A 144,179-nucleotide genomic window follows, 5' to 3' on the forward strand; every position below is an offset into this window, starting at 1 on the left:
GAGGATGGGCCAGGGAGTCTACGAAGTGCCACAGGGGAGCAGACATTTAGAACATAGCAAAGGAAGCCCAAGAGAAGTGAACAAGACTATATCTCCTCAGAGAGAGATGGGGTAGGTAACTCATTTTATGGTTCCCAATGAGGATAGGTTATTTCTTGCAATTAAGTCTCTGTCAAGGCACTTTTCCTTTTGGGCACCCTATCTCCCAGGGACCAAAATACTCGCAGCCACCCATGACAACCCTGTCCTCTTGGGGCAGTGTGATGGCTAATGTTATGTGTCAACTTAGCTAGGCCACAGTGTTTGGTGGTTGGTCAAACATTATTGTGCGATGGTGTTTTTTGCATGAGATTTACATTTAAATCTGTGGGCTTTGAGAAAAGCAGGTTGTCCTCCATGATGTGGGTGGGCCTCATCCAGTTACTGGAAGGTTTAAATAGAACAAAGACTGACCTCCTCTGAGCAAAAAGGAATTCTGCCAGCAGACAGCCTTCAGACTTGAACTACAGAATTGGCCCTTTCTTGGGTCTCCAGCCTGCCAGCCCACCCTACAGCTATATCTTTATCTATCTATCTATCTATCTATCTATCTATCTATCTATCTATCTATCTATCTATCCATCCATCCATCCATCCACCCATCTATCTCTCCTATTGGTTCTGTATCTCTGGACAACCCTAAGTAACACAGGCAGTGATGGATAACTACTGCTAGATTCCCTTTTTAGTCTGTATGAGTTAGGGGCATTACTTCTAACATCTTGGGCACATAGAAAAGAGCGCTCGAAACCACAAAATAGGATATGTTACAAAAACTCCCTTCCCTTGTATATTAAACGTCATTAGGTTCCATATTAGAGAGTAACTTACCTGACCTTGCCTTCAGATTCCAGCTTAGCTCAGTGCTTCTAACAGTGGGAATATATAAATTCACCAGGATATTGCTTGTCATACTTTAACACCAGCAATAAGAAGTGCTGATTCTGGACCTATATTCTTCAGCACCATCACAAATCTCCATAACCTCTAACCACACACAAATGTCATTGATACCTGCAAGTGCCAGAGAGGAGATGCTAATTTGAAAACTTTTATTGGCTATAATTTGTTTGAGGATGATGAACTGAATCACAAATCAAGCTAAAGGTGTGTTTCCGCTCTTCGTGAGTATACAGAATTGTTGGAAAGGTGTGGGGAGCGTGAGCCGATCTGAACTTTTAGGTCAGTCAGTTATATATACTCTATTTTGAAACATTATTGGTTTTGTTATTTTGAAACATTATTTCCTAATTTCAATCAACCAATAAATGTTTTGGAGGGAAGACGGAACAGCAGATGGACAGTATTTATTAAAATTATATTGTGAGCCTTGTGTCAAATGACAGTGATATTATTTAGACTACAAGAATGCCTATGTTTTAATAAGATAAAATTAGTATTAGTAATAATTATTATTTCATATATTTCAAACTAAAAGGCAACTTATAAATAATCCATAGGTTAAAGGAAAAATTATAACATAAATTATGACCATTAAAATTGTACAACAATGAAAACGCTCCTTATGAAAACTTGAGTGAGGCAGTCAAATAGAACTAGAAGGAATACTATACTGTCTGATGGTTTACGTTGGGAAAAAAGAGGGGTGGTAAGTTAATGAGCAAAGTGTTCAATTCAAGAAGTTAGAAAAAGGGTAATAGAATGAACACCAAAAAAATGGAAGGAAGAAAAAAATTAAGATAAAACCAGAAATTACTGAAAATAGTAAACATACAATAGAATGATCAGCAAAACCAAAACAGATTCTTTGAAAGGTGAATAAAGAACTCTTGCCGTCCTGTTCAAAGAGGAAAACAGGATAAGAAAAATCACAAATGAATATTGTTATAAATGAATTAATGGAAAGGGTGACATAAATATAAACCCAATATAGATTTCAAAACACATTGGGGAATAATACAAATTAATAGCCTGTCAATAATCCTGAAAACACCCTTGAAATGGAAAATTTTTCAGAAAAAAATACCAAGATTGTCTAGAGAAGGAATATAAATCCTAGATAGACCAATAACTAATTTCAAAAATTGTATCAATAATCAAGGCCATGCCCCAAGGCATGGGGCCTAGATTTTTTAAACTTTTTATTTTGAAATAATCATGGATTACAGAAAAGTTGTAAAAATAGTACAGAGAGTTCCTGCATAATCTTCACTCAGCTTCCCCTACTGCTAACAAATTACATCACTACAGTATAATTATCAAAACACAGAATTTAACGTTGGTGCAATAACTAAAAAACTATAGACTTACGGAGAATTTTACAAGTTTTCCCACAAATGTCTTTCTGTCTTGGGATTCAATCTAGCATCCCACATTACATTTAGTAACCATTATCCCTTAGGCTCCTCCATCTGTGACATTTCCTTAATCTTTTCTTGTTTTTCATGACCTTGATACTTTTGAAAAATAACAGCAAGTTATTTTGTAAAATGTCCCTCTGTTTTCTTGATCAGATTGAGCTTATGCATTCTGGGCAAGAATATCCCAGAAGTCATGTTGTGTCTTTCTCAGTCTACCATACACTGAGGGGTACGTGATGTCAATATGTCTTATTAGTGGTGACTTATTACAGCTGCTGGGACAATTCTGGCCCTTGAGGCCTTCTTGTTGGCTGCAGGACATGGCATTCATCACTTTCCTTTGCTCTGGGAAGAAGGAAGCCTTGTGGTTGTGGGAACGCCTATCTCCAGGCTCTGCCAGGACCAGAGCTCTTCCTTGTCCTAACCCTCCCTCCATGTGTGACGTGCACACCCAAGCCTTGGTTTCTTCTCAGGATCAGGCCCATGACAGTCGTGCACGCCTGAACTTCAGCATCCCCGCCGCCCATAAAGACAGCTCTAGTTTCTACTGCGCCTGGCTTGGTGCAGAAGCTGACACTGACTTGGCTTTTTGAAAGGCATCTTCTTGCCTCCTGCCTTTTTCCCTGGAATAAAGCCACTGTAAAAAGTGGCTTTATAAATAAAACCTTTCCCCCAATTTTCTTTCTGCAGGAATCTGTTCATTCTGTGCCAGGAGTTGTGGGGTCTTGCTTACAAGAATCTCTGTTCTGACCTGGGCATGTTGGCTCTTCCCTCTGGCTGGGGAGGTCCTCAATTCTGCCTGCCCTCCTCCTTGCTCCCCTGTATTAGATCTCTTAGAGTCCTCTCACTCTTCCATTGGGGATAAACAATTGTTCTGGCTTTTCACTGGGGCCAGAAGCTCAGAAACAGTGTTCCCACTATCCCAGGCGGCTCCCTCTGGCCTCCATAGAACACCCAGTTCCTGAGAAGCTGCTGTGTCCCCACTGGGCACACTCTGGCCAGTGAGATCTGAGAAGCCAAACTGACCAAGAGGCAGACCTGGGACTGGTTCTGTGACTTCATCTCAAATTTGAGCTTCAAATCACCAGCAAGCTGCTCTGTAAGGCATGACAACAGCATTCCTTATGGTGGAGGGCATTCCTGGGTATAAATACCCTGATACCCATTTTCCTTTGGGGAGTTTCCCAGTTCACTGGATCCAGGGACATCTCCTGATTGTAGCTGAGGAGCTCATCCTTGATCATTTTCTTGGATTCTTTGACCCTTGAAGGAATTCCTAAGTTAATTTCTCACATTGTTTTCCTAATGTGGAAATCAGCATAGAGGAGCCCGCCTTCTTAGGCAATTGACCTTGAGGGGTCAGTGTCTGAGATTCTGGGGACAGAACAGGCCAACCAACAAACAGGGATTCCATGGAGATGAGCTCTGTGGGACAATATTCAGTGGGACTGGATTAGAGTTAAAGTGATGTGTCAATATATTGAGTCAGGTTGAATCAGAGTTAAAGTGATGTGTATTGGGGGCCAGATGACAGGGAAGGGCCCAGTGACAGAAAGTGAGGTCTAGTTGGTGACGAAGATTTCAGGTCTGAGCATGCCCCAAGGAGAAAGAAGAGAAGGCAAATGATGGGGGTGGAAGACTACCTGTTAAGAATGTGGGATCCACCCACTCCGGGGCATATATCTGGAGAAAAACATGGTTCAAAAGGTTGCATGCACCCCAGTGTTCACTGCAGCGCTGTTTACAATAGTCAAGACATGGACGCAACCTAAATGTCCATTGACAGAGGAATGGATAAAGATGTGGTTCATATATACAATGGAATATTACTCAGCCATTAAAAAGAATGAAATAATGCCATTTGCAGCAACATGGATGGACCTGGAGATTATCGTACTAAGTGAAGTAAGTCAGACAGAGAAAGACAAATATCATATGATATCACTTATATGCGGAATCTAAAAAAATGATACAAATGAACTTATTTACAAAACAGAAACAGACTCACAGACTTAGAGAACGAACTTACGGTTACCAGAGGGGAAGGGTTGGGGGGAGGGATAGATTGGGAGTTTGGGATTGACATGTACACAGTGCTATATTTAAAATAGATAACCAACAAGGACCTACTTTATAGCACAGGGAACTCTGCTTAATATTCTGTAATAACTTAAATGAGAAAAGAATTTGAAAAAAGAATAGATACATGTATATGTATAACTGAATCACTTTGCTGTACACCTGCAACTAACACAACATTGTTAATCAACTATACTCCAATATAAAAAAGAAAAAAGAATGTGGGATCCAAAGGAATTAAGTAATTTGGTGGCAGAGAGGTGCCAGTGGTGAAGGGTGAAAGAAAGGAGAGAAAAAAACGTGATTGGAACTGGTGGCAAAAAGGTTCCTGGTGACAGGGAGAAGGCCTATATTGAGTGGGAGAGAAAGAAAAAGTTGGGAGGAGTAGAAAGGACTCTGGTGGTAAAGATGAGAAAGCTGGTGACGGGATAAGAAGATGATAAACCCAGTGGCAAGGAGGGTTTTGAGACAGAGGAAATAAGAGCATTGGTAGGAGTGGAAAAAAGGTAAGTGAGGACAGGGGAGCAATGGCAGAGTGGTGGCAGAGAGAAGACAGTGACAGGGGAAAGGAGTGAATGGAGGTGGTGTTAGGGTGCGCCCAGAGGGAGTGAGACAATGAGTATGAAAACGTCAGAGCCACTTTTTCTCTTGGCCGCCATCCTATGTGCAGTTGGATTTGCTCCTCGTCATGTCTTCTGACAAGACTTTCAGGATCAAGCGATTCCTGGCCAAGAAACAAAAGCAGAATCGTCCCATTCCCCAGTGGATTGGAATGAAAACTGGTAATAAAATCAGGTACAACTCTAAGAGAAGACATTGGAGAAGAACCAAGCTGGGTCTATAAGGAGCCTCACATATGAAGTGGCACACATAATCAGAACATCACTAGTGTCTGGAACAGCTGCCTGTGTTTGATGCTCTCTCCTCTTTTCTTGATCTTTCCTCACCACTGTTCACTGTGTAGCTCAGTAATAAACATGTGAACCTTTTGTTGGAAAAAAAAAAAAAAAAGGTCAGAGCCAAGATGGGGTGCCAGGCCGAGAGGCTGCTGATAAGCAGTGATCTAGGGGCCTCACACAGAAGGGCTACCAACTGGTCTTCTAGAGGCTACAGTGAGAGTCTGGGTGCCAGGGTTAGAGATGGCTCAGTCAGAGGAACTGTGGCAGCCAAGGGGAACCAGAGGCAGTGTCACCTTCCAAATTCTCAGCCACCAACCAACACAATGCTGCCTTCATCAGGGTACTTGCCCAGGTGGCTGCAAGAGACAGAAGAGGGAGCTGCACTGGAAACAGGATGAGCAAGGACGTCCAGGCAGGCCTGCCAGGGAGGGGGCACCGGAAGCTATAATCCCCGCACTCCCAAGCATCAATTCTCAGGAAATTCCCTCACATGTACACAAGAGGACGTGCTCAAGAATATCCGTATCAGCGTTGTCCGTCATAGCAAAAATAAACTTCAGTCGTGTGTGTAATAAAACAGATGGCAGTGGTGTTTGAATGAATTAGAACTGTACACATTAACAAGAAAAAAATCTCCCCAAAATTAAAAAGCTACAAAAGGATACTAAGAGTATGATATCAATTATATAAAGTTTAAAATCTGTAAAATAATACTTCTGTTTTAGATGCATATATGATTAGTAAAAGCATAAAGACTTACCTGGGAATGATAAACATGAAATTCAGGATGCTGGGGTTTTGGCAGTGGAAGAATGTAGGGGAATATGGGGTCAGGAAGTTGCCTTCAACTGTGTTTGTGAGATCTAACCAAGGAATGGACACAGTGATGCTCTTCGTGTTCTTTTAATGCCTTTATAGATATATATGAAATAAATTATTTTTCAAAGAAGAAATTTAGAGGCTTGAAGTTTATTATATTATTCTCTCTACTTTTCTGGAATTTGAAGTTTCTTCAAATTAATAAAATACCATTTTTTTTTCAAAAAAAGTCAAAGTTGTCAATATTCTTTTTAATGATAAAATATATACTCTTTAGAATAAAGTAAGCTTAGAGACAAAGAAATGAATTTCAGTGACTATCAGTATATTCCTAAGAAACAAAAGCTGGCGTTTTATTCCAATTCCTATGGTATACTGAGTTATTATGATAATATATAATATCAAGAAAAGAAAAGCTTTTGATACCTCAGAACTGCAACATAAAATGAATTTAATTTGGGAAATTAAATTCAGGATTAAAGGATAATAAACTCCTTCTTGGAACTTTTCATCTTAGTCATCTGATCTTTAATATAGAACCTCACACAAGAGATGATTCGGTCTTATACTGTGGGTTGCTTTATTTATTTATTTATTTTGGCCAAAATACCACACTTTTTTTAATCCAAGGAAATGTACCATTATTTTAAGACATACTAGAAAATACCATATTTTAATATAAACTCTACATTCATAACTTCCCCTTTCTTGTCACCTGTATTTTTCTACTCATATGAATTGAAGGGAAGATGAAATTATTTCGAAAGTAGTGAACCAAGGCCTCCTCTGCTAAGAACCAGAACTTGAAATAAATTAGGTTTGGTTTAGTCTGAAATATTAATTGGATTTAATTATTTATAAGCTAAGTGTCATATGGGTCCCTGATCCTTAAAAGAACTAATCACATTTCAAAGGGCACTGAAAACCATATAAATGTAATAAAGTTGCACAGTCTAATTATCAGCACATCATCTGAGAGTCTGTGGAGAAAGTGGCTTATTTGACATTCTAGAAACTAGCCTAGACTTTTGCATCAGACTTTGTACAATGTCATTTAATACCCATGGAGAAGAAACAAAGATTTTACACACACACATACACACACACACACACACACACAACACAACACAACACATACTTCATAAGGATACATGCATATTTAAAAACATATATCAGGTGCATTGGTGCATGACTATCTGGGAGAGAGTAGACATGAATGGGTAAAAATAAAATTATATAAAACTAGAAAGGGACCTTATATGGACTGATAATAATTTGCTATGAATTGAAGAATAAGATTAATCCATCTCTCAGCACTTGAGATTACAAAAAAATTCAAAATACAAAAAAACAAAAACAAAACAACCTGGACCTTCCCTTGACCTTAAGGTGCTTATAAATTAGAGGAAAAAAGATTTTGTAATATAAATGTGATAGTTTGTAAGGTGCTAAGAAGTTCTGGATTCTTAGCCAAAGAAATAGTACAGTAATCTTTCACTTAATGAGTTACCCTAATGCATTAGTAATTTGGTTACCAAAACAATTTCTTTCCAAAAAGGGGGAAAGACTATCATAATGCATTCAGTGGAAGATATCTCATAGTTTATACCATTCTTCATGCATTCATCTCTTTTGAACTGTCACATTTGGCTACAAGTGAAGAACTAAGGCACACAGGTTAGAGGGAAGCCATAGGGAGAACAGTGAGCCTGGTGAAAGATGTTACAGCCCTGGCATGGGTAAACAGGAGCCCCTCTTTTGTTTTGGAGTGAAAAGAATGTAAAGGCAAATATCCAGGTGATGCTACACATAACATGTAAGGATGCAGACTGCGTGAACATCTGATCCTAGCTACATTACTAAAGCAGAATATATAAACCAAAATTATTCACAGTTACTGTGATAGGACACCAACCGTCTAATGGGAGAATTCGGGAGTTTCTGTGTTACAATGCAGGTTTGTTTTAGATAAGACAAGGTAGGCTCAATACAATAAAGTTTTACGCATTGCTCATGTCATGGTCCAGTGTCTCGGGCTGCTCCCTTAGCAGCTCTTCTCCAAAGGGGGACCCAGGGATCTTGGTTCCTTCATCTAGAACACATGGCATCCAAGGGAAGAGAGAGCTGGAGGATCATTACAGGATGCTTTAAGAGTCAGACTGAAGGTTGTTTCCACTGCTCCCCCTGCATTTCACTGCAGAGAAGCCAGTCATAGACCCCACAGCATAACTATAAGGAAAGCTGGGAAATGCAGAACCCCCCGCCCCCCAGCATCCAAGAAGAACAAACAGAATGAGGAACGCCCTGAGTTGCCTCTGCCAGACAATTGGTATCAGGAAAATTATTGAAGAAATCAGAAATTGCTACCTTCTGATGCTTGTGACAATACACAATATGTGACCACTTATTTATAGACACAAAATGCTAGTCATTAAAACAATTAATCCCAATTTTTCAGGTTGATCTGGACAGCAAGTTTCAGAATAAAAAGAGCAAAAATCCAGCCCAATTTTCCCCTCGTTGTGCAGAAGCTCAGTAAAATGGTAGAATTTATGGTGCTCCTGTTGAGACAGATCTGATAGTAGTAAATAAACCTGTATTTCATTAAGGTTCATTACTCTGTATCTCTTGAAGTGTAGTCTTGAACCCAACAAGGTAATTTTATTTAGTTGAAAAAATTCAAAATTCAACCATTTATTTGGATGTGAATTTTAAAAAGAAGAAAGAAAAGGAGCAAATTAATTGTACATAGCAGCAAAACTGAAAAAAATACCATTGCCTGGCTTCCCTTTGGATTCCACAAAGCTCACAGAAAAAAATAACCAGTATTAGGAATTCAAAATGTCCAGGACACCAAAAGAATGCTTTTCTCAACATAATCTGCAAAAGCCCTGTGAGTCAGGGAGGTACCCTCCTTGCCCTCCTCACTTACAACGAATGACCAACTGGCAGACAGAGGGCCTTGCCACTGAGGGTGGTGGTTCTTAACCCTTTTTGGCATTGTGGATCCCTTAGTACTACCACCACTAGTACTAATACCACTACTATTACGACTCCTATCCCTAACTTACATTTATTGAGATTGCCATATGCCATGCACTCTGTTCTGCACTTACACGAACTCTTCTATGTTAATGCTCAAAACAACCCAGTATGGAGAAATCATCATGATGTCCTTTGTGCAGAAGAAGAAACTAAGGCACAGAGAGGTCCAGGTGACTTGCCCAAGATTGCATAACTAGCTATCAGCAGCCTGGAGCAAGGACTGTGACCCAGGTCTGTCTGCTCCAGAGATTGCTTAAGCTCTTAACAGCACTGCCTCGCTGGACCTCTGATATTACATAACAGTTATTACTGATATACTTTATACAACAATGCTCATTATGAATACTGGTTAACACCAAAAAATAGGAAGCAAATGAAAATCAACCTGTCATCCTACAATCAAGAGGTAATGGCTACTAATTTATTGCTCTATTTCCTTCAACCATTTTTAAAACAGCTTTGGGTCAAAATAAAGGTGTCATTCTTTTTCCTGTTTAACTGCTTTGTTGAAATGTAATTCACATACCACATAACTCACCCATCTGAAGCCTATGGATTCAGTGGTTTTAGTACCTGCACAGAGTTGTACAATCATTACCACCATCTAATTTTAGATTATTTTTGTCTCCAAAAAATGCTCCGCATCTATTCCCCCACACTCCTACCTCCCAGCTCTGGCAACCACTAATCTACTTTCTGTCCCTATTGATTTGACTATTCTGGACATTTCATATAAATGGAATCACACAATGTGTGGTCCTTTGTGACTGGCTTCTTTCACTTAGCATGATGTTTCTAAACATGTATCAGAACCTCATTTCACTGGATAGCATGTATCAGAACCACATTTCATTGGATAATATTCCATGTTATGCATATACCACATTTTGTTTCTCTAGTCATCTGTTGTGGACATTTGGGTTGTTTGTACTTTTTGGCTATTATATACAATGCTGCTTTGAACATCCATGTATAGGTGTTTTGTGTGGGCATATATTTTCATTTCTCCTAGGAATGGAATTTTTGGCTTATAAGGTAACTCTATGCTTAATCTTTTGAGGAACTTCCAAACTATCTTTCAAAGCAGGTGCAGCATTTTACACTCCCACCACAATGAATGAGAGTTCTAATTGCTCCACAACCTCTCCAATGCTAGTTGTTGTCTGTCTTTTGATTATAGCCAAGCTACTGAGTGAAGTTGTAGCTCACTGTGGTTTTGATTTGCATTTCCCTAATAATTAGTAAGGTTGAGCATCTTTTCATATCTTCTTTGGAGAAGGAGAAGTCTATTTAAATCCCTTGTCTATTTTTAAAATTGGGTTATTTCTTTTATTGTTGAGTTATAAGAGTTCCTCGAATATTCTGGATACAAATCTCTTATCAGATATCTGATTTGTAAATATTTTCTCCCATTCTGTGGTTGTTTTTTCACTTTCTTAATGGTATCCTTTGAAGGACAGAAGTTTTTAATTTCCATGAAGTCCAATTTATTTTTTTTCTTTGGTTGCTTGTGCTTTTGATGTCATATATAAGAAGGTCATGCCTTATTTTTAATAAAAATATTTTTAAACAAAGCAGAATCATATTAGATGAAACATTTTGTATCTAGATTTTTTTCACATCATATTTCATCATGTGCATTTTCACCTGTAATTTACCTTAAAAATTTCCCCAAAATTTTACTTTAAGGTTATGCTATTTAGTTTTATCAAGGCTTCAGAGATATAGTGGGATTGGAGAAGATGCTGGAAAACATTGCAAAAAAAAAAAAATCCCAAACTAGCTAATCAAATCTCCAATCCAAACATTTAATAACATTCATTTTTAAAGTAATATAATTACATTACAAAAATGTAGAAAGAAGAGAAAACAAAAATACCCATAATCTCATCACCGTAACAGCCCCATCATTATCATTTTAATGTATTTTCTTCTGGTACTTTTTTTTTAAGCATATCTTTGAAGAATTGCAGTCATACAGTATAAACAAATTTGCATTCTGCTGTTAAAATTTAACACACCATAAGATTTCTTCCATGTTTCTCCCTAGTTTTCATAACTATCATTTTTACCAGCTGTAGAATATATCAAATGAATGTACTATAATTTACATAACTATTCTTTTATTAGATATTTGGCTTTTTTTCTGGAACTTCTCCCTCTTCCTTTTTTTTTTTTCCTATTATGAGTAATGCATAGATTAATGTTTTCTTGCTTATAACTGTTTCCATGCTTGGGATTATTTCCTTAAGATACATTCCTAGAACTGGAATTGCTAAATTGAAAGTTATGTTTTTTTTCTTGTCTCTCAATATTATATTGCTTGATTACTTTCCAAAAGAGTTGAATTACTCTGAAATGCTATTGATGATGATTGATGATGATACTTTGGGTACTATCATTTTAAAAATACTTTGTTAATTTAAGTTTTTAAAAAAGCTTCTTGTTTTAAGTTGCATTTCATTTTATTACTCCTTAAACAGCCCACATAGATGGAATGTTCTGGTTTCATTTCCTTTTAAGTTAATTATTAATGTGAGGAACACAGTTAAGCCTGTCATATATTAAATATGTAGCTAGCTATATTTATAGATATATGAATACGAATATATATTTCAGGAGATCCACTACTTTCAAGTTTTATTTCAATGGTAAATTTATGTTTATAACTTTGCCATAGAGATATAATTCTAGTAAATTTCTTCTGTACTTGCTGAATCAGGGTCTGTATATTAGTGAGAGTTTTTTTTCCCCTAAGCAGAAGGGCAAGTGCGGTGAAAAGATAAATTAGTAAAAAAAAATATTCATTTAGATAAGGTATTATTATATCTTGATATTGCTCATGTTAAAATTTTATAGCCAAGTTCCCATCATTTTGTAGACATCTTTTAGTATGTATTATTTTAAATATAGTTTATTATTTTAATTATCTCCAATTAAAAGCACTTTTACATATCAATGTGTATTCTAGTAAAAAGGAGCTTTGAATTCTTTCCATTTTGTAATACGGCCTCTATTTCTCTCTTTAAAGTGATTTTAAATATAGCCAATAAGTCCCAAGGAGTTCCTTTAGATAAGCTATGAATTTTAAGACTAACCCACATTTTATTTTATTGTGCTACAGAATAAATGTTAAAGGATTTTCATTAAGTGTTTTTGTACCTTCACTAAGTACTTTTCTTTTATCTGATTATTCACACACTGCTTTCAATGAATACTAACTACTTCTATTTGGCATTCTATTTCTTAGTGAGAAGGTGGATTCACCACATCCTAATTATCATTATGATTCCATTACTCAGGTAGCCCTTGGAGACCACAAGAATTTGTCCAGTAACTTGCAGTTACGGTCAATCATTGCCACCTGAAATTAATACACAATTAAGTCAAGTCATGAATATCCCGATTCAGATGTCTATCTTGAAAAACCGAAGTTAAGAAGGCATTTTGGGCAATTTCAGAATACATTTTTTCTTCACTGCTTTTTAAAAGAGCCCATCAAAAGTTTACAAAATGGGGCTTCCCTGGTGGCACAGTGGTTAAGAATCTGCCTGCCAATTCAGGGGACACGGGTTCAAGCCCTGGTCCAGGAAGATCCCACGTGCGGTGGAGCAACTAAGCCCGTGTGCCACAACTACTGAGCCTGCGCTCTAGAGCCTGCGAGCCACAACTACTGAGCCCACGTGCCACAACTACTGAAGCCTGCGCGCCTAAAGCCTGTGCTCCGTAACAAGAGAAGCCACTGCAATGAGAAGCCCCCGCTCATAGCAGCTAGAGAAAGCCTGTGGGCAGCAACAAATACCCAACGCAGCCAAAAATAAATCAAAAAAAAAATTTTACAAAACGATATCTATTTACTTACCACTTAACTTTGGATTTTTTAGAAATTTAGGAAGCTCTGAGGGTGGGCACTTATTTGAATCAAAACGAGGACATTTTTCTGTTCCACTTCCCCTCCTCCATTATTATTTTCACCCCTCCCTGTGGTTGGTTCCTTCTTTCTTTCCCTATTACTCTTTTATCTTTATCTAATCCAGGTCCGTATTCCCACATTATTCCCTCCTTCTGGGTGCCCCTCCTCTTGTCTTGCCCTGCCCTTTCTTTGAACACCACCAAATATCTAGCTGGGTCTCTAGTTATCTCATTTTTCATAACTCCTATTCTTTTTTTATATTAATATTTGTTGTCCTAATTTTCATAGAGTATCACAGTAATTCATGCCCATTATAAAGACTGCAAAAACACAAAATGTAGGAATAAAAACCACCAGTTATTCCAAGAGGTAACTACTATTAACTCATCCTTGTATGTCTTTTGTCTTCTTTTCATTAAAAAAAAAACAACCAAAAACTTAAATCAGGATCTTATTAGATACATTTTGTATCTAACTTTTCTCACTTCATATTTCATCACAAGCATTTCACCTCTAATTTATCTAAAATGTGTACTACCTCATTGAAAAGAAACTGGAATATCTATAAAAGCAAGATGAAGAAAATGAAAATCACCCCGAGGTAATCACTTTTAACATTTTGATCTATTTATTTCTGGTCTTTATTCCTATGAATATTGTTACAAAAGCTGGATCATACTCTACATATATTTTGTAAAATACTGAATTTTGTGTAAAAATTTTCAACATTTCCTCAACAAACATTCATTGAGCACTTAGTATGTTCTGGGTGTTGGGAAATATAGAGGAGACGGAAAATGCCTTCACTTTCATACAGCTTACTTTCTAGTGAGGAAGAAAGACAATAAGCAAACAAATAAGAAGAGATATGACATCCTGAGGGACAGGTGCTATGGGAAAAGAAAGCAGAGCAAGGGGATGGAGAACAATGTAAAGGGTGCTGGCTCCTTTGTATGGGGTGGTGAGAGAAGGAGGGGTGCCCAAGGAGATGATATCTGAGCAGACATCTAAAGAAACAAATTTAAAAAAATAATAAAAATACAGTATTTTTTTTCTGGATTTTGTGTTATTTGTAGTGGATTTCTGCTTTTTAAGTGTTTAACTTGAGATTTCTCCTTTTTATCCTTTCTTTTTTTTTTTTTTTTAATATTTCAGCTTACTTTTTTTTTTTTAAACTTTGGGTTTATTTTATTTATTTATTTATTTATTTTTGGCTGTGCTGGGTCTTCGTTTCTGTGCGAGGGCCCTCTCCAGTTGTGGCAAGTGGGGGCCACTCTTCATCGCGGTGCGCGGGCCTCTCATTATCACGGCCTCTCTTGTTGCGGAGCACAGGCTCCAGATGCGCAGGCTCAGTAATTGTGGCTCACGGGCCTACTTGCTCCGCGGCATGTGGAATCCTCCCAGACGAGGGCTCGAACCCGTGTCCCCTGCATTGGCAGGCAGACTCTCAACCACTGCGCCACCAGGGAAGCCCTATCCTTTCTTTTTTAAGATTTTTTGATGTGGACCATTTTTAAAGCCTTTACTGAATGTGTTATAATATTGCTTCTGTTTTGTGTTTTGGTTTTTTGCCCACGAGGCATGTGGGATCTTAGCTCCCCGACCAAGGATCGAACATGCACCGCCTGCATTGGAAGGCGAAGTCTCAACCACTGGACCGCCGGGGATGTCCCTCTCCTTTTCATTCTAAATAAATATCTGCCTTTATCCCAAATTTTGTATTCTTTTTCTTAAAGAGGGCCCCTAAATGGAATAGGCATCAGTGCTCACAAATCGCGGATCTGTGGCTGGCAGTGCTCTCTGCGATGGGGGCTGGCAGACATAACTCTTAAAGGGAGAATGATGTTGGGCGTCAGTCCTTAGACTCCACCATACTGATGGGTGGTCACTGACTCAGCAGATCAGAAGCCCCATCTGGCAGTGGAAAAGCCCAGAAGCAGATTCACATTACATAATTCTGGGCAGGTTTAAGATTTGGGTCGGGAATTCCCTGGAGGTCCAGTGGTTAGGACACGGCACTTTCACTGCCATGGTCCGGGTTCGATCCCTGGTCAGGGAACAAAGATCCCACTAGCTGTGGGGGCGCGGACAAAAAAGATTTGGGGCCCCAAGTACATCTGAAAGTGATGCTGGAAACAAGAGGATGGGTTGAATACACATATAGCAGAAAGTTATGTGCCCAGATTCCACCGCCACCTCATGCATCACCCTGGCTGATGGAGCTTGGTTTACTGCAATTCATTCTCTGAGCTACCGCTATCAGCAATTTACCTTCTTCAGACACCTCTGTTTTTTTCAACATGTCAAAGTCTTCTGAAAACCCAGGGTCTGCTTGCACTCAGATAAGCCCCTCTATACCTTCACGGGTTCATTTATTTCTTGACAGAAGAATTTTGAAACCCAGACCAATTTGTTTCCACGCTGCAGAAAGTGGAAGGTTTGAAAGCAGTCAGATGATGAAGGAATTAAAGTCTGTGACTGCTGAGGTTCTAACATCCTGTCAGAGGAGACATTTGCTCAGCACACTCCCACCCTCAATGCCACGCAGAACACTCAGTGATGTGGCAGCGTTTGAAACGCCATGTTCCACACGTGCTGCTTATTCTATGGTCTGGAAAAATAGAGGGGTGGTATTATTACTGTCACTTACTTTGCTGCCTTTTGAGTATTAGAGTCAAGATTATTTCAGCTGCATAGATCCTGTATTGCAATGATAATGTGGATGGATTTACATATATAGCTCCCTAGTGAACGTTTTTTAGAAACAATTTTCAGGAGAGTTAAAGGTAGCAATAGATGAAAAGCAACTTAATTACTTAATCATAATGAAAAATTACCAACCTTTCGGAGGATAACGTTGTTGGAAAAACGTCTTCCCCTTCATTTTTCCATTTTCCCAGCCTTGGTTCCATATATACAAGTAAGCACTGCACTCTGGTGAAGCCTGCCGTACTCACCCCACCGTTTCTGAACTCCGGCTGCACTTCAGAACAACCTGGAGATATTTTGAAACATATCAGTGCCAGGACCCCATCCCCAGAGACTTAGGTTCAGTTGTTTTGGGGGTGGGGCCCTGGCTCTGATAGCTTTTCAAGCTCCCCAGCTGGTTAATCATGCAGCCAGGATTGAGAACCGATGCACCTGGGAAAAGATGGGCAGGAATGTGATCTATCCTTTTCCCAAAGAGCGAAGTAGCAGACAATACTGGTGACTGCAGGGAACTCAGCCCCTGGGGTTACCAGTTTTCAGTGACAACATGCTGATGTCACCTCTTATTTCCTTTTCCTCATCATGAGGTACTTAGGGCTTGAAATAGGAGGGCATCTGGGGTCTGTGGGGCACAACTCTCAGCTCAGGCTGTGAAGGTAACTGTCATAGAAAGGATGCCCTCCCTCTCAGCTAAATACTCAGAGTCGGAGATGTGGGCCAAGAGGATGAGGACATTCTCAAAGTGATTGAGACTTTATTGCTGGAAGTGGTTCAGTGAAAAGAAAAGGAGGATCTACATAAAAGAATCCAGTGGCGGTTGAACTGGGAGGAGCACAGATCACAAAGCACAGGGAGCAAGGAGGGCACACGTAAGAGGCCTTGAGGAGAGTTCCTGGAAAGCCTAGCTACTGAGGCTCGCAACAAAAAGCTACGACAGCAGAAAGGGCTGTTTTAATTAAGTCTAGAGTAAGAGGTTCAGGGAGGGACATCCGGGCTCACTGTCTGGAGCCAACTGCATAATTGTGATGGATGAGAAAAGAAAGTGAAACTCCACACCTTTTTATTTCTGTTTACTCTGTCAAAGAACATGATCACTGTACTGAGAAAGAGAGGATGGTCTTTGGTTAGAAAGAACTGAGATCCAAGATAGAAATTTTAACTGAAAAAAAAGCCAAAACAGCTAAGAAAATTCTATTTAAAAAGAAAGTAATTAAAATGGGATTTAAAAATAAAATAAAATAGGAATAGATAGATTAGTGGAACAGGGCAGAAAAGTAAGGCATCTGAACACATTTTGAAATTTACCATATGATAAAAGTGGCATTTCAGTGGGGAAAAGGTAAATTAATCAAAATGATGATGGGGCAAGTGGCTAGCCATCTTGAAAAACAAAAAGCTGGATTCCTACCTCATTCCTTATATCAAAATTAATTTGAGGTATATTTTCAGATATCAGAAAAGCACCAGTAAATATATATATATATATGATCTTGAAGTAGAAAAGAATTTTCTGAATCTATATATCTATATACACATACACATATACATGTACACACATACATACTCACACATAAAAAGCACACTACAGGGACTTTCCCGGTGGTCCAGTGGTTAAGACTCCGCGCTCCCAAGGCAGGGGGCCCGGGTTCGATCCCTGGTCAGGGAACTAGATCCCGCATGCTGCAATTAAAGGTCCTGCATGCCACAACTAAAAATCCCGTATTTGGCAACGAAAATCCCATGTGCCGCAACTAAGACCCGGCACAACCAAAGAAATAAATAAATTAAAAAAATATTTTTTAAAAAAAGCACACTACATGTTTGTTTATGAACCAGAAAAAAAAAAAAAAAAAGCCCCAGACAAAATGCTTGGCAGGATACACACCACACTTAACAGAAGTTATTTCTGGGGCATGAAACTGGAGGGCAATAAAGTAAGACAGTTTCTCTCTCCTCTCTCTCTCCATTTATATTCTCTCTCTCTATATAGAGAGAAAGATACACATGTAGATGTAGAGATATATACACTAAGTTAATAACTAAATACATATTTTATATATAATAGAAATATATAATATATATTTAATATGTATTTAGGTATTAGTTTATTTAGTTTTATAGAGAAGATATATAGAATTTTAAAAACTGTAAAAAATCAACACTGGTTAAGAGTTTGAAGACAAGCACTTGCTTGCTCTAAATAATTTCAGATTTTTTTGACCCAGACAAATCTCCCCTCAGGGTCCTGAAAGAATGTGAGACATGGCTAAGTCATAGTGCAGGAAAGGGAAGACTTACTGAGCTGGCGTTATGCTGGGAAGCTCAATACTGACTAGTGGGGCTTGGAAAGGAAGCAATAATTACTAGAAGCAAGCATCACCAATGGAAAGTTTTGTTGGTCATGGCAGTAAGGAAGGAAACCTGCATTGCATCTGAGCTCTGCTACTTACCACCTCTGTCAACTTTTATGAGTTACCTAAACTGCCGGAGCCTTTGCCTCCTCATCGGAACATCATGGAGTTGTGTGAGTGTTGCATGAAAGGCTCCTATAAATGATTCCCAACTGTAAGGGGCTGTGCACAGGTAAAGGATTATTATTTTTTTTCACAGGGTTATTAGATTGGTTCATCAGAGGAATGTGGTAGACACAGTATATCCAGACCTCAACAAAACATCTGACAATATCTTCCACTGTATCTTTTAGGAAAGGTTGCAAAATATGAGTTAGATGCTGGGACAAGTGAGGAACTTGCGGAATGACTGTGCCTAGGGAAGCTGAACTAGTAGACTGACAGGAAATTTCTATTGGCCTGATACAGGAGTCTAGGCTACACTCTATCTTTTGCAATGTTTTAATTCTCATCAATTTGCAAGGGACATGAAGTTAAAGACAGAAAACTTGTCGGAGACAGAAACCGAATCTAAAACATCCTGGCAGGCTAAAACAAAGAATTTTCAAGATAAAAGGTAACTAGAATAACTGTGTTTTATAATTACAGTTGACCTTTAAACAACTTGGGGGTTAGGGGCACCGATCTTTTGCGTGGTCGAAAATAGCGTGTAACTTAGAATCGGCCCTCCACATCCTCCAATCCTCTGTATCCGTGGTTCTGTAGCCATGGAGTCAAGGAACTGTGGATCAATTGTGTAGTATTATAGTATTCACTACTGAAAAAAATCCAGATATAAGTGGACCTGCAAAGTTCAAATCCGTGTTGTCAAAGGGTCAACTGTATATCAAAAATAAAATGTGCAAAGATCTTTATAAAAATATAAATCCCAGAGCTAGCAAGGGTTAGGAAAACAGGTTACTTCATAAACTCTTGGTGAGAGTATAAATAGGCACACTGCTGAAGGAAAATTGACAATATATATCACTGGCCTTAAAAAAACAGGCCTTAAAAACAAGTATATTCTTTGACCCAGAAAGCCACTTTTGAAAATATGTAAGATGCATAAAATAACAAAACCAGAGATGGCCATCCAGCATTATTTATGATAGAGAATAACTATATATAACATATATATCTAATGGTATGAATTTATAAGTAAAGGATAGTATTTATATAGGATAAAGTACTATAAAGCAGTGATTCTCAGCTGGGGATAATTTTGCCCCCATGGGACATTTGGCAAAGTCTGGAGATATTTTTGGTTGTCACAACCTGTGGGGAAGGGGAGATGCTGCTGGCATTTAGGGGGTAGAGACCAGAGATACTGCTAAAAATCCTACAGTGTGTAGAAAAGTTCCCCACAACAAAGAATTATCTGTTCCAAAATGTCAGTAGTGCCTAGAAATAGTGTTGAGAAACTCTGCTGTATGGTCTTAAAAATTATGTGGAGAAAGAATAATGACAGGAAATGATACGGGAGAGTGTTTAAACATTTTGTAAATTTTTTAAGTTATAAAATACTAAGAGATTTTATTTGTGTGCGATTTTTAAAAATTGGAAGATGATACGCTAATCAATAGTAATTGATGAGTAGCAGGGCTATGAATGATTTAAATTTTCTTTTGCATGCTTTTCTGCATTTTTCAAAGTTTCTTGTAACACATGTATTACCTTGAAAATAAGTAAAGAAAAATATTCAATGAAAATTAATTATCAAGGATTAGTCTTTTCTGTGAGCAGTGTGAAAAAGTTTTGATGGTTTTTGCTGACAGTGAGCCTGTAATCTTAGACTAGATTAATGGAGATATATCCTATAAGATCTGGAATGAGGGATTCATGGTCCTCTCCCCCTTGTGCTGGCCAGGTCTCACCTGTACTCTTATGTTCAGGACTGGCCATCACATTTTATCAGGAATGTAGAAGATGTATATTTACAGTCTGCCTATTTATATAGAGAAAAGTGTGTGTGTGTGTGTGTGTGTGTGTATTTTCCTATTGATTTAGTAGAAGTGGTTATCTCAGTCTCATCCAATAACTGAAAGTTCTCTTTAGGCAACTCTAGGATGGCTCCCTAGGTAAAGGTCCAGTCTTTCAAAGCCCCTCTTCTCCACGAGGTGTGGACAAAGTGAAACTGACAGTCAGAGAGAGGGACCTAGATTCACACCAGGCCCTGCAGATCCTAGCGCCCCCTGCTGGTCAAGGCTGCACCTGGCGTGGTGGCTGCTGAGGGTCACAGGGTCCTGCTCTGGGGTATTCTGTCGCTGTCTGCTCCTAAAGCCTGTGCTCATGCACTTCCTTCCTTCTCTAGACCTGGCTGGGGTACCACCTCATTCCCGCTGGTGCTGTGGACCCCCGAGGTCAGCCTGTGATCTCACTGAGGTGACAGCTTCTGGTAAGCACATTACCTAGATTATCAGCCCATTTCTGCACCCCTCTGTGCGGGCACAGAGGAACTCTGGGTCCTGGCCAGACAAGAAGCAGGGCTGCCTAGAGAGAGTTAAAACTCAGGCCCTCTTTGCTAAATTGGGTCACTTAGTTTATATATTTAGGGCATGCTCTTTTTAGGGCATGTGTAATTTTTTGGGGGGTGTGGGGGTGTGGGGAGAAGCACTTTTTATTTTGATGTAATTTCACATGTAAAAAGTCACATATGCCCTTTACCTAGATTCACCAGTTATTTACATTTTGTCTCTTTAGCCTTATCTATGTGTGTGTTTGCACATATATATATTTTTTTTCTGAATCATTTGAAAGGATATTAAAATCCCAGAAAAAATTCGTATATAGATAAGATTATTCTAAAATTTATACGGAAAGGCAAAGGAACTCCAATAGCTAAAACAATTCTGAAAAAGAAAGGTAGTGGGAGAAATCAGTCTACTTGATTTCAAGGCTTACTATACAGATACAAGTAATTAAGATTGCATGGTGTTGGTGGAGGGATAGATAGAGATCAATGGAATAGAACAGAGAACCCCAAAATAGACCTCTGTAAGTACAGCCAACTGATTTTTGACAAAAATGTAAAAGCAATGCAGTGGAGGAAAGACAGCCTTCAACAAATGGTTCCGGAGCTATTGGACATTGACAGGTCAAAATATGAACCCTGACTTGAGTCTCACATCTTATATAAAAATTAATTCAAAATGGATCATATATTTAAATGTAAAACTTTAGGAAAAAAAACAGAAGAAAATCTTTGGGAACTAGAGCTTGATGATTTTTGACCAGCGTGCCAAGACTGTTCAATGAAGAAAAGATAGTCTTTTCTACAAATGGTGTTGGGGAAACTGGATATCCACATGCAAAACAATGAAGCTGGACCCTTACCTTATACTTAACTCAAACTGGATCACAGTCCTAAATGTAAGACCTAAAACTATAAAACTCTTAGAAGAAAACAGAGGAGAAAAACTTCCAACATTGGATTTAGCAATGATTTGTTAGAAATCACACCAAAAGCACAGGAGACAAAAGAAAAAATAGAAATATCAGAGTTCATCAAAATTAAAAACTTTTATGCATCAAAAGACACTATCAAGGAAGTGAAGACAACCCACAGAATGGAAGGAAATATTTGCATATCATATATCTGATAAGGGATTGATATCCAGAATGCATAAAGAACTCCTACATGGGACCAATAACAACAAAAAAACTACACAAACAATCCATTTCAAAAATGGACAAAGGACTTGAATACACATTTCACCAAAGGAGATATACATATGGCTAAAAAGCACATGAAAATATGCTCAACATCATTAATCATTAAGAAAATGCAAATCAAAACCACAATGAGATACCACTTCACATCCATTAGGATGGCTATTATTAAAACACACACACACACACACACACACACACACACACACACACACACACAAACCCAGAAAACAACTTTTGGCAAGGATGTAGAAAAATCAGAACCCATGTGTATTACATGCATAGGTAGGAATGTAAGATGGTGCAGCCACTATTGAAAATAGTATTATGATTCCTCAAAAAACTAGACATAGAATTATCATATGATCCAGCAATTCCACTTTCAAAAGAATTGAAAGCAGGGACTCAAAAAGATGATTTGCACAGTTTTGTTCACAGCTGCATTATTCACAATAGCCAAAAGGCACAAACAGCCCAAATGTCCATTGACGGATGAAAGGATAAACAAAATGTGGTGTATCCATACAATGGAATATTATTCAGTCTTAAAAGGAAGGAAATTCTGACACATGCTATAACATGATGAACCTTGTTCATCATGCTAAGTGAAATAAACCAGACACAAAAGGGTAAATACATGCTTTCACTTATATGAGGTACCTAGAATAGGCAAATTTATAGAGACAGAAAGTAGAATGGTGGTTACCAGAGGCAGGGAGGAGCGGGGTATGGGGAGTTGTTGTTTAATGGATACAGAGTTTCAATTTGGGATGATGAAAAAGTCCTGGAGGTGGATATTAATGATGGTTGTATAACAATATGAATGTACTTAGTGCCACTGAACTGTATACGCTTGAAAATGGTAAATTTTGTTATGTGTATTTTACGACACAAAAAGGCACACACACACACACACACACACACACACACACACACACTCCTCAGTTGCAGTAGCCACATTTCAAATACTTAATAGCCACATGTGGCTAATGGCCACTGTGTTGGATATTCTAGGCCTAAAATAAAGGATTTGGGGGGAGACATATATTTGGTGGGCTCATAACAGTAATTTGATTTTCACATGTAGCTCAAGGATATCAGTTTCATCTTTCCAGCCTTAACATAATAAAATAATGGTAAACAGTAAGAGCATGCCGGCAGGGAGCTCAGTTCTGACCAGCAATGCCCAGTCACTCTAACTGGGAGCCTCTTGGGAACAGGACTGGCCCCTCCTCCATTCTGTGTGATCTGGGCAAGTCATATGAGCCACAGGCTTCACCTCTGATACATAAGAGGGCCCGGTGCTTTCCAGATGAGATTCCACATCTTCTTACATTGGTGGAGCAAATCAGTTCCTGAACCCAGAGCATCACCTTCCTGTGCCTGGCACAGAACAGTTTCTGGAAGCCAAACATCTCTAGAAAGGGAGGGCACCATGTGGGGAAGAGGAGAAGGGTTGGGTGGCCAGCTCTGGGAGCTCTGGTTAGTGGTGATGGGGAATCACTGGTGGGCGAGAGGCATGCGGGACGCAGAGTAAGGCAGACCCACGGGGAATGGAAACAGAAGCAATGACCCAAAGCCGGGGAATTGAGGTTATGCCAAAGCCACCAGAACGAAGACTGGGAATCAGTTCTCTCCTAACTCTACACTTGCTTCTTGCAGAGAAATCAGCCTGCAGAGGTAAGATCTAGGGGAACCGAGGGGATAATGGCAGGTCCTTGAGTGAGGGTTAGGGAGGGGTCTGCACTGAAGATCAGTGAACCCCAAATGAACCAAGCGAGGCCACTGGGAATGGAACTAACCAAGGGCCATGATCTAACCAATCTGCAGAGCTCCAGAATTGGGGCACGGGGTTGAGGGGTGGGGGACGGGGGGAGTGGAGGAGGGGAGCTCTGTCTGCAGAGGCAGCTGCCCAGAGCTGGGATGAACTTGCTCAGGTCATGCCCAAAGTCACGGTAAACACTAGACCTTCCGACAAAGGCCCCATAATTAACAAATCCTGCAAATAAAGAGTGAAAAGGGTGCCATTTCCTGATGCTTTCAAGTCCTCACACAGAAGCCAACCCAGGCTATGGAACAGATGGAAAGAAAGCCCTGTGCCTTGAATGTGAACCCCCATGGTCCTCTGCCAGGAAGTGGATTTTGTCAGGTATTAAAGATGCAGTTAAAAAACAGCAACGTTTTTGGAGGCACAAATAAATATGTTCCTCCACAAATACTCCATTAAGTGTGCCCATGTGCACACACACTCCCTCATGAGCCCCTTGCAGGACAGGGTACATGATATTCAGCGTCAGGATTAAATGGCTCTTTGTCTGACAGCATACAGCACCAGCTGAGCTCAGTAAATGTGACATTTAAACGTGTGCTTCTTTCATACCCATTCACCTGTGGGGAGACCAGGGGCCACTTAAAAATGTAGGTGCTTAGGTAAAAGAAAAGGCTGACCTTAGGGAAGCTGGGACACGGCACCAGAACAAGGGCTTTCAAAACCTTTGATCTCACTTAACAGAGCTGTGTGCAGTGGCACTTCATCAAGGGCACCCTGGGGAACTCTGCGGCTCTCACCCCCACTCTGGGGGATACATCAGAAAGAAGGCAGGGGCTAGTCCAGGAAATAGGGCTGTGCCCACAGGCCAACTCCCCTGTAAGGCCACCAAAGTGTGCTGCCCAGTGCTGCAGCTCTGGCAATGCCACCTCTGAACTACACTGAGGAGCCCAAGGCTAGGACTGCTGCTTACCACGAAGTCAAGACAGGGGAGTGAAGCTGCTCTACTCCCTTCTTCGCCCCATGGAGAAGGACCACGGCTCTGGCAGCAGCACCAGGCACAGGCCTGGTGTTAGTCATGCAGGGATGCAGAAAGCAGACCTAGTGGGAAAGACAGGAGAGAGACGTGACAGAGGCAGAGTGAGGCCTGGGTGGCGCCCATCCATGAGAATGCGGTGCGAAGGTTTGGAGGTTCCTGTGGTGGGGCGAGGGGAGCTGGTTTACAGACCCGGCACCTGCACATGGAGAACAGGCCACCACGTCCCCCACACCGTCCCTTCCAGCCAGTGTGCCGAGCAAGCAGCTGCACAAAGGCCCCTCCCCAGCCCACCTGAGATGCCCCTTCCAGCCTGCACTTGGCAGCTGCACTCACCCCTAAGTGGAGACTTACTTTTCTTTAAAGGGAGAACTGGGAGGGAATGGAGAGAGCAAGAGAAGACAGAAATAGCCGGAGAAAGAGAAATATGTAAATGCATTCCAGGAAAACACACCAAAGCAATGACCCAGAAAAAGCTAATGCTTGGTTCCTGTCAGCTCCACAATCCCATTTTCCCTGATCATCTTAACGTATTTCCCCTCAGAATCAGTCATTTTCCAACAGGATATTTTGTGGTCCGACTCCCCTGTTCCGCTCTCCAGTGGCTGATAGGGGCCCGTATCCCATGCCTCCCTCCTCACCCACCTGCCCCCCAGTCCCTTCCAGGCAGACGTGACCATGGCGTGGGGCTCTCCACCTCCCAGGAGAGGACGTGGAAGGAGGGAGAACACGGGTATCTCTCTGTTAGAACAGGCTCCCTGGAAATAACCCACACCACCAAACAATTGGTTTAATTTTATTTCAAAATTGTACAAAACGGCCGTAAGCGGCTATAAAAAACTTCATCTTCAGAACACGTGGAAATTCAGAAACAACAACAAAACAGGTATCGTTCACAGTGTAATGGAAAAGCTTTCTCTGAGGCAGAAATTACAACTCCTCCTTCTTCTTTCCTAGTCTCTCATGGTCTCCCTCCCGGAGTGTTCGAATAAAACTAGTAAATCCCAACTCCTGTAGGGGAGGGAAAGAGGAAAAAAAAAGAACTTTAACCCGATGCGGATGTGTGCCCGGGCCTCCTTACTCCCCTTCCCTGACCCGCCGCCGCGTGCTCACTCCTCTGGACACAGAGAGGCGGCCGGGGGGCTGGGGAGCCGGGGTGCTGGGGAGCGGGGCGGCGCGGGGACAGGTGGAGTGGGTAGCGGGGGCGGCGGGGTTGCGGGGGAGCCGGTGGGGGGGTGGCGGTGGTGGCGCAGCGGCTGGCCATGTGGGGAGGGTCTGCTTGGCTACAGAGACGCCCTGAAAAGTGGGTGAGGAAACTGTCCCACGCCCTGGAATCCGCACCGCACCCCCGCAACCCCCGTTTCTGGGGCCAGGACTTGTGTGAAAACCCCTTGGGATTTTCTTTCAGCCCGGCCAGAGCCTTGCCTTCTCAGCTCTGAGCATTGCAGCTGACCTCTGTGTTGTCCGGGAAGCCTCCTCAGTGGCTGTTTCCCTGCCCGTCAGCAGACAGAGCTCGGGGCAGGTGCTTCCCTGCAACTCACCGTTGGATTGGTGTCGTACTTTTCTGCAAACTTCCCGTAGTGGTAGTAGTGGAAAGTGGGGTAGGCCTTGATGGCCTCCTGCTGACACAGGTCCTGGTTCTTCTCTTTGATGCAGTCAACAGCGGCACAGGCAATCTGCGGGGCCGAAGAAAGGGAGGGTCAGCACGGGGGTCTCCAGTCTGAGAGCTGAGGCCTGGACCAGGCTGCACTTGAGGTCCACATCATTTGCTTTTCGATCTCCTCCCCAAAAGCAGGGATACGCTGAACCAAAGCATCCCCAGCCCAGAGCTCCATTGAGACTGAGAGTGCCTGTTTTCAATTCCCCAGGCAGACAGGTGAGGTTAGGGGACTTAGCTTGGAATGCCCTCAGACTACCCTTTAAAATCAAGAGTATAATGACTGTAAAGGAAATTATGACTTGAAAGCATCTGTAAACACAAGTTTTGTAATGTTTTCTGTGAGGCCCTGTGGGACTCATTCGTTCATCAACTAGTATTTCCTGAACATCTTTTGGGGGAGGCAGGGTAGTACCAAGGTTAAGAATAAGAGCTTTGAAGTCAAGTTTCCCATGTGCAACTCCTGGCTTGGTTGCATACTAAGACTTAAGGAAAATTACCTAGCCTCTTGGTGCCTCAATGTCTCGTCTGTAAAATGGAGATAACAGTACCTAGACTACCAGGACATTATGAAGACTGAGTGAGAGAAGTCAGGTGAGGTGAAAGCGCACAGGACCTGGCACATGGTTAATGGTCAGTACATGTTAGCTGCTGTTATAATGACTCCTACCGACCCCGGACACAAGCTCTGTCCCCAGTAGGAGCTCAGCATCTGGTCAGGGAGTTGGATAAAGAGGTGAATCCAAGGCATGACAGGAGGTGTGTGGAGGTAGTCCAGGGTGCCAAGACGGCCCAGGGAGTGGCACAGAGGCGCTCTGCAAAGTTTGCCACCTGGGCCAAGGCCTGATGGCGGAGAAGCAGGTTCCAGCCAGGGGAGCACATTCCAGAAACTGGGACAGAGTTCAGCATGACTAAAGCAAACAGTTTTGGGCCAGAAGGAGGTTAACTGGCCGTTGGCCTATTCTTGCCCATTGAACAAATTCCACATGCAGGGTAGTTTTTCCTTATTTATTGTTCTTTCCCAATAAGAGGGTAAAAAGCAGACATGGGAAACTTTTCTCCTGTTGAGGGTCACAGAGCAGGGAAGGAGGGGAGAGGGTCAATTAATGGCAACAGCAATCCACAAGCATTACAGAAGAGGGGCCGGCAGCTTCTGATGAGAGGCGGCACTGATGGAAGTCCTGCTATGGGCCAAGCCTGTTCTAGATGCTACGAGGACAGTGGTGACCTTGACAAAGTCCGTCATCAAGCGACTGACATTCTTACTGCAGGAAGGCAGTTAACAGACACATAACAAGCGAGATCACTGCAAAGTCCAAGGGACGCTCTGAAGAAATCAAAAGAGGGTGCTTGGATAAGACCATGGTCAGAGGGGTTGCTTTCGCCACGATGGCCAAGGAGGCCTTTCCAAGGAGATAACATTTGATCTGAGACCTGAGTGATGAGGAGGCAGCCAGCTGCGTGAAGGCCCGAGGAAAGAGCACCCAGCTAGGACCAGCCCATGCTGGGACCTGCCTGGGAGAGGAATGGGCGCGGTGCCTCCGAGGGCTGGAACCCACGCAGGAGCCCTGGCAGAACTACTACCACGCTGGAGGTTTCAAACTACTGAACAGCCGTGACTCACAGAGTTCTCTGGCTGCTGGTTATTTCCATTTGGATGGCGGCCCCCTTTCCAGGTAGGAGAGCCCTGCAGGCCACCAACAGTCAACGCTTACCGGTCTCTTACCTGTGCCCAGGTGAGTGGGGCTACCGTTCCGCAGGCAGCAGCGCTGACAGGCAGTGAAGAGTGAGTTGCGGCCTGCACTCTGGTTACCAGTCACTCATCCTCCCTCACCCGCCCTCACACCCCGCTTCTACCGCTTCGGCTACGTTACGTTCTACATGATGAGACTTCGTAGAGCAGAGTCTGCAAACTCTGCACAGTCCCTATCTGTCTCTCAGGCCTGTTCTATTTGGCCCACGCAGAATATTTTAAAAACATAAATCTGAATTAGCTGCCAACCTAGAAAAAGAGCCAGGAGATTTCATGTAAAGTTTGGCTCTCCAGCTTCTCTTTAAAAAAGTCAAATCTGAGGGCACTTACCCTGCCTTCCCACAGGCAACGTGTGGCTGGAAAAGAAGGGCAGCTGTCCCCTTCAGGCAGGGTCAGCTTGCTGTTTGCCTGCGTCCATGCACACCAGCAGGCTAGCCCCTGCAGGCTTCTGAGAACCCCAGCTTGCCCTCCAAAGCCCCTCCTGAATTATTCAGAAACGTGAGGCAGAGCCTCCTCTGGCCGTCCTCAGGGTTCCGTTTCTCGGGGCAGGTGCTGAGCGGCCGACCCAGGGGGGACCATGCACGTGGGGCAGCCTCTGTGTCCGGCCCTCGGCTAGGGGCCGTCGCTCCCCTGCTAGGCTGTGAAAGTGTTTGATGAGCATTGCTCCGGGCCGCTGCTCTCCCTGCATCCAGTTTAAATTATGAATTTAATTTGTACGCGTGCCCTGGAGCTGTGGGAAGTGTCGTGTATAGTTTTACAAATCGACTAAAATAAAAATGGGTCCTTATTCTGAATCCCGTCAAATAGCTGCCAGCCACACACACAAAGTGCTACGTCTGGCTGCAAAGGCTCCTTTGCTTTGCTCTCGGTCTCTGTAGGAAAAGGGGAGACAAGCACAGGCCCCTCTACGGGAAGTGACTGAGACTCTTTGGAAAGAAGGCAGCAAATAAACCTCTTCGCATCTATCCCAATTCCACCTAAGCGCCTGCCCCCCTTATACTCACTCAAGATCTGCACCGACTCACCTACAGCACCAAACGTACACTGACTTCTAGATTTGTTCCATGGTAGGCGGCTGTCGTGCCCTGCAATGTCCCCTCCGCCCAGCACTTGACTTGCCACTGGCACCTGCAACTCCTGGCTGAAGGGAGCTAGAAGTAAGGCCCACAGTGGACGGGGCTTGCGGACACGTCCCCTGGCTTTCTCGCCTCTGAGGGGGATGGCTCTGTCCCTGCTGAGGTCTCCAGGGACTGAGCCTAGTCACCCATGCGGTAATTTGCTCATTAACGCACCTGCTCTGGCTTCCCTTCCTCCATCCCCTCAACCGCTTCCTAAGACCACCTCCCCCAAAATCCCCTGCACGAGAGTCCCAGGCCCTGAGTCCACGTCTGGGAGACCTCTGACGATGCCTATTCTTTCAGTTCTGATGCTGCCCCTTTCCAGCTGGGTAACTTTGGGCTAATCATTTAACCTCTCTGAGAGTCAATCTCCTCATCTGTAAAATGAGTCATAATACCTAGCTGACTAAACGACTGTGAGGACAACACAACAGAAGGCTTTAAAAGTACTAGCAGAAGAGGCGCTCGCAGGAAACACCAAACACGTCATCCGGTCAACGTTTACAGAGGTTTCAGGCGCCAAGACTGTGGGGGATTTAAGGACAAACGAGGTCCCTGCCCTCAGGGAGCTTTCCCTTCTGATGGAACTCGGGGGACCATACACAGCACACGCAACACGGCCAGAGCCTCGTCAGCCAATCACAGAGGGGCTCCTGCTGCCCCAGAGCCCACTCCTGGGACGACCTTGCAGCTGGCCGGGAGCTGTGCTGCACTGCTGTTCCCTCAGCCCCTACCCCCAGGCTGGGACACCTTGAGGCACAGGGAGAGACAGGCCCCACTTTGCCAGCCCGGTGATCCCCTGACCCCCGCCTGCACCCACCAGCCTTCCACCTGAGACCCTTGTCCTCCATGGCCACGTCCAGAATGCTTCTGTTCCAACACTAACAGCGTGCAGCCCTTTCTCCCCGCCAGCATGTCAACTGCTAAAGTCCCCAGTAACCTCCTGGGAGGGGGAGGCTCCCCAGTTAAAATATGAGCTGCCTCATGCGGCTTTATTGATTCAGTAAAATAAATCTCTGCAGGAGCTAATATTGACTTTGGCTATGAAAATGGAAGTGAACAACCAACTGCATATTGATTGGGGAAGGAACTGGGACCAGCTTCTGGGTGGAAAAAAAAAATGCAGTTCTGGCTCAGAGGTGGCAGCATGGGGTGTCAGGAAGAATCAGCAGTCAGGAGACCCAGTTCTGGCTGTCAGTGACCCACTGTGCGTCCCTGGGCAAGAGACGCAGCTCCTCTCTGGGCCTTGATCTGCTTGAGGAGAAGGAGAGGGCTGGACAGGCCAGTGGACCCCAAACACCAGCCTGTGGCCAGCAGAAGAGCCAGCTCTTAAAAATCACACATTCCTGGAACCATCCCCCAGAGGCTCTGAGCTGATAGTTCTAGGATAGCACCCAGCCATCATGGCACCAGTACCCCAGACCAGAGACAGAATGCTTCCCTGCTATTACTGAGAGCCGCCTCTAGGAACCCCAGGCCTGCCTGCTGCCTGGGACAGAGAAGTTAAGTGTGTTCCTGAAAATGAGTGAGAGTGATGCCTGGCTTGGAATAAAGGAAGTTGGAAGGAGGGACAGAGGGAATAACAGGGGGAATGACTACAGGAAAAGGTCGGCAACATTACTGGCCCAAGTTAAGACAATTAAGCAAAGGCATATCAGCATCTCAGAGAAGGAGGGGGTCACCATGGAAACGGGACCCCTGTGCATCAGCAGAGGGGACAGGGAAGAGGAGGAATGGCCCTCAGCTGCCTACCGCGGGCACGGCCAGCCTGGCCTCGTTGGGACTGATGTGATCCCTTCACAGACCCTGGAGCGCGGAGACCTGAGCATCTGGGGGGGCAGGGAGCCCCCACACCTGTCACTCTCCTGTGTGTCCAGAGCACCAAGTGTTCTGAGTAAAGAATGACGGGAGTTGATATGCAGAGACTGCCAGTCTAGTCCTGGCCCCGGGGAGTAAAGGCCTCCCCACACCAACCAACGCCCAGCCCCGCAGGGACGAGCAGCCTGGGCTGTGCCGGAGCTCCCGGACTGGGAGCAGCCACTCTGCTCAGGCCCCGGGTGGCAGAATCGGGTGGAGTGGTGAGGGAGACAGAAGACAGGAAGTCCCTTCTTGCCGTGCCCCTCTCAATGCAGGCCAAGTGGCAGGGAGAGGAGAAAAATTTTTCTGGTCCTTGTATTCCCTCCTGGTGGTGAAGGGTGCCTCAAGGGCACAGGCAGGACTTGTGGGTGACAACGGGACTCCCCGAGTTCAGGGAAGGGGCTTGGAGTCTAAGTCTTCACATACGTGCCTGTGGCCCATCCTGGCTTCCTCTGACTCGCTGTCCGTGTACAGCTCTCACCATCCCATCACCACCACCGCAGGGCTGACGCAAGGTGATCTCAGCATCTGTATCCCACCTGCCCTGGCTGCACCTGACAATTCCACCCGGGAAAATAAGGCAGCAGGCAGAGATGCATCGGACTTTGGCCTTGGCTGTGCGTGAGCGCATTTTGGGGGCCTTTCAGGGGACAGGTTCCTATGATGGAGCCCCAGGCTGGGAAGAACCTTTGAGACCATCTAGACCAGCACCCTGACTTTAGAAGAAGGGAACTCGAGGCCTGGAGAGTCTTCCAGCTCACGTAGTTTAGCAGCAGCCCAGATGCACCAGTCTGAGTTCCGGGGTCTTCTCCCTGCCATACACCCCCTCAGCCTTGGAGTCTGCCCTGGCTGCTGGAGCTGCCTGGGGGAATGTGCCTGGGGCCCCCTCCCCACTCTCTAATCCAATCTGCAGCTCTGGCTTGTTAATTTTACGCTTCATCAGTCAGCAGCTGCAGGAGCCTTTCACTTAGGCGGGATGAGGCCCTGCACACATGGCCGTGCTCTCCTCCACCCTGGCCGCCTCCAGTTGACTTTTGTTGGATTTTTTTAATTTGTACTTTTAATTATACAAGTAATGCATGACTACAAATCCTACCGTAAAAAGATTTGAACTCTAAAGAAGAATAAACAAAATGACCCCTTTACCACCACCTCCCCCAAGGAAGGGCTGTAACAGTTCAGTGTATCCCTTTTAGTTGATTTGCAGCATAAATGCAGCCTGCTCTATCCTCCCTTGTGAAAAGGATGTCCTGGTTGCCAGGAATCCCCGGGTCTCAGCAGAACCTGTCTGGGGAGGGAGGGCACCTGAACAGAAGGGAGGAAGGTGTGGGCACTGGTGGCAGGGGGAAGCTGGAGGCGGGACGAGGGGTGAAGAGGAAGGGGGTCCTTACCTTTCGGTCATCTTTGAAGGCATCAGCAGCGGCAGTAAAGTGTGGAATGACCTTCTTACAGTGCGGGCACCCTGCGTGAGAGGGGAGGAGAGAGTTACACACGTGAGGGAGGCTGCAGAGCCAGGGGTCCTGCCTGGAACCTCCAGAGAAGCCTATCCAGGAGTTTCTCTCCACCCAACAGACTTTGGGGTTCATCTGATTCCCACCCCCTGCACACCCCACTGTCAGGGTTCACGTATCAACCCCACCACTCAGACCCTCCACTGTGCGTCTGCCTTCGGCGACAGGGCTCTGTAGGAGGCCTGTGCCAGCGTCAGGTCCACTCCTGCCCAGGACCTCCCACCCCACACTCTCCCATCACACACCCACCCACGAGGCTGTGGGTCGGGGAGACGGACACTGTGGTCTTTCTCTGCAAGCTCCTTCCACACAGGGCTGCCCTCAGGGTCCAGAAGAGCCTGATCCAGGGTGCAGCGGGAGCTTTGGGCTTAGAAAGGAGGACGCATGCTCGGGATTCTCTGAGCCTGTCACGAGGTCCCTTCTCTCGCCCCAGTGCCAGTAGCAAATCTCTCCACTTCACGACTGAGAAAGTGGGGCTGGGGAAGTAGGGGGCTGGGAGCAGCCCCTCTGCCTGACCCCGGCAGCTCATGCTTTGCCGCTGACTTCCACATTCCCAGCAGCCCTCACCCCAGACTGAGCAGCCAAACCAGGCTCCTGGTCCTCATGCTGTCCTTCCTCCCTGCTCCACAATCCACCCGAACCCCACATCCAGGAAAGGGAGACTCAAGGTCAGGCTAAGAGGAGGATAAGCTGCCGGGAGTCCCTGCCGCTTCTCAGGGCCTGGGTTCCCAACCCAGGGACGAGGACCCGTAGTTTTGGAGGCCCTGGATGGGACAGAGGTGTATGTGGTGCCCTGAGCCCCTCCAGCTCCAATGACAGGTCTCAGGCCCGGGGCTGGGACCTGTGTGGGGCCACTTTCTCCTCCTGTTTCAGCAAGCCCGGGGCAGAATCCACTGAGCAGAAAGCCCAGGAAGCTGCAGGCCACTCTGGCCCAGACCCGCTTTCCTGGCCCTTCCCTCAGTGTTCGCCAATTAAAACCCAAGCCCACCCCTCCCAACCACTCTCCACACACTGAACGCAACTGCCAAGAGAACAGAACCGCTTTGAGGGAAGGCATTCCCTGACTGTGGTAATTAATTCTGATCAAAACACAGGTGGGAGAGGCCAGATGCCCCATGGGCAGACTTGGCTCCAGCCAGCTTCCTGACAAACAGCTGGGCCAGGCCTCCTGGCCCTCCCACGGCCTTGGGGAAACCCAGGAGGGGAACTGAGACAGCTTGGCTCATCTGCTCTTTCCCTTTTTAAAATAAGATAATAATGACTGGCATTTCAAAGGGCTTTGTGAATCCAAATTAAGGCTGAGCTACATCTGAATTTAGCACTTGAGCCGGTTCCTGAGATGGGTGGGACCACCCATATGGCCTGGCTGGCAGAGTGGCCAGCTGGCCCCAGAGCAGCGTGGATGGTGATGGGGAGGCGGCTTAAGGGGATTTTCCCAGCATCCATCACAGGAGCAGAGAAGAGAGCTAGGCTGGTTACGTGTTACACCAGAACTGAGATAAAGTACCCAGCAGAGCCAAACTCATGGCAGGTGCTAATGGCAATTACAAAAACACTGTACTAATTTGACCCAACAGAGGCAAGAATGGCTCAAATTCATGAAAACATCATACTACAAAGGAATGATGGTATATAGCTTTCAAAACGTGTAAAGAGCACAGCGTGCTGGTTGAGAGCGTGTCAAAGCGTGCCCTGTGGCACCCAGAGGTCCCCTGTGAGCGGCACATGGACACCCATTAAGACATCAGGCTGGCCGGAAATAAGCTACTCCCTTCCCCCAAGTCTGGTGTCACTCCTCATTTCTCCTTTCTAACCTCTCTGCTTACTGAAAGTATAAAGGTCACTGTCAGCCTAGTGCAAATTCCTGCTGCCATCAATTTAAAGCGTCTAGGTCTCAGATTAATGGCCTTCTGGTACATCTCATTTTCTCATTATCCAAAAGAAAGAGCATGGCAGATGAATAACTGGAGGGGAGGCTGTTTTAGAAAGGGCATGAAGATGTTTCCCAGACGTGTCAGCTGGGCCAGAAGAGGCATGATTTTTTAATTTGGGCTCTTTAAAAAGGTACCACCTCTGTGTAACTGGAAACGAAAGCAGCCTCCCAGAGTGGGGAAAGAGGAACAAAGACCAAGGACAGGACAGAAAATTCCAATTCTAGAGACTCAGCCAAGCTGGCCTAAGCAGGGCAGTCACCATGACCAGACCATTCAGAGCAATGTGGGGGGTTGGAACAGAAGAGAACAATGAAACAGCAGGGGGAAGAGCTGTGTAGAAACTGGGCAGGTAGGAAGTGGGGGGAGAGGAGAAATGGGGGTTGGTGTTTGCTTTTTTACTTTATACCTACCTTTATCTGGTGTGCGACCTTTCTGTACTATTTAGGTTCTTTATATATAAGTATATGTTCTATACTACATAAATTATAAATAAGGATATGTTATTTTTATCATTGAAAACATTTTAAAGATGTTTTTTGTCTTTAGCTAGTTCCCGCTTTCCCCGCCTCTGTCCACTGATGAACACACACGTCTCAGGAGCCTGGAGCAGAGCTCAGGACAGGAAAGTGCAGCAGGGGCGATGGGAGACTCCAGGCCCCAAGCCCTCTGCCAACAGCTGAGTCGCTCAGTGACGGGGCCCCGTGCGGACTGTGTTTAGTTATTTTTGTCAGGACAGTCTGTGAGGCCCTTGAAGCCGGCAGGGACCAGGCCTCCTTCCCTTGTATCCTGGGTCCCTGACAACATCCAGCACACGGCGGTTACTTGAGGCAGGTCGTTAGCACCCCAGCAGGGCAGGCGTCCCCTGAGGTCTGGGGGGAACGGGGGAGCATTTCTAGGGAAAGTATTTAGTCTGGACGTTCTCAAATCCACCCAGCGGCTGGTCAAGGACTCCTACTTCTCTGGCCAGGTTCCCGCCGGCTGCCGGGAAAGCAATCACCCTCTGAATCGGGCCTGTGACTAAAAGAGAGCACCAGCCCAGGCTGCAGGAAGGGCTCTTGTCACTGACTTGCTGCCATGCCTTGGGCAAGTCAGGCATCCCCTGAGTCTCAGTCCTGCACCCTCAGCTCTGCCCAGAAGGAAGACAGCTTCTTAAAATCCACTCAGTCTTCCAGGCTTTCTCTAAGGACAGAGGAGGACAGCCAAGAAGCTCTCTAAGGAACCGACATAGCACAAGGCCCACTTGCAGAAGAAAAGGCAAAAACAGAGGGAAGTGTCAGCTGCCTGAGGGCGGGCTCTGAGGCTGGGCCAGGAGGCGACCTGCCCGGACAGTGAGAACTGAGGAGGGACTTTACAGATTATTGACACTGGAGAGGTAGGGGCAGGAGGTTAGGTAGGAGAGGTTAGGACTCGACTGAGCTGCCTGCTTCTCTGAGGAGCCCAGCTTTATGATCCCCATTCCATTACGCTAAGCTGTAACCTGGGGAAGAGAGAGGGCAACAGAAGAGTGAGAAATTCAAGAGCCTTTCCTTTATGCATCAATGAACGACTTTAAAATGGGAATACACAAAACTTGAGATCACAAACACCAACATGAGCAGACGTGTCATTCCCTCAACTTAGGCTTTGATTAAAGCGGGGATCACGGTCAGGAGCTCTGAGTGACTATGGCTGTACTTTTACCACAGTTTCAAATCCATGGCTTCACAGCCACTTGGGAAGGTCAGGGAAAGGAGGCTGGGCTGGGAGTGCTCAGCAAGATGAGGGAAGCAGAGGCCTAACTGGGCTGGCTGAATTCCCAGCTGCTAAGTTCCAGGGTTCAAAGGTGAAGTCAGCGCCTGCAGGGATGGAGGGAGCAGAGAGGAGGGAGGAAGCGGCTGGGTGGGAATTTCCAGGGAGTTGAGGAGACTTAATAATTACAAGGCAGGCCCCTGGCACAGACAGAAGCAGAGGGCTTTAGGACTGATGTGAGGACAGAACCTGACAGAGCTGGACCTGGATTTTGAAGGACCTCAGCCTGGAATGAAACCTGCTCACAGCAGACAGCCCAGAGTCGGCCTGTGGCTGCCCTGGTCCCTGGGGGGAATCTTCTCAGTCCAGTCAGGCCCACCCCTCTCCCTCGCCCCTCAGCGAGTGCCCCAGCTACTTACAAGGGGCGTAGAACATGACCAAGGCGTGCTTCTTCCTCTTCAGGGTCTCCCGGAAGTTGTCCCCAGCCAGATGCACCACGCTGGTCTGCTGCTCTTCCCAGGCGGGCTCCGGGGGTGGAGGGGACTCGGGGCTGCAAGAACCGGGGGTGGAGGGGAGACAGTCATTAGGAGAAGCTCATGTACAGGCAAGCGCTTCCACCGCCCCCAACCACTCAGGGGAGCACGTGAGAAAAAAAATCACTTTGCATCCTTTCTAAAACTGAATTTAAAACCTCAGTTTAAACATGAAGAAGTGTGAACCATCCGCAAAGATTTCCTCTAAGGAGCCTATTAAGAAGCCATTTTGTGAAGGTGTGGAAGACCTGAGTCGCTTTTAGGACCTCTCCAGTCGTCTCCTTGCCATGGGGAGAAGCCCCTGCACCTGGGTTCCCTTCCCCTCCCTCCTGCCTCTTCTGGGACCCTGAAGCACCCTCCATTATCTTCTGCTCCTGAGCCTTTGTTCTGGTGGAGAGAGCATGCGCCACGGAGCGAGGTGGGTCTGGGTTCAAATCCAGATTACTGATCACCTGTGTGACCTTAGGTAAGTTACCAAACCCCTCTGAGCTTCCATTTTCTTTTCTGCTAAATGAGTACAAATGAGACCTACTTCCTGGGCTCCTTATGAAGAGCAGAGACAGTGTATGTAAAGCACCTAGTCGGTCAAGCAACTAACAGTTGCTAAGAGCCTATTATGCTCTCATAAATGACAGGCATTCGATAAGGGTTTATAATTTTTCAGTCTCTTTCTGTTCACTGGTTCCCTCCACTCTGCCTCACAAAAGTATAGATCTCCAGGGTCTTTTAAAGCCTTTGCTGCCCTTGTCCCCTTCCCTACAACCACACTTCTCTCTCCCTTCTCTGAGAAGTGTCTCTGGGGAGCGGTCTGGACCCCGTGCTGCCACACGCACCCCCTGCACTCCCTCCTTCGCGCCGGCACCACCTGGCTTCTGACCACCAGGCCTCAGGCCTTGTACCCAGCGAGGGCAGCACGAGCGCAGCACCAGGCACCCCACGGCCACTCTCACCTTTCAGAAGCCCTCCTACCAGAGACCCCTTCCCTACCTTCCCGACAGCCTTCTCTCTTCTTCTGGTTCTATCTCCGTGCCCCTGCAATTCTCATAAGATCTCATCCATCTGCGTGGCTTCCATAATCCCCTAGGCTGAGGATGACTCGAGTCCTGGCCTCTCACCCAAGCCCCCTATTTCCAGGTGTTTTTCAGGTATTTCCACCTGGAGGTCCCACTGTCACCCCAATCCCAACAAGACTTAGAACCCTTCCCTCTCCTCCACACTTCCCAAAACAGCTTTCTTCCCCAACTTCTTCGTTTTGGTTAATGGCACCCCTGCTCTCGTGACCGAGACCGGCCCCTCCCACCCTTCCTGTCTTCCCCACTTCTTTGCCCTCCAGGTGCCCCGTCAAACACCCTGGACTCTTCGGCTGACGCCAACCTTCTGCTCTGCCCTGTCCCTGCATCCTGCCTCCCCGGGCTGGCCTGCTGGCGGGCACATCTCAGTCACCCAAGCGCGGCCACCTGTGCACAAGCCTGGAAGTGCCATCAGCCTCCCCCGACACTGTCCGCTTGCCCTCCTGCTGGCGACCTCAACCCTTCATCTCAGAGCATCTGCTGTTTACGCTCTGCCTGGAGGATTCCTTCCGAGCTCCCCAAAGAACCACTATTTGTCCTCAGGCAAGGCCCTTCACCTCTCTGAACCTAAGTTTCTTCACCAAGGAAATAGGAAGAAAAACTCTGGCCTCAGTAGGATCTGAGTATGAAATGGGGCAACAGCTCTCAAAGCACACTGCAAAGGCTGGGAAGGTTCTAGCACTTAGGGGGCGGTGCTGTCAGTTACAGCGCTGCATGAGAGCTGGAATCAGTAATAAACACAGCCTCCTCTCTTTGAGTATTTCCACACACCATGCACTGTGCTAAAGCACAATAATCCAATTTAATTCTCTGGATAAGTCTATGGGAAAAGTATTGTCTCCACTTCACAGATGGGAAACCGGGGCTTAGCAGGGTCAAGTAAATGGCTTGGGGTCACGATCTGAGTGCAGGGCTCTTAGACTCCGAAGTCCATGCTCTTACCCTAGTGCTTTTCAGGTGCTCAGCAGTGGTGACTATGGACAGGACGGACAGAGACCCTCCATGCTCGCTATTTGTGCCCAGGCTTCTGGAGCGGGGATTAGCAACGATTAATGCTCTGGTTCCCCCAGCTCTCTAACCACAGTGCACGCACCAGGGACCTCACCTGAGGCCCCACCCCACTCAGTCCTTCCCAGTAAACCAGCACTGGCACCAGAGCGAGGCCAGAGAGGCGGGTGTGAAGAGCAACCTGCCTCCTGCACCAAAGGCCCGGAGGAGAGAGCACCTCGTCCCTCTTGGAGATGAACCACTACTCCGTTCTGGTCCCTAAGACAAGGCCTGGCTACTCTTAGAATCTACCCCCAGTGACCAGCAGGAAGCTGAGACCTGGACCTGGCCAGCCCACTCACCTCTTGCCCGGGCCTCTCCTGAACCTGGTGGTTCATCCCATTCCATAAGCTGGCGTTTCTCAAAACCCCATGGCTGAGGGTTTCATTCACACCTCCTGAATCAAAGCTTCAGGGACAGCAGCCCTAGCATCTGCACTTTGAGAAGCACCTCAACACCTGTAACGCTTACGTCCACCCAGGTTTGAGGACCGATGTCCTAACAAAGTGACTCCTTCTGGATGCTGCTATTTTGCACAGTTCTCACATCACTTTGTGACCCTGAAGTCTTGGTTCTCACATGGACATCATTATGCCATGTACCAGGGGCCTCTGTGAAGGCTGGAGTATGCCTCCTCTTTTACTTCATGTTCCCCCCCACTGCTGAAATAAGGCAGTATTCTCAAATATTCAAGTTATGTGTGGATGCCCGTGTGTGTGTGTGTGTGTGTGTGTGTGTGTGTCTCGGGGGAGGGGTGTGGACAGGAGAAAGCACCTGTGTGGTGGCCCAGTCAGTCCCCTCACAGGAGGGGGAAACGCTAAGAACTGCAGGTTCCACGGTCCTTGGATGAGCAATTGCAAGGCTCCTCGTGTTCTCTGGACTTGCAGGCTGTCGTGGGCTGAACTGTGTCCCCTGCCCCAAATTCACATGTTGAAGTCCTAATGCCAACTACCCTAGAATGTGACTGTATTTGGAGACAGGGTCTTTAGAGAGGTAATTAAGTTAAAATTAGGTCATTAGGGAAGACCCTAATCCAACCTCACTGGTGTCCTTTTAAGAAGAGGAGATTAGGACACAGACACTGAGGGAAGACCGTGTGAAAACACAGGGAGAAGATGGACATGGAGAGGCCTCAGAGAAAGCAACCCTCCTGACATCTTATCTTGGACTTCTGGTCTCCAGAACTGTGAAAAAAATAAACTTCTGCTGTTAAGCCACCGGCTCTGTGTTCCCTGTTGTGGCAGCCCTAGCAAACTAATACCCAGGCTGAGGGAGCTCTTCAAACCTTTATTTTCAACCCCAAACCACCACAGGCTGCACTGTGGACACTACTGAAGGCCCAGACTTGGGCCCCTGTGAGTCCAGCTCTGGATGTGAAGAGCTGTGTGTTACCTTTGTTCACTCAAAAGGAATGGAATAAAATGTAGATGATGAAACCTGGGGCCAGGACACTGGGGAAGGAGTCCCAAAAACAGAAATACACAGTTTACTGGAGCTGATGAAACCGCACCCAGAAAGGCTACCGTGACCTGCTGGATGAGTACACGTGATCAACACACCAGAGGTGGCGTCAAGATTGGGAAGTCATAGCTGTCTTTGCTCTCAGGCCCTGAGCCAAGGTCAGCGGCTCCTAAGGTTTACTTCATCTCCTCAAGGCCCTCTCCAGTGGCCGACAGCCAGGGACCAAGATGTGCTATCAAGACCATCAGACTTACTTTTGTATCCACTCAATAAAGCTCTTCTTTGTTCTGAGCGCGGGCACTGCATACTTCTCTCCATTCTTAAAATACTTGAGTGTAGGAAACTCGGAGATGTGGAATCTTTCTGCCAGGGCCTTGTTGACGGTGGCATCAACAGCTGCAAGGACACCAGAGCTCTGGGACGGGGGAGAGGCCAACCATGCACGACAGCCTCAGATGTGGTGCTGGCAGAAGAGGAGCCCAGACGCCAGCCCCCAACCCACCAAGGGCCTGCCGAAACCTCACAGGGCGGGAACTTCATACATCCCGGGAACAACTGGACACGGGCATGTCCATCATTCTCATTTGTGGGCTGAGATGAAGCCTTTTAATCTCCCCCACCAACCAGGCTGTGTAGACTGTGGCTGTTCCCAATCGGCAGGCTCCCACAGAAAAGAGGGAGAAACTTGGGGCTTCACCCCAGAGCCATGACCTGGCAGAGGTCACCTGGAAGGGTATGGGAATGTGACCCTAATCTCTCTGCACCCCTCCATCCCTGGTAGGAGCCCCACCTGTCTGACTAAGACACATCTACTCGGGGACACAGAAGTCCCGCAGGCCTCCAGGGACCAGGAGAGCTGCTACAGAGCTTGCAGGGGAAAGTCACTGTAATGATTCCTATCACTGACTCTTTAGGAGAGAGCGGTGGAGGAGTTAAGGAAAGGAAGCTTACATCTGCTTCTCCGTGGAGGACTTCTGCTGCATTCTCAAACTCTGGTTTCATTTTCTTACAGTGTCCACACCCTGCAGGAAGAAATCAAGAGAAACCATGTCCATGTCACAGAGGCTCCAGGGATGTCCCCTGCCTCCAGAAGAGAGCTGGGTCCTAGTCCCAGATACCAGGGATACCCAGGAGAAAAGAAGAACAGCACCAGCTCAGAGAAAAGAAAGCTTTTGCCTGATCCACTGGGGGTGGGGGTTTGGGAGGGGCACAAGAGGCAAAAATGAAATAATTACATCAACAATACTGGTGATATGCATATAGGTCCTGTGTGCCAGGCATGGCTCTAAGTGCTTTATACCCTCACGACAGCCCTACAAGGTATGAACTACATTATCTCCATTTTACAGATGAGAAAACTGAGGCACTGAGAGGGTGGATGACTGCCCAAGGCTACATACACAGCCACAGGTCACAGAGCTGGGCTGAAAACCCAAGCAATCTGGTTGGAGGCCACAGCCACTGGCAGCGTGTGCTTCCCGGCACCATGCTACTGTCACCACTATCATCTTCTCCAGGGCAGAAGGGATTCGGGGCCTTGAACTGGGAATAAGAATTCGCATAAGCAAGAGTATGGGAAAACATCAAGTTCCAATTGCCCCAATAAGGGAAGAGGTATGATATGACAGGCACAGTGATCTGACTTGTCATTCCCAAATAAATGGTATTTTCTTAGGATAAAGACTGCTTTGCCCTCCTCTCCTTACAACACTTGAATGCAGTAATATGTTATGAATAATGACATTTGATACATTAAAAAGGAAGCAAGCACTTTGTTTCGGTGATGACAGGACATTTGTAAATTGCTTTCATTTTAGTAGAAAGAGTACTCTCTGGCATCTACGCTGAAGGGGCTGTGAGGCGAGTAGGATCAGACTGGCTCAGGCTGCAGATGACTCTAAAGGGAAACCTGGCTGGGAGTGGGGGGTAGGGGGGCACAGACAAGGCTAAATGGATGGTGGACATGTGACTTGGCCTTCTCATGGGGTGTGCTACTGCTTGGGAGCTTAGAGCATCACAATTCTACTACTGATTATTGGGAAAAAGAAAGACAAGAAAGGAAGACACGTGGAGACCAAGCAACATGCTACTAAAAAACCAACAGGTCAATGAAGAAATCAAAGAGGATATCAGAAAATAACTCGAGACAAATGACAACAGAAACACAACTTTCCAAAATCTATGGGGTGCAGCTAAGAGGTAGGTTTATAGTGATACAGGTCTTCTTCAAGAAATAAGAAAAATCTCAAACAAACAACCTAATCTACCATCTAAAGGAGTTAGGAAAAGAACAAGCAAACCCCAAGATCAGCAGAATGAAGGAAATAATACAGATCAGAGAGGAAATAAATAAAACAGAGACCAAGAAAACAATACAAAAGATCAATGAAACCAAGAGCTGTTTTTTTGCAAAGATAAACAGAATTGATAAACCTTTAGCCAGGTTCATCAAGGAAAAAAGAGGACCCAAATAAATGAAAGAGGAGAAATAACAACCGATATCAGAGATACAAAAAATCATAAGAGAATACTACAGTCATATACCAACAAATTGGACAACCTAGAAGAAATGGACAAATTTCTAGAAACATACAAACTTCCAAGACTGAATCAGGAAGAAATAGGCAATCTGAACAGACTGATCACTAGTAGTGAAGTTGAATTTGTAATAGAATCATACACCATGATCAAGTGGGATTTATTCCAGGGATGCAAGGATGGTTCATTATCCGCAAATCAATCAACATGATATAACACATTAACAGAAGGAAGGATAAAAATCACATGATCATCTCAATAGATGTAGAACAAGCATTTGACAAAATTCAACATACATTCATGACAAAAACTCTCATCAAAGTTGGTACAGAGGGAACACAGCTCAACATAATAAAGGTCATTCATGACAAACTCACAGCTAACATCATATTCAATGGTGAAATGCTGAAAGCCTTTCTTCTATAAATTTATTTATTTATTTATTTATTTATTTATTTATTTATTTTTGGCTGTGTTGGGTCTTTGTTGCTGTGCGCGGGCTTTCTCTAGTTGCGGTGAGCGGGGGCTACGCTTCATTGCGGTGCACGGGCTTCTCACTGTCGTGGCTTCTCTTGTTGCAGAGCACAGGCTCTAGGCGCACAGGCTTCAGTAGCTGTGGCACGTGGGCTCAGCAGTTGTGGCTTGAGGGCTCTAGAGCTCAGGCTCAGTAGTTGTGGTGCACGGGCCTAGCTGCTCCGTGGTATGTGGGATCTTCCTGGGCCAGGGCTTGAACCCGTGTCCCCTGCCTTGGCAGGCGGATTCTTAACCACTGCACCACCAGGGAAGCCCTGAAAGCCTTTCTTCTAAAATCAGGAACAAGACAAGGATGCCCACTCTTGCCCTTTTCATTCAACATAGTATTGAAAGTCCTAGCGGCAGCAATCAGACAAGAAGAAGAAATAAAAGGCATCGCATCTAAATTGGAAAGGAAATAAAATTGTCACTATTTTCAGATGACATGATACTATATATAGAAAACACTAACACCTCCACCAAAAAACTATTAGAACTAATAAATGAATTCAATAAAGTTGCAGGATAGAAGCTTAATATACAGAAATCTGTTGTTTTCTTTACACTAATAATGAACTCTTAGAAAAAGAAAGCAAGAAAACAATCCTGTTTAAAAACTGCATCAAAAAGGAAAAAATACCTAGGAATAAACTTAACAAAGGAGGTGAAAGACCTATATTCTGAAAACTATAAAACAATGATAAAGGAAACTGAAGATGATACAGAGAAATGGAAAGATAACCTGTGCTCATGGATTGGAAGAATTAATATTGTTAAAATGTCCACACTGGGACTTCCCTGGTGGCGCAGAGGTTAAGAATCTGCCTGCCAATGCAGGGGGCACGGGTTCGAGCCCTGGTCTGGGAAGATCCCACATGCCATGGAGCAACTAAGCCCGTGCGCCACAACTACTGAGCCTACACTCTAGAGCCCGCGAGCCACAACTACTGAGCCTGCGTGCCACAACTACTGAAGCCTGTGGGCCTAGAGCCCGTGCTCCACAACAAGAGAAGCCACTGCAATGAGAAGCCCTCCTCACCGCAATGAAGAGTAGCCCCCACTCGCCGCAACTAGAGAAAGCCTGTGCACAACAACAAAGACCCAATGCAGCCAAAGATAAATAAATAAAAAAAAATTTAAAAAAAAGTCCATACTACCCAAAGCAATCTATACAGATTTAATACAATCCCTATTCAAAATACCCATGACACTTTTCACAGAGCTAGAATAAATAATCATAAAATTTATACGGAACCACAAAAGACCCCGAATTGCCAAAGTAATCTTGAGAAAAAGAACAAAGCAGCTGGAGGTATCACTCTCTCTGACTTCAGACTATACTGCAAAGCTACAGTAATCAAAATAGTATGGTACTGGCACAAAAACAGACACAATGGATCAATGGAACAGAATAGAGATCCCAGAAATAAACCCACACACTTATGGTCAATTAATCTATGACAAAGGAGGCAAAATATATACAAAGAAGAAAAGATAGTCTCTTCAAGCAGTGGTGCAGGGAAAACTGAACAGCTAAATGTAAAAGAATGAAATTAAAATTACATTTTCTCACAGCATATATGAAAATAAACTCAAAACAGTTTCAAGACCTAAATGTAAAACCTGAAACTGTAAAACTCCTAGAAGCGAACACAAGCAGAACACTGACAAATTGTAGCAAAATTTGTTTGGATCTGTCTCCTAAGGCAAAAGAAACAAAAGCAAAAATAATCAAATGGGACCTAAGTAAACTTAAAAGCTTTTGTACAGTAAAGGAAACCACTGACAAAATGAAAAGAAATCCTACTGAATGGGAGAAAATATTTGCAAATGATATGACTGGTAAGGGGTTAATATCCAAAATACATAAACAGTTCATACAACTCAATATCAAAAAAAACCCCAAAAAACAAAAACAAAAAACCCAAAAAAAACCCCTAACAAAAAAACAACCTGATTAAAAAATGGGCAAAAGACCTGAACAGACATTTTCCCAAAGACATCGCTAATCATCAGAGAAATGCAAATCAAAACCACAATGAGTTATCACCTCACACCTTTCAGAATGGCTCTCATCAAAATCTACAAATAACAAATGTTGACAAGGATGTGGAGAAAAGGGAAACCTGGTACACTGTTGGTGGGAATGTAAATTGGTGCAGCCACTATGGAAAACACTATGGAGGTTCCTCAAAAAACTAAAATAGAATTACCATATGACCCAGAAATTCCACTACTGGGTATATATTTGAAAGAAACAAAAACACTAATTTGAAAGGATACATACACCCCAATGTTCATAGAAGCATTATTTACAATTGCCAAGATACAGAAACAACCTAAGTGTCCATGAACAGATGAATGGATAAAGAAGATAGATACATATATACAATGGTGTATTACCCCGTCATAAAAAATAATAAAATTCTGCCATTTGTAACAATGTGGATGGACCTAGAGGGTATTAAGCTTAGTGAAATAAGTCAGACAGAGACAGACAAATACTCTATGTTATCACTTACATGTGGAATCTAAAAGAATAAAACAAGCAAATGTATATAACAAAACAGTAACAGACTCACAGATATAGAGCACAAACTGGTGGTTACCAGTGGAGAGAGTGAAGGGGGAAGGAGCAAGACAGGGGTATGGGATGAAGAGATACAAACTACTATGTATATAATAAATAAGCAAAAAGGATACAGCACAGGGAAATATAGCCAGTTTTGTAATAGCTTTAAATGGAGTACAATCTATAAAAATATTGAATCACTATGTTGTATACCTGAAACTAATATAATATTGTAAATCAACTATACTTTAATTAAAAAAAAAGAATCTGGACCAAAAAGAGAAAGAAACAAAGGAAGGAAGGCAGACAGACAGACACATACCAGTATTATCAGAGAAGACCTCCCACACCCTCCAGGAGCCACTGAGCCATGTAAACAGCTTTCCTGCCTCCATCTGAGCACTTGGCTGGGACAAAAGTTCCTCTCTCCTCCAAGGTCATTCCTGCAGAGCTCAGCTCCACATGGCACTGAGACACAAACAGGTCCGTTCCATTCCTGCCTGTTCCAACTTCCTTAGTCCATTCTCAACTTGTTCCTCCCAGGGACAGAGGGTCCCACAGTGGCTACCCTAACTGCCCCCTCAACACACACACACACGCTAACAGAAAACCCAGGCCAGTGTTGTCAAGCCCTCCTCTGGACAGAGTGCTCTGGGGGAGCCATGAGATGACTCGGTGGAGGAAACTCACTGCTGGAATCCAGCCCAGGGAGTGGCTACAATTCTCAGCCGTACCAACATGTTGGTCCTTCTCAAATGGGCCCAAGCAAGGGGGAGGGACACCTGTGGGCTCATGGTCTGACTAGAGCCCACTTGGGACCCCCATGAACCATACAGGTATCAAAGTCATCATGATATTAAAACGTAAGAACATTATTTTCCAGAAATGAACAGTTAGTGTTACCACAACCCATTTGCACTTTCTAAACAACTGAGTTACAAAAGCATTTTTTATTTTGTTTTGGTAAATTGTTTGTTTGGAACTGAAAATGTGATTTCCCCACAGAACCAACCTTATACACAGATTCTATGCAGAGTCTCGAGAGTGACCACAAAAGCCCATTTAACAGGATGTACCTGAAGCATGTAGAGCACGCAGTGCTATTTCTACTTCACTGAGCCGTGCCCCAGATGGAAAGCACACAGACCACGGTCCAGCTCGGGACTCGCAGCGGGCCTCTCTCCCTGCAGGCAGCAGCCGCCCACAACAGCCAAAGGGAGAGCATCTTCCTCAGCTCGGGGCAGACTCTGGGCTTTTCTGGGTCACTGACATTGTTGAGAATTTAAGCTTCTCCCCCACTCCTCCCATACTGATGCATATATGTTCCATACTTATGAATAACTTCAGAGGGCTCCGAATGCCCTGACCGGCTCATAGACCCCTGGTTAAGAGGCCAAGGCAACGAAGGGCTGACTGCGAGGCAGTCACTTTCCCGGCGGGGGGCTGTAGAAGAACAAGCTGTCCCCACAGGTGTCCAGGCTCAGGTATCCTTCCACGAAGATCCGCATGCCTGGAGTAAATCGGATATCCTAAGGAGGATTCTACTGACTTAACAAGACATATATTAAGACTTAAACTTTTTTTTTTTTTTTGATTTTCACTAAAATAAAAAGAATAAATCACTCTTTGGGGCTTACAGTCAGGAGGCTCTACAACTCTCAGAGGAACCCCCCCAGGCCTGCCTCCAGGCTGACCGCTCCCTGCACCCTGCCCCGAGGTGACCTCCCCATTCTCCCGCTCCCAGACTGACCTCCCCTGACAGGGGCAGAGGGAGCTCACCCTGCGTGAAGAGACACGGAGAAAAGGAAGCTCAGAGGCTCTCCTGCTGATGGAGGGTCTGTCACCCAAGAGTTCGGTCTCCCCCGGAGAGTAGGAAGTGAGCGGCCTGAGTGAGAGCCACTCAGCCCAGCAGAGCACAAGGGAGGACGCCCAGGCAGGCCTCAGGAGACCCGGGCTTCAGGCTCCAAGTGGTCTCCATGGCAGGCGGGAGGGGCCGGAAGGGGATGCTCCCCTGACCACCCTCTCCTCTACCACGTTACGACTGGTGCTGTCAGGCCAGTGCTAGCAGGCCCCACGGTCAAGGTGGGTGGTGGGACTGGGTGGGAGTGGGGGGAAAGAAGACAAAAAAAGACAAAGCCACTCATAGAAAACCACTGTTTCTTTCCAAAATGTCCCAGTCAATGAGGAAGGACCCCTGAAGATGAGAGAGTTCACCTTCATACCTTTGCCAGGCTCAGCCCTTTGATGCCACTGCCCGCTGGGGAAGCAAATAGACTCCACATCACCTGCCAGCTTCTATCAGTGGCGGGCCAGAGATGGACTCTTAAGACAGAGAATTGGCTCACTGGGAAGAAGAGCTGTGATCGACCCACGATGTCTGCACTGGACACAGGAGGGGTGGCTGGAGGACATGCCAGGAGGCGCCAGATTCTTTGGCGTGTACTCACAGCTCTCTCCTGAACCTCTGGCCCCATCTCCCAGGACTCTGCCAAGTAATTAAAGCGCTCGCTCTCTGCACTGGCCTTCCACACACTATCTCAGCAGCCCCACGAGACACAGGGCAGGGATCATCAGAAATGACGGCTCTGGAGATCCCAGGGCCACTGTTAAACAAGATGGGATTAGAAGGTGTATCTTCTGGCTGGAGCTGTGACCACATGAGCTGACCTTTTCCCTGAAGTTCTGTCCCCCGCACCCAGCTCACTTCATCACAGCCCCTGCCCTGATGGATGAGACCTCTCCATGCAGAGTGTCCACCTGGGCTCTGGCCCTTACTTTGAGTCTCCAGTTCACTCCAGCCCCACCGAACCACCTATTTCTCTTCTACTCACAAAAGACATCTTATTCATATCCTCCTATGGCATTTCATTTTGTAGTGCCCTGTGACTATTATATTGCTGTCTCTTGGTATTTAGGGGCGGCCAGAGCATCTCTTCAAATCATAAATCATATCAAATTCCCTTGGTCAAAACTTTCCAATGGCTCCCATCACAAGCGGATCGAAATCCAAACTCCTTCTCACAGCCACAAGTCCCACACCATTGGACTTTCCTACCCTCCAACCTCAACTCAGGTCATCTCCCTCCTGTCCTCTACTCTGCAGCCTGTGGCCTCTTTCTGCTTTCCTATCTCACCAAGCTCATTTCTACCCCCATGGCTCTTATTGGGCTGTTTGCCTGGAACACGATCTTCCCTCAGGTCTCTGCGTGGCTGATCACTTCACATCATGCAGGCTTTAGTTCAAATTTCACTTCTTCAGAGAAATTCCCTGACCACCTGACCACCTAACCCCAAGAAGCCTCAACCCATCACACTCACTTCCAATAGCCTGCTTATTTTCTTGACTGTACTCAAAGCAGCTGGAGTAATCTGCTTACTTGAAACTTCCAATCCCCCAAGTGGATGTAAGCTCTCTACAGGCTTGGATGTCCATCTCACTCACCACCTCATCCCTGGTACTGAGGATGGCATCCCACACACTTTGTGAATGAATGAACCTCATGGCTGTGTTGTTCAGGTTATACCTGTGCACACAAGGTTTAACTGAACTAAATCCTTTTGGGGCAAAAGTCACACCAAATAGTTGCTAGTTTAACTAAACACCTCTACTTAGTAAAACTAGCAGCCAAGTCAGTTACTATGTGCATACCCTCCTCTCCACACCACCATTTATACACTTCCCCTGCTCCTTACTAGGTCTGGAAAACATCTTTGGAAATCTCCAACATCTCTGGATGTTGTTCTGAAGTTACCCATACATTCCCAAGAGTTCTCTTGATAGCATTATGGTTTTCACTACTAACATCAATTCCCTCTGCTCCCTAGACAAGGTACTAAGGCTAAGCAATAAACCTCTGTAAACAGAGTTTATAACGAGGAGACCAGCCAGGCCCCAAGGAGGAGAGAGGTCTGGCGGAGCAAGCGTCTCCCTCGCTGGCACCCGCCTGTCCTGGGGAACTGTGGGTCACGAGCAGTGACTGCCTTGACCCCAGCCTCCGGGCCTGGCCTTCAGGCTGTCCTGGCAGTGTGGGCTGCAGGAGAGCCAGAGGAGGACGGTCAGAAGCAGGAGCAGGACTCCAGCCCACTGCGTTTTACTGTCCTGATTGTGATTTGATGGGCCATTAAGTTTTACTGCCAAACTTCCTTGTTGGGTTTTTATCAGCTGTGTAAGTGCACTTACACTGACTTTCATGACCTGGCAAAGAGGCTGCCCGTCATTTCCTTGACCACACTCTTTTCTGGCTGTGGGAATGTTGGCCTCCCGTCAATCCCAAACCTTCAGATTCCTCTGGATTCCGTTAACTTGAGTTACACCTATGATTTTATTGCAGGCCAGCTATGGAGACTCTCCTGGCTCCTGGAACCAGAATTTTCCAGGAGACCAGATTACTCTGGAAAGCTCTCTAGTACCTGGTTCTCAAGAGGAGCCTGGATTTTCCTACCCACATTCCTGCTGCCTTGCCTGGACCTTGGCTTGGGCGTGCCAGGGAGGTGGGGCTCCTACAGATGCTAGCAGAAACAATGATGCTGTAACATTGTGATGGGCCCCCCCGAAACCTCTGGGCTCTTTCGAGGCTTCCCGCTGTATACGCACCAAAGCGGACTTGTAGACACTCAGACACTCTGGGGCAGACACACACTGATGAATGCCTCATCTACCACGCAGCCCTCTTCTCGCACAAAGAGAAAGTTGGGATTTTTTTTTCTTCCTTTACGTTAGTGTAAAATGTAGATAACAAGCTTTAAAATTTTTTCTTCCAGGCTTCTATCCTAAGGAAATAATCTGACATGTGGACAAATATTTATGCATGAAAATGCTCTCTGCGGCCTGATTTATAGTGGGGAAATACAGTAAACAACTCAAACCTTCAACATTATGGTGCTGGTTAGGTAATTTATGGTGCCATTATATAATGGAATATTATGTGACCACAAAAAGTACGTACAAATAAGCATTTTTAATAACATAAGAAAATACTTACAAGATAATGTTAATAAAAATGTAAAGGAAAAAGCACGGAAAAAAGAACTTAACGAATAAAATGAAATCCCTTCCTCCCACGTGGCACAACAAACAAATGAAAAATCCAGATGAATTAAACAAAATGAGAAAAACAAAAATATTATCACAAAATGCAGGGCACTACTTTTATATCCCGGATGTCAGGATGGGAAAAGGCAGCCTCGCAGAGGGCTTGGTGATGAGGCTGTGGCCTCTAGAACTTGGGTTTTAATCCTGGCTCTACCTTTTTGGCTATGTGACCTTTCGCAACCTTCTCAACCTCTTGGTGCCTCCCTTTCCTAACCTGTAAAATGGGGATAATCACGATATCCACTTCACAGGATTTGCTGTGAAGATTAAACGAGTTAATATATGGAAAGTGCTTCCAACAATGCCTGATCCACAGCAAGTGCTCAATAAACATTCTAGCTTTTATTTGACTACAAAAATGTAGTGCTCTTTTTTTTTTTTAAGTTTTTTTTTTTTTTGATGTTGTCCATTTTTAAAGCCTTTATTGAATTTGTTACAATATTGTTTCGGTTTTATGTTTTTGGTTTTTTGGTCACGAGGCACATGGGATCTTAGCTCCCTGACCAGGGCTCGAACCCGCACACCCCTGCGTTGGAAGGTGAAGTCTCAACCACTGGACCGCCAGGGAAGTCCCGAAAATGTAATGCTTTTGTACACTGAAAGGCAGCATAAAGAAAGTTAAAGTAAGCAACAGACTAACAGAGAACATCTGAACACAGAAAATAGATAAAGATTAATATCCGTAAGTATGGAGCTCTAAGTCAAGAAGAAAAAGACAACCCAGTAGAAAAATGGGCAAAGGGAATGAACAGTTGGTTCACAGAAGAAACATGGAAGGCTGATTACCACATGAAAAGATGCTCACCTCCCCTGGAAGCCAGGGAGCTGTGGACAAGTTGCCCCTTTGCCCTTTTTAGCAGGAATGTAGGCAGCTGAGACAGGAATGTTGTTAATATTGTTCTTAAATTATTTGTGTAATTAAAAATTAAAAGTGGTAGCACAAAGGAGTTTTACAGCAAGATGGTTACACAAATCTACACGTGTTAGGAAAACAAATCAATTTAACTTTATGGTAATTTAAAAAAATAAAAGTTAAAAACAAGGGAAAGGGCTTCCCTGGTGGCGCAGTGGTTGAGAATCTGCCTGCCAATGCAGGGGACACGGGTTTGAGCCCTGGTCTGGGAAGATCCCACATGCCATGGAGCAACTAGGCCCGTGAGCCACAACTACTGAGCCTGCGCGTCTGGAGCCTGTGCTCCGCAACAAGAGAGGCCGCGATAGTGAGAGGCCCGCGCACCGCAATGAAGAGTGGCCCCCACTCGCCGCAACTAGAGAAAGCCCTCGCACAGAAACAAAGACCCAACACACCCAAAAATAAATAAATAAATAAATAAATAAATAAATAAATAAATAAATAAATTTATTAAAAAAAAAAAACAAGGGAAAAATAAAAGAAAATGCAACTAGAAAGAATGATGACAAAAAATGGAAAGTGGTTCCTACCTATGGGATTATAGGTAGTTTTTTTTCCTTAATCATTTATATTTCTCTGTACCATCTACATTTTCTATAGAGATCACATATTACTTGGGAATAAGACATAAATGATGTAAGAAGCAGAAATTCTGGAGTCTGACAGGGACCTGCTGCCGAATCCAGAGAGGCAGCCCAGCCCTGGAAGGCAGGCCAGGCCCTGCGGCCTCCAGCACACTGCTGCTGGGAGTTATGGCAAAGGAAACATCTCATCCCAGGCGGCCCATTGCCAAGGAAAGGGGCAGAGCTGTGGACGGGCTGCTGTAGGCCTGGGGAAGGGGCAGCAGGGGCGCCCTGGTGCCCCAGCAGCTTCTTCTTAGGCCCCTGTCTGCCCCGTCAGCACCCGCATGGGAGAGACAGGCTGCTCCTCAGGGTCCCCCTTCCTGGGAGCCGCACTTTGTCCCTTCTACCTCCCCATGCGAGTGACACTCACTCGGGGGGGACATTACAGCATCATGTCCTTCCCCGGCCTAACGCAGGGCTGCAGGTACACGGAGAGGGAGGAGCAGGTAGACATTACTGCAGCAAAACGGACAGTGACAAGAGAAGACGAGTAACAACGTACAGTGACTCTTCTCGTTCAGAATGCTGCCGAAAGAAACAAAAGCCACCATGGGGCGGTGGCCGCTGGTGTCCTGCTGCCTCGCCCTCTTCGGACACCGCTTAGTGCTCTGTGGGATCAGGGGGCCAGGCCTGGTGCTGCGGCCTCCCCCATCCACTCAGGGCCCCGCGCCGAGGGCCAGATGGACGGCAGAGGGGCCCGGGCTCTGCCCTCGCACCGCATGGTGCTCACGCCCCTGTAGGAGGCCACTGCTTGCATCACACTGTCCTTCCCAGGAGGCCCAGGATCCCGGGCAGTGGGCTCTGGAGGGCACACCTGCTTGCGAATCTTGGCTCCCCCTGCTCCCTTGGTGTGAGCGGGGCCGGGGACTGGAGCTCACGAACGTGGAGGGCCCCGCACTGTGCTGGGGGGCTGAGCTTATTGGTTCAATGACAACTCAGGCACCAGGAGTAAAGGCTGCAGAAGAATCTATGTGGGGTTTCTAAGGGACTCCAGCTGGGAGGGGAAGGGAGGAAAGGCTGAGATGGGAATTCAAGCAGCAGGAAAGCTGGAAGGGAGGGTAAAGAAGCAGGGGGCCAATGGAGATGTTTACTAATATGCAGCAACCAGCGGCCCAGGTGCCTTTCCTGCCAAGAACCGAGGAGTGCGGCTCCTCCGAAGGCACCCAAAGAAGGTTCCAGGCAAGTGGGACCCGGAAAGAAACGAACACTGAGCACTTCCTCTGTACAGAAATAACACTGCAAACAGAGACCATGGCTCTTTCTGGGAGTCTGTATCAGGAATAATGTTAATCCTCTTCTCTGTATTTTCCTATATTTTGCCTTTATAAAACATACACGCACTCCTTTTTAATTATCAAGAAGTCATCAAGATAAATTCAGCTTTTTAGTTTGAGCTCCACTATTTCAGTCTGTGGGGATCTTTTAAAATCTTAATACAATTGTTCGACATTTTAACTAGCTTCCTTTTTCCAACTCTAACCCTTGCAGATTTGAAAGTTTGCCTTGTTTTTTATAGTTTCAACAAAACTGCTTATAAAAAAACAAGTACCACCCTCTAGACAGAACCAAGCCAGACTCACAGTCACAGAGCACCAAGGGGATGGTCCCCTCATGGTGGCCTCATCCTGCCCCGTTCTCCCTACTGCACTTAGGAAAACAACAACTCATTCATTTTTGATAAAAGAAAGACACACTAATTCATCAACTTAGCAATCCTATCCCAAGAAACAAACCAAGCACATGTGGCAATCCTTAGTAGAATTTATGGTCTTCTATGTTGATAGATCCCAACTTGTTTTCCTGGGTCTCCAAAATGGTCTGTTTCTTAACCACTCCCTATTTGGTCTGGGATCGGCACCTGTAACACTGTAATTTCCGGAATTCACATTTTATTCGCTTGGGAAACATGAGCCAGCACTGCCTGTCTCTGGCCTCCTGACATTTGTCCTTTTCTCTAGGTCCCTCAAACACCACAAAAGTGGTTTCCTGATCAGTGTGGGTTCTTGGGAGCACTCCGGCACGAGATGCCCAGCTAGGCAGCTAAGAGGGCCCTGCTGTCAGTTCACCCCTCCTGGGCTCAGATTCCTCTCTAAACCATGTACAGTCCATCCCTTCTAAAGCCCACGCTCCTAGATGAAGGAGGAGGACTGTGTAGAGAGATTAGTTAATGCAGAGCCACTCCCATCGGATGGGAACTTAAACAGGCAGTTCTTCAGGGAGCTTCACCTCGGGCTTTTGCCTGGATCCCCTCTCACTCTGCCAGTCCAGCAGAAATACATACATACACACACACACACACACATACACACACACACAGAGGCAAAGCCGGGGGGCTGACAGACACCTCATCAGAGAATGCAGGGTCCCTAACAGGCAGACACCCACCAACAGAAGCCTCAGATATTTCCATTTGCTAAATTTGAATCGGAACCCTCTCAGCAAGGGTAGTGTGCTCATTAACAATGACTAACGGGGAAAACAAAAGCTGCCATCTGGTTTCTAGTTCTCATTCTCTAATTTAGCTCTCAACAACCTCATTTGTTCGTTTTCTCATTCATTAAGCCCTTACTCTATACCCATAGGTGACTTGGATTGGGGGAGTGATGATCATTCTGGTTCAGAGAGTGAGGAGGGTGCATTATAAGGGGAGGGGGCAGGGAAAAATTTATAGCCAGGCTCTGGGGCCCAGACCCTGCAAGCATCAGGTACTACAATGGATTGCTTACAACCTAAGAGTACAAGAAGAACACAGACAAAAATTTTTCCAGTTTGCAACCAGGGTTCTATAAAGAAAGGGCTTAATAAACAATTATTAAACAATTCCAATCTATCAGGTACATGTTGCTAGGATTCATCAAAGGGGATACGTACTCTTCATGCTGTGATGCATAAGCCACAAAGCACTGCTCAAACCACTCTGTGCTCTTCCAGGAGCCAGACGGCTCTCTCGACACAGACTGGAAGTACTGACACACAGCGGGGGAAGTTCCCAGGGGGGAACTGAAAACAGTGAGCTGGTATCTGCTTCTACTGCTGGGACAGGGACGCAGGCAGGGTGAGTTCAGCCCTGGATGCAGCATGACTCCCTGCAAGACTTGCTTCCATCAGCAACTCTGAGACTGGCCGGGAGAGCACACCTCAGCAGGGAGAGCACTGCAGTGCTGCCCGGCGGGCATTCATCAGGTACCTTCAACCACAGGGATGCCCTCATGGAGCCCTTGCAGGGCTGGGCGTGATGTGCTCCTAAGGCCCTCTCTGTCATTGCCCCTAATTAGGAGGCCCTTTGAAACTTCATGTTTTAGGGTTTTTTTTAGGTTTTTTGGGGTCATTTTTCTAGAAATTCAGAAGAAGAAAGGCCAAAAATAATTTTCCTTTGGATCCTCTTTAGAATTTGGCACTTACAAGAAAGGAGGACTTGGGGAAATCCCCAGTAGCGGTCTGTACATGAACAATTCCTGATTAACCAAACCCATGTGATACGACAGGGGAAGCGGAAGACGGGAAGGCCAGGGCTCAGCAGTACAGGACTCACAGAGCAGTGCCATTTCTCCGTGCAATAGTCTCCTTGTCTGTAAACTGGGGCTAATCACATTCGCTTTGCAGCACTGTGGGTAAGATAAAAGGAGATGACCCTGCGGGCAGCCACTTTGCCACCATAAGGCAATACACAATGAATAGCGTGAGGATCTCTACGACAAAGATGATTAATAAAGTATTCTCTCACTAAAGATGCCGCTGTGGACTGGGCAATTATGACACTGATCCATGAAGCAGTTGTTTTTGCTTTTTTTTCCTCTTACCCACCATCACTGGGCCCAAGAGCTGGCAAGAAGCTATGAGAGAGGAGTACCCCACACACATGCACTCTGTCCCAGGGTGCTGGGGACCCACCTTCTTCACCCATCAGGATGGGCCCACCTTCCCCAGGAGCTGCTCCCTGGAACTCTGTGCCCAGGGGCTGTCATCCCCTTGCTCACCTTTCCAGAAGCAGCCTTCTCCCTCTCAGAAACGAATTACAATCAATTTTCCATTCTCCGCGGGAACGGGGAGGACACTGGCCTAGAAAACTCCTGAGCTACAGGGCTTTTCAGCCAATACTGCAAACACATTTTACAGCGTTCACATGTTTTCCTTCCTTGATCCACCAAGGCTGCTTCAGGCTGTGACGGACGCCAGCTGAAGCAGAAAGAAGCTGTTCTAGATGCTGCGGGGTCTGAGGCTCCAGCCCTGGCCTCCCTGTGCCCTTTCAACTACTGGGCAAGATTCGGGCCCTCTTGGGGCCTCAGTTTCCCCACCTGTAAGTTGAGGGATGATTGCCGTCCTAGGTAATATCTAAAGGCTCAGAGCGGCGCCCGCCCTGCAGCGCCCGAGGGAGGGAGGCTGTGGCAGAGAGGAGCAAGGTTCCACTCACATGGGGCGTGGAACAGGACGAGCACAGAGGAGTGTTCCTTCACAAACTGGTCAAAGTCTTCATCGGTCAGGTGATAAACGGAGCCGCCCTCATCTGCCCAGGGAGTCTCGGGGACCTGGGGCTGTGGCGGCTGTGGACTGGAAGACCAAAAACAGGCAGAGCTCAGAGCACGCGCCGGGGCCCGCGCAGCCCTTACCCCCAGCGGCTCGCACGGCCTGCTTCAGGGGCGCACCGCCACCCCCCGGAGGAGCGGAGCAGGACTCCTCGGCCCTGCCCACCTCCGCCGTCCCCTCAGAGCCCAGAGGTGCTCAGCGGATAGCCTGTGGCAAACAGTGGCTTCAGCTGCAGCTCTCTGGGCAGATCAAGAAACCTCACTTCCTCCCTAGAATCGGGGGTGTTCGTTAGTATCTCAAGCTCTTTCAAACGTTCAGCCAACTGGCAAGAATAAACAGCAACAGCAAAGAGTGAGCTTTGGCAAAGTTAACTGTTGTGTTGCGTGGTGCCCACAGGGTGGGGAGCGGGGAGAGGGAGTTAGAAGGGAGGGGTGGTGGTGAGGAGGAAAGGCAGAGGCCAGGTGTCTGAGAAAGACCAAATACCCGGGAAGGGCTGGGGGGCGGGGAGGCGGGTGCAAGGCGTTCACCGACCAGCGTGGGAGGAGGGTCGTAATGAGGAAGAGTGGGGCCCAGGGGAACAAGGCACCCTAACTATGACAGCATCCAGGCTACATCACGAACCCTTCCTAGAGACTGGAACAAAGTTATCTGGTTCTCCAGAGGCAGAATGCTGGAGCAGAAAGGGGCAGGCTCAGAGGTCAGTCCAAATCTGTGCTCTGCCACCATGAGCTGCAAAACCTCAGGCTGGTGCTTAACCTCCCTGGAGCCTGCCTCCACCTGGGACAGCCATGTGCTGACCTCTATGTCACCAGCAGTTGTGATGCGGGAGGCTCACAGCTGGCCTCTCTTGCTCCAAAGTTGAGGATAAGGCTGCTAGTGACACAAACTCCCTGATGCTTTATGAACACCTTTGCCAGAGCACCTTAATCGCTACTTTGAAAAAACGCTTTAGGGTGACAAATGTGAAAAGACAACCATTGTTTCCTGCCTTTGAGAGCTTACAGTAGAAAAAAAGTGTAAAGTTCCAGCAGCCAGGGCTGAGAATTCATGAGACCAATGTTGCCCACGCAATGGAATCTGCAGCCCTCCCATGCAGCTGACACAGTGGAACCTGTCGGCCCCACCCCACGGCAGAGCCTGGGTCTGACGGCACCTTCAGAAGCCCTCTCTGGTGCTTTGGACGAGGCCCCACTGGTGGCTTCAGCCACCCTGGTCTGAAGCAATGGGAAGTGGCAGGGAGAGGGCAAACCACTCTGAGCCCGTGCACATCCTATGTCAGGTAGCGCTGATGGCAAAGTCAAGCTTTAGAATGAGTCACCAGCCAGACAACGGTCCCAGACCAACACCAAGAAACCTAGGTTCCAAAACCTGGGCTCAAAACACCAATCCCTGAAAACATCACCAATTCCACTTCAGGGAATCTATCTTTCCAATACACCTGGACACATGCAAGATTACGTACATTCCAAGGTATTCATTGTAGATGATTTGTCATAGCAAAGACTAGAAGAACGCAGTGTCCCTTGGTAGGTAAACTGCAGTCCTTCTGCACGATGGAGGGTTGAGCGTGGTAAAGGAGGATAAAGAAGCTCCCCTACACTCTGATGTGGGTAGACTGCTGGGATATACACAACAGGCCATGATATGCTAACTTCTGTATAAAATAGAGAGAGATAAAAAATACTTATTCATGTTTGCGTGTTATCTGCATAAGGACTAATTAAAGTTGTTACCTCTAGGGGGTAGGAGGGAGAATAGGATGGAGGAACCAGATAAAAGGAAAACTTCAATGTAATCTTTAAGTATCTTTTAAAAAATTATTTTAATTATGTGAAAGGAATCTATTCTAAGATTAAAATAATTTTTAAAAATCCAGCAAGAATATACACACAGAATGGAGAAGCCGTGCCTCAGCAGCAGTACAAGCATATGAAAGTGCCTGAGAAATTTCTAGTTAAACACGGAGGACATACTCCAAAACCACTAAAATAACAGTACAAGAGTTTAAAAAAAAAAAGTATGAACCCACAGGAGCAAAAAGAACGGGGAAGAAGACAACAGCAAAGAGAGAAAAAGAGGTCAGTGCAAATTTAGAAGCTAGAAAGCCGACTTAGCAAAAAACTTCTGCCTTTCTTAGAGGGTGGAAACTTGAGGTGCTGAGTGCTCAGAGGGGGCAGGGGCCCAAGAACCACCCTAATATGCAAAGGCTCCGAAGGGCCAGGAGGACCCCCTTAAAGCAGGGCTGTGGCCTGGGGCTGAATGGGGGGCCCTCAGATCCTGTCCGTTTCCCCAGCAGCCAGGTGGGTGCCCCTCTCCCACTCAGTGGACAGCAGGAAGTTTGCTTTCTGGAGAGGCCTGCAGAGCTGGGCACAGCAGTAAGAGGGCACTATGCCTGAACTATGTTTTTTACTGTCTCTCTCCTTAAAGAATGGGGCTCCCTCTAGATTATCTCTCTACCTCCTACGCCTAACACAAAGCAGATACCCAATAAACTCTGAATCAACAAGGGAATGAGAGAAGAATAGTTGAAGGAACTGGAGGTGTCTAACCAGGAGACATGGGGAACACAATAGTTGTCTTCAAACATTTCAGACTGCACTGGGAAGAGAGACTAAGATTTATTTTCTATGGCTCCATAAAGGAGAACCAACACCAAGTGGAAGCTCCAGAGAAAGAAACTTTAGCTCAACAGAACTAAGAATGTTCTATCTACAACAGATAAGAGAGAAAGAGCCGGACTGGGAGTCAGAAGACCTGGCTTTGAGTCCTGTTTCCTCCACCTTCCAGCTCTAGGGGCTTAGGCAACCAGCCTGACTTAAGACATCTACAAGGCAGTATATCTGTAGGCCCTCCTTCATCTGCCTTGCAGGTACACATAGACAGATAATGGACATGAATGTATGAAGTACTACCCAAATGTTCCTAGGTATCATTCATAACCTCAATAAGAATCATTCAAACATGAGTGGACACCCTCAAAATGAGTCAAGGCCCTGTCCTCTGAGGTGTTTAAGCGGGATGGAGTAACTACATCTGTCCTAGAGGTAACACAACACTGAAAGGGAATTGCTGGGGGCAGATTCACTGACTTTCACACTCCCTTCCAATCCTGCAACTCTGACTTCCCAGGCTCTCCAGGACTGGGAAGTTCACACAAAGCACGTCCTTGCCTGAGGCAGGTGCACATGCCATTGGTAAGAAGATGCAACTCAAAACATGACAAGTCAAGAACGCTTTGTGTTTGTTTTCAGTCCACTTCTGGTTAGTATAAAAATACACAGGCAGAAATGGGTAGCTAGGTCAAAATGGATTGCCACTTCTGCACCCTCTACCTGCCAAGCCCAACTGAGTACCAGGGAATCTGCAGAGAGTGGAATGAGAAACGCAGCTGCCAGAAGCACCAGAGGGCACACTGCCAGGATCATCGCATCTAGCCCAGAGCCCTGGGGCACTCCGACACCAGGGATGCCCTGCCTGGCCCACTCGCCAGTCACATGTCAGAGGGCAGGATTTGGCTCTTCTCTCCTGGGCTTCTGAAAGTCATCTAGAGCAGCGGCCCCAACCTTTCTGGCACCAGGGAGTGGTTTTGTGGAAGACAATTTTTCCACGACGGGGGTGGGGTGGGGGGGGGATGGTTCAGGTGGTAATGTGAGCGAGGGTTCAGGCGGTAACGCAAGCGATGGGGAGAGGCAGATGAAGCTTCGCTCGCTGGCCCGCCACTCACCTCCTGCTGTGCGGTCCGGTTCCTAACAGGCCGCGGACCACTACCGATCCACGGCCCGGGGGTTGGGGACCCCTGATCTAGAGAATTAGCAAGGCTGGATCCACCCTCATCCTTCTACATTTGGTGACCATAAGCCATGAGCAGCCAATGGAGAGGCCCAAGGAAGAAGTGCAGGGCAGCAGGAAACGTAGGATCACTGCTACCCACCCACCAGGATTTGGTGGAAACCTGGTGAAGACTTAAAACACCTGACACCAGGAAAACACACACACACACACACACACACACACACACACACAGCTGGGTATATGTTGGGGGGAATCTAGAAGGAAATTTGCCAAATATCACCACACATTATCTTTGGGTAGTTGAGTAAGGGGGCCACTTTTCCCCTTGTTTAACTAAATATTTAAGTTTTTCAGTAATGATACAGCTCACTGAATAGCCTTAAAATCAGAAAGGACTTTTTAAAAAATTAAGCGAGCTGGCAGCACAGTGACATTGCTAGATCTTGCTGAGGCATGAGATGAGGCAGCTCACTGGGGGTCCTTGAGGAAGTCGCCTCCCTGCCCCCGGCCGTGCTGGGGGAGTGGGCTATGGTCATGCCTTTGGAGGAGCTGCCCCCATGTGTGCACCTCCAGCACAGGGACCACAGGTGGTTGGGCAGCTCCGGAGGTGCTGCCCAGGGGGGACCCACATGCTGTCTTCCCTTCCCCGGAGTTACCCCACCAACCTCAGCCGCCTGGAGACTGGAGACCCAGGGTGAACCAAAAGCTGCTAACAAGGTCTCCGGCCCATGGGGGTGAGGAGAGGGAGGAAGGCGGAGGTGGGAAGTGGCGAGGGCCAGCCCAGGACAGGGATCAGGAGGTAGCCCTGGGGGTAGGAGTGGGGCCCAGGACAGAGTCTGGTGGAGGAGCTGCGGTGGGGCTGGGTGGGGTGGGGGACGGAGTGGCGGAGTCCAGCGGGGAGATAATACCCCGTCTCAGAAAAGCCACTGATGTGCTCCCCTGGTCCAGGGCTAGCAAGCAATTCTGAACACTTTCTAAAAAAAATAATAAACCTTATCCTTCAAGAGGGTAAGAGTGTATTTTGAAGCCAGAAAAGGTTAGAGAAGGGGGAGGGAAGCAGATTTTATGCTCTGGTGACAAATGAGACTGCCATTTGTTGAAACCTTCTCCCAAAGCAGAGCGAGGTATGTCTGGCTGGAGGAGAGGACATGCTTATTATCAAGTGAAAAATGAAAACAGGGGTGCGAAGGCCCAGGTTAAGACATTGAGTACAGGATAATGGGGAGCTGCCTTCCTAGGCAGGGGCTGGAAATGAGGTAATAGATGGAGACAGAGATGTGAAAATGTTTCCAAGAAATAAAGGACACCATGCAAACACGGTTCTGCCATGGTGTTTTATCTCCTGGGCCCCCGGGAACCCACGGAACAGAAGATTGAGAGTTTCAACCTTTAGAATCAAACAGTTTGTTGTGGGTTTGGGGGTATTTTTTTTTTTTTTTTTTTTGGTACAAAATTTATCTTCCTTTCCCATTCTGAAAATACACACTTTCAACCTCATTGCTTTGGATAACTAATTCTTTAACCCTCTGCCCCTGCGGTAACGATGTCAATAAATATCCACCGTGCTGGCAGCTGGGGAAAGGGCAGAGGCTCCGGCCAGAACTCGGGGGAGCTGCTGCCGGGGGCCAACACTAGCCCTTCTGTTTGTCAGCTGCAGGAGCTTGGACGAGCTGCTTCATCACGCTGCTTAGTCACCTCATTCGTGAAATAAGGGTAATAATAATATCTTCCTTATGGGGCTGTCCTGAGGATTCCATGAGACACAAAGTGCTTAGAACAGGGTCAGCCACAAAGTGGAGCTCCAAAATGCTCCAAAACGCCGTTCTTATTCTAAGCGCTGTGCACGAATAACCACACACTGGCAGTGACTGGCAAGTGCCAGGCCGGTGACAGGCAGAGCCCAGAGCAGGTGACTGTTCCGGGGTGGGCTTCAGGAGAGCTCCGGCCACGGAGAAGGTGTTGGGGAGACAGATTCCCCATCCAACACACCAGTCAGGGTCCAAGCGTCACGCAAAAGTCACACACCTAGCATGGGGGGCGGGGGACTCCAGGTGCACGGCTGGTTTGGGTTATAAGGATCTAATCACGTTATAAACAGGACCACAGGTTGCTATGAAGCAGCTCCGCGGGGCTGCATGGTGAACGGCAAAGCAGTCTGCAAATCTAAGGCATGAGGACACTTCTTAGCTTCATGGCACATAATACAAAGTGTTATGTTTAAAATGAGTGTTCGACTGACAACTCTATTTTCAGAGAGACTTGCAGCGGAACCTCTCTCAAACCTGCCGTCCTGGGTGAGAAATACTTCTAGCCATCAGGTAGACTAAGGGGAAAAAACCTATCTGAAATGCAGTCATCATGGCCAGTCACACGAAATCCTCCCGACTGGCACGTTCTGCATGCACAGATCCCCATCCTCACCTAGATGCAGCCCACAGACAGTTGGCGTGGGCAGCACAAAATGGTCGTTTCTTTCCTCATTCTCTTCCCAACCACCAGCCGGAGCCCTGTGACCAGGGAGACCCTGGGGCCCGGCAGATGCCCCTCCCCCTCTGGGCACCCTTCCCCGCCCCCAACCAAGGCAAACGCCAACTTACTTCTTCAGCCACTCCACGATGTCCTCAGCTGTGGACCCATAGCTGTCGTACTGGAACAGAAACCGTCCTTTCCTGTGAAACATGGGGAGACACCGTGGGCTCAGCCAGGGAGGCAAACGCCGCCATGGAGGGGAGCGAGTGTCAGCAGAGAAGCAGGGGACTTACTCGAAATAGCAGATGGTGGGGTAGCCGCGCACGCTGTACTCCTCCTTGATGTTTTCAAATTCCGAGGAGTAGACGTTCATCCCGGCCAGCACCTGGGAGCAAAGGGAGAACAGACCTGTCCACTCTCCGCCCGCAGACGCCCTCACCTTGTCCATGCCCGCCCAGCTGTCCCACCAGAAACAGACGATGGGGATGAAGCCTCACAGTCTGACGCACAGCCCGGGGCAGCAGGGGAGCAAGGCTACCCGAGCCAGCTGCGAACGATGCCTGAGTGCTCTGGAAGAAGCATTCATCTGGGCCCAAGGGCTGCCCCCTATACCGGCATTCCCTCCTGCCTGCCCTGTGGGAAAAACCATCCCAGAGCAAAACAAAGTTCTGAGGGTTGAAGAAGAAACCTGGCCTTGTTACCAAGGTCAACCAGGTCCTAGAGTGGGTTCACTGCCACCCAAGTACATATGCCTTTTCTCTGCCCATGTCAACTAAGGTTGTACACTTCTCCCAAGTTATGGAATCACCACTCAGCTACTCTACCACTCTAAGGCATCCTTGGACACCTTCCTGGATAGCTCAGTCTGTCCGCCCCGGCTTCATGTGCAACATTCTCAGATCTCACAGTTAATGTGGCCAAGGAGGTTGCATGGTTCTCATGACCATCTGCCTGCCTAACTCTCCTCCCTCCAAACCCTGTTAGGCCTCCTGTGGGTGACCAGCACCTACAGCATCATTTGACCATCATCTCTGAAGTCTGAACATGTTCTGGTTGCAGGGGTCCACATATCCAACACCCCTGAATGGGGAAGGGAAACTGTAGTAGCTGTGTTACTGATGACAAGCCTATGTACTAAGAACAACCCAGAATGAGTCCCCTAGAACTCCTTTCCCGAAGCAGGAACTTTTTTCTATATGGCAGGATCAGGTGCCCGGAAAAAGGACTTTGAATCTGTTCTCACGAGAGAACACAGTGTGGCCAGATGCAAGAAGGCTGTTCCACAACGCCGGGTGGCATAGAGGGGCGGGGAGAGGAAGTTCAAAAAAGCCAGCACCAGTTACAGAAGCAGAAAGAAGAAACCAGGAAGCGGAATTTTGCTGAATAATACGTAAGGAGTCATAGGGAGAGAAAACGGGAAAGAGCAGTCTCAGTGGACAGTGAACTTGATTCAGAAGACTGTTTCCACTTGGCAGTCGTGTGATCTTGGACAAGTCACTCACCCTCCCTGAGGTTCCCTGTTTGGAAGGTGTGGGTGAGGAGACTATCACAGGGCTCTTAAGAGAACTGAATGGGATGACCCAAGTCAGAGGTTTTAGCACAAAACTGGTGCTCAAGTTCTTTATTTCCTACCAAATCCTGGGTGATGGGAGCCACCTGTGCCTCTGGCAGCTCCATCCCTAGAGGCGTCTAAACATATCTCATGAACCATTTTAAGTACCTAGCACAGTGCCTGGCATACAGCAGACACACAATAAATGCTTGCTAAATCTATTTTTTTTTTCTCCCACCCCCTTGTGGGATGCTACAAGGAATACAGGGAAAATAAGCCTGAGACAGAACTTACTAGAAGCCCTGGAACACTCTAAAAGCCCGTCTGCTCATCTCCCCAGACTGATTCAGCAGCCTGTTCCAGTAATAATTGTCTAGTTTAGAGTTCTTTTTTAATGTCTAATTGATCTCCCCAGTGTCAGTGCACATTCACCACAAGATTAATCTTCCACATCCTCCTCTTTCATTACACCACTTCCCGGTGCAAAACCTTTCAATTCCACTGAATGCAGGCTAAAGTCTAACTCCACACTCAAAGACCATATGGTCCCTATCTCGTTTTTTAATTCTTCTTCCCTACAAAACCCTTAATTGTGCACCTGCTAGGGTCTAGGCTTTTAATTCTCCCAGGAATGAGACAGTCTGAGATTTCTGCACAGGGAGGAAGTTGGACTGTTTGCCGTCTGGGGCCCCTTGCAGATGGGAATATACGACAGTGGCTAGGAGCCTGGGCTCAGGGGTTAGGATGCTGGGTCTAAATCCTAACTCCTCTCTCAGTAGATGTATTCCTTGAGCAAGTCACAGTTGCCTCTGTGCCTCAGTCTCCTCATCTGCAGCCCCCTCCTCTGGTTGCTGTGAAGACTAAATGAGATGGTACAAGTAAAGTATCTACAACGGTCAAAATCTTCTGTTAGCCGTCTTCACTAATACCACTAAGAAGCTCTGCAGATCTGCTCACACTCCCAGAGCCCATGCTGTATTCTCCTGGCCCTGACTTCGAGTATTCTACCCCCTTTGCTCAGGTTGCCGGATACCACCGAGGACTCATCCATCTTTTAAGGCAAATCAAATCCCACTCCCCTACGTGGCCTTTCTAAACCACCTTTGCTTGTGATGAACTCTTAATTCTCTGAGTTTCTGTAGCACTTCTGACTACTTTGGGGTCATTTATTAGTTAATGAGATAACTGTTTTTTTGAACAACTACTTACAAACACTTTTTGGAGTTTGTGAATCCAAATGAGGCAAAACTGGTCTCAACCCAAGGAGAAGTTAGGGCCACCGTGCCTGACACCGAGCCATGTGTGCTTGGGGCCAGTCAGCTGACACAACATGATCTTCCTCATGTCCAGCCCACGTTGTGACAGGAACCATCAAGGAAACTCCACAAAGCAGGAGCGTATGAGCTAGTGGTCAAGGAGGGTAAGATTTCCACAGACATTCCAGGAAGAGAAAATGGAGACAAGACAAAACAAGACGTGGCTCAAGAGCTGAGACCATGTTGGTTTAACTGTAGGACACACAGAAGGGAGTAGGGAGAGAAGGCTGGGCGAGTTCACTGAGGTCGCTGTGGACCAGGCTTTAATGTCTAAGAAACCAGGACTTTATTCAGGAGGTGCCGGAGAGCTATCGGGGGTTGTAAGGGGAAAGTCACAGGTCAGGGAGACAAGTCAGCAGTCTTTGGCAACCACCCTGTATGGGCTAACCATAGTCTGACCTGGGCTGGTGGGCAGGGAGAGGATGGAGGATGTGAGGGGGAGAGATGGATGACAATGGCCTGGCAGAAAGGCACACCGGCAGAGGAGCCTGCAGCGCTCGGGAGGAGTCGTGAAGGAAAGCTGGCCACCTGCCAGATGGAAAGACACTGAATTTTATTTTAGACATCCTGCATCTGGGACCCAGGGAGAAGAATCCAGACCAAGATGGGAAGCAAGCAGTCTGACGTGTGGTACTGGAGCTTAGAGACTCAGGCTCCATGGGGCTACATTTTGTTGAGCTATAGATGTAGATACAAATCACTGAGGGACAGTCCATAGGAGACAAGGAGAGTACAGTGCCAGGCCCTTGTTCCAATGTGTTAATAAGAAAGAAAGGAGGGTGGAAAGCAGACCCTTGGGAGCACCCCGTTCGGTGAGTGGAAGGAACAGTAAGCACAGAGCAGTGAGACCCGGGTGGAGGTGTCAGTCATCTGTATCTGTGAAGTGTCTGCAGGTTGTAGAGGTGTCTCCACACACCAGCCCATTCGCTCTTCCAACAGCCCAGTGAGGTGGGCAGGGTTGGTGTTACCATCCTCATTTTAAGGATGGGGGAAGTGGAGGCTCCAAGGCAACTTGCCCAAGATCTCCCAGTCGGTTAGTAACAGCCAGCACCACAGTCTGATCTGCACAAATCTGTCACCGAGACCGACACATTTCACCGTTTACACCCAGATGGCCCATCATGGCCAAGGTTAACAAAAGACTCAGTGTCAATGTCAATAACTGGCAAGGCTGGGAAGAGGAGACAGACAAGGATGGGCTCTGCTCTGAGACAGGGGAGCGGCTGCTGATGAGGATGTCAATTAGTAGGAGTAGATGGGACAGATGCCGATGACTCACCAGACATCAGTGACAGCAAAAAAGAGGCAGATCTGAGTCTGGAAAATGGCAAAGGCTGTGCATCCCTGACCCAGCCTCGCTTCCAACTTAATGACATCATTAGGTTGGACACCTCCCAAGAAATCTGTAGAGGAGGAAGGTTTCTAACCCCTGCCACAGACACGGCCAGCCAAAAAGGGCCCAAAGATGACAGAGATGAAGAGGAAACAGGAGGTGCTAACCCAGCTGGATTTCAGCAGTGCGGTGGGGGGGCAAGCTTTTGATTTCAGGGGACCAGCAGCCCATCTCTGCCCCATGTGCAAGGACAAAAAGGAATCCACACCTCTGGCTGTCCCCCCCCCCGTTCCTGGGAAGCTGTGGCTGTACCATGAGCCCTGGCCTCTAGAGGCCTCCTGAAGTAGGTGATGTCCCCGGTGGCTCGGACCCTTCCTCCTTTATGGAGCTGGGAAAGGGTGAGAACTTTTCAAAAGGTGCTTTCCTCAGAAACTAAGGGGAAAGCAGAACAAAACAAACCCCAAGTAAGAAAATACAGAAGCAAAGTAATGGATGAGTTCACATAACACAGAGGTAACTAACACCTGGCCAAAGCTGGGCTTGATTAGCCAGCCTCACTGGGTACCTGAACAATCCCACTGACTTTTCTGTAACATTGTCTAGGGAACTGGGAGGGTCACCTTTTTCTATTTCTTGACCTGGGCCTAAGCAGGAGAAGCAGGCACTGGCTTTTTTTGGGGTTGTTTTCTTTTCCATTTTTGGAAGCAGGTACCCTTAACAAGTAATCTTCAGGGCTAACCTTGCAAGTGAGCCTAGTGTGAACCCAGGGCCAGAAAAGAACCCAGGGCCCTTGCCCCACAAACGTCCTTCCCACTTTGCCTCTGTCCTTAGGAATTGATGCTCTGAATTCCTTTCAAAAAGGAGAATATCGCTTTTAATGTAAATATAGAGCTTAAAATAAAATGTACCCAGTAAGCCACATGCTCATTCATTCATTCATCAGCATGTGTTGGGCACCTATTCTGAGCTTGGCCTGTGCTCTGTGCTGAAGAAATATTCAAGAACTCATATCTCAGTGAGAAAACCTAATTATAATTAGTATCAACTGGTGGACAAAGTGATCCAGAACAAAAGCAAAGATGAGCAGACATGACCATGCAAGGCAGGGACAGGCTCTGGGGGAGCACAGGAGGGGCCTGGAGGAATGCTGAGTTTGGCAGGTAGAGGCAGCACTGGCTGAGAATCTTCCAGAAAGTGCAGGAGACTGGCTGGCACCAAGACCTCACCTGCTCTGACGGAGCTGGCCAGCTAATTTGTGATCTGATTGGGGCTGGAGTTCTTTACCCTCCACTGCACCACAGAGTTAGGAGGGTGAGCTGAATGGTTGTCTTAAGTGTATGCGGGTGCAGCAGAAAGAACTCTGTGGGTAATTAAGTCTCTTCTCCAGGTGAAATAATCTTAAAATATGGTATCTATTGAGGCCCCAAAATATGAAGTGAAACTTCCCCAGAGTGATATATGTGTGCCCCAGGGCCAAACGTCTCCAGGCAAGTTGCTAAAAGTTTATTAGTGAGAAACAAGCAGGACGTTGGTGTCTCCCCAGAAATGAGGTCAAAAGAGAAAGCAGCTGGTTCTTTGCAACCCAGTCCTGGGGCCAGCTAGCAGGGCTGTCACCATGCTCAGGGGCTGCCATTTAAACTTTTTTTTAATTGACTCTGAACTAATCAGCAACTTAATTTGATCCATAAAGATCATGATGCAGTTTTAAGATCTCAGGACTCCCTTGGTGGGACTCTGGCCCGCCCCACTGAGATGGCACCTGATGACCTTTCATGAAAGGAATATGGATTTTGCCATGCTCTCAGAGGAGCTAGCAGTTATTTTTCTGTTGCCACCAAAACGAAAAAAAAAGAACAAACACCCAAAACTAACAGAACAAAAACCCCCAAACCTCTGTGGCTCGGGGTAAGTGCAAAAATGGACAGACCTATGGCACAGAAGAGACAAGCCTGGCAAAGCGAAGGACACACAGAGACGACCAGGCCCATCAGTGACTGATGCTCAGCCCTGGGTGAGGTCTGACCGCCCCGGCCTCCCCTCCTCCCTCACTGACCATCCTGGTTGCTCCTATTTCTCTGAAGGCCCATTTCCTCAGTGGCTCCCCTTCCCCTCCTGTCTCCTAAAGGTGGGCATCCCTGAGACAACCTGTCTCCTGTCCGCTCCCCGGCACACTCTCCTTCTGAGAACCCGTGGGCTCAGGTTTCCAGCTCCCCACCGCCTCTCCCCGCTGTGGTTCCAACGTTCTTTCTGCCCCACAGGAACCACAGAGCCCTGCAAGCCTGGGCAGGAGGCTGCCTCGCGGACCCTCTTGTGCTTTGGGCCCACCCTTGGTGTCACCGTGCCCCCGTCTTTGCCACTGGGCTCCCCGGCATTGGGAGAGCCTCGGCCTGCTTTGGAGCCCAGCCCCCATCATTCTAGACCCCTGACGGTCTGCTGTTGGCCCCTGGCCTCTCGGCGACACCGAACGTGCTTCGCTGGTTTCCTGGCTATTTCATTACTGGTCTTTGACAGGCGCCAAATTCTCCTGGTCCCAGCAATTCTGGAGAGTTCTCAGCATCCACTGAGGACAGGTCTTTGAACCACACGCCTGGGGCAGCAGGGGCAGCAGTAATAGAGTAAGCCCTTCTCGTGATTTCAAAACCTGCCCTCTCCCCTCACCCTGCGCCCGTCCTCCGCCATCTCCCAGGGAGAGAGGGAGAAGTAGGGAGCTGGCAGGCAGCCCCGCCTGGCCCATGGCGCCTCACTTACGAACTGGCCCCGCAGCTGGGTCGCAGCCTTCTGGAAATGCGGCATTATCCTCTTGCACACGCTGCACCCTAGTCACCGGCAGGAGAAAAACCAAACGGTTACAATTGGCCCCATGCTCCGCCCTCTCTCCCCTCAGGCCAACCTCCACCAACAAGCATTTATCCCACCTCCAGAAGCCAGGACTGCCCCAGGCTCTGGGAGCACATGGGGACAGAGGCAGAGGCCCCAGCCCCGCAAGAGCTGACAAACTCGATGGCATGAACAGGACCCAGCCCAGCAGTCACTCAATAAATGCGGGACTGACAGGCAAACGTGACGCAGCTGGGGGAGGGCAAAGCACTGAATAATTTAGAGCTGAGGATGAGCTCAACGGGGATTCAGGGAGCCACAGCAGGTGCCAGGAAAGCACCCCCTTCGTGAGCAACTAAAAGCCTCCCCTCGCTGCCCAGCCAGGGGCTGCAGATGAACCTGAATCAAATGCTATTAGGAGGAAAAATGTGCAACCATACATACAATGGCTTTGGGGATTTTCTGCCTCTTTTCCTTCATTAACAGTGAATCACACCATGGCTAGAGGCAGCCGAGCGCTGGCCAGGATCAGACACTCAAGTTCTCATCTTCCCTCGACCTGCTGGATGGCCCTGACAGGTCACCTCTTTGGGCTGCTGCCCCTTCCGGCAAATGAGGGGTGTTGGACCAGATAGCCTCAGGCCCCTTCCAGCACTGACACTGGGGTACTCTGTGATGTCTTTGACTCAACCCTCTCTGGTCCACCACGGTCACACTCCTCTCCTGGGTGGTGAAACCCCCAAATGTGGGGGGCTCAGGGCCAAGACAGCCAGGCCCCAAACACCCACTACTACTTCAGAGAGACTCTGATTTAAACCCACCCCTTCCCTTCAACCAGAACAAGCCACAAATAGGCACTGACCCCACAGGACACGAGCCCCAGTTTCCTCAGACAGGAGGAATTCTGACACACAAGGCTGTTACTCTTTCTGACAGCTGCTCTGCTGCAAAACAGGCTCTGAGATGCTTCTGAAGGCCACAGATACCAAAGCTGCCTGGAACCCATGTCAGTCTGGATGTCATCTCGACAGGGCACAGTGGGGACAGGGCCACGCAGCGGCAGACTGACAAGCTCTAATCCACGTTTAGCTAATGCCTTGGCAGGCTGTGGGCAGACTAACGCAGGTAGAGAGCTGCTCTCAGCCACTGGGCCAGATATAGATACTGTAGAACCGTGAGCAGGTCAAAACTCCCCGGAGACCACCTGAACCTCCCCAGCACCAAGTCTACTAGACAAGATGCAATGCAGGATATTTTGACATAAAAATCTCAAAATACCCACAGCCCCCTCCTGTCGTTCCTGCCTGGCAAACAGATGGACACACACACACACATCAGCGCATTACGCCTGGGCTTAAGTACATGCCGTTAGTTCAGGCTCAGACTCTAGGAGACACAGGAGCTGCTGTGAGGTCAGCCTGCAGCGCAATCCCATAGCATCTGCCCTCAGAAGACAAGAGGCACCTCTCCCCAGCAGCTGCCACCACAGCATGGTCCCCACAAGCACTGGAAGGGAGGAATGTGACACTTGTCAGGGGGCCTTGTTCCCTCTGTGGGGATTCGGAGAGGAGAATGGAAACAGAGACAGCAATGCCAACTCCCCGGGGTGCCCAAGCTCCACCAGGTGGATGCCATGTGGTAGGGATGGGAGGCCGCACGGCAGAGGCAGAGGAGGGAGCTCAGCTCAGGGGAGAATGAGACCCAGGTGTGCATCACCCCTTGACCACTGCTGCCTGTGTGACCCCCGGGCTAGCAATGTAAGCGGTCTGAGCCTCAGCCTCCCCATCTGTAAGGTGGAGACAACACCTGCCCTGCAGGCTGAGGGCAGAGCCAACACCTGGGAGGGTGGGCAGAACTAAGCACCAGCAGGGGGGGGCCTCTACCAGCACAAGGCCTGAGAGCCTGCCTCCCCATCCATGGTGGGGTGACACTTCCACCGGGAATGGGGATGTCACTCCACTCCCCAGGAGAGAGGATGAAGGGGGCACACATGAAGCCCTTCACCCCCAACTTCAGTCAGTGACTTGATGAGATGGAGGAAGTGGGACACCCACTGGGTCACATTCAGGAGTTTACTGCCTGTCCTCACAAGTGTGGCCTCTCTCCCCCAGCTCGGCCGGTCTACAGCCTGCAACAACATTATCCCCCGTGACTCCTAAACAAGTGTCAGTCAGCCAGCTGTCCCCATGGGTGGAGTACTGGGTGAAGAAGTTATTGAGGGGAAGAAGAGATGGAAGAGTAACAGGAAGCTCTGGGCCAAGCCAGTTGCCACTTGAGCTTTACGAAGAATAGAGCTCGTACTGTGATCCCTATTTGAGTTTATCCTTCAACTGATTCACTTGGGAGGAAGGGGAAGAGAGAAGACTAATTATCACTCTCAAACCCCAAAAGTTAGAGCACCAGCCCTTTTATTTTCACATTAATTCAGTCAACAAACATTCACTGAATAATCAGTAGGTCCTCAGGACCCAGATTTGTCACAACTAAAGGCTTCCACTGCCTTTAGGTTCCTTCATCCCAATCTTTGATCATTTAGGATCAAAGAATCCTAAAGGACTTCCCAGTTAGGGAATTGGTGTTTCCCAGGAATAAGCTGAATTATGAGGCCATGACTGCTTGGTTGGACTAGTAAAATAAAAGCACAAGCTTGTTTCATTAAAAACAACAGCAACAACACAATCTGGGGATACCTGGGACCCAGGAGGCCAGCCAATCTGATCCCTCACAAGTATAAACTTAACAGCTCCGAGTTTTCTCCCTCCCTCTCCACTACTCATTGTTCTATGACACCTACAAGGAACCTAGCTTCTTCTGTCCCAGCTTTCTATTCTACAAAGATAATAAGCCTGCTCGCAGCTCTGCCTGCTGTGATGAGGAGGATGGTCGCCCTTCCAGACAGCCTGGGGAGTCGGGGTGAGGCAGGGGGAATGGCACACACACTTCGGTGCACACTGCTAGTGAACCTCTCTCTGTGATTACCTACTGTCATTACGCTGAAACCTGCACGGTTATACCATGACCCTGCCTTGTGACACGTACTGTATACTGACATCTCTGTTTTAGTCTCATTTAACCAATGTGTTGAGGCCTGAAGGGTTCTAAGATAAACGAAGGGAGGCCCGTCCTCAAGGGACTACGCAGGCAGGATAATTCCTGAAGCAATTCACAGCTGGGCAGGTAGTAAGATCCCTCCAAGGAGAAAAAAAAAGGGGTGAAACCAACAAGTGAATATTAATAGAGAGACTGACCCGGGGTTAAAGAGCAGACTGCCTGGGCAGAGCCGGCTCTAATAGGAAGTGGGACTCCAGGGCTTCTTTCCATGGGCAGGCACACCCCTGGGGCAGGGAGGGGTGGGGGGGAGGCTGGGTGGGGGTCACCCAGCAATCAACATGGGCTGGGGAGAGGCTGTTGTCATAGTGAACAAGCCACAGGCCCAAGTCGGGCAGAACCCACAGAAGGGCATCCAGCCTGGGGAGGCATGGTCAGCAGGGTTGAGATGGGAGGAACCTGTGCTGGGAGAACTTCTCAGGAAGGGGGATTGGAGGCAGGCTTTTAAGAGGAAACAGAACCCTGTGCCACAGCCTGTGGTACCCACTCGAGCCACAGACATGCCTGGGCACACCCACCTCCCATCACACACAAGCCCCCTCGCTCCGGCCTTTAGTCCTTTGGCTTCCTGAAGGCACATGTAGCTCACAGAGATACAGCTCTGAGGCCACACACAGGCTCTAATCCGAGGTTTTTCAATCCATGGTGGAGGGGGGGGGACCAGTTAGACTTCAGAGGTGGCCCAGATGGGGGAATATCTGTGGCTTTGAGGACATACTGTCAACTACTCTACTCCACAGTTGTAGCTTGAAAGCAGCCACAGACAACATGCAAATGAACAGAGGTGGCTGTGTTCCAACAAAAATTAATTTACAAAAAAGGCAGCCGGCCCACAGGCCATGATTTGCTGACCGTTTGTTAGAGGGTTACGAAGTAGTAGGAAAAAACAATTAATGTTTAAATAAAACAATGAAAAAGAAAGTATCAACGTGCTCTACATCCGGTGGAGTCGATGGCAAGTAGTAAGGGTAAGTATGATTTAGTGAAACTTTTCAGCTTACTTATATACACTTTATATAGCTATAGTTCTGGGCTGCAATGTAAAATATGTTTAATACTACAAATACAGTCCAAAAGTTTGAAAGCCACTGCACTGATCCAACCCCTTCCTTCCCTTACAGAAATGGGAACTGAGGCACAGAGTGGTGAAGGACTTGACCAAGGTTGCCCAGCCTGCTGGTGGCACAGCTGGAATTAGAACCCAGGTCTTCTGGTCGTCATCTCAATGATCCTTCTGCTGTTCCCACGACCTCTTGCCTCATATAGAGACTGAACCCCAAGAGTGGGCCCCTTTCTCCCTGGTCCTGATCCCTCGGCCCTCCCAGGTGGCTCTGCAGGAGCCAGAGCTGGACGTGCAGCCGCCCCGAGGCCGGCCAGGCTCCGGGCGGTCAGCAGCAGCAGCCAAGGAGAGTGAGCCAGGGCCGAGGTACGGCTCCACCGGGCACACGGCTGCCAGCAAAGGGCTACAGGCCCGCAGGAGGCAGAGGGCGGGGAAGGTGGAGGGACCTGGAACAGAGACCCATGTTGCTGCTGGGGGAAGAGGGCAGAAGGATGCGGAAGCTAGTGAGAGGAAAACTGATGTGGACCGCAGGAGAGGTGGAGCCAGATGAAAAGGCAAAGACAAAGGAAAAGAGGTGCAGGCGGAGACGGTGTGAGCACCGTGACCGGGCGTTCTAAGTGGAGGCCTGGGGCTAGTTCCCAGTCCCCCTCGCGCCCCCAGCGGCCCCACCCAGAGTCTGAATGTCTGACTTGAACCCAAAGGAGAAAGTCACTCACAGGAAGCGTAAAACATCATCAAGATCGGCTTCTCTTCCTTCTTCAGGAGCCGTCGGAAGTCCTGAGGCACAGAGAACACTGCAGGTTACAGACAACGCAGGAATGGAGACGACATTCCCGGGGAACCACAGTGGCGGGAGGAGTGCGGTGGGGGTTTGGAAATCCCATGGTCTGACTTGGGGGCTGGGGGTGCAGTGCAGAGTCCTGGCACATCAGGGGTGGAAAGACCCTCACGAGACCATCTATTCTAGCCACCTCACATGTTACAGATGGGGAAACTGAGCGCCCGAGGGGACAAATGGCTTTCCAAAGGCCACCTGGTGGGATGAAGTAGTGGGAACCAGGTTACCAGCGTTACTTTCAGCCCCCACTGAACAATGAAGACTGCAAGGAGCTAACTGGGTCCCGTGAGGCTGTCTCTTCTTATTCGATCTGTGAAGTGGCTCTGTTGTGGTGGTGCTTGCTTTCATGGAGGCCCAACTTGGCCAGGCACGGATCTGCTCATCACATAACACGGGGTTAACCCACCGCTATGAATCTCCCCCAGCCCAGCCCAACAGCCACCATCCAGGGCCCGAGGAGACCATGGTGCACACAGGAGCGTAAGGATGAGATGCGTCCCCATCCCCGGGAGGCTACAAGCTAAATGGATCATTTGTGTTTGTAAAACCTTTAGAACAGCGCCTGGCTCGTTATCAAACAACATATAACCATTTGTTAAATGAATATAATAAAGGTAAAAAGACAAATGGTCACAACAGTGCTAATGGAGATACTTCAGTGTAAAGCAGGGTAGGAGACTTTTCTTCCAACCAGAATCAATGATTTTTGGGAAAAAGCAAATCTGTCAAGGACTGCGGAGTAGCACCATGACAGAGCATATTTTGATTAAAATAAGCTCCTCTAACCAGTTTCCATGGAAGAAAATTAGAGGTTTTTCTCTCTTGAATAATAAGGAAAATAAGAGGAAATTTCAAAATGCAGCTTTCTGGCAGCAACAAGGCATTAGGTAAATAGATGATGGTACATCCCGCACAATGGAATACGACTGGATCATTAAAAATGATGAAGAGGAATATTTAATGTCACAATAAGACGTGCATGTTACATTAAGTAAGGGTGAAAAGCAAGTTACAAAACAGCATACAAAATGTGATGACACACACATGTGTTATGTGTGCATTAAGCAGAAAGCCTGGAAGGCTACAGAAAATACTGGCAGTGGGTATCTCTCAATGGGGAGGGATGGGATGATTTATTTTTTTCTTTTATGCTTAAGCTTAATTTTCTAAATTTTCAACAATGAACATACAGTACTTATAATTTTTCAGTTAGATTAAAAAGATTACAAATATTTTGTGGGAATTTAAAACATTGCATAACAAATTCTGAAAATGTTTACTCTTACTTACATAACTAGCAGGTTAAGGCACTCATTTTAAGACAGAATTAGTAACGAAGATCTTTGACCCTGACTAGGGGGGGAGGATGCTTTGAAAATGATCTTCTGGAATCCCTGGAGCTAAAACCGGTAAAAGATCTGAGAAGAAAAGGTTTTTCTGAGCCTGTAGCAATTTGGTTTCATACCCTGAACAGTAACAATATCACATTACATTCATAGATGCTTAATTACCTTCAAATTAAGTGTGGAACTCTAAGCTTACAAATAGAAATCGGCAATTCAAACTTGAATTTGGAACTTGTTATTTTACGTGGGGATTCTATTAGCAGAAAAGCAGCAGCACACAGTATAACAAGAGGACTGCCTACAGGTGTGGAAAAAATACTTCTGTTTAATATTTCTAGTTACAGAAGAGCAATTTCAGGAGTTTCAGGACATGAACATTTTGGGGGAGGGAGGCGGCAGGCAATCACTTTCCAGAGAGGCTGAAAACACGTATCATCACAAAATCTACCAGGGAGAAACCATCAGTTTAGGCTGTTTGTCTTTTCTTGGCTATAGGCACAGGTGCCACCACCTCCTGACACCTGCCCCTCCTCCTTTCCCCCAACATGCCTATTAAAAAGGCTTCATCTTCAAGCTAAGGACACTGGCACTTTCTATCCCAGAAACGTTGATGCCCATCCCCTAAATTGAATCACCCCTCAACTGAAAGGCCCACTTGGTTAGCTCACGATGATCACACATGATCTCTCCTGCAGAAAGTATAAATGGCATCATTTTCTTCTGAGCTAACAAGCATCAAGAGTCAATAATTTTAAATGAAAAGGGGAGGCAGAGGAAGATAAAAGGCACATTTTATGTTACCAAGAGAAAAACGAACATTCTCCTTCCATCTACAAAAAAGCACTGCTTGTCTCACAGGCCATTTGAAATATGACAAAGAAGTTCTTGCCCATCCTAATGTAAAGGCACAGCCAAGCAAGTAAGGCACACATGTGTGCATGATACAAACACAGGTACACATGGATAAAGAGGCACATGCAGGTCAGGCAGGGCAGGCTTTGAAAGGAGGAGGGTCAGGGTTGTATGGAGACTGTACATCAGAACCACCCTTCTGACCCCAGCCCCCCACACCAGCCAAATCCAGAAACTGAAGTAAATAACTTGTTCAAAGTTAACACAGTGACCCAGAATTGTGAAGACCTGACCCAAGTCTCTGGCAATCCAACCCAAACCTCACAGATTATTCTTAAAACAAAAAACAAAAACAAACAAAAAAACAAAACCCACTTTAAAATAAAACCCCCAAAACACAAAGGCAGTCCCAACAACCGAATAACCTAATGAGGAGAAAACATTTAAACAATATTCCTATAAGGAAAATCTAAACACGTTAAAATACATTATATAAGGCAGCGAAGAACAGGGGAAGGGTTCAGGCAGTCAGCCTGTAATCTCCTGTTGGTTCCATCACAGAGCTGGGAAGGGGAACCAAATGTTAGGGCTGGCCCAGCTCCCTTCGAGGTCCCAAAATACTCCCACTTCTCAGTTCCTTGGGCATCTCTCCTGGGAGACCCTGGTTAGGGGGGAAGCTTTCAGAGCCCATCAGAACTGATATGGAAAAATTACCTTTTCATTGTCAATGTGGACAACATCTTTGGCTCCAGGATCTTCCTCCCACAGTGGGGGCCCTTTTGGATCCTTCAGAAATGCCACTACGGACTGACGAAAACAGAGAAGGGAAAACTCGTTTTAGCCAGGAAAAGAGGGAGGTGGGGGAATCAGGAACCTGTCCTATTCCCTACCTGGAGACCCAAGCGCCTGGAATGGGATGCATGTGTCCTATGGGCAAATGACTGGGGGTGTGCCATACCATCACCCACTGACAGCTTCCTAAGGGCCCTAAAAATGCACCCCACCAGGATTTTTCAGCCACAGGACACCTAACTCTGGCCCACTGACACCTACGATGCTTCTTCATGGACAAGAGAGGAAAGCTGAGACAATTAGTTGGCTTATTCAAAACAAAGGCACGTGCTTCTAATAAATCTCACCTCCTCCAGAAAGTCTCCCTGATCAATTTGAATAAAGGTCTTCAATCCTGTGCAAAGTAAGATACTTACACATCAGGCAGCCACTAAAACTGTCAATCGCATAAGCAAGTAATCACAGCTGCTTGTAACCGGCTTGGTATTTCATGATCTAAACTGGTTTGGGAGTGTGTTAAATCCTGATCATCCTCTGTGAGGCTCAGGTGGGAAGCCCCCAGGGCAGGGTGCTCATCGCTGTGGCCCCCTGGTTGCTGGATTTCTCTCCTTAAAGACCCCCTTCGACACGGACCGAGACCCTCAGGATAAAGGGCTTACTTAGCCTTTGACATGTGGACAAGTGAGCAAATTCAAATCTCTGCTCCCCTCGGGCAGGACACACATGGAGCAGGAACAGGGGGCACATCGCTCTGCTCCCCTCCCCACTTGCCACAGTTCACTGATCCAGGACAGAAGCTGCATTCCCTTCCCTCTCAGACAGTCATGTGGGAAATGCTGCTCAAAGCCTGCGAGAGCCATAAACGGGTAACAGAAACCAGCCGGGCCTCCATCCCTCCAGCCCTGGAAGGGAGCTGCTGGCCGTCCAAGTCAACAGATGAGCCCTCAGTGTCCCCCAGTTTGATGCAAGATTCTGTTACTTCTGCCCACTTTGACCAAGCTCCAGTGAGCAGATGAGGAACTGGGTGCGCTGGGGTGGAGGAGGGAGGGAGGTCTGCGGTGAGAAAGGAAACACCCCCGTAGTGAGCCTGTGCATCCAGCCCACCCACCGGTCACACACAGAGGACCTGGGAGGCTTGTTATTTCTGGAAATTCCTATTTGGAAAGAGCACTATGGGAGAGTGGGAGACAGCCAGGACTTCGCAGGATTTCATTCAGGTAATGCTCTCTGTCTGTCCAAACAGAGCTGTGAAATGCCTGCTGGCAAGAGAAGTGGGCCATTTCCACCACGCAAAGGCAGATTGGCCTTCTCTCAGTCCCTAGTGAGAGCTTCACCGTGACGATACCAGCCAAAGTGGAAGCAGCAGGGCCGCCCCGAAACCCATACTCACTCACAGCCACGAGCCATGTGAGAAAGATGCTTATAGGTGCCCACCCGCCTGCTGTTCCAGAAGATCCAGTGCCGGTGCTCTCAACTTGGGGTACACAGTGGACTTTAGGAGTCTGTGAAGCCCCAGACTCACAGGAAAACACTTCCTTCAATGTATGCATGCACACTGTTTCTAGGGAGAAGGTCCATGGCTTTCAGGAGATTCTCAGTGGGATTAGAAACCCAAAATAGGTAGGACCTACTGCTCTGGGAGGCTCCTGTCCCATCCCAGCATGAGCTAATAAGTTAAAGGGCTAGCACCACCACGCCTGCCTCAGCATCAAGGAAAAAAGACGAATGTGGATGGAAAAAGGAAAAATAATCACTTCTTTTAATGTAGTAATTGAAACATTCATACTACCAATCTTTTGCTTTTCAGGTGATTATTCTTCTTTAATTGAAGTTGAATAATTCCATCCACAGGTTCTTAGTCTCCAAATCAGTCTAACCAACAAGATCTTGGGTAGAAAGGTCTGCAGGGAGGAGCACCTGGGACACTGCCATCAGCTGTCCTATTCTGGGTGCTCTGAATCCCAGGGAAATTGCCCAACACCCTGCACCTTGGTCTGCATGGCTGGGAAACCACACCCACGGCCACAGGCCTTCGGAGGTCACCCGAGGGCCCCCTGAATTTCGCCTTCCAGGCACCTCTGGTCCTCACCACTCATATACAGTAAGGATTTTGCTGGACAGTCGGCGGACAAGCAAAAGGCCGCTTATACAGGAAGGCCCCCTCTTTGATTTCCCCACTCTTTACACTCTCATTTATCTGGCCTCGGGACTCTAGGGACCCCGGCCTAGCCCCTGTGACCTGGCCCCCGCAGAACCGTACAGGGTGACAGCAACAACAGCCAGACCATCAGCCTGAGCCTGTGCACCCACCCTGCTGGGGGGCTCCTTCATCCTTCTGGAGTTAGAGGCTCAGGAGAAACCCTGAAAGGAAAACTGATCCGTGACCAAGGAGGGCTTTGTTCGTGGCTGCTCCCTGTAAGAAGCAGGAGCCATCAGGCAGTCACGGGGAGCTCTGCCATCGCCCCCAACCCTGGAGAACCCCAGGGACTCTACTCCAGTCCTTGATGGTCCCATGCACTTCGGGGACCCTGGGACCAAGGATGCCCTCTCTCTGCCCAAGACCCTGACCCCGTACAATGCTCAGCCCACTTCTCCAGCTTCTTGATGCTGAAATCACAGGAAGGACGGGAGCAAGCAGGTCCCACACACCTGGTCTTTGTAAGGAGGCAGACAGAGGCCAGAACTTGGCCTCCCTCACCCAGGCAAGTCCAGACCACCTGGGCTCCTCTCCTGCTACTGCAGTTCTGAGCAGCTGCCGGTCTCTGCTCCACAAGCCCAGGAGAGACACCTCAGAGGGCCAGCTAAATATAAACTGAACACAACCTCCAAACACAACACCAGAAGCCCCCGCCCCCTCTCTCCTTCAGCACCTCCCCCACCCCACCCAGCGAAATGATTCCTGCGGAGCACGTGTTCCCTCCAAGGACTTCAGCTGACCGCTTAACACAGAATAAGAGGGGTTAAGTAACTCTAGTTGGGAGAATTTTCTCTAAGTGGCTAAGTGGGTGTTAAGATGATGAGTAATCAGGCTGAGCCTGTGTAAGGTAAAAGCTGCAGCAACTTAAAAAAGAACAAGTGTTAGTGGATAAACAAGAAATGACCAGGGAGGTGGGGGGAGAGAGGCAGAGGGATTGGAGCACAGCTGCACAGACAGATGGACAGACAGAAAAGAATGGAAGGAAACAGATGGAAAGAGAGAGACAATGAGAGAGGAGCCCAGTGTCTAACACAGTCTGAGAAGCAGGAGAGTCAGAGAGGGTGGGCTCAGCATATGCTGGAACAGAAGAAACACATGGCCCCAGACAGGGCAGGGGGATGCTGCCTGGACCAGAGGCAAAAGAAGACTGATTGGAGGAAGGGAATGCACATGTTGAAGGAGGAGAATCCAAAGGCAGTGGAAGGACTCAGGGCTGGGGGAGCTGCTACGTGATGAACAGGACAGCACCTGCAGGTCAGAGGCTCTCCATATTTACTTTCACTGATGCGTTTCCATCTCCTTCTGAATTGCATTTGTAGCAGGGAACGTCTCACTGACATGGGCATCTCATCTGCAATGAGCTGCATCAGCCCCAAAGGTGCTGCCTTGCCCGGGTCCTACAATGCCGTGCTCACCTGGGCACAGCTGGCCCCCTCCAGCCTGTGGGCGGCCCCTGTGGACACCACTGCAGAGGTGAGGGAGGGCTCTGAAGCCACATTGAAGGGAGACTCAGGCCTTTGCAGGGGAGGGCATGATGTCATACGTGTCACTGGACAGCTGCTGATAGAGTCACAAACTGTCTACAGGTCGGTTATCCCCACTCGGTTAACAGTTACAAACTTTTCCAGGTATTCTGCTGACCCATGTTCTAGAGATGAGAATCCCTCAGGTCATTCGGGAGGGCATTTGTACACTCTGCCCTTCCTCCTCTGCTGAGAACGAGGGAGGGGAATTTACCTTAAATGTCACAGCTCGGTTATATTCAGTATGAAACGCACCATCCCTGTCAAATGAGGAGAAAAACGTGTTAACTTTAGGAATGGTTGTGAAGACACTTACCTTTGGTTTCCTGCAGCATCTTAATAAGATTCAGTTAGTGAACACAGGTCAAGTTTTTTTTTTAAGAAATAACTGTAAACACAGAAAAAAAACCATTCTGAAATAAAATTAATCTCACTAAAAATCGCGGTTTGCTGAGAATACCAATGAAAGCTTTCAGCATTTACTTGGAAATTGGAAATGCCCACATGTACTTACTGGTAATGGAATAATTCGACCTTTTTGTCCTTTGCGCTTAGGTCAACTTTCATCTTCTTGCACAATTTTCTACTCTCTGTGTCACTGAAAAACACAAATGTCAGGAAAAAGCACTTGTTACCTGAAGCCCTCACGAAGGTGCTAATGGAGTAAAATTTGCTGGCGGCCCAAGAATAAGGCAGGTAGCTTGGAATTCTCAGTAGCAAGTGAGGCCCTCACTACGCATGGGTTCTCAGAGAACAGGAGGCAGTAGAGAAACCAACAGGATCTGGACTGATTTGGAAAGACAGGGGCAAGCAGATGGGGAGGACACATCACTACTTGTAAGGGGCAACGTGATGGATCCAGACAAAGGAAGTGCCCCAAAAGCTTAGAAGGCAGATGGCCCATTCTAAGAAGGAAAATAAGCTCAGGATAGTGGTTCCCAGTCCTGGCTGCTCATTAGAATCACCTGGGGAAGTTTTTAAGCATACTGATTCCCTGACCCTCCCGCAGATCATGACTTCAGAAGCTCTACCTGCAGCCCCAGCAAGTTTTTGTGTTTAAACCTCTGATGTGTGCCATATGCCACCTGCTATATACCATCAAACCAGAGTAGGAGGGAAATGTTCCGCGATGTAGAAGGAGTTATGAAATCTGACCAGGTATTGACAAAAGCCGAAAAGAGAAAGGGGAAAGGTTTGGTGAAGTGCTAGCGTCTGCAATATCACACTCCTGCAACTCGTCTAATAAGAAGAGTATGCCGGGCGCCATTCACCGTTTACCGGGTGCTCGTGCACGACCTCCTCTAATCTTGGCTCCCTTTCCGTTAGACCATATGGATCTCAACATGTGGTCCCCAGACCGGCAGCATCACCACCACCCAGGAACCTGTCAGAAGTGCAAATTCTCAGCCCCATCCCAGACCTGCTCAGTCCAAGCTCCCAGCGGGTCCTCGAGCAACTGTGTTTTAAGGAGCCTCCCAGGTGATTCTGACACCTGCCCCTGCCCTGCCCTGCTCTTCCTCCTCTCCCCGACATCTCTGCCCCCTCCACGAGGTTCGGCTTCCCCTGTGCCCTACGCCGGCGCCCCCAGAGACCTCACCTGCTCTCACAGCCTCCCCACCACCTCACCACATTCAGCCAGGTCTGCCCAACAGCCAGCCAGAGGCAGCCAGCTACCGTGCCCGCAGGGCCCTGCTCCTCACTGCAGGACCCTTCCCCACATCTCAATGGACTCAGCGAGGGCATCTCCACCCCAACCCCCAACCCCCACTGGTCCCCGGTGACTACACCGCATGAGAAACCTTGTTCTGCCAGGGATGACAGCCACCTGAGGGAAGTCCTGTCGGCTCCCACCTGTTTACCTACCTCAGCACCTTCGACAGCCACCAGCTTCACACAGCTGAGCACCAGCCCCACAGCAGATGGACTCATTACACCATTCAGCTCAATTCTAAAAGCCACACTCATCGATGGACAAGCAAAATTATGGGACCTCATTTTAAGTGTAAATGTGCAATTTGCAGTTCAAGAAGCGTGTCTTGCGGGACAGGTGTGTGGGTCGGAGAGGGAGAGTGTCAGGCACTCCCAGGGCCCCCCCAGCCCAGCCCAGCCCAGGCCCAGAGCCTTCCCTCCCTGCGTAGCCCTACCTGTGGTGGCCATCACTGCAGCCGCTGCAGCTTCCAGCCCCCCATCGGCACCCCCAGCAAACAGAGGACTAAAGAAACACACGAAGAACTTAGGAAGGAAAGGCTGTGGCCTCTCCCTCAGGCTGGAAAGGGCCTTCTGAGATAGGGAGTCCAGAGAGAAGGGATAAGCTGGGCTGCAGAGGGGACCCAGAAGGGCTGAGAGCGTGCATCAGGAGGCCCTATAAGGGCAGCCCACGCACCCAGTGGCTGAACTCTTACCCTAGAGCCCTGCGGGGTTGCCGGGCTCACCTCTACTGACGGTGCACTGTCCTGAGGGCACTCTGTGGAGAAGCCACACTGACAGGCAGAGGGTCTGTGTGTAACTGCATCTGAGGCGCCGTTTCCCTGCCCCAGGGGAGACAGGAGGGCTCGACTTGGATGTTTATAACTGTTCCCTTGGCACTTTCCCTGTCTGGCTTTGTTCTGCTGCATGCAACTGTTTCTGTGACCACCCACCGTGCACCCAAATGTGACAACAAATAGTGGCTGCAGCAGGAACCAGGTCCAGGTGCCCACGGCCCCCCTCGCCCCATGCTGGCATCCAGCAGGGGCACCCAGACTGCAAGGCAGCCCCATGCCGGCTCTCTCCTCCGTTGAGCCTGGCTGGCAGCCTCTGCCTATGACTTTACAAAGCAGAGAGAGGAGCGACGGGGCCCATCATTGCAACCCCGATCCCTGCCGGCTGTGCGCGAACCCACTCCGTGGAAAAGTCTCACTATCCCGGTGAGCCCAGGCCAGGCTTAGGAGCAACATTCCAAAGAGACTGGGTGAAGCTGGAGGGGCACGGAGGTTCCCCGAGAGCACATCCAGCCCAGCCCGCAGCCTATGGCCCCCACGGCTGTCCAGTGACCACAGCTCTGTCTCTGCCACAGGATTCCTTGTGGAAGACTCTGTGCAACCCTCTCCGCTCCTTAAGTTATAGGACACTCCCCGAGGATTCTCTCCTCTTCCCTGCCCCCTACACACACACACACACGCACACGCACACATTCTCAGAGGGGTAGGTGGGGAGCCAGCTTCCCGTCCTCTCTGAGCATCTCTGGCACAGACCCCAGAGCCTCAGCCCCCCTCATCCAGCACCGTCACACGCCCTTCCCCGCTGTCTCCACACCTGACCAGCATGTCCACTGTCACCCCCCATCAGAAAGGTTTGCTCCACCAAGCCGAGGGCTTTGTTTTGTTCACAGCTGGTTCCCCAGGGTTACAACAGCTGCCGGCACATAGCAGGCGCTCTATAAATAGCCTGAGTGAGTGAGTGAATGATGCCGGCTGTCGCGCTGGGATGAGGCGCTCACTGCTGGCTCTCTGGGCTCTGCCTATTGAGCTCCAGGAAGCCTGCCAGGTGAAAATTCCTGACTGTGCTCTCAGATTGGCTCCCCTCCCTCCTACGATCCTGTCTCTCAGAGTGTGCGTGTGTGTATGTGTGTGTGTGTGTGTGTGTGTGTGTGCGCGTGCACTAATTGCACAGGACAATAAAAGTCATAAGAGTTCAGGAAGGGGAGAAATCACCCAAGCTCAGGGACTTAAAAGGATCTGGGTTGATAGATTATGCACAATTAATTGTGCTGCCGCCCTTCCCTAGCCAGTGACTGAGGCTCTGGGGGGAAAAGACAAAGGCAGTGAGCAGGAAAATGAGCTGCTCTGCTGGGGATGGAGAGGGAGGGGACAACCACAGAGAGTGGAGGGGACAACCACAGAGAGTGGACTGGCCATGCAGGGGCCCTCGTCTACCACCCCCCTGACTGTCCTGCAGGAACCAGCCTTCTCTGCTGGGGAGGCTGGAGCCTCAACACCCTCTGCCCGTTTACTCACCCATGACCTGCTACATCCCCTCCTCCCCCGCCGCCCTGGGCTCTCCTCTACAGAGAATGTGAAAGGTCACCGAGGCCTTTTCACACTTCCCTCCCCATCCCTGGCCCAGACAGACACATACACATGGGCGTTTTCGTTTGACTTTGTTGTGGGTTGCTGGCCAGCAGTGCAGATTGGCTGCAGGCACGTGGTGCTGTGTTTACTAGATCTGCACGTGCAGTGACAATCATTCAAGAGACTGGCAACTCACACTCCTGGGAGTCAGACCCAGGGATGAAAGGTGGGGGGTGAGAGTAGGAAGAAAGAGAAGAAATAAGGTGCTGGAGGCTCGGGAAGGGGAGGTACTTGACTTTGAGAAGTCGCAGCCTAAGTATCAAACCCTCCCTGGAGTCACTGTCAATTGGAGTGACTGATGGCTTCTAGATGTGGCTCTGCCGCTAGCCAGCCTGTGACCTCTGGCAGGGCCCTTGGTTTCCCGAGCTGCAAAACGCGGGAGTTGTCCATATGAGCTGGATGGAGCTTTCTATTCCCCTACAGGGTCAAGTATTACTAAAGCATCAAGGCAGGCTGCCTGTATCCTGACGGATGGACCAGGAGCCAGAAGCCAGGACAGATGGTGGAGACTCAAAAAGATCTGAACCTCCATCTTCTCTCTCCTAGCCCACCAACCAGATCCTCGCTTGGCCAGGCGACATTCCTTACATCCACACAAACCTTGGGCCACCTCTGGCAGCGGGTAAAAAGCAGACTACACTGAGGACCAGAGGCGAGGCCCCCAGCCTGTCTTGGACACTGTGTGCCTTGGCCAACTCAGCCTTCCTGGGGTCCCATCAAAGAAGGGGTAAATCCCTTTCTTCCATCTGCTCGGGTCTAACACGGGATTCTGAGCGGATGGACCTGTGACCCCAGAGGGTGGGTAGCAGAGGAGAGGGGGGACGTGCCCCCACTTCAGAGACATGAAGAAAATGCAAGATAAGGAGCGAGTGAGCAAAACACCACCATCAGCATGCCTGCAAGGTGCCCCATGCAGAGGACAACGTGGAAGGAGGTAGCTGGAGGACAAAGGCAGGAGACAGAGAACAGCCTAGAACAGCTGGGCTTTCAACTTGCCCGGACCTGGGTGGCTGGTCACTAGCCCTGATGACAAAGGGACTCCCACAACAGGAGTCTGTCTGTCCTCCTTGGCGCCAGCCTCAAGAAGGCACATGATCAAGCATGAATTATGTAGCAGAGTTCATGAAAGCGATGGGATATGAGAAAGAGGAGCGTGCCTTCTCATCCTCCACCTGCCTCCCCCGCCCAGCAGTTCTAGGGGGGACACGTCACCCCCACGAGGGCACAGCAGTGTGCCACAAGGTGTCTGAAGCCACGACACAAAACATGGCGCCTCTTCTGGAAGCCTGCTTTATCCCATGGTAATTTCAACACGCTTACATGTAAAGGAGCAAATGCTAAGTTTGAATAATTTTTTGGAAGAAAACATGGGCTTCAAAATACGTTATGCCTGCCCTGGCAGGCCCCACATCTTGGATCTGGGAAGCCAGCACTGCTCCAGGGGAAAGAAAGCAGATGGGAGAATGGGAGCAGGCGGTAAGGTAATGACCTTAAACCCTCAGGAAAAGAAGGCAGCAGGCGCCCCATCGGGCAGCCTCAGCCCCGTGAGAACCAGCCCCAGGAATTAGCACCCCGGGCACGGCTCCCGCCTGCTGGCTCCAGCTCCGCCGCCCAGAAAGCAGCCCTCCATGCCAAGGCCGAGCCCAATGCCAGGCTACAGGGCACGTGGGGAATACCAACTCCCTCACACTCAACCCACTTAAGAGCTGGACAACTACCACCAGCCAACCCGAGCATGGCAGCTGAGATCTGAGCCAGGAGGTGGAGTGAGGGGAAGGGAGAGCTGACAAATCCCTGGACAGAAGCCAGAAACCCTACGGACACTTCAGAGCAACAGGTTACGGGGCCCGGGGCCCAACGGAGAGGGGTGTGTGTGCCTGCCGGCACGCAGGCAGGAGCAGGGAGGAAAGCGCCAGAAAAGCAAGAAAAAGAGAAGAAATATCCACACACAGAGAGAGGAGGAAAAAGACCAAAAGAATGGGGGAGGCAGGGACCCGAGAAGGTTAGGAGCAACAGAAACTATCAAGGGAGAGGGAACAAAGGGGGAGAGAGGAGAGATGCTGAGAGCGAGGGACCGGAGAGACATACGAGGCAGACACCCAGGGTTGGGAGACACGAAGACTGGAAGACACACCCTCCCACACATTTACATGAATACATGGGCCTGTATACACATGCATACACACGAGCACATATGTGTACACACGTATGAGCCTGGCAGCTTCCGGAACGCTCTGAACCAGGCTATGCAGGGATGAGAGCAACTTGGAAGATTCAACTCCATATTTCACACAAGGGCAAACTGAAGCCCAGAGAGGGGCAGTGACTTGCCAAAGGTCCCACAGCTATTTGCTGTCAGAGCCTGGACTCAGAGCCAGGCCTCCTGACCTGCAGTCCTACAAGTTCCAAAGCACCCCATAGTTCTTAAGGGCCAAAGCAAAACACCCTGTGCACTGGGGCTGACTCTCACACCCAAAAGTTTCTTCAGGGGCATCCTTACAATGACCAAGTTGTCCTCACCCAAGGAAAAGCTCTTGAAGACAAACACACCATTTCCCTCCCTCCAGCTTCTTGGAATGCCCTGACAATCTGGCCCAGATGAAGAACAACATGAGTAGAATGGGATCTCACATTAAATTCTATTCTACAAAGATCTTCAACATGGACCCGGTAAGAAGGCAGAATATGTATTATTGTTCCATTTCACAGATGAGGAAACAGACTCAGGGTAACTGACCTGTCCAGGGTCACGGGGCGAGTAAGTAGTGGAGCTGACCCCTCAACCGGGGCCTGTGTCATTACTGCACACACCTCTACAGACGCCTCACCCCGGAGCACAGTCTTCTCTCCCCCTAGGATGCCCTCTGCCCCCCTCACCTGCCTTTTAAGGGGGGAAAGCAGAGGGGCCATCACCCACCCCAAGCCCTGGCATCCCCATTCCCACCTCTGACCCTTCACTGGCAGGGCAGGAAGCAGAGGTGGGGAACCACGCACGGCAGGGCCTACTCGAGGGCAGCTGTGCTCTGGCTGCCCACCTGCTGTTCCCCTGCTCACTCTCCCGCACCCACCGGAGCGCTTCTGCCCATCCCAGGGCGTCTCATTCAGACTCATAAACACAGACTGAGTGCGTTTAGGACAACAGTTTAGGGCTGTCATCACAGGGCCCGGAGTGCACATGGTGGGTTCCCTTAATTTACGGGGCACATCCAGAAGTCTCAGGGCAGGAGTGGCTGAGCAGAAGGGCAGAACCAGCTCACATCCTTGGGGATCTCTTTGTGTAACGGCGATCCGTGAACTGCCACCCAGCGTGGCCTGCATGGACCAGAGCTCCGAGTTCTATCCCTTTGGCTGTTCTGGGAAGATCTAGCTGTATCCTGCCTCTGACTTCAAACTCGAACCCAGGTATTCCTGCTTCCATCATCATCCATTATAGCTCCATAATCCACCTACCCATCTAAACTTTGAAAAGCTATTTAATATTGCAGTTTATACTTCCTCTTAGAGGCATAAATTGAGTAGCAATTATGCGAACAGTCAATCCTTTTGTCTTAAGGTTACCTCTTTTAAGCTCTAAGGTGCCCCCCTAGATTTTCATTTTAGAACATCAAAAGTCACAGGATTATTTCTCCCATTTGCACTTTTATTGATTCCAGACAGCATGTCTCCAAATGAGTCCTAAATTCTATTCTTCTTGGTCTGTCTTCACACACTAACCCCGGCCCCATAAAGTCCTGCCTGTCCAGGGAGCAGAACGGGACTACCATCTCCATACCCATCGGCCAGATGACCCGAGGGGCCCACACCACAGGGAGCTGCCTGCAGGGAAAGCCAGGGCACTTTAAAGACCTGCTACTCTGAGGTCTCTGCCCCAAATTTGAATTCGACCTCCTCTGTGAAGTTTCTCTCTACCTTTCCAGGCAGAACGCAGTGACTGTCATCACCTGGCTAGGTGTCTGCTTCCTCTCCTCCTTGCACACTGCGCTCCTCGAGGACACTGTTAGCCATGTGTGTACCTCAAAGCACAGAGTACGTGCTCGGGAATGTCTGCTGAACGGACCCAGGTGGATGGCGCAGTTAAACGAAGCTCTTCTGCCCACTTCTGCCACCTACAAGCCTGATGAGAGCTCCCTGTGATGAGGCTCTGTCAGCTTGGCAGGACTGATGTCATCTTCGGGTATGCAGATTCCAAAGCACCCCGTCCCCTCTAAGAGGCTTTAGCACTTTGCCAGTCACACAGATCACTCCTGGTAAAATATGGGAGACAGAAACACACCTGGAAGATAAGAACACTTCCAGACCAACTACGAACTAGAAGTAACCAACAGCTACGATCTCGCCAACTGTCTAGTAAGCCGTCTGTTCCATTTCGCTGGTGTTTGAATCAATTGGGATGCATGAGGCCAGACAGGCACGTGTGTGTGTGCATGCACGCGCATGCACAGACACAAACACACACACACACACACTCACACACCCTACAGCAAACACCGACTGGCTAAGACTTCTTCTCCTGGTCTCATTCAGTGCTTTGTCAAAATATGAATCTCCTTCAATTCTCTCCAACGATGGGCAGGACCAGCTTGAGGCTATCAACTTATAAAACAGTTGTGTCCCAGAAGTTCATTTGCAAAATAGCCACTTAGAATGAAGAGGAAGAAGATTGCACTGGAGTGGAGTCCATAAAAGCTTGCTGAACCCACAGGGTAGTAGCAGAGCTTGTGACTCGGGCAAGGACAGAGACAGTAAAGGTTACGAAGACCTTTATGGGCCATGCAGGAAAAGAACTGCCTCTTTTCCCAGGAGAGCCCACCTCGTCCCCGTACTAACAAGACTGAAATAGCGCCTATGCTCCTCTCCTCTCCTCTTCCCAAGCCCACACTCCCGATAAACCCCAAGTCCAGGTGAGGAGTGGCTGGGCTCAGCGGCTCTGGAAACACCTCCTGTCCTTGGTCAAAAGGACACGTGAATGCTGGTACCCACCAAGTGCAGCGCAGTGCCTTGCGTGCAGCCAGTGCCCAACAAACGTGCAAAGAACAAACCTATTCTTCCCGACCTTTTCCGTACGTTTCACTGTCTATGTGTCTTTGCTCTGTTTTTGCCGATCTATGCCCAACTGGGAGCTAATTATGTGACAAAAGGTGTGTGTATAGAAATCCCAGCAGCAAAAGCACTGAACACAGGGAGATGTGGCAATTACTCCTAACGACTGAAAGGAAAGGGAAGCTGAGCACACCGTGGACTCAAAACTCCCAAATTCAAAAGCATCAGAGGAATTGGAGCAAGAGCCCCCTTCGCCACACTCAGCAGCAGCTCTCCCTCCTGTGGGCCGGCGCTTGATTCTGCCACCGCAACACCGACAAGGAAGTCTCCGGGAGGGGCAGGCGAGGCCGGAGGAGAAGGAGCTCACGGCATCATCATCAGGACACGTGGGGGTAGGGACGCAGGCCAGAGGAGAGAGCCGGAAGGACTGAGGCACCTGCCCAGGACTGACACATCTAATGGAGCCACCTTGGGAGCCAAGGCAACAGACAGGTCGTCAGCTGACTCCACCGATTTTGCACCGTGGGCACTGGAGACCTCTGTTAAGGGTCTGGGCTATAGGCAAAGCCCACAGTTCTTGCTGCAGACCCAATAAGCAAGCCACCCAAGTGGCCCTGAAAATCATCTTGCCTCTTTGGGCACCAAGGCCCCCTCTGCCACCCACTGAGAAGGCAAAATCAAGTGACACATGACAACATGAGTAAAAAGTAAAAGCACTACAGAAGAGGGAAGAAGAGGGGTGGGGCCGGAAAAGACAGGAGCGGGAGCCACACCTGCCCCTCCTCCAGCCCACAGCGGTCCTGCAGCATTGCTGGGCCGGGGAGGTGGGGGGCGGGGGGTTGGTCCTTCTGCAGCCATCTCTCCATCACATCCCCTCTCCCAGAGTATCAATCAGGAACAATTCCCACCCCACCCACCAGAGCCCACGCCCAGCCCTCCAGCCACCATACCCCACGTCCCCAGGACATACCCACAGTCCACCCAGCAGATGGTGCCTTGTCCTTTCACTGCCTGGGCCACAGTAGACAACAACCTGAGATGACTTTCAGCTGCAGCCTCTGTGAAAAAACAAAAAATTAAACATCTGTACCCACGTGCACCATGGCCTCCCCTGCCATCTTCCCTCAGGGGCAGGGAAGGACGGAGACCAGTCCTCACCTAGAGGTGAGGTCCTGAGCACCAGTTAGAACGCCGTCCCTGTGGCAACAGTTCTGTAAGAACAGCCCAGCTCTTCTCAGAAAGCTCTGCTCCCGCCATCCTCACAGACGCAGAACCCTAACCCTAACCCTAACCCTAACCCTAACCCTAACCCTAACCCTAACCCGCCTTCAAGCCACACCTCACGCCTCACTCTTCCAAGGATCTCTCGGCTGGATCCTCAACTTCCAGTAGAACCTCTGACTCATTACTTTTCTGGGACACATTTTGAAAATTCTATAACCGAACAATTACAATTCTATAACTAAGCAGGGACCAAGTCTGCCGATTCCACACTGGTCTGCCCTGGTGTCCAGCCTGGGAGCTGACAAGGGAGGCACCAGACCCTTCCTTCACTTGTGTGTCACACACTCACCTAGGGACTCGGTACAACGTGGTGATTTAATGAGGTTTACGTGTGACACTAGTCTCTGATGGACCGATACTAAATGTACCCAAGTCACTTTCACGGCCCTCTTCCCCAGCACTGGCAGTACCTTGGGGGACAGCTGCAGGACCGTGGACTACGCCTCAGGGCCAGGCGGATGAACACGAGAAAGGAAGAGGCTTTGGGCCAAGCCCCTGGAAACTAGGAGGGCGGGCGCTTAGAAACGGAGCCTCTGTGGCCGGGATTTCCACGCTGCCAGCCTGCGGCGGTCCACTGCTGGGTGGCTGTGGCCAGGTGTCACCTTGCCCCGTCACCCCTGTGAGCTCCCTGGAAAGGGCCTCCACGCAGACACTATGGAGAGCGCAGGCTGCCTGCCGCCTTCCCCCAGCAGAAACCACACAAGACGTTCCAAAGCCAAGCAGAAATGATATGTGAACTATCTGCCTCCTCAGATCTCCTTTTCTAGTGTGGCTAGCGGAAGCTGTTTGTGAACACAAAGCATGCTGAGCCTTTCATGCAGCGAACAGAAAGCATCCTGCAAGAGCCGTGCACGGAGCTACCCGCAGGACGCCCTCCCAGGAACCCCCCCCCAGGCCCACAGGAGGAGGGGGCGCAGCCGAGGTGGGAAAGGCCGCCCCCACCCTTCCAACTGGGCTCTGGGAGGCAGGGGAGGGATGTAGAGCCATGTGAAGCCCCTCCCAACCCTGCCTTTCAGCCGTGGAAGGGAAGGCACTGGTTGGAAGGGGCAGGGGGGTGGGGGGGAGAAGCCAGTTACCGGCGCTGCTCCCAAACCCCCTGGAGGTCCCCAGTCTCAGGGGCAGGGCTGGGCAAGAGGCAGGGAGGCAAAATCACCCAGCCCGCGACCAGCGGTCCAAAGCAGGGAGAGGCTGGGCACACGGGCAGCACTGAGAGCTCCACTACCAAGAGGCAGAGACAGAGGCTGGGCGAGGGCCCAAGAGAAAACAAGAATGCTCCCAGCCCTGCCTCCGGCCCCTGCAAGCCCTGGTCTAGACACCTCGCCTTCCCACTCTCTCCCTTCCGAATCCTTTCCCGGTGGCGAGCCTCCTGTCGCTGCAGACTCAGAACATTTCTCCGCGCGCTGCAGCAGAGGAAGCGAGGCAGAGGCAGCAGCGGGACCAGCTCTACCACCCACTGGCTGGTAGACCTCAGATCAGGCAGCTATTCTCCCTGAACTCCAATTTCCTCCCTCAACTGGACATTACCCGCAACCTCATAGCAAAGCGGCAAATGAGAGCGTGTCACACAAGTTCCTGTCAGGGTCCTTCTAAGAAGATGAGCTTATGTGAGAGGACCTACCCAGGGAAGGAACTGAGTGAGTCCCTGGAGGGCACTGACGACCCCCCAGCTCCGGGAGCACCCAAGGGGGCGGAGTCATGCTTGTCCAGGGCCCTAGACCCCAGGCCTCAGGAGCAGCTCTGCTTTTCCCCTGCCTCGGTTTCCCCCTATTCTCGACAGGAAAGGAATGCTAGTCACACGCTGGGCTCCCAACAACAACCCCAGGAGTGTGTGCCACGCCCTCAGAAGGGCAAAGAGCAGCAGGTGCCCGGGTGCTTGGAGGATGCAGGCTTCAGGAGGGACTCATGTTCAAAACATCCATCAGTCCCCCATGCCAATGGGAGCCGAGGAGGAGCTGCCAGGGAGAGCTGTGCCCGGAACCAGCCCAGCCACTGGCTACTGCTTCTTCAGGGCACCGAATACTTGGCATTCTTAGGAGCAGCGAAAACACTTAACTCTGCTGGAACAGCATCAACAGTCAGACGTTCAAAGTCGCGGCCAAGAGCTGAGCAAACCTCTCCCCATCCGTGATGCCCTCGCCAGCTTCAAGGTCAGAAGAGGCAAACCACTAGCCCCACCCCCACTGAAGCCACCCTGTCCTGAGCGTGGAGCCCACTCCAAACTCAGTCTCTTGTTCTGACCCCAGAGCAGGACAGACTGGGGCCAGGCAGGGCCAGGGCTGCCAGCCTGGGTGCGTGCCCCCAAGCCTGGGACCAATTCAGCTGGCGACAGGTTGGCCCAGTCAATGAATCAACAGCTCTGGCGAAGCACGCCCTGGCAGGGCTGGCCGTGCTGTCCAGAGAGCCAGAGCGTCCATGCCGGGTGGTCACTGTCCTCTGTCCTCCTTCACACACACGTCCTCTCCCTCCTGAGGTACTGAGGGACTCCAGAGGGCTTTTTCCTAAGAAACACTGGTAAAAGGGAACTGAAACGCCCTCTTAGGGATCCAAAAGCAGCAGAACTAACACCCCTGCATCTTCTGATGGACCTTCCCTGAGCGGTTTTTAGTCCTGGGGTCTCTGCCTCCCACTTCTGTCCCCGCTCCTTCCTTTCCATCCCGCCGCATCCCTGACGATGGCCCCAAGGCCAGGAGGGGCACTCACCAGATTTGGAGTAAAGCACCAGTATGTTATTCCGGGTCCTGAGAAGTTTTTTCAAGTCCTTGGGGTCAGAGATTCTCTCGATGAGTGAGGAGAACTTTGTAGAGGACAGCCACGTTGGCAGGACCACCTGGGGATCAAGGAGCCAAGGACCGTGAGTCTCAGGTCCCAGCTGGGCCTGAGCAAGAAGGGGTGCCCCAGATGTGCTGCCTCTAGGCACAGTTGCCTTGGGAGGGATAAGGCTCACCCCTCCTTCTCTCAACTCTACACCTGCCTTTCACCTCATCCCCTCTCCAAATCGCCCCCCTCCCACAGGGACTCTTCCGGACCACTCCCAGTCGCCAGCTCACCCTTCCTCTTCTTTATGAAGCCGTATAGACTGCACAGGTACATAAGCATACTGCATGGACATTCCTGCCACCCTTTCAATCAAGACCTCTCTGGGAGGTCAATGTCTGTACCCTACACTGCACCCAAACACCACACACTGGAGCAATGTGAAAACTCCATCCCACCTAGCAGCACCAAAGCCCCAAATCCACAGGGAAGTACGATCACCTCTTAATGTGATCCCATTTAGGATGGGAATGGATGGGTGAGGGGTTTTCCACTTTCCCCACTTAGCCAATGATCTCAGGAGATCAGCCAACAAGAAACAAGCCAATTCTCCCAGAGAAAACCCTAAAAACCTTGGGCCGTAGAAGTACCAGGCACCTCCGCAGGCATGATGAGAGGTCGGCTGAAAGCAGGGGCAGGGAAGGGGAGGTTGTTAAATCTTTGAACAAAGAGCTGTCACACAGCAGATCCCCTCACCCAGCCCACACAGCCCCCTGCCTAGCCTGCAGAAAACACAGGGGTTACCACCTACAAAGACTGAATAAGAAAAACTCTGCCAGGAGACACCAGGCAAAGGTGGGAGGGAGTATGGACAAACTGAACCTTGAGATCACCCATCTCCCCTAAGCCCCTAACCCCCAGCATCTCCCTTCCCTTTTCCAGAATGTTGCCAATCGGATCCCCCCAAGCAGGTTAGAGAATTTTTCTCTAGGTTAACTGAGGAGCATAAGAAAAACAACCAAAAGATTGTGATTTGGAGACTCTTCCAATGAAACAGCTGACTTCCCATTCAAATACCCACTGTGAGGCCCTCCCAGTAAACAAATGCCCTCCACCCCCTCCCCACACTCAAGAGTCTGAAACCCACAGCCTATGTCTTGATCTTCATTACACACAGATAACCAAGATTCACCAGACGTCTGAGGGAAGCCCTCAACACAAAGACAGAGATGAGAACAAAACAATGGAAAGATGAAACTTAAAAGGAACAGAAGAAAACAACTAAAATTATTATTCTCAGAGAAATAAAATGGTGCATCCATTAAGACAAGAATAGAATGCTATGAAAAAGGAATAGTCAAAGAGAGTGATGAAAACCTCCTAGAAAGTAAAATCCTCACAGAAATAAAAAATTTCAATAGGGCTGAAGGTAGAACTGAAAAAACTCCTATGAAATAAAACAAAAAGATCAAGAAATAAAAAGCAGAACAAGATAAGAAAAATAATAGGTATTCATTAAGTGCAAGAGCCAAATTAAAGGAACTAAAGAAAAAGAAGAAAACAGAGGAAAAGAAATTACCAAGGAAATAATTCAAGAAAATATCCCAGAACTGAAGGATGTGAGTTTCCAGGTGAGAGGGCCCAACATCACCAATTAAAAAAAAGACTCTCACCAAGTACATCACTGAAAATTTTCAGAACACTGCTGACAAAGAGGAGATTCTGAAAGTTCCAAAGGGAAAAAAAACAAAACAAAACAAAAAAACCACCACACACAAAAGATCAGGGGTCAGAACTGGCATAGGACATTTCACCAGCACACCAAAAGACAATGAAGCATTGCCTCCACAATTCCCAAGCAACATGAGTTCCAACTGGAATTCTATAACCAGCCCAACTACCTGTCAATTGTGAGTAGAGATTGACTCAGACAGACTTAAGGTCTCAGATGTGAAAAATTTACCACCAAATTTCCCATTCTCAGGAAGCGACTGGAACTCATGCTCTACCAAAACAAGAAATAAATAAAAAATGAGAAAGACATGGAACCTAGGAAACAAAGGATCCAACAGAGGAGAGAGGCAAGAAGTACCATGTTGATGGTGAAGAGAAGCCCCAGAACAAATGTCCTGACCCCACGGAGCAACCAGCCCAGAATGGAACAAGGACAGAGGACAGAGGAACGTGGTCAATAAGAAGAGGCAACTACAGATTATCCGATATGCTTGATCTTATAGATCAGTTAAATAATCTGACGGAAGTCACACAGCTAATAAGAAGCAGGTCCAGCATCTGAACCCCAGTCTCTCTATTTGACCCCAGGCCCTCTCATGCCACTGCCTCTTTGTAGCCAGAAGTCTCGCATTGAGTCTGAGCTCTACCACTCAATAGCTAAGATGCCCGGGCAACATCACTCAACCTTTTAGACGCTTAGTTCTTCGCATCTGACGTGGAGAAAATGATACCTCCCTCATGGGACAGCTGTGAGGATGAAATGGGGTAACTTATCGAAAATGCTTTATAAATCATAAAGCACTCTAATAGGATCAGTTACCGTAACATATAACACAAATTTCCATCTCAGCAGAGTAGAAGATGGAAATGTGGCCATATTTTAGTGTTTCTAAATATAATCTGCCATTGGATGCAACTTTACCCTTCTCCCCAGGGTAAAACCATCAGGAGGAGTTGTCCAGGAATGATTTCTCCCTTATTCTGCCCCAGCAGGGCAGTGCACAATGCCTGAGGACCCCCTGCCCTCATACAGCGACCTTGAGAGCTCACCAAAAAGTTCATTCCACCTTATTATCACGTTATTCCATTGCTCCCAGGGAGCTAATGCACTTCAGACTAAAAGGTCCATAGCACAGTGCACATGGTTAAAGAAAAAAATAAAAGAATCTGTTGGAAAAACATGTTGACACTGCTGTTTTAAATCCTCAAATAACCTGGCCAGTCAAGAAAAACAATTACCCTTGCCCAGTGCCTCAGGACTCTGACCCGAAGACCAGCTCTCCTGAGACTGGCCGGCACCTGCACTTCTGGACTGGGAAGCAGGAAAGGGGAAGGGAGGGCAGGCCCAGTGCCCACCTGCCTGGGTAGCACAGCAGGGTGCAGCTGGGCCAAGCGACAGCAAAGTGTCTACAGCAAAAACCACAAGAGCACCAAGTTTCAAGGCTTATCCACAGCTTCCTTCCTAGAAAGCCCAGAGAATCCCTCAGGTCATCTAACCAACAGCCACTCTCAGAGTAAACAAACCACTTTTCAGCCAGCCACCAAAGCCTCTGAGCCAGTGTTTACCCTCACACAGCAGAGAACTTCAGCTCTGCCAGAAATACAATGATGCTGGGGCTTAAACTCACGGTCTGCGGCCGGCCTGGTTAAGAACCCTTTATGGAGGGTCCATCTCCTCCTCATCTCGTCCCATCCCTATTCCACCCCCTAGACTAGGAGCACCTGGCCCCTTGAAAGCCCTTAGGAGATGTGTGTCCAGCGTACTAAACATGACAAACACACTGGCTGCCACACTCTGGAGCTTTGCAGAGGTACCCCGCTGGGAGCATGTTACAAGGTGAGTCCGTGACAGCTCTCAGGAGACCCAGAGGGACCACGGAAACCAGACAGACCCAGGGCAGTCAGGGAGGGTCTGGGCTGGAGAGTGGTGGGAGAGGGCAGGTGGGGCCAGGCTGGGGTGGAGGGTGGGGTCTTGAAAGCCTGGCTCAAGAGCCCCATCTGGCCCCATCTCAGACTGGACAGTCATCAGAAGGCTGGAGGTGAAGGGACCTGCTGGGTGGCTGCCCAAGTGGAGAGAAATGGACCACTCCAAGAGCCTCAAGGGAAAAGCAACAGAACTCAATAACTATTCATATGTAAGCAAGGAAGGAAGAGAGTAGAGGCTAAAATGACCCAAGGATTCTGTGCTCAGAAATGGAACAAGAACCAAAACTGGAAGAACTGGGAAGCAGCAGCAGAAGAAGAGGCTTCTGTCTTATGTTGAGGAAGGTGATAATAAGCTTAGGTGCAGATATGTGGACAGGACGCCCCAATGCAGCTGGCCTCCAGGCTGGAGAGTGAGCCTCGAGGTCAATGAAGTCTCAGGGGTCGGGGTCCAGAGGGAGAAGTCAGGAAACCCCTCAGCTGAGGAGGAGGAGGAAGGACCAGGAGAAAGGTGGGAAGAAGGTAGGAGGTACCACAGACCTGGTACCTGGTCAACACAGACCAGGGAGGAGACACACAGGAAATCAGGTGTGATTTGCAGGCAAAGGTCAGGGCCAAGTCCCCAGGGATGTTCCGAGAGCATTCTGGTGATGGGAGGGCGGCCGGAAGCCAGGCTGCAGAGAGGAGCACACCCCACGCAGGGGGGAGCACAGGTGGCCGCAGGGTCGGGAGAAGGATGGGCTGTCTCCACCTAAGATGGGGAGCTGCATGGACATTTGTGGGCACTGGAGAGGCAGGATTTGCAGGGAGAGGATCTGAAAATTTGGGAACAAGAGGAAAATAGGATAGGTAGATCCAGGGGGAACCAGGGGACTTTGGTGTGCAAAGAGCTAAGATGCTCAGTGTAAGATCTCTGAGAGAGGAGGGGGAAAGGCCCTCGTGTCTGGCCTTAGACAGACCCTCACCTCAGCAAGCAACCACAGGGGCAAAGGGAGCATGGCCCTTTCCTCCCTCCCCTAACCCCAAGGGGACTCTCCTCTAGCCACTTAACATTCTCCTTTCTCCTCCACTTCAGTCGATTTTAACCTTTCCAGTGTGCACGCTCCTTCCTTTCCTTAAGATACAGCTCCAGTAAGCCTTGGGTCTCCTTGCCAAGAGCCTTCCTGCAGACTTCATAAGGCACAACCCACAAACCTTGATAACAACAATAACTAAGGCAACTATAACAACGTTAATGATGCACAAACTCTCTGCTTTGTCAGGCCCTCAGGGGGGATAGGGCAATGTATGAGAAGGAAGCCAGCCACCTTCCGAGCCAGCCATGGAACTGTTCCTGGGTTCCGCAGGCTCTTTACATTCTAAGTCTTTCCCTTTGGAGGTAGAGGAGAGAAAAAAAATCCCCTTTGTTCCCTATGCAAACTCCTTGTGACTTTCCCCCATAATTGTTTTCTTTCTGCCCCAGCCTTAACAGTATTTACATCAGGACTAAGCTACCCCATGGGCTGGGCTGAGATCCATAAAACCTTTGCCTGGGTACAGGGCAGAACACTGCCAGGAAGGACGGCTCCCTTCCTCCACTGCTGGGGAATACAGGCCCCCAAAGCCAGGTCCTGCTTGCATCAGAGAGTCAGTGCCCCCACCCGCCCCCCGTCAAAGTACCGGTCCCCCCAGCCTCCAACCCCTGTCATAGTACTACACCCGCCTCAGAACACCGGGCCCCTCCATCAGAGAAGCAGCCCCCTCCACCCCGAGCCCCTTCCCCCATCAGAGTGCAAGGCGCTCTGCAGAGCCCACTCAGGGTGCCTGGCATGGAAGTCCTCACCTCCACCCTCCACCACGGCTGCAGGCAATGAGGTCGAGGACACTGGCTTCTCCCCCTCACCTTCCAGACTCCCTGCAGTGCTCTCCTAACAGGCGTCTGCCCGGTTCAGGGACCGCCAGACAACGGCCCTCCAGCCTGGAGGCTCACGCTCCTCTCCTCCCCTCATGGTTTCCCACCCCTCAGACACCACAGAAAGAGCACTGCTTCTGGAGTCAGACAGACCTGGGGTCAAAGCCAGGCACTATCACTTAGAGCTAAATGATCTCAGATGTTACGAGTGTCACTTCCCTGCCTATAAAGTGGAGAAGAGAATACTGATATCTGCCTTGCGGGGTTGGCTGAGGATTAAAGGAGGGGGATAAAAGTACATAGAGAACCTAACATAATGCTTGGCACACAGTACACGATCATGGTAATTATCTGTATTAGTACCCTTAGTGAGACAAATCACAGAGCAAGGGCAACAGAAGAACCGGCACCACCTTTTCCTCTCCAGGGCCCTGCCGGCAATCAGGCAAAACAGCACATCCAGGCAGGAAGAAATGTGCACGTACACACATCCAGCATCAAAACCTCAAATGATCGCCCATCTGCACAGCAAGCAACAGGCCACACAGCACGTGGAGGACGGGCCTTCTAGGTTTTGTGCCCATCTGCCCCTCACAATAACCCGATGAGTGGGCACTGGCCTCATCCTACAGATGAGGAAACTGAGGCTCAGAGAGGTTAGCTTACTTACCAAGGTCACACACAGTAGGTCAAGTTGCAGAGCTCGGGCCTCCCAGGTCCTGGCCACAGGTGTTTGCTTCCCTCTACCCCACAAGCTCCCTGGACTCACAGTGACCCAAGTGGACCACCTTCCCAGAAGTACCTCCTTCCCAGGAGCACCTCCTTGCCCAGCCAGGCCCATCAAAGCAGCCAGGAAAAGCCCAAATCTTCCAGAATCCCCTGGCAAGGAAAGTCCCAGCAGGGATTTACACTAACCCTCTGCTTCCCGCAAGCCTAGAGCACCCTGCTGTCGATCACCCTTCTTGGGACCCTGGGGCAGTCAGCCCAGATCTGCCATTAACCAGAGGTGTGTACAGGGGTCCGGGCTCCCTTCTGCCTCGCTGTCCCTCTAACACACCACACTCACAAGTTCCTCTCTTCACTTAACCTCACCCACCATCACCACCAGCCTAGACATAAAGAGTCATATAATTCTGGAAAATAACAGGGAGAACAGTCCTTGCCACATTACACCCTCAGCTTTAAAAAGCTCCAGATCTCTGGGGCGCATGCCAGCACCCTCACATTCTCTATAGCCCGGGAGGCTGTCTGTCATTATAGATTCACTATTCAATGCAGATCATGAAGCCAGAGGTATTCTATTATGTAAAAGCAACTTGCTAAAGGAAGAAGAGTTGAAGACAGAAGGTTAACATTAAGGAAAAAGGGTGGAGGTGGGACTTGACCTTTTTTGCTCTGTCACCTGAAAAAAGATACCCTTCTTATGTTGGGAACTGTGAAGAAACTGGTTTAATTTAGTGTAGCCCACATTTTGCTCAAAATAGTTTTGAAATGTCAGAATCTAAGTCTAGACTCTTAGGAAGCTGGTGGTAAAGGGATCTGGGAATAAGGTTAAAAACAGACGACCTGAACCCAAGGTCAGAGAACTCCAGCTGGCTGAGTATTTGAGAGCTAGAGGTTTGGTAGAAAGAGTCAGAGACCCAAGTTTTGTGCTGGCTTTGATATTTACTGACTATGTGACCTTGGACAAGCCATGTCTCCTTCTCTGCTCCTTTCTCTGTAAAATGAAGGGGTTGAAAGTGATTTCCAAAGTCCCTTCCAATTGTGATATTCTGCAAACCTAGTTTCATGACCAGTACCAGAGAAGTACGGTGAGGTTATTACACCTCATGAAGGAACTGCTGAGTTGCCCTGGGCATGTGGCCACCCACATTAAGTCAAACCTCTCAGTCTTCCTTGCAGCAAGTGCCCCTGGCATGTAAACAGAAGTGTTATGTGGCAACTTTTAGGAACTGTCCCTCATAGACACCTGGTATGAGTCTTCTTAGCCTCTTCCTCCTTCCTGCTTGCTAGAATTTGGAAAGATGGCTGGAACTCAAGCAGCCACCTTGAGACAATGAGGTAGAAGGAGTTGCTAAAAATGTGGAGTTATCAAGATAGAAGGTACCTGGGACCCTGATACCACAGAGGGATATACTGGCCCTAGAACACCCCTTTCCAGCTTCTATGTGAGTGAAATAAACAGTCGCTTTAAGGCACCATCATTCTGGGTTTTCTGGCACACATGCAAATAGATCTTGTGTGCCTACTGAAACAAAAGCTTTAACTAGAAAGAAATACTAACATCTGCTCCAGTTGGGATATTTCAAATCATTGAATCATGCATTATACTTTAGATAAACTGTTACAAGGAAAGAGACAGTGAGACTATCAAGGATCTGATTTACTGTGTTCCTCCTAATTACCCGAGTTGCACTATGCCTGTTCCTAACAGTATCTTGGTCACTTGGTGACAGCTACCCACACATGAAAGGAAAATTAGCTAGTAACTCTCCAGTTTCCCCACAACCTCAGCCCTTTATTAGTAAGGGGACCACTGCAGGCCACCAGAAGGCCAGGACATTCCTTGTAGTTCACAGGCTTGAGCTGGGCTGGTTGGTTTCCCGGATACAAGACTCTTCTCAACATTCCTCACATGCCATCTCCAGCCTCCAGGTAGCCCTCCAGAGCCAAGGCCTCAAAATCTCCTGAGGCTGCGCAGTACAGAGGAGCCTGGAAGGCTGTGTAAACTAAACATGTTAATACATAGAAATCTGTGTCCTACCATTTCATTTTGGATGGCTCCAGTCATTAGAAAGTCAAATTCCTCCCCCTCCCAAGCCATTCTGCCAGCCTATCACACTCTGAAGACAGCAAACACATTACCTCTTAGGATTCTGTAGGTGCAATTCCCCGATTCCTCATGTGCCCCCAAGCCCCTCACTGTCCCGAATGATCTGCCCTAGACACCGCCATGTTCCTGGTTCCCAGAGTGACCGACCCCAAGGCTGGGAGCACGGTGGCAGAGCCTGAAGAGGGTAACGTGCCATATTACACTATAATTTACTTCTGGAAATAAATACCTATGCTTTCATAATTCAAAATACAGGAAATTAATCTCAACACAAATCTTGATTTTTGGATCATGGTTTTTTTTAAAAAAATTGAGAAACACCATTACTGAATCTCTTAAAATATGGCACCCAACCATCATACAGTGCTGGCAAAAGCCTAAACCAGTACAATTCTTTTGGAAAGCTATTTGGCACAATTAATCAAGTATCTTAAAAGTATTTATGCTCCTCGACTTGGTAACTCTACTTTTGGGAATGTGTCCCGAGGAAATTAGCAGAGATTCTGACACATACATGACTTGCTCGGTCCTACTCATGAGTCAAAAATTGTAAACGACCTAAATATTCAACAGCAGGGGAATGGTTACTTAGAGTAAACCACTCAACAGAATAAAACGTGCATTTAAACGATGTTTTCAAAGATTGTGCAATGAAAAGATATTTTTTTAATGTTAAGTTTTTAAAAATAGAATTCAAAATGTACATGGTATGATTACAACTATACACAAAATTATGCTCAGAAAATGACTGGAAGAAAAAATGCACCAAAGTAAGGCTTTGTCCTTGTGCATATTTTTCTAACTTACCATAACAGGCATGTCCAATAGAAATACTTAAAGAAAAAAATTTACCATCATTTGACTACCGTCATGGAAATAATTAACAATCTCAAAGTATTTCCCCACCACAAGTAAATATAACTCTACAGTTGAGAAACCTGGCAGAAACCTCCTCAACTAAGGGACCAACAATAACACCACCAGTAATGGGTCAAATCAACTTATGTCTCCTGATACAATGCACTGAAGGGAAACATCATCCAAAACCAAACTGAGGGACATTCTTCAAAAATGCCAAGGTCCCGAAAGACAAAGACTGAGAAACTGGCCCAGATTAAAGGAGACTAAAGAGATATGACAATTAAATTCAACATGTGATTCTGGATGAAGTCCCAAGCCAAGTGCTACATTCCTGACTTTGATCATTGTACTCTGGTTATGTAAGAGAATGCAAACACTGAAGTGTTTATGGGGCAAAGGAGAGTCATGTCTGTAAACTTTATATATGCAGAGGGAGAGTATGATAAAACAAATGTGATCAAATGTTAATATTTGTGGAATCTGGCCGAAGGGCAGATGGAAATCTTTTATATTCTTCTTGCAGCTCTTCTCTAAGGCTATTTCAAACTTAGAGTTAGGGGGAAAACACCTAACATAAGACAGAAAAAAAAGAGATGCCTAGAATACAACCAAATACTGCCCCCACCTCTTCCACAGGCTTCCTGAAACCCTCGGCCATCTATCCAGTGTCACTGGCACTTCCCCACGTAAGAGCAGTGCTTATCTGCCCTTCTTCACTTCCAGCTGACTGACTGCTCACTCCCCTGCACACCTGACATTGTGTAGTTTTTAAATAAGAACTATTATACAGAATCTGCAAAGAACTTTGCATGCAACACATACCTAGAATGGCTTTGATCAGTGGGGGGGAGAGAAATGATAATTTTTAAATACAGGTAATTTATGCCCCTTAAATAGGCAAATTTTAAGCATCTGTCACCGAGCACTACGGCTAAATACCCTCTTCACAAGGAGCTAAGGCCTAACCTCAAACCTAGTTTGCAGATTTCACCACTGATATTTCCCAATGTTCAAATAAATGTCCACCACCCAGCAGGCTTTGAAGTAAAAACGAGCACCGCCTGGATGGCAAGTGTGTGTGTGTGCGTGTGCATGTGTGACAGAAAGACAGAAGTCTGGCCCTGGGATGTGGACCCCTGACTAGCTGCAGCTGAGGAGCTAAATGTGCTTAAGAAAGAGAGAGAAGTAGGAAAGTGTTTGGCTGGCACAGAACCCAAGAGAGGATTCTTTAATCCCTACATCGAGGGCCTAGCGATGCAGCCATGATAATGATAAGAGCTGCAAGTACAGAGTGCTTGTTGTGTGACCAGGAGCCAGCTAAGCTGCTCATGTGACTATCTAGTTCATTCTCTGGGCAAGGGAATTAAGTAGGTACTTTCATTATACCTATTCTATGGATAAGGAAGCTGAGACAAAGGACAGTTAGAAACTTGCTCAACGTCACTCAGCAAGTAGGTAAGAGAGCTGTGACTCAGACCCAAGATGAAGTGGAAAGACCGATTCCTAGAGCCACACACGTCTCACCGCTTGCTCCTATAAAGGAACAGCCAGCTGCACGTCTTATATTTTGCTTCCTTTAAAAGCCACACCTTATACGTGGGCTACACAGTTTTCCCACCTGTTTCCACAGCACAAACGTGGCTGTCAACAAGGGACAGTTCAGAGGCAGGACAACTGATCTGAGAGCTTATGAAAACAGGTTTTCTTATCCTGAAATTGCAACTGCAGTGCATTTAACCAGGACTTAAGTCCTAAAGCTTTTAATGTTGTGGAAAACCTCTTCTAGAGCCAAGAGGGCTCTGGGTTGCTGCCAGCCTGGTGTGCCAGGCCTGCTAACGAGGAAGAGCTCGTGGAGGAAGCAGAGAATTAGGTAGCAGGGACGAAGGAAGATCAGGTGAATTCCCACTCCGGAAACCCAACCCTGCCTCAAAGCTCCATTAATTGAAAAGAAAATAACAATTCAAGTGCTCATGACTCATGAGGTACATCTGTGCTTTGACATACAGTATCTCATTCAATCCCCTAAAGCTGAGGGTCTAAACCGGCGTTTTCTACCCCTCTGGCCTTAATCCAAGAGCCAAGTCATAAAATCACTTCGGTGGGTTACCACCAGCATTTTTTTAAATAACATTAAAAAGGAAACATCCGTGCTTCCCTGGTGGCACAGTGGCTAAGAATGCAAGGGACATGGGTTTGAGCCCTCGTCTGGGAAGATCCCACATGCCACGGAGCAACTAAGCCCGTGTGCCACAACTACTGAAGACCGCACGCCCTAGAGCACGTCCTCCGCAACAAGAGAAGCCACCGCAATGAGAAGCCCGCGCACCGCAACGAAGAGTAGCCCCTGCTCGCCGCAACTAGAGAAAGCCCGCGTGCAGCAACGAAGACCCAATGCAGCCAAAAATTAATTAATTAATTTTTAAAAAATTAAAGAAAAAAGGTAACATCAGTCTGTACCATAAGCAGCAAGACTCTATTTGGTGAAAAATCTGCATCTGTTATGTTCATATAGACATATATGTACTTGGTTATAATGTAAAATGCAAAATTGTTCTTCCAGGAGTTGCAGTAAAAATGTTTGAAAAACTGCTATAAACAATCTGTGTGGGAGGTGGTACCATCCCCACTTTAGAGATGTGAAAACTGAGGTTCAAAGAACTTAAGGAATTCAACTTGGGTGAAGCCTAAAACGGCAGAGCCGGGACTCAGAGGTCTTCTGGGCACAGATTAGAAGCTCTTCTCTTTGCCCATCAATGTGCACACTTCCCACTGGTATCCCTCGAGGTCTCTCCACTCCCCAGAGCTCCACCCAGAACAAGACCCGAAAGGCCAGCAAGTCTGCCTTCCCTTCCAATCTAGCTACTGAGCACAACCAACGAGAAAGAGCTTTGATGACTGCCTGAGCCATCTTCCCTGCTACCTGCTTGTGCACACTTCCCTAAACGCCTGCGGAGAAACGCAAAAACGGCACATGCTCCAGTCAAGTGACGCCTCACAGTGTCACTAGTGTGTGTGGCTTGTAACATGGGCAGAAGTTGTGCCACACCCCGCGGCCCAAAGCTGCAACCTTGGCTGGCAAAATACTGTCCATCACGTAAAATTAATGTTAACTTGTAAATGCCTCCGGTTTGTAGTTGCACAACAGCAATAAGTATAAGCTTTTAGGAAATACAGATTCCTGGGCCTTCCCCTTGAAGAAAATCATCTCGTGGATCTGGAGAGCCCGGGAATCCATTTTTACGCATACCCACCTAAGGCGGTTGGATTCACAGCCAGGTTGGAAAGCCCTTATTCCATCTTTTAAAAACCCCCTCCCTGGACCCCATACCACTCCCCTCTCCCTCACAGCCAGAATGTTCCATCTCCCTCCCCGCCTTCTACCCACTCCTCAGCATTGTCAGAGCTGTCCCCCCACCATCAAAGAGGCTCTTGGTGGAGGTTCAGCAATGACCTCCACACGGATAACCCAACGGGCACCTCCATTTCTCGTTTTGGTCAGCCTCTTGAACCCAGGCGGAACTCGCTTGGTCTCCCTTCTACCTCTCCAGCCACCCTTCTTATCTTCTTTGTAAATCCACCTCCACCATCCTGCAAATGTGGGAGTTCCTCAGGGCTCACTCAGTCCATCTTCTCTTCCTGCCCCACACCCTCCCCTGGGGTCCCCCACCCGAGCAGCACCCCTAAATTAACATCCCCAGCCCAGACCTTTCTGAGCACCACACCCTCACATCCTGCTCACTCAGCAGCTCTTAAACCGGGGTCAAGTATAATTCTCAAATGTTAAAAACCCAATTCTCATACAAACAGAGACTGAGCATATTTCAAAGGGTTATTAACTCATTAATAAGGGACCCACTAAAATGACAAAGCTTGGTCAAAAGAGGATATAAGAAAAAAAGGTTAATAAAAAGATTTTAAAAAGAGGTTATAGGGAATTCCCTGGCGGTCCAGTGGTTAAGACTCCACGCTTCCACTGCCGGGGGCCTGGGTTCAATCCCTAGTCGGGGAACTAAGATCCCGCAAGCCGCGCAGCACGGCCAAAAAAAAAAAAAAGAAGTAGTTATAAGAAACTTACAAGTGGTCGATGAAAAAAAGGTATGATATGATTGCTAATAGAGATACTAAGCTGGTTAATATCCTGAAGGATCTCTCTTCTCTACCAAACAGAAATCATTTGCATCCTTTCTAACTTTACAGAGTATGGGTCCTAAGGAATAATAAACAAAGTGACATTCCCTAAAGTACTGGATACCGCTGAGGTGGGCTTCCTAGACAATGCTCCAGTGTGACATTAGAAAGTCACTAGATCATCTTTTATTTCCAAGTTTGGCGATAATTTTTCTTACACTAGGGTCTATGAATTTGGATGGGGAAATATCACATCTTTATCCTCACTAATGTCACTGAAATTTAGCCTTCCCTTTATTATGAATGTAGGTAACTAATTACAGTAGCACTGACAGTGTCTGTGACTTTGTGACTTTGCCACCAACAGAAATCACATTTTCTCATCACAAGAGGATTGCTGCAGATATCTTGAAACACTGTCTATGCTTATCACTACTTAAAATTACAGAAATTTTCAAAGTTGCCACTAGATCTTCTTATATGATGCATTTAAAAAAATACATACTATTTTGTCACAATTTATTATATTTTAATAACTATATTTCAATATCACTGGTTTCTTTTGTAATCCTATGCATTCTGTTTTATACATTTAAAAACATTATTCTAAGAAAGGGTCTATAAGTCTTCAGAGGGGCCTTTCCTGACTCCCTGCAGTAGGATAGGGACCCCTGTTACACATTCTCTTACCACCTTATCTTCCTCCTTCCAGCACTTACTACCTGAATCAAATAATAAATTAGTGGCTCTCTCACTAGGCAATGGGAGGAAGGGATGGTGTCCATCTTATTTATATTTTGTCCCCAATGCCTTGGCAGAGTATGTCTGGCTCATAAAATACTCTCAAGAAGTATCTGTTAAAAACAACAAAAAAGGGGCTTCCCTGGTGGCACAGTGATTAAGAATCCGCCTGCCAATGCAGGGGACACGGGTTGGAGCCCCGGTCCGGGAAGATCCCACATGCAGTGGAGCAACTAAGCCTGTGCACCACAACTACTGAGTCTGCACTCTAGAGCCCGTGCACCACAACTACTGAGCCCACGTGCCACAACTACTGAAGCCCGTGTGCCTAGAACCCGTGCTCCGCGATAAGAGAAGCCAATAATAATGAGAAGCCCGTGCACCACAAGGAAGAGTAGCTCCCGCTCGCTGCAACTAGAGAAAGCCCGCATGCAGCAACAAGGACCCAACCCAGCCAAAAATTAATTAATTAATTAATTAAAAACGAACAAAAAAACAACAAAAAAGAAAGATCTGTGGAATAAATGAACATCTGTGACATGTGTAACATGCAGATGGTGGTCCATGTTTCTTTGAAACGAGGAGCATGTCCAACACTCTGCCCAGGACCCAGCAGGTCAGACCCCTTGATGACAGCAAACCTGCTTGTTCCTCGGGAGCCTGCCCTACTTGGCCCTATAACAGAGCTTTCCAGCCAAGCCCACATCTTGGCTCAGAAGCTAGATCACCCTAATGTTTTAAGCCCCAGTGTAAGGCCCTCGACCTAGATCTCCATTAGTACCTTCCACGGCAAGGATTAAAGGATCTGCTCACGAATTAAAGACATCTGCTCGAGCCAAGGGGTTAGAGGAATGGTGGGATTCTTTGGGGCGATGGATTCTCTACCCCTGCCCCAGCCAGCTGTGAGGAGTGGGGAACTCTGAAGCGGGGCACAGGCTCACCATCAGGCCATCTGGGAACAGAGTGCACATCCACCTGGGGGCTCAGTATGACCTCGGGGGATAAAGAGATGCAAAAAGGCTATTCTAACCCCATACTCCTTCTGAGTGTGTAACCCCGACTCCCCCCCCCCCCCCACTGCATGACTGCAAAGCTAATTATTTAGAAGTGGTCATAAACTGGTGTGTGGAAAGAGGCCCGGCTGGACGTAGCTGGTCAGAGGGGACAGGTATCTAGAGCCATGCAGGAGGGTGATGAGAAGGGCAGGAAGGATGGTCAGTGAGCGCCTGACTATGGCCCCTACTCAGGCCATCAGGGAGCTAAAGAGCAAGGTTCACGGACTCCCCAGGTAAATGGCTGGTGCGGCGATTTCAGAAAATAGCACCTGCCAAGGAGGCTGCTCAAACATTCAGGCGACCCACTCATCTGTCTGTGTCCTCCCCTTCCAGGCCATGACCATCAGTGGTCTCTCTCTTCCTGCTCTGTCCACCTACTCATTCCTCTTTCGGGGTAACAGTACTCAACCAGCTTACCTCACCCAGCTCATGTGGGACTCAAAACTACACAGGTGTGAAATATGTGGAAATGCTTTGCAAACTCTAAAGCCCTCTACAAATGTGCCACGTGTCTTCTACTTCTCGTTGCCGGGTCGAATGGGTAGCCAGAGGCCTGGGTCAGGGCCGCAGGATGGGCCAGGCAGGAGCAACAGAGCAGCCCAGTGAGCACAGGGCTCCTTCCCTCTCCCACTGAGACCTAGGACACCAGGTGTGGGGGAAGAGGAAGCGGGGGGCAAGTAAACCATGGAAGTCCAGCAACGTAGGAGAACTTAGGCTCTCCTACACCCCATGCGCACTCTCTGGTCCACTGTCACTTAGCCTCCAAAACCTACCACAATCACCAAGGGAGACACAAGAGCCCCATAGAACAAAACCACAAAGCTGGGGCGTACCTTCCAGGGCGGCGGTGTGGTTGGTATCTCCATTCTCAAGAGAGGATCCACTTTCAGAAGAAACGGGAAACACAGAGCACTTAAATCCTCAGTTCCTCTGTCCGCATGCATGCGTGCCCGCGCGCGCGCGCACACACACACACACACACACACACACACCCCACCCAGAGGCTCTGCAGCGGCCCAGTGCAGAGGGGCGAGGAGCCATCAGGAGCTCGGCTCCAGGGAACTGTGACGGGGAGAGTCCTGGCTGCACAGGCCCCCCAGCCATGTCTCGCAGCCTCTGCTCACACCCGCTCTGGCCCTTCACTGGCTTCCGGGCACCCCTTCTCCAACGATCTGAGGTGACTGCTGTGGCTCCTATTTATTGGGCACATCCACGTGCCACACAGTGTGCTGGGTGCTTCCTGTATTATTTCTGATCCTTTCAACTTTGCAAGATGGATATCATTACCACTACTGACAACAAGAAAATAGGCAGGGCCCAAGGTCACATAGCTCCTGAGTGTCTAGCTGGCTAAAGGCCCATGTTCTTTCTGTAACATCACACTGGACTACATCTTGTAGATAACAGAGAAGAAAGTAAGAGGAAGAAAGTGTTGTTTGGGGAAAATTAATCCAGTCTCTCCCGCTCCAACCCAACCCTCCACTGTGGCGTAACTGCTCTTGTTATTAAAAGGGCCGCTTTCATCATGTCTCTCCATTGCCTAAAGAATCAAGTCCCAAAAGCTTTGTCAGGCATTTAAGATTCTTTCCAATTCACTTTTCCAGTCTCGTTTCCCCAACCCCACACTCAAATCCTCCCTTCCATCCAGCCCGGCCCATCACTCCTCATTGCCCACGTTTCTGTCTTGGATTCCCTGCCTGCAACACTAATTCCTTCAACCAAACACAGACTGGGGGTGACTGCATGCCAGGTCTGGGTGAGGTGCTGGGACAGGGAGGATCCCCGCTGTCACAGAGCTCAGAGTCTGCCTTCTTTGTGAGGCATGAGCTGCGGCCCTTCTCTGGTCCCTTGGTGCCCCAGAGCGTGACCCTGGTCCGAATCCACAGCACTGTGTTTGCCACTACTACGGCACTCAGCCATTCCAACTCGTGTGCCAGTTCTGTTTTAAAACTTCCTCTGCGTTTATTTCTGTGGGAAATTAAACTCCAGGTTCCAAGCAGCATTATCAATGGCAATTAGGCTCTCAGACCAGCCCACAAAAGCCTATTAAATATATAGAGGTGTAGAACCTAAATACGTGTACATTAAAAGCTCTGCAGGAGAGACCAGGGCAAACGTCTGCTGCTTCCTGCACCCTTACCCACTGTGCCATCAAGTTCTGAGCTTCACGCCACCCTCTGGGGCAGAGGCCTGAGCAGTGGCTTGGGAGGAGGGAAACAGGTGGGAGCTGGCATGACAGAGATGGAAGGGGAAGAACGCTGATGTGTAATTCAGGGGCCTGGCTCCCATCCCCACTCTGTCTTTACAAACTAGGTGGCCTCAAGTGGGGTGAGTCCCTTCCCTCTCAAAGCCTCACTTTTCTCTTTTAAAATCAGGGAGCTGAGTTAGGTCAGTAGTTCTCAGACTTCTGAAGCTCACAGATTGGCAGGATATATTTTTAAACATGTATTTAAAGTATATGTTTAAAATATGTTTTAAAATATATAGTGTGTATTACATATATATTTTAAAATAAATTTTATCAATTAAAGGCTTTTTTAAAAAATCACAATATACTATCACTGCTTTCATTTTTTTCAAAAGGACACTATAAAGCACTCCTCCACCCCCTCCACCCCACCACATGCACTCCCTCAATATGGACACTGTGTCAGAGAAATGAAGTTTTTAAACCGGAAATATTTGGAATCGTGGAAAAAAAAAAGCCATTCACCATTGTTATTTTTCCAATTTGTCTGTGAACCAGTGGAAACTTCATCACAGCCCAGCTCCAGGCCTCAGCCTGACGCTGGAACCCTTGAGCTGGTTGAGGCTGAGTCCTCACCAGCTCTGACATTACTCCATTCTGAGCGAGCTCTGCATGGAGACTATACAACAATCAGCATGGATGGCCCTGGGGAAGGGTCAGCTGCAGGAAGGAGCTGAGTGGGACAGCAGGAAGGGGCAGTCGGCTGCAGGGGTAGGGACAGGACAGCCTGGCCTCCCCAGCTGCAGGCTCAGAGCAGAGACACCCAGCCTGGAAGGGCTGGAACTAACCTGCCCCAAGTGTTGACTGCCACTCTTTCCACCCCAGAGTGTGGAAGGCTGGGAGTCCCCAAAGAAACTTCTTAAAAAGTTCCTTTACTAACTTTTCTGATCAAAAACTAATGCACATTCATATAGAAAACTTGGGAAGTACCAAAAAAGCATAAGCAAAGAAGTAAGCAAAAGTCACCCACAACTCCACCTTCCAGAGCAATCACTGTAAACATTTTGATGCACTGCTAATCCCTCAAACACTTTTGTAGCTATCTTCAGCCACCCTGGGATTCGGTTTTGTATCCTGCTTTTCCCCTAATTATCACACTCAAATACTTTTCCATGTCCTTAGACATTCTTCATAAGCATCATAACATATTTTGATAATAAACCCAGCATTCTAGTAAATACAAATATTCTTTATAAACATTACTTTCCATGTTATGGATAGGGCCAGAAATCATTTAAACGTGCTGCTATTGTTAAGCATTTAAGCCACTTCCATATTTTTGCTATTGTAAAAAACGTGGTGGGTGTACACCCCTGTCCATGAATCTCTGTAGACCCCTTTACACTTCCCTGTATCTCTTGGGTCACAGCCCAGGGCTCTGCACGTATCTGCCCCCAGTAAACACTGAGTGGACAAAGAAACCCAATCCACTCCCAGGAGCTTCGGAACCCTTATCAGATGGACATAGAGTTTATATTTACAGAGGCCCACCCTGGTGTCCACCCGCCACTCATCACTGACCCTACACCTCAGCCTCACACCTTCTAAGTCAACCTTGGGCTTGGGGAAAGGAGAAAATGTCAATTCCTTGTTGAGGCCTCCCAGGTTCTAGGACTCTCAGCAAACCTACCCACTCTCTACACCTCCAGGTGGAGGGCATCAGCAGACCTCAGTTGCCTAGAGGACTCCCACACCCCCTCCTGACGGCTCAACCCACCCCTCAGGAAAGTCATGGCTGACCTCCCTCTAAATTAATGTATGGCTCCCCTTCAGGGGTGCTCCCAGAACTTCGAGTATCAGCACTCACTGTTCTGTCTTTATCTGCTCACAGGACTGACTCCCCTGCCCGACGCAGGGCAACACCAGAGGGCAGGAACAACGTGTGTTTTGCTCCCTGCCCAAAATCCAACCCAGGGCCAGCCAAACAATGGGGTTGATAAATAAATGTTTGCTGAATGAAACTTCTTTCTCGTCTGAGTCTCAAGCCTTTTATTTTCACAGGAGGGAGAGGAAAGGGGAAGAAGAGAGGAAAGTAGGACCTCCTAAAACAGCCCAAGTGCAAAGACCTGACAGGGGGTGGCACTGGAGATGGCCCCCTCCGCACAGTCCAGCAGTCCTGCCTGGCCTAGAAACCAGCCCAGACCAACCGGCAGCAGGAACAGAATACAAACAGATCAAACACACCTAGATTTGGCGAAGTGACACTGTCCCACTCCAGTCTCGTTTCTCTCCAAGAGAATGGTCAGATCTAGAGGGGCAAGGACCTTCCTTTCCCACCCATTTTCATACAACTAGAAAATACAGGGCCACTCCTCACTGGTGATCCCAGAAGGGCAGGGCATTGAGAGATGGAAGTATTTAAAGCAACTCAAGCCACACTCCATTTTTTCTCCTCACGTTTCGTCCAGCATCCTTGCCACACCCAAAAGAAAAAAACTGGAAAATCTGGGTTGGAGAGAGTGCCAGCAGCAGGAGGTTCCCTTCAGGAACTTCAGGAAAAAAAGGAGCCAAGACTGTCCTAAAATAAGGCAGACCAGAAGTTATACTACAGGTGTGGAAGGAGGCCATATTATCCTATCACACACCCACAGCAACACCAAGGCCAAACCCGGGGCCCTGGGTGCTGTGGACACACCCATTCCAACCTCTCTCAGGGATGCCCTGTGGCATTCCTCCCCCCACCCCACAAGGGTAGCAAACTCCTCCGGAGAGCCTGCACTCCCATCACCCTGGCCCACCCCTTCTCCACTCCTGTACGGTTTTGCAGCTTAGAGCTACCTCCTTTGATTTCTCATCCGACCCTCCTGGCAACCTTGTTAGAGTGGTATTTAAAGCGTCCCAATTTCACGGATGAGAAGATTAAGTCAGGTACATTAAATGATAGGCCACATCACAAGCCAGAAAGTGGCTGAGGTTCCAGCCAGCCTCAGTTGGGTGAAGGAGCTGAACTCCCCCGCGGTGACCCCACCCGGCCCCGCCAAGCCTGGCCGGCGGGCGGGGATCCACGTGGTCACTGGAGGTTCGCGGCTGCTCAGAGCCGAAACCAAGAACTAGGTGGCTGGCTCTAAAACAAGGTTTCCGGCAGTGCTGGTGGCAAGCACCCCCTTCTTACCCCGTACTCACACAGGTGCAGGGCCCGGAGTCTGGGGTGCAGCACCCCCGCAAGCCGCCGGCGTCCGGCCCTAGCTCGCGGCCGCCCCCTGACCTGCGCCCCTGCAAAGTTGTGTCCGCGGCGCAAGCCCCCCACCCCCGCGAGGGATCGCCCAGCGCCCCCGGGGTCCCCCACCCCGGGCTCCTTTCGACCTTTGAGCCCCGGAGCACTCCGCTGGGAGGGCACGGTGACCGCCCCGCTGCCTCCCCCGCAGCCACCGGGTGCCCGCCTGCTCGGCACGCACGTCCCCACCCAGGCGCCCGGAGGCGTCTATCTCCCCGCACATCCCGGGAGGGCCGGGAGCAGGGAACTCGGACCCTCGCCGGGCGCACGTGCCGTCCCGGCCCGGACCCCAGCGCCACAGCCTCACCCAGACCGCCAGCAGCAGCAGCAGCCGCCACGCCGGCACGACCCGCGCCATCCCCGCCGCAGCTGCCCACGGCCGGTTCTGGTCCCCACTCGGGCTCCCGCGACCGCAGCTCCGCCGGGGGCAGCCACCGCCGCCACTTCCCAGCCGCTCCCCGCCTCCGAGTTCCCGGTGCCACGTCTGCCAAAGCATGCGCACCGCGCTGGCAGAGCCTGCCGGGGAGAAGTGCGTGCTGGGAGTTGTAGTTTGCAGCATGGCTGAGCAGGGGTCCGCGGGTGTGAACTTGGCCCCCAGGCCAGGTAGAAGCGTGAGTGGAGTGCGACATGGTCAGGGTCAAAGAGTAAGGGAAAGCAGTTAATTTGGGTGGCTTGCTCTGTGCCTAGAACTTTAGAAACAAGATCTCCTTCAGCTCAGGTAAGTTTTATTTTCCCCACTTGGAGGATGAGGTGGCCGCCCAGAGAACTTAATATGACCCAGATCACACAGCCTGGAAATGGCAGAGTCCAGTGCTGCTTGTGGAGGATAGGAAAAGCCGTCGTCCCTGCTTCCCTCCTACTGTTTCTTTTTTTCATTCAGAAAACTATTGAGCTGTTGGAAAACAGTTTGACATTTCCTCAAAAAGTTGAACAGAGATTACCTTATAACCCAACAATTCCATTCCTGGGCATGTACCTAAAAGACTTGAAAACAGGTATTCAAACAAATAGTTGTACACAAATGTTCATAGCAGCATTATTCACAATAGCCAAGAGGTAGAAACAACCCAAGTGTCTATTGAGGGATAAATGGATAAACAAAATGTGATATATTCATACAGTGGGATATTATTCAGTCATTAAAAGGAATGAACTACTGATATATGCAACAATGTGGATGAAACTCGAAAATATTATGCTAAGAATGGAGCCAGACACAAAAGTATGAATATTGTATGATTACATTTATATGAACCATCCAGAAATAGGCAAATTCATAGCGACAGAAAGCAGATTAGTGATTGCCTAGGGCTGGGGGGAGGAGAAATTGGGGAGTGACTGCTCAGTGGGTACAAGATCTCCTTGGGAATGATGAAAATATTTTGGAAAAAGACAGAAACGATGATTGCACAACATTGTGAATGTACTAAGTGCCACTGAATTGTACACTTTAAAATGGTTACTTTTATGTTATGTGAATTTTATCTCAATAAAAAAATTTTAAAAGAAAAAAAACCTTTATTGAATCCATTCCTCGTGCTAAAACATTCATATGTGGAATCAGTTATTCATTCAAGAATTTTTATTAAATACCTACTACATCCTGAGGCTCAAGATATATAGTAGTGAGATGGACAAGGAAGTGCACAGACTAGGATTGATAGGTTATAGCTGAAAGATCTTTGCTCACTATCTGGAGGTTCCAAGCTCAAAACCTAGAAGTCATCCTTGATTCATCCTCACTTCTCAACAGGCCCATCCAACCCATCACCACATCCTGTCAGTTCTACCTCCAAAATATAACTCTTCTGCCACCTCCCAAGTGTAAGTCACTGACATGTCTCACCCACGCAAGGGCAAGACTGCTCCTTCCATTTGCCTGCTCCTTCCTCCTTGTACCCCCTACAATGCAGTTGTTAATGTCAGTCGGATTTTGTTAGCCATTTCCTTGAAACCCTCCAATGGTTTCCCATTGCCCATAAAATGAAATCCAAGCACTTCCCCATGACCTGTGAGCCATGCATGGTCTGGGCCTGGCCTCTAGATTTCATCTCCTGCCTCTCCCCTATGTTGTCCACTTGGCTCCAGTTACACAAACCATCATTTCCCGCCCATCCCCCACCATCAGAGCTGTTCCTACTTCAGGGCTAGTACTTTTCCTATTCTCTCTGCCTTAACACTTTCCCTGGTCCTTGGTCTGACTGCCACCTTCTAATCCCTTCAGCGCTCTCCTACATGTACATCCTCAGAAAGGCCCTTGGAGCAACCCATCTAAAGGATCTCCACCCCCAAGCTCCTTATCCTCTAGCTCAGGTTCTGCTGATTCCTTGCTGGCACTTGCCACAATCTGCCACTACTCATTTAGTTGGTGTGTTCATGGTCTCTTGCTACAAGTGGAACGTACGTTCATGTCTCTCTTGTTAGCCACCTAACTGCAGAGCCTAGCATAGGACCTGAGCCTCAGGTGGTTCTCAGAGTTCTTTTTTGATAAATAACTGATTGAATGAAGTGATGTGTTGGAGAGTTTCAGAAATTCCTGAATCAGGCGGGAGACAGGGCTTCCTCTGCATGCTCCGCATCCTCAAGCTCATAATCTGCATATGGGAAAGTGGGCCTTTCAGCTCCTCCTCTCTGTTTTTTTTTTGGTGATGCTGTGCCAGGCCAGGGATGGAACCCCGACCCTCGGCAGTGAAAGCGCAGAGTCCCAACCATTGGACCGCCAGGGAATTCCTGGTCTCTGTTTCTCATCTGTAAAATGAAGCAGCTGGTGAGGATATAGAGCACCTGTACTCCCATACATTGATGATGGGAGTGTAAATTGGTTTGTCCAATTTGGACAACAGTATATGTATAAAATATGTACCAAAATGTTCATAGCAGCTTTATTTATAGTAGGGCTGAATTGTGCCTACTCCCCCACAAGTTCATATACTGATGTCCTAACCCCCAGTACCTTAGAATGTGACTATATTTGGAGATAAGGCCTTAAGAAGTAATTAAGTTGAATGAAGCCATTGGGGTGAGCCCTAATCCAATATGACTGGTGTCCTTATAAAAAGAGGACATTAGGACACACAAAGAAAAGGAAAGACTGTGTGAAGACACAAAGAGAAGATGGCCAGCTACAAGTCAAGGAGAGAGGTCCTCAGAAGAAATCAACCCTGCTGATACCTTGATCTTGGACTTCTAGCCTCCAGAATTGCGAGAAAGTAAATTTCTGTTGTCTAAACCACTCCGTCTATGGTACTTTGTGATGACAGCCCTGGCAAATGAATACAGTGGCTAAACTGAAAACAATCCAAATGTCCTTGAAAAAGTAGATAAGTAAATGATATCCTATTCTGCAACAAAAAAGAACAAACTACAGATATATACAAGAACATGGATGAATCTCAAAACCCTGATGCTGAACAAAAGTAGCCAGACACAAAAAAGCACATACTGTATGATTCCATTTATCTGAAGTTCAAGAACAGGTAAGCGTAATCTATGGTGATAGAAGGAAAATAGGGGTTCCCATGGTGGGGGCGGGGAGGAGGAGAGATCAACTGGGAAAAAATATGAGCAAACCTCTGGGTGCTAGAAATGTTCTATATCTTGATTAAATGATGGTTACATGAGTCTACATATATAAAAATTAATTTATTAATTGAGCTGAATTAGTTGAGCTGTATGCTAAGATTTGTACACTTTACTGTATGTAAATCATATCTTGATTTTTTAAAATTTCAAAAAATGAAGGGTAGAGTGAATCAGCTAATCTTCAGGATCCCTTGTAACTCTTGTATATATCCATCTCCTGAGTCCAAGACTGGCTAAAAGCTCCTGGGTCCAGAGGAGGGCTGAACTCTGCAGAAATTAACTGCCAAAAGGGAAAGAGTCCAGGAGAGGAAGGAAGGAAGGAAGCCATGCGTCTATGAGCCAGAGAACCAGAGGGCAGGGGACTGAGAGGGAAAAATAAAAATTGCCAAGAAAACAAGCCATTTCATCCTGCAATTGAAACTAGCTAAAATGAGATTTATGGCACTTCTGGGAATGTTTAACAATTCTAAGCTTCACTCTCTTCGAAATATTAGGAGAATAGTACAGGGCAAGTGCTGTCCCTCCTCCATTACAGCCCTCAATGGGAACCATCCATTCTACAGCAGCAAGCCCACGGGGCCCGGCCAGAGAAACTTCTCGTCCTGCGGTTTATTGTGAATTGTGATGCCACCTTATATTTGTGTAGCCAGTTCCTCTCCATCATCTGAGCTGAGATGAGGACTAGCACAATGACCGTTTTCTGACATTCAAGCATGGAGGAGAATTGGCCAGAACAAAATGGAAGGAATGTTACGTCCAAACACAAAAGAATATATTCTGTATAATTCCACTTATATAAGCTACAAAAAGGGCAAAAGGTCTCTGTTTTGTTAGAAGTCAGGATCGTGGTTACCTTTGAGGGAAGGGTGTGGGTACTCACAGGAAGGGGTCTCTTGTGGTGCTGGAGTTCTGCTCCTCCATCTGAGTACAGGGTACCTGGGTATGTTAACTCTGTAAAAATTCATCACACACATTCATGGGTTATGCTGTCCGTAACTTATATTTGAATAAGAAGTTCACAGGTTTTTTTAAAAAAGAGGAGGAATGAGATGGAGAGAAAGAGAAGTCAGCTCTGAGTAGGGAAGGTGGAAGGAGAGGGGAATTCTAAAGAAGAGACAGCTGGAAAATCATTAGTAATCCCTACACCTGGGCGAGCAGCTAGTCTCACCAGAACACCCCGTGCTGCTCACAAGCCTTTGCGTCTGCTCATCAAGTCTGCTGGCATGCCGCTACACCCGTACACCCACTTGGCTGATACCCACCCAGCTTGGGCACCCCCTCTTCCAAAAGCTTCTTCTGATACTCATCATTTTCCCACCAATAACCCCAGCAGTCCAGGGCTAAGTGTCCCTTCTCTGTGCTCCCACACTTTCCTGTGTGGAATGTGGTCCTTAAGACCATGGACCATGACAAATTCATAGAGACAGAAAGTAAAACACTGGTTTCCAGGGCTTGAGGGGAGAGGGAAATGAGGAGTTTGTGTTTAATAGTTATAGAATTTCAGTAGGATGATGAAAAAGTTCTGGAGATGGATAGTGGGGGTAGTTGCCCTACCATATGAATGTACTTAGTACCACTGAACTGTGGACTTAAAATGTTTTAAGATGGAGGATAGTCTTCTCAACAAATGATGCTGGGAAAACCAGATATCCACACACAAAAGACTGAAGTTGGACCCTTACCTCACACCATATACAAAAATTAACTCAAATCGGTCACAGACCTAAATGTAAGAGCCCAAACTATAAAACTCTTAGAAGAAAACATAGAGGGAAAGCTTCATGACATTGGATTTGGCAATGATTTCTTGGATATGAAACCAAAAGCACAGGCAACAAAAGTAAAAATAGATAAACTGGACTACATCAAAATTAAAAACTTCTACGCATCAAAGGACACAGTTAACAGAGTGAAAAGGCAACCCACACAATAGGAGAAAATATTTACAAATCATATATCCAATAAGAGACACTGAAGAAAACCAAAACAGAGACCACCGTTTGAATATACTCAGAGACACAACACTCATAGTCACATAACCAAAACTTAAGACTGTCCTGATTTTCCCAAAAACAAAGCTTAAGCTTTCTTCATGTCAGTGTGATCTTATGTCTTCCTAGCCAATTAGTTACAAACAAACAAGCTAATGCAATGAAAAGGAACATGAGTTTCCAGGAACCAGTCAACAACAGAAAACAACGTATCCCTCATTCATGCTTTATAAACTGAGCCATAACTGCTGAAAGCAAGCTTCTAAAATCTCCCTGCTCCTGATCAGTTTATTTCTCCCTCAATAAAATATTCATATCAAGTAAAGCTTTCTGGATTTTTTTTGACAGGGGTAAATATCCAGAATATAAAAAGAACTCCTACAACTCAACAGCAACAAAAACCAACCTGATTTAAAAATGGGCAAAGAACTTCGATACACATTTCTCCAAAGAAGATATGCAAATGGCCAACAAGCATATGAAAAGATGTTCAACATTACTAATCATCAGGGAAATGCAAATCAAAACCACAATGAGCTACCACCTCACACCCATTAGGGTGGCTACTATAAAAAAACAAACAAACCAACCAGAAAAAATCAAGTGTTGGAGAGGATGTGGAGAAACTTGAACACTTACGCACTCTTGGTGGGAATGCAAAATGGTTCAGCAGCTGTGGAAAACAGTATGATGATTCCTCAAAAAATTAAAAATAAAACTACATATGAACCAGCAATACCACTTCTGGGTATATACCTGAAAGAGTTGAAAGTAGGGTCTCAAAGAGATATTTGTACACTCATGTTCAGAGCAGCACATAGCCAAAGGTGGAAGCCACCCAAGTGTCCATCAACAGATGAATGGATAAATAAAATGCAGTATATACATACATTCAACCTTAAACAATAAGGAAATTCTGACACATGCTACAATATAGATGAATCTTGAGAACATTATGATAAGTGAAATAAACCAGTCTCCAAGATGACAAATACTGTATGAGACCTCTTATATGAGATGCCTAGAGTAGTCAAATTCATGGAAACAGAAAGCAGAGTGATAGCTGCCAGGAGTCGGGCTGCAGGGTGGGGATGGGGAGTTGTTATTTAATGGATACAGAGTTTCAGTTTTAAAAGATGAAAAGAGTTATAGAGATTGGTTGCACAACAATCAATCAATTGGTTGAAAATGTACTTAACACTCTAGAATGTACGTTTAAAAATAGTTAAGATGGTAAATTTTGTTATGTATATTTTACCACGATTTTTAAAAATTTTAAATTATAAAAAAGAAAATGTGAAAATTTCAAAATAAAGTAAAAAAAAGACTTCAGTTTAAAAAAAAAGATGGTTAAAATGGTAAATTTTATGTTGTATATATTTTACCACACACACACACACACACACACACACACACACACACAAAAGAATATGAGCTGTGACCTTAGAAAGGCATGGGTTTGAGTCCTGTCTCTGCCACTTACTAGCTGTGTGGCCTTAGAGAAGTCACATGACTTCAGATCCCCATTCTGTAAAATGGGGATAATAATAGTACTTTCCCCATTGGGCTATATTGAGGATTAAATGAGATTATATATGAAAAATATCTAGCTAGCATTTGTACTGGATAAATATGTCTCTCTTCTTTGATAGCCCTGTTCATAATATAATTTCCTCTAGTGTCTAGTTGCTCAACCACCCTAACCCCTGCATCTCAACACACACACACTAGATGTAAACTCTTTTTATTTTTTAATTAATTTTTACTGGAGTATCGTTGATTTACAATGTTGTGTTAGTTTCTGCTGTACAACAAAGTGAATCAGTTATACATATACATATATCCACTCTTTCTTTAGATTCTTTTCCCATATAGAGTACTGAGTAGAGTTCCCTGTGCTATACAGTAGGTCCTTATTAGTTATCTATTTTATATATAGTAGTGTGTATATGTCAATCCGAATCTCCCAGTTTATCCCCCCCTTCCCCCTCTGGTAACCATAAGTTTGTTTTCTACATGTGACTCTATTTCTGTTCTGTAAATAAGTTCATTTGTACCATTTTTTTAGGTTCCTAGATATGAACTCTTAAGAACAAAGACTGAATCTGGTTTACCTTGTCTTCGTGTCCCCCAGTGGTCAGGCCAGTGCCCAGCACATAGTAGGAGCTCCTTAAATGTTTAAAATAAATTTTAACAAGAGGGCTTGACAAGGCAGAAGGGAAACCTTCTCAACATTAATATGGACAAACAGCAGAACAGGCCAAGTCATTTTAAGACCAAAAAAGAATCCTCAGAGACCTGGGTTAGAGTACGTCCTTCTAAAAGCAGGGGTACAGGGCTTCCCTGGTGGTGCAGTGGTTAAGAGTCCACCTGCCAATGCAGGGGACATGGGTTCGAGCCCTGGTCTGGGAAGATCCCACATGCCGCAGAGCAACTAAGTCCATGCACCACAACTACTGAGCCTGCGCTCTAGAACCCGTGAGCCACAACTACTGAGTACACATGCCACAGCTACTGAAGCCCACGTGCCTAGAGCCCGTGCCCCGCAACAAGAGAAGCCACTGCAATGAGAAGCCTGCGCACCGCAACCAAGAGTAGCCCCTGCTCGCCGCAACTAGTGAAAGCCCGCGCACAGCAACGAAGACCCAACCCAGCCAAAAATAAATAAATAAAATAAATTTATTAAAAATAAATAAATAAATAAAAATAAAAACAGGGGTATAGAATAGATAGCTTAAGGGTGTCTCTGTCAGCCCCTTGTTTCTACGGCAGGCCTGGAAAGAGTGTGCTTGGTTATTGAATAATAATTAATAACTCATTATTGGGCACTGATTGAACATTCATCATAGACTTATTGCAGGGCCTCCCTCTGACATTTCATTAAGAAAACATCACGTTAAAAAGCCCAGTCCTCAACTCAGTAAGAGCACTTCCTGCTTGTCCTCTCCGGCATTGATGCTTAGCTCTTCCACCTGTCTCACTCCCCCCTTTCCACCTGCCTGTCCTGGCTCCAGCTAGCAGGATGCTTAAACCTGAGGCCCCCCAAGCCAACCCCTTGGCCTTCACTTAGAACAGTCATCTTCCCCATGTGACTGCGTTCCCCCTAAGCCCCCAGCACTCTACCTAGCCATGTCCCTGAAGTTGTGCTTTTCACTTCTTTGTTCTGGTCAGGTCTCCTAGAGGGCCATATCCCTGATGTCTCTGTATGTTTTTCACCTTCTCCTTTTTTTCTCAGGATTTAGCTCTCTAAATGGCTTCAACTACAGGGCCCCAGGCTCGAGCTCATTAAAAAAAAAAAATTTGGCTTGCTAAAACTAACTCCAGAGTGGACCTTAGATGATACCATTTTCACCCTTAACAATAGTATTCACATTACTAACGACTTCAAGTTTGTATTTAAAGCCAAGTGTCAAAAGCCAGGATGTCCTCTCATCCTCTACCTTGTGGGCTCACCCTTCTGTTGATAGTCACACTTAAATGACTCAAAACCTCGGCCCACATGTGATGGCAAACCCAACACCTTCCTCCGCCAAATTCCTCTGAAGAATCCCTGGAACAATCCAGGATGGGATTCTGGGAAGTGTCAGGGATAAGAGCTCCAATATCTGGTTTCCACTGAAGCATTTGAATCTCACTGGCACTTTGGTTTCTCTCCACCCTGTGCTGACATGAACATGATGCAGCCCCCTTGTCTTTGATTCTCTAAGGCAAACACAAACACAAGGATATAGCAGAGTTTGATTGAAGGATTTATTGATTACAGAGGAGAGTTACATCACCACACAACTACTAGGCAACACCACAGATGGCAAATGACCTAAATGGAATAAATAATAAAGTCCCGCAGCACTCCATCCCAGGGAACTCCTCTCTGGCTAAGTCTTCTCCTCTGAGTCCCTGCCCACCCCCCCGTCCCCCCCCCCCAATCTGTTGCATCACCTGTCTTGGGTTTCTGGCACAGAGCTCCTGAAACTCTTGCAATTTCCTGAGTGGTGACAGGAGTGCATTTTGTCATTCCTAAAGAGCCTCTCTGGACTACAGCTGAGTTTATGCTAGTGAGTGACTCAGGGTGGAGCCCTTAGGAAGCTTCCGAATAGGACCTGTCCGTAGAAAGACCAAGCACCTGATTAGCTCCAGGGAAGGGTAGCGAGCTGGAGACTGAGATATAAAAACTCTTGAACAATAAGATTTCCAAATTGGCAAACACATTGATGTGCTGGGAGGTTGGTATACCTGGAGAGGACATGGAAGCTCTGTGCCCTCCCCATAAATACCTTGCCCATTAGGCTGTGCCAGAGTGGTATCCTTTATAATAAGCTAGTAAATGTAAGTACAGTGTTTTCCTGCATTCTAGTGAATTAGCAAACCTGAGGGTGATTGTGGGAACCCCCAAATTTTTAGTCAGCCAGGCAGAAGTGTGGGTCTCCTGGGGACTCCATTTTTGGCTGGCATCTGAAATGGGGGCAGTCTTACGGCACTGAGCCCTTAACCTATGGGGTTTATGCTAACTCTGAGAGTTGGTGTCAGAATTGAATTATTGGACCCCCATTAGAGAATCAGACAGGAGTCTTTCTGTGATGGGCATTGCTCTTATGGGGTGTGTGTGTTTGGGGGATCTGCAACTATGTAGGTCTTGGTGAGAGTCAGGTCCTGTATCATATTACAGAAGCCCCAAAGGCTGTATTTCAGGCAGGGTGTGGGCTCTGTGATCCAAATCAGCCAATCAGCTGCTTAAGCCAGTGACTTTGTCTTTGGAGCAAGTGCTACAAAAAAGCAGGGAATATTTATAAGAGGAGGACCCATGCTTGGGCAGCAGGTTCCACAGTATCCATCCCTAACCAGTTGTTCCTTGGTGTGACCTTGGCTGGGGTGCTGGATATCCAGCTTCCAGCCTGTTTTTCAAGTCTAATCCTCCAACTGTCCTATAATGGTTTTCATTTAAAAATACATCCACAAATTTTTGGATACTCCGCTCTTCAAGAGCTGGGACTTAATTCCCCTTCCCCTGAGGATGGGCTAGACTTAGTGACTCTCTTCTCATGAATAGAATATGGTAGAAGTGACAATGTGTGACTTGCAAGACTAGGTCATGAAAGGCATCGCAGCTTCCTCCTTACACTCTTGCTTGGATCCCTCACTCTGGGGGAGGCCAGCTCCAATGCCATAAGGGCATTCAGGCAGTCTCCTGGAAAAGCCCATATATAAGGGAAAAAAGCTTCCTACCAATAGCCAATGAAGCAATGAGTTTTCCTGCCAACATCCAAGCAAGTGAGCCATCTTGAAAGCAGCTCCCCAGCCCCAGTCACACTTCAGCTAATGGAAGCTCCACCTACACCGCTGCCAAATGCCTGATCCATAGAAACTAGGAGATAATAGATGTGCATTGTTTTTGGGGGGCATAATTTGTTATGGAGCATAAATAGCTATTATACTTCCAGATTCTGTGAGCCACCAAAAAGCCTTCCAGTGCTTCCCTGGTGGCGCAGTGGTTGAGAATCTGCCTGCCGATGCAGGGGACACAGGTTCGAGCCCTGGTCTGGGAAGATCCCACATGCCGCGGAGCAACTAGGCCCGTGAGCCACAGTTACTGAGCCTGCGCGTCTGGAGCCTGTGCTCCGCAACGGGAGAGGCCGCGATAGTGAGAGGCCCGCGCACCGCGATGAAGAGTGGCCCCCGCTTGCCGCAACTGGAGAAAGCCCTAGCACAGAAGCGAGGACCCAACACAGCCAAAAATAAATAAATAATAATTAAAAAAAAAAAAAGCCTTCCAGTAATTTCTTTTTCTACATAAATTAGCCAGTTTCTGTTGTTTACAACCAAGAGCCATGACTGGAACCACTTCTTCACATCTTCGCCCTCAACCCCAATCCACAGCCCCAGACTCTCACCTTCCCCCTTTATCAGGCAGGGTAGTTCAGATTTGGGTTTCTCATGATCTCACCAGCCTACCCAGGTTATTTCCTGGAGCTTTCACCTTCCTCACTCAAGCAGGCTGTCCAAACATCTTCCTAGCTGCAAAATCAGTCTCACCACTCCCTGAGAAGGCAAACGCAGCTGCAGACTGCAGTGGCACTAAATTACTTCCAGCCCACCTCTCCTGCAAGCCTTGCCGTCCGCCTTCTCCCCTCATCATCCACTCCCTGCTCCCTTACAGGTTCCCTGTGATCTCGTCCTCCTTTCTGGAAAACATCTCCTTCCTCAGTTTCCTCAACTTTGCCCATGCTGTGTTTCTGCCCTACCTCCTGACTGCTCTTTCTCTGTTTTTCATTCTCTCACTTCCTGAGTAAGGAGCCTGCAGCCTTTTCTTCCTCTGTGCTCTCCTTCAGCTGCCTTGGCATCTCTGGCAGCTCCAGCCCTCAGCTGAGAGTGACCCACCCCCAGTCTCTGCTTCTACAGCTGGCTCCTCTCCTGAACCTAATTATTATTTCTGTCACTGGCACCTCAGCTCAATGTCAATGTTTGAGAGCCACTCATCTTCTCTCCTGACTGCCCTCCTTCTATTAATGGTACCATCCTTCCTTCTGGAAACCAGGCTTAAACTCCCATCTTCTTTGACAGGTCCTTCTCCTTTACTGCCCCATCCCCTCAGACGCTGAGTCCACCACATCCCTTCCCTTGGTATTCCCCACATCTCTCTCCAGTCACTCAGGCTCTACTCACCTCTCAGACTGGCCTCTGCGGGCACCTCTCTGTTATTATCTCTGCTTCCCATCCATGTTCCCCAAAAGGAATTGTTCCTACATACAGCCTCCAGAGCAATATTCCTAAGGAACAGTCCTTATCCTATCTATCATTTCACTTAGAAACCTTCTATTATATTCAACAGTATTAAGTACCAGCTGCATGTGAATTTATGATTCTTTGCATACAACCTACTGAAACCAACATGTGTCAGTTTAAACTGAAAATGGGAGCTGATGACATGGCTACGGGGAGATCTCATAGAACCCACAGGCAGGAATGCAGCCAAGCCTCAGACATGAAAAACTCTTAGGACTCCATGGTGCTCTCTCTCCATCCCCACTCTGCCTTTCTCAGCATCTGCTCCTCCATCTCCTCTGCAGACCCCAGCTCTCCCCAGTACTCAGCCCCTTGCAGAAGATGCCTGCCTCACAGGAGTCAAGGTTTCTTTTTATCGCCACCACTCAAGAGACCACTCCCCAGTGGAAATGGAGTCTTTCAGTCCCGGTTTCCAGTTTGCTGGTGTGCCAGTCAGGAATCGTCTGCTTGCAAATAATGGACACCCAACACAACTAGCTTGGGCAAAAGTGTAATTTATGGGCTCTGATAAACAAGCCTTGGAAAGGGCAGGCTGGGGCAAGGCCTTCTGGACAGAAGGTTACAGGGACTGAATGTCATTTATCTCTCCATTTCCTGTGTCTGCCTGTGAGTGTTCTTTGCTTAAGGTAGACCCGCTCCTTCCACATGTTAAAGGACACTAACGACACCTGATTAGTCTTGCCACCTGAGAAGGTTGGCTCTTCTCCACAAATTCTAATTTAAGAAAAATTCTTAGAGTGGGCTCTAACTGATCCAGCTTGGGGCATGTCTCCATCCGTGGGTTAGGTGAGAGGGGCACTAGATAAGGGTAGAGGAGAAAGCATAGACTCTGGAATAAGATTGCCTGGGCTTAAATCCTGGCTCTGTTACATATTAGCTGTGTGACTCTTGGCACTTAACCTTTCTGTGCCTCAGTTTCTTTGTCTGTAAAATAAGGATAACAATAGGACCCATCTCATAGATTGTTATTAAGATTAAATTTAGAGTGCTTAGAATAGTGCCTACCGCAAAGTAAGGCTCTGTGTCACAATAATGATGATGATGATGATGATGATGATGATGATGATGACGACAACCACAGCAAGGGAGGATGAGAGGAGAGTCACTCTTCTTGAACCATATGCTTGAGACAGAAGGAGAAGTTCAACCAAAAGAGTGTATGTTAGTCTTCTAGGGCTGCCTTAACGAAGTCCTGCAGACTGGGTGACTTAGAACAGAAGTTCATTGTCTCGGCTCTGGAGTGTAGAAGTCTGAAGTCAAGATGTGGGCAGGGTGGCTTCTTCTGTGGGCTGCAAGGGAGAATCTGTTCCAGGCTTCCCTCCTCACTTATGGTAGCCTTAGGCATTCCTTGGCTTGTAGATGCAGGTTCTCCTGTGTCTTCACATCTTTCCTTTGTATGTATCTGTCTCTGTGTCTTGATTTCCTCTTCTTATAAGGACACCAGTGTTTTTTTTTTTTAATTTCCCTTTATTTATTTATTTATTTATTTATTTATTTATTTATTTATTTTATTGGCCACGCGGCATGTGGGATCTTAGTTCCCTGACCAGGGATTGAACCTGCACCCTCTGCACTGGAAGCGTGCAGTCTTAACCACTGGACCACCAGCGAAGTCCCAGGACACCAGTGTTTTAGATTAGGGCCCACACAGATGACCTCATCTTAATCATCTGCATAGACTCTATTTTCAAATAAGGTCACATTCACAGGTACTGGGGATTGGGTCTTCAACGTTACTTTTTAGTAGGGGCGGGGTGGGAACACACAATTCAACTCCTAACAGATTTGGGGCAGTACTGGGGCAGACCAACAGTAAATGTCCCCTCCATTTCTAGCTCCTAGGACCAAACATTCTGATCAGCCCAGCTTGGGTCAGTTGCTCATCTCTGGTCCTATCAACAGCTGCTGGAGGGGACAGTGGGGACAAAGAATCACACTGCCCAAAATAACTGCTGGGAACAGTGGGCATGCCTCAGAGAAAGGGCTGGGATGTTGGCTCACCTGCTGAACAAACATCTCAGACACTGTCCACTCCAACATGCAGAGTGCCAGTCGCTGGGAGGTTCCTGGAGATGAACAAGAAGATGTTTACACTAGAGCAAGGGAGAAGGTCCCCTATGAAAGCACTAATGGCAGGTACCACAGAATTAGTGCTCTAGTGGAAGCACAGACAAAGCATCATGAGAGTGTGAGAGAGGACTGGCAAGTCCCCCATTGGAAGTAGGGTGGAGGGCGCCAGAAGGAGCCCCACTGGAGGAGTGACAGCTGAGCTATTCTTCGGAGAGGAGAACTGGGATAAGTAAAGAAAATCTAGGGGTGAGAGAGGAATAAGGAATCAGAGAATAGTGGGGAAATGACCTACTGTGTCTGGGTAGTCAAGTGAAAAATGAGAAGTGATAGCAAACATTTACCGAGTAGTAATTGGGAGCCCGACACTGTTTTACGCATTCCACGTGCATAATCTCTGCTATCTTCACCATGATCTCGGTACACTACCATCACTCTTGTTTTACAGGTAAGGTTCAGTGACTTGCCCAAGTCACGTAGCCAGGAGATGGTAGAACCCGGGGTCTTATGCCTCGTCTCCTATGAAAGATTAGATTGGAAAGCTGGTTAGGCACAGAACATGGCCGGTTTTGCCAAGGAATCTGGAGTTTATTCTGGAGGAAACAAGAAGCTAATGAGGAACTGTAGACAGAGGAGGACCTGATTGGGCCTTTATTTCAGGATGACAGCTCGGTGGCAGTGTGGAGGATGCTGAGAAGCGGGGAGAGGTTCCAGAAAAGCCAACACCTGCCATCTCCCGCCCCATGGGGGAGAAGAATTAACCAGTCATCCTTCTCTATAAGACAGCACCAGGAACACCAGGGACTGTTTGCTGGCTCATTCGTTTTAATTTAATTTTTATCGAAGCATAACCTACATACAAAAAAGTGCACAACTCATAAGCGTGGCTTGATTGATTTTTCATCAGATGAACACACCCCTTAGGTTCATTCTTCACATAATGATCCTGCATCCTTCCCTATCAAAGCCACCTCTGAAACCATCACTCTAACTACCCCATCCTACCGCTTAACGATGATTCAACATGTTCTCTGAGAATTGCGCTGTTCTTGGAAAGTGGTATGGGCAGTGGCGGAGCTGGAGGACTCTGTCACCCTGTCCAGCTGGGCCTGGCTCCCCTTACGCTTGGTGTGGCTTCAGGCAAGTTCCCTTACCTCTGTTGGGCTCAGAGTCTTCATCTGTAAAATGGAGTCAATAATGGTTAGCTTCTTTCATAATTTATAGAATTTCTATAATCTATAGAAATTTATAAAATTGATACAATATAACATTATTATATATAATACATCTAATTTATACAATGTATAAAATTAATAAATTGATTAATAAAATGGAGTAAATATTGGCCAGCACCATCTTTGTTGGTGTCCATTCCATTTTACTTTGATATACATTTTTAGAGGAGTTTTATTATTTTTTATATTTATTTATATTTTATTTGTTTATTTTTTTGGCTGAGTTGGGTCTTCGTTGCTGCACGCGGGCTTTCTCTAGTTGCGGTGAGCAGGGGCTACTCTTCGTTTTGGTGCGCGGGCTTCTCATTGTGGTGGCTTCTCTTGTTGCAGAGCACAAGCTCTCGGGCACGCAGCCTTCCATAGTTGTGGCATGCGGGCTCGGTAGTTGTGGTGCACAGGCTTAGTTGCTCCACGGCATGTGGGATCTTCCCACAGGGCTCGAACCCATGTCCTCTGCATTGGCAGGCGGATTCTTAACCACTGCGCCACCAGGGGAGTCCCTATAGAGGAGTTTTATACAACCAGCTGGCAAGGTGCCGCAGAGGACACAGAGGTCAGGAAGATGCATCTCTCCCACCTCCCCAAGCACTCCAGATATAGGGGGGAGAGGTGAAGAAGGTACAGTGTGGAAGCCAGGTACACAGATGATCCTCAGAAGATTCTCTCTCAGGTGTGGTGCTTTTATGGGACTCTGATGGAATTTGTGACCTATTTTCTCTCTCTCTCTGTCTCTCTGTCTCTCTCGCCTGCTCTGAAGGGCTCTACCCCTGGCCTAAGGGAATCCAGGCCCAGACTCAGGTGGTGCTTGGATGGGGTTGGGCTGGAAGCCGGGTCGTGGCTCCCTGAAGCGCTACCAGTAAGCTTCATGGTTCATGTTGCATTTTCAGTTCTCAATGATTGTATTTCCTCCTTTCCCCACACGCACTTCCAGCCAGTTCACCTTCAGACTGCCTCTCTCCTCTGTTCAGCCCACACCCTTGGAAGTAGAGGAGCTGTAACAGTAAAACCTCCAGGGGAGAGCCCTGCTTACCTCTTAGGCCTCATCTCTGCCATTGGCCTCCTGGAAGGTGAGCTCCCCAGCTCTTCTTGACTTCCCGTCTCCTCTGGGAGATGGGTCCTCAGGCACACTTAGATCCCTACTCTGGGCTTCACTACGTTTAGGGTGGGAGCAGGAAAAGCCATGGCCAGTGGAAATTAGTGGTTTCTGGGACATCAGAATCTTGCTCCTCTGGGATTTATTTCTGAAGTATGGAAATGTAAAAAGGATGCTGGGGGGTCAGAGGCTGGAAGTCCAGAGCTCTGGACATCAGTCCACTTCTTAACAGGCCCTGATGCTTTTGCTATTTCTTTACTTCTTCGAGCTTTAGTTTCCTTGTCTATAAAATAGGAATAATACTGACCCAACTCATCTCAGAAAGTTTAGTGGTAGCACTTTTAAAAGTGTACTTTGCTATGAGGAATGTATGAGATTATTATTCTTTACTATTGTCTCTCTTTCTTACCACTTTGCTATTTGAAAACCTTGTAATATTTTTAAAAAATAAAATTAAAAGTGATACATGCTTGAAGCACACAATCCAAGCAGTAGAGAAGGGCCTAAGGTGAACAGTTCAATTCCCCTTCATTCTCCCTCTCCCAATGCCCCAATCCCATCCTCCTAAGACCACCACTCCTGTTCATTTCTTATCTATCTTAGACACCTTCTGTGCTCATGCAAGTGAATATGCATGCAGTAGGTTCTTTTTATCTCCAAATCAGAACATATTGTACATCTCTTCTGTACCTGGCTTTTTTCCTTTAGTATTTTGAAGATCTTTGCATTTAGCACAAATCTACTCTTTAATGGCTGTGTGATACTCCACGCTGTGAATGTACTATGACATGTTTACCAATCCCTTAAAGTTAGACATTCGAGATTCCCATCCATTTAAGGCCCTTCAGGCTGGCAGATTGGAGACTCTACAATTGTCCCTAACATTGTGTTCTTCTGAGTTCCCTCCTCACCGGAATTCCTGGGCCTCCAAAGTCAGGGCTTGTGGGAGCTGAATGCAGCCAGGCACATCCGCCCTCAGGATGGGAGGAGCAGTGGCGTGGGTTGAGGTCTCCCTAGGGCACAGGAAGCAGAGAAGGAAGTAGGTCTGGGGACATCACTCAGGGTCATTGCCTCTGTTGACCTCCTCAGCCTCCCTGCCTGTCTGTGCGTCTACGCGGGGAAGCTCACTCTCCTATTAGAATCACCTAGGGAACTTTACAATCTCAGAGCTGGACCACACCCCAGGTCAATTAAGCCAAAATCTCTGAGATCTGGCCCAGGACATCCAGTATGATAATTATTTCAAGTGATTCTACTGTGCAGTCACAAAAACTACAGCCCAGAAGCCTGGAGATAAAAATGGCATGACAAACCTTAAGGCCTTCACTTTCTTCCTCTTGTTTCAACCCTATGAGAGAGGTAGGATTATCCCACAGCAAACAACCTAGAATGCATTTACCCAGCATGCATGCATGATGCATACAGGAAGTGGTTCTTATTCATTCCTTGCTAAGTATTTATTTGGTCACTGTTTTGACTCATTCAAAATCGTTTATGTAAACTGGTAAGAATCTTTCAGCAGGCAGTTTGGTAATATGTATCAAGAGCCATAAAACTGCTCAAAATCATTGGCCTACTTATTCCACTTTTGGAATCCATCCTAGAGAAGTAACATAAATATGGGGGAAAGGCTATATGCATAAGATGTTCATTGCAGCATTATTTATATTAATGGAAAAACTGGAGAAACCTAAGTGTCCAATGATACAGGTATGGGTAAGTAAACTGTGGTACAACTAGAATATTAAGTAATCGTTAAAATTATTGCTATGAAGACAAAGCAATAATGTGGAAACTGCTTGTGCCATAATGTTAAATGAAAACAGAGGATACAAGTGTGTGGATACACTTTGATGACAACGTCCCTACTTTCGAAGTTTTTACATTGCTACTTAGATGGAAACAAATTGTAAGAAAATTCTGCCTTGTGTATTTGCTCATGTCTGTCTGAGACTAGGGGCATCCTGATGTTCAGGTCTTCACCTACCATGCTGAGGCCAAAATCTAGTGCTTCAGGCTTCACCCAGTGCTTCACCCAACACAAAAGCCTGATAATAGTGGATAAGAAGTCAGAAGATCTGGTTTTTAGCCCCTGCCCCAGTTTCACAGTTTGATCTTGAGCAAATCATTCCTCCTTTCTGAACCTCAGTTCCTTCATCTGGGAAACAACAGATTCAACTAGAAGGATGCGCAGAACCTTCCGGTTCTGAAACGTGGTGAGCATGATATTGATGACACTGAAGACGATGTTAATGAACCCCAAGTGCATTCAGCAGCATTAAATGGCAGACTAAGAGGCAGAAAAGTATCTCCCCTAAAACCTCTGCAGGCAGGCTACCTCTGTTCCTTATGTCCACATTCAGAGTCGCTCCCCTTCCCTGCCCCACAATGAAATCCTGAAAAACATAACTGAATAAATGTAAGGCAAATCACACACCTCGCTTCAATATTTGGTAGTTTCTCTCCACATCACTCACGTATAGTCACATATATGACTTGTAAATGTAAGTGCCCCTTGAATATGCAGGAGAGTGCATGGAGCCAAACAGGAAGCCCTGTTCCACCCCCCACCCCCGACTTTTCGTCTTGATAAAGTGATTTTCCTCAACAGGCAGAGGACGGGGAGCCATAAATCAGTGACAACACAGCTCACTGGGGCTGCGCAGCCCTCTGCTTGGGGAGAGGTGTCTCTCTTATATGATGCGGATGCACCAGCCTAGCGCTACAGAATAACAGGGAGAAAGGTCTGGACTTGTTAAAAGCAGAATCATTCTGAGGGGAAGAGAAATTGAAATCCCAGGATTTAAAGAGAGCAATAAAGGTGATGATGGGAAATGAGAGGTCCAGGGATACACAGTGAGGCTTGCCTCATCTGGCAGGCAGGAATATGCTGCTGGGATTAGTACATTTTCCACATGACTGAAGTTTAACTGTACAAGTGCCGGGACTTGACCCTTAACCCCATTAGAATGCTTCTCGATCTTCTTAAGTGTCCGTATGGAACATCGTTTAGACTTTTTCTAATAACACAAGGGAATGGGACCAGGAGTTACATAGTTGGGGGGTGATTATTTGTGAATGCCTGTATTCCCCACTGGACTGTCTAGGACATGCCTGGCCCAGAGCAGGCACGCAAGACATATTTGTTGAATGAGAGAGAACCCTTGCTCTATAATACACTGTATTATGAAGAACTCTGTTGGCCATAAGTATCAGAAAAGGACTCATGCTAAGCTAGGCAAAAATGGAGATAATCAGAGGGATTTATGGGGTGTCTAACTGGAGTCTGAGCTCTAGGCATTCACTGGGACTAGGCTGGAGTCCTGGGGGCAGGGGGGTACCCAAGGAAAGTTCCTTCTTCTCTCTGCTTATCTTTGGGCTCCTCCTTTCATATTCTCTCTCATTGCTGACCATGTTTTTCTGCTCTGCAGAACAGCGCTACTTTCATCTTCAAGTTTATAGGTCCTCAGTGTCAGAAAGAGACTAGCCCTTCTTTTCGGTTGTTTCAGTTCCTAAACTTCCAGGGATAGGACTCCATTTGGCCCAGTTTGGTTGGTGTGTATCTCAGTACAATAGGATGACCACCCTGGAAACTTTATACATGGAGTTGGAGGGATCCCCAGATAAAGGAGTATGGATTCACGAAACAGTAGGCACAGACAACATTCACATTATCTCTATTAATCTTTACAATAACCTTTAAGGTGGGTGAGCCTGTTATCTGCACTTTTAAAAAAAAATAAATTTATTTATTTTTACTTTTATTTATTTTTGGCTGCGTTGGGTGTCCGTTGCTGTGTGTGGGATTTCTCTAGTTGCAGCAAGCGGGAGCTACTTTTTGTTGTGGTACGCAGGCCTCTCATTGCGGTGGCTTCTCTTGTTGCGGAGCATGGGCTCTAGGCTCACGGGCTTCGGTAGTTGTGGCTCGCGGGCTCTAGAGAGCAGCCTCAGTAGTTGTGGCGCACGGGCTTAGTTGCTCTGTGGCATGTGGGATCTTCCTGGACCAGGGATCGAACCCGTGTCCCCTGCATTGGCAGGCGGATTCTTAACCACTGTGCCACCAGGGGAAGCCCCATCTGCACTTTTTAAGTGAAAAAACTAAGGTTGAAAAAGATACAGAATTTGCCCAAGGTCACACAACTAGGTAAAGGTGGAGGAGGCTGGAGGCAGGGTGGTAGGAGCCAGGTGCCTTCAACGCCTGGGCGTCTCTCCATGCCGTGCAGTCTCTGGTCAGCCACCCAAACTGTGGCCATCGCCCTGCCCTGCGGTAACTGTGGCAGACAGGATGGCCCATAGGGGTGAATGATCACTGACCCCAGGAAACGCCCTGCAAATTGCTCTCTTGGAAAAGCCCCAAAGTCAGCTTGCTTTTCGGCTATTTGTTTCTCTCCCATAAAGCTAGGTGAAGGGGCTTCCCTGGTGGTGCGGTGGTTGAGAATCTGCCTGCCAATGCAGGGGACACGGGTTCGAGCCCTGGTCTGGGAAGATCCCACATGCCACAGAGCAACTAGGCCCGTGAGCCACAACTACTGAGCCTGCGCGTCTGGAGCTTGTGCTCCGCAACAAGAGAGGCCGCGACGGTGAGAGGCCCACGCAACGCGATGAAGAGTGGCCCCCGCTTGCCACAACTAGAGAAAGCCCTCACACAGAAATGAAGACTCAACACAGCCAAAAATAAATAAATAAACAAATAAGTTTATAGAAAAAAAAGGAAAAAAAAAAATACCTAGGTGAAGGTTGTATCCTGCCTGACCTTGGGGGCAATGTACTGCAAGTTGCCTTTCTGCAAAATTAATTAGCGAATCAAAGGTCAGAGCTGCCTTCTCCCCAGTGATTGCTCTGGCCTCCAGAATAGCTTTTTCCTCTTCACTGTGGCCATCCATGTCTTTTAACCCTTCAGCAGCTGTGGAAACCATATCAGTTATTTCTGCATCTCTACCATCGTGAACTAGATTGGGACCCACCATGCCTTCACGTGTAGGAGGTTTGTGTTTGGATGTGAAGGAAGATTATCTTTCACCATTGCCAAGAAATCGTGCAGAAGTGTTTGGACACAAATTTATTCAAGACATCACTATTATCATCCTCTTCTTCATCGGATGTCACTTTTCTCCAAATATGCCATTGGTCACAATTTCCTCAAGTTCTTTTTTTTTTTTAAGTACTGCTAAAGTACTTTTTTTAATATACTTTTTTTGCTAAAGTACCTTTATTTATTTATTTTTGGTTGCGTTGGGTCTTCATTGCTGCACGTGGGCTTTCTCTAGTTGTGAGCGGGGGCTACTCTTCATTGTGGTGCGCGGGCTTCTCATTGTGGCAGCTTCTCTTGTTGCGGAGCACAGGCTCTAGGCGCACGGGCTTCAGTAGTTGTGGCATGCAGCCTCAGTAGTTGCGGCTCGCGGGGTCTAGAGCGCAGGCTCAGTAGTTGTGGCGCATGGGCTTAGTTGCTCCACAGCATGTGGGATCTTCCCGGACCAGGGATTGAACCGTGTCCCCTGCATTGGCAGGCGGATTCTTAACCACTGCACTACCAGGGAAGCCTTCCTCAAGTTCTTTTTAATGTTTGATTTTCAACAGACTCTTAGGCACAAGCAATATGAAAGCCATATCTTTAATATTGTCACAAGGCTGAAGAAATCCTCTGTAGTGTCTACTTGTTAGAGCAGCTTGCTCATGACATTTGTTTTGTAATAATACTTCATATTCAGAATATTCCCCTGGTCCATAGGTTAGATCAGGGAAGTAACATGGAGGGGGTGATGGAGAGGGCAGGAAGCTGGTAAAAATATCATCAGACAATAACCTCAGAGAGCATTTTATAATTATCTAGTAATAAGATAGCTTTGCTTACCTACAGAGCTCTGTGGTTCTCAAGTAATCTTTCATATAAGGTTCAGAAGGATGTTAGTACTGTTTAGAAAAAAAAAGAAACAGGTCCAAAATGGAGGCACCTGTGCTAAGCCCATGTCACCAGATCAGGACAATACCTAATCTAATCGCAGTTTCAACCTTTTCCAGGAATGTAATCTTAACTGCTCAGCCTGGAATTTCCCTGTCAGCACCAGTGAGGCAATGCACCTAATAGATCCTTTTGTCCCCCAAAGAAAGGTGACATTGCCTGAAATAATTCTTTTTTTTTTCTTTATGACTTCCTTGTCCCACCCCCTCTCTGCCTTTAAAATCTTTTCCTTTTCTGTAGCTCTTTGGAGCTCCTTTTTGTTGCTAGATGGGTTGCTGCCTGATTCATGAATCACTGAATAAAGACAATTAGAGTTTTAAAATTTACTCCGTTGAATTTTGTTTTTTAACAAAAATTTGGTGGCAGCAAGGTGAACATCTGACGGTGTTCAGAGATACTGAGAAACACAGGTGTGATACCCTCAAATCTCTTTTTGAGGTCCGTCTTTCTTGACATTTCTGAGAGCCAGGGGTAAGTTCCTCTCGGTTCCAAGCTCCACTGTCTTTGCACTGAGCTCCTGATCTAACTAACTGGTTTTCCTTTGTAGAGCAGGTCAGCTTGAGCTGCTAGACAGTTCTACCTGGAGCTCAGACCCTACCCTTTATTTCAGACCACAGTTCCCAGGTTTTTCAGTAGAAACCCCAGCCCTCAATTCTGACCCAAGATCCACATAAGAACTGTTAATGACAGTGCACAGCTCCCCATTTATGCGGCGCTCCTAGTCTGCAGTTCCCATTTGCTGAAATCTGCTGGTTCAGTCCTTTCCCCAGTCCAAGGTTCCAAGGGAGGGATTGGTAGTGGTACCCACAGGTCCTTTTCTTGACCAGGATGTAGTAACATCTCTCGGTTACTGCCAATATATGAAGGTGCACATGTTTGTTTGTTGTTTTATGTAGATAAAGGCTAATTGCTAATGGGAATCTCAGAAGTCAAAGAAGCTGCAAAAATTCATGGGCACAGGTCAAGCATTTAAGAGCTGTTAGAGCACTTGCCACCTTACCCAAAGACTCCTGTGTTAGGATAAGTGGTCATGGAACAGGTTAGATTGACGCTAAGTCACCTGCCAATCTCAAGAAAATGTCCATGCAAGAAGTACACTGTAAAACACAACATAATCCCCAACCCCTCAGCACACCCCTCTTAGGTATTAGTTTGGCTCAAGAGACCCAATGGCTTAGCTTAAATAAATAAATAAATAAATAAATAAATAAATAAATAAATAAATAAATTTAAGAAATGGAATCTTTAAATCCAAAGAGCTAAGTGAGCCACCTTTCAGCACACCTGCTTATTTTATGTCTAAGAGCTGCAGTCCTGGAAGCTATAAATAACTACAGAAAATGGCTAAAATCTTACTAAAGACAACCTAGAATCTTGTGTCCTGAGAACTTGGCTTGGTAACCATCAGGTTGGGGGCCCCAAAATATGGCTGGCAGAAATGTGGGCTGTGGGACTGGTAGCGCAGTGGATAAGACTCCGTGCTCCCAATGCAGGGGGCCTGGGTTCGATCCCTGGTCAGGGAACTAGATCCCACATGCATGCTGCAACTAAGAGTTTGCACGCCACAACTAAGGAGCCCACATGCTACAACTAAGACCCAGCGCAACTAAATAAATAAATATTTTTTTTTAAAAAGAAATGTGGGCTGCACCCCATTTGCAGCTAGATATGGCTGACAGAAATGTGGGTTGACCTTCATTTGTGGCTAAGGGTCCTACCAAATTGCTGCCAGCCCTCAGGGGAATTACAACCTAGAACTACAGTGACTATTATGAGGAATGTTCCAAATAGGTAAGATCATTTAAGAAGTACATTTTAAAACAAGGGCCTGCAAATCAAACTAACAGAATGGGATACATGTTTTAATTTGTATACAGAAGGCTCCAAAAGGCTTCAAAATTCCAAAATAGCTTCATTGAAAGATTTGTTGCAAAAGGCTAATAAAAAATTAAAGATACAAGAGGTACCTAAAATCAAAGACTCTAAGATTGTTGCAACTCCTACTGCTCCCCTCTATCATCCTTTACTTGAGTATTCGGTCTAGCAATCTCCGTCCGGATTGTCTTTCCTCTCTGAAGAGACTACAAGACCATAAACAAAAGTCAGCCAAGTTAATGATCTTACAGACATCCTCATATCTTCCTTTAAAGGAGTGCCCTTGTATAGGCCTCTCCCAGAGTTCACAAGACTCTGAGGGATTTTGCTGATAAATTACTATATTCCCTTTAAACAGCCAAGGGGAAACTAAAATTAAAATTAATAAAAAACCTTTCCTTATAGGAAAGGAGATGTTAAACTTACTTGATAATTTGAATTCAGCTTATTTGTTATGTAAAATTACATGGGAAGCATTGCCAAATAAGATGTAATACTAAGCTTTCTTTATGTTGTACTTGTATAGGTATATGCTATGAGTGTTCCAGACATTGTGTAAAATTCCAAAAGTCTGATATGACCTGGTATGATGTTATCAACATAATTCCAGTTATCATTTTAAAGTGTTGTGTGTCACAGAAACAACAAATTTCCTCATCAATTCCATTATAATTAACTCTCATCAGATCTTTAACAATGGGCATTTTTAAAAAATCTTTTGTCAATTACAGACATTTATTGTTTTACTCTGATGCCTTTACAAAAGCATTCCTACAAAAGTACTTCATCTTCATGGAAATTTAAGGAAAGGACTTTTGACAAGTACAAGTTTATGATAAATTTAAGATCATAAAACAGAGCTGGGTAAAAATTTCCAGAACTAATGGGAAAAATGGATTCAAGCAGAACAAGAATTAATAACATGGACTGAATAAACTGAGGAGGATTATCATAATTTTTAGACTTTTTGTTTGAAACATTGCTGATTCTTTTACATCTTATTTTTCCAGACTTAACAAAACATTTTTCTCTTTTCTCTTAAAGCTTAGCAACAATTTGACAAGATATACCTCTGTGAACAATGATGAAACATTTACTATTTTTCCCTATCTGATCTTGCCAAAATTTGGAAACTCTTACATATTTTTTTCATGGCAACACAGTCATTTGCATAAGTTCAATAAAAATCTATTCTCCTTGTAACAGAACACAATTTGAAACATTGGCTATATTACCAAGGCTTTGACTGGATTGTGATATTTGACAGAGACATGCATAGACTCAGATATGGTCAATTCAGCTTTAAGGAATTAAAGTTGACTTTTTGGAGCCAATAAAGCCTCTTGGAAAACCAACCTGGTACCTTGCTTACAAGGTTCCATCAAAGCCATCTTAAAAATAACCTATATGGGGGCTTCCCCGGTGGCTCAGTGGTTGAGAATCTGCCTGCTAATGCAGGGGACACGGGTTCGATCCCTGGTCTGGGAAGATCCCACATGCCGCGGAGCAACTAGCCCCGTGAGCCACAACTACTGAGCCTGCGCGTCTGGAGCCTGTGCTCCTCAACAAGAGAGGCCGCAATAGTGAGAGGCCCGCGCACCGCGATGAAGAGTGGCCCCCGCTTGCCACAACTAGAGAAAGCCCTCGCACAGAAACGAAGACCCAACACAGCCAAAAATAAAAAATAAAAAATAACCTATAAGGTCAATCAATATTCTTGCTGTATTTATGTAAATAATCAAGCCAAATTTACTGCATACAAATTGTTTTATTATTATTGTCCTTGGAAAAAAGAAATGGGGATAATTGTAGAGAGAAAAATTGTGTTTGCATCTTTGTCTACGTTAGATTCTAGTCCTGTTAATTGTCTTTGAGGTTTTGTTATATATCTATAAATTGGACTGGATTCTGAAATCTAGTTTCCTCAAATATCAGGCTATGACTCTCCAAACTAATGATTCCAATTTTCTCCCACCCTTCTGATTTGTAATCAGTAAAAACAAAGACTGCCCTTGAATTTTCTTGGAAGGGACTAAGCCAGATTATCCTCACTACTCAGATGGCAGCTAGACTTCAGGGACTTGAACCTTGGATGTACATCTCACAGCTGAAGAAGGCTCCCCCTGTCATCTGGTCCTGCACAAATGTTAAGAGACATCCATATCAAATCAACTAGGAAGAGAAATAGTCGAGGTAGACTGCTTCCTCCCAAGATGCCAGATCAAGACTTCATACCTAAACTAAACATGAAATCATTTTTTCTTCCCTTTCTTTCCTTTACTCTGGTATTGGCCTGGAAAGATAATGCCATCATCCATATCTAAGGGGATATGGGTCAGTTAGGTTTTTCCTAACCTGAAATAAAAAGTTGTTCTAAATTCCATAGGTAACCCCCCTTAGCAATAATAATAATAATAATAATAATAATAATAATAAGGGGGGTAACCTATGGAATTTAGAACAACTTTTTATTTCAGGTTAGGAAAAACCTAACTGACCTTTGGTTTGAATAGGCAAATGCAACAGTCTCTGCAAATGAATCTATTAACAGTGCCACCTTAGTGAAAGTGGTTTGTACGCTGACAGGATTTATCCTTGTCTGTGGTGGTTATCATTCTCCTTGGGTCTATGAATGCCTCGATGGCTGGTGCATAACCACGCAACGCCTCTTAGGTTATCTAATTATGCCCCTGTTTACACAGAGACACCTCATTGGTCAACTCCCCTGAATTTACATCATCAAATTAGAAAGGACCTACTAGGAGGCTTCTATAATTCAGAATTCGCTTCCTTTGACAGGTCCCTACTTCCCTGTTTAGGAATGACTACACATGAGGCTATGATCAGAAACATCTCCTTAATTCTTAAAGATATTGCAGAATCCACTGTTAAAGCAATAGCTGCCTCCCCACCACCCCAAATCCTTAGACTCTGTGGCCAAGCTGTTCCTGATAGTAGAATAGCCCTTGATTATCTTTGAGCTGAGCAAGGAGGTATCTGTGCTGTGGCCACCACCACCTGCTGTACCTGGGTTAACTCTTCTGGGGAAGTTAAGGCTCAGTTACATAAGATCACTGACCAAGGCACTTGGCTTTAAAAGGTGACTCCTTTAATGGGACTTTCTTTGACTTACTTGATTTTGATTGGTTTGGGTGTTAGGGATCTTGTCTCCAAAGAACACTCTAAATATTGGTTATTATCCTGCTTATAATAAATAATCATAGGACTCTCTCTGGCGCCTTGTATTCTCTCAAAGGCTTTAAATGCATGTTTGCAACCACTGACCACCCAGGAAATGATCTCCCTAAGACTAGAACATTAGAAAAGAAGCCAAGAGAATGACCGACTTAAGGATTGTAAACCCAGAGCCATGACCTGTGAATGTCACAGAGATTAAGCAAAGACGTCATGACCTATAGATAACACACAAAGGATCAACAAAAGCTGTGAGTAGTAGCTGGGAGTGATGCCAATAGCTTAAATTTTGTTCACATCTCTCAGTTAAGCTGAGAGTTTGATCGCAAAGGGGGAATTGTTAAAAAAAGAAAGAAAGAAAGAAAGAAAGAAAGAAAGAAAGAAAGAAAGAAAGAAAGAAAGAAAGAAAGAAAGAAAAGAAAGAAAAAGAAAGAAAGAAAGAAACAACAGGCCCCAAAATG

General features: G+C 47.4%; 2 protein-coding genes across 2 annotated transcripts; one reads left to right on the forward strand and one right to left on the reverse strand.

The window, feature by feature from the left end:
• Positions 1–5,084: 5,084 nt before the first annotated feature.
• On the forward strand, positions 5,085–5,428 carry LOC137765714 (large ribosomal subunit protein eL39-like). The gene has a single exon (XM_068545498.1). The coding sequence runs from the start codon at positions 5,128–5,130 to the stop codon at positions 5,281–5,283; it is 156 nt and encodes a 51-aa protein (XP_068401599.1). The 5' UTR covers positions 5,085–5,127; the 3' UTR covers positions 5,284–5,428.
• A 20,039-nt stretch (positions 5,429–25,467) lies between these two features.
• On the reverse strand, positions 25,468–116,421 carry PDIA5 (protein disulfide isomerase family A member 5). The gene is made up of 17 exons (XM_068546617.1): positions 116,249–116,421; positions 95,260–95,386; positions 92,246–92,333; positions 82,641–82,724; positions 82,341–82,386; positions 78,329–78,421; positions 75,295–75,355; positions 70,342–70,409; positions 63,686–63,777; positions 63,521–63,592; positions 57,019–57,155; positions 41,308–41,378; positions 40,611–40,771; positions 36,665–36,795; positions 32,464–32,534; positions 26,229–26,363; positions 25,468–25,698 (listed from the first exon to the last, which is right to left on the reverse strand). Exons 1-17 carry the CDS (start codon positions 116,297–116,299, stop codon positions 25,618–25,620), a joined length of 1,569 nt encoding a protein of 522 aa, XP_068402718.1. The 5' UTR covers positions 116,300–116,421; the 3' UTR covers positions 25,468–25,617.
• Positions 116,422–144,179: the final 27,758 nt, after the last annotated feature.

Source organism: Eschrichtius robustus, chromosome 6 (assembly GCF_028021215.1).
Source record: "Eschrichtius robustus isolate mEscRob2 chromosome 6, mEscRob2.pri, whole genome shotgun sequence".
In the NCBI taxonomy this organism is placed as follows: domain Eukaryota; kingdom Metazoa; phylum Chordata; class Mammalia; order Artiodactyla; family Eschrichtiidae; genus Eschrichtius; species Eschrichtius robustus.

What these genes read in the sequence shown, in the direction of transcription:
- LOC137765714 (XM_068545498.1), top strand. Translation starts at nt 5,128, where the DNA reads ATGTCTTCTGACAAGACTTTCAGGATCAAGCGATTCCTGGCCAAGAAA.
- PDIA5 (XM_068546617.1), bottom strand. Translation starts at nt 116,299, where the DNA reads ATGGCGCGGGTCGTGCCGGCGTGGCGGCTGCTGCTGCTGCTGGCGGTC. An exon ending in TCCTCCACGGAGAAGCAGAT is followed by an intron (nt 40,772 to 41,307) that starts GTAAGCTTCCTT and finishes CCCCCGTCCCAG; the next exon opens with AGCTCTGGTGTCCTTGCAGC. An exon ending in GGTCATGTTCTACGCCCCTT is followed by an intron (nt 32,535 to 36,664) that starts GTAAGTAGCTGG and finishes CCTCTCACGCAG; the next exon opens with GGTGCCCGCACTGTAAGAAG.